The sequence below is a fragment of the Megascapheus bottae genome, chromosome 7, assembly GCF_031878675.1.
Source record: "Megascapheus bottae isolate mThoBot1 chromosome 7, mThoBot2.hap1, whole genome shotgun sequence".
Classification (NCBI taxonomy): domain Eukaryota; kingdom Metazoa; phylum Chordata; class Mammalia; order Rodentia; family Geomyidae; genus Megascapheus; species Megascapheus bottae.
In genome coordinates, this window is record NC_143515.1 from 40,110,123 (window position 1) to 40,231,601 (window position 121,479).

General features: G+C 37.9%; 2 protein-coding genes and 1 pseudogene across 7 annotated transcripts; 2 read left to right on the forward strand and 1 right to left on the reverse strand.

Moving 5' to 3' along the window:
- The first annotated feature begins 851 nt into the window (after window positions 1–851).
- Window positions 852–74,572, forward strand: Vps54 (VPS54 subunit of GARP complex). Of its 4 annotated transcripts, none has more exons than XM_090336821.1 (23): window positions 852–917; window positions 12,744–12,896; window positions 13,758–13,996; window positions 15,781–15,859; window positions 18,513–18,547; window positions 19,221–19,352; window positions 24,976–25,361; window positions 29,705–29,831; window positions 30,708–30,815; window positions 34,009–34,064; window positions 36,771–36,867; window positions 41,912–42,249; window positions 43,470–43,599; window positions 44,781–44,962; window positions 47,121–47,233; window positions 50,646–50,709; window positions 55,634–55,739; window positions 56,578–56,665; window positions 57,020–57,141; window positions 57,252–57,332; window positions 66,336–66,443; window positions 68,136–68,230; window positions 73,938–74,572. In XM_090336821.1, the coding sequence occupies exons 2-23, from the start codon at window positions 12,764–12,766 to the stop codon at window positions 74,041–74,043; spliced, it is 2,925 nt and encodes a 974-aa protein (XP_090192947.1). In that variant the 5' UTR covers window positions 852–917; window positions 12,744–12,763; the 3' UTR covers window positions 74,044–74,572. The 4 variants fall into 4 exon arrangements, 3 of the variants coding, with proteins under 3 accessions (XP_090192947.1, XP_090192949.1, XP_090192948.1); XM_090336823.1 differs by having other exon boundaries at window positions 13,794–13,996; XM_090336822.1 differs by lacking the exon at window positions 852–917 and adding an exon at window positions 9,742–9,823.
- A 1,330-nt stretch (window positions 74,573–75,902) lies between these two features.
- Ugp2 (UDP-glucose pyrophosphorylase 2) lies at window positions 75,903–118,717 on the reverse strand. Of its 3 annotated transcripts, XM_090336827.1 has the most exons (11): window positions 118,435–118,452; window positions 117,375–117,556; window positions 102,144–102,271; window positions 100,601–100,708; window positions 83,746–83,931; window positions 82,585–82,718; window positions 81,128–81,425; window positions 79,649–79,846; window positions 78,988–79,230; window positions 77,200–77,304; window positions 75,903–76,346 (listed from the first exon to the last, which is right to left on the reverse strand). In XM_090336827.1, the coding sequence occupies exons 2-11, from the start codon at window positions 117,391–117,393 to the stop codon at window positions 76,239–76,241; spliced, it is 1,527 nt and encodes a 508-aa protein (XP_090192953.1). In that variant the 5' UTR covers window positions 117,394–117,556; window positions 118,435–118,452; the 3' UTR covers window positions 75,903–76,238. The 3 variants fall into 3 exon arrangements, with proteins under 3 accessions (XP_090192953.1, XP_090192951.1, XP_090192952.1); XM_090336825.1 differs by lacking the exon at window positions 117,375–117,556 and having other exon boundaries at window positions 118,435–118,717; XM_090336826.1 differs by lacking the exon at window positions 118,435–118,452 and having other exon boundaries at window positions 117,375–117,606.
- LOC150060677 (large ribosomal subunit protein uL23 pseudogene) lies at window positions 97,980–98,515 on the forward strand (annotated as a pseudogene).
- Window positions 118,718–121,479: the final 2,762 nt, after the last annotated feature.

Here is a 121,479-nt window from a genome sequence, read left to right on the forward strand (position 1 = left end):
GAGAGGTGGAAGTTTGTTTCAATCGTTGTGGAGGGTGATTTCGGGGTGGGGAGGGTCCGGGGGGACCCGGGGCCTCAGGGGCGGCGTCCAGCCCGAGACGGGCGGAAGGCGGCACCTAGGTGCTCCTGAGAACTGCTCCGGGTTGGGAGGGTTGTTGCGGGCCGGGCCGGGGTGGGCGCGGACTCCAGTCTCTGGCAGGAGGACTCTTCCCCGGGGCGCCGGGGAGCAGCGCGGGGCAAATCCCGCGCCGGGGGAGCGCGGGCTGCGCCGCAGCGGGCGCGTCAGCCCGCGCCCAGGCCCCTCTTCCGGCGTCGGCGGCGTCCGCGGCTCTCCCGGCCCGGGCCGCGGCCCTCCCGCCCCGGCGGAGCCGCGCGGTGGATTGTGGGCTGGGGGCTGCAGCGGCCTCGCGGCAGCCTCCGGCGTGGTCTCCCCGGACCCAGCCTGGCGGGGCCGGCGGGGGTGAGGAGAAGCCGGGGATCCTGGGAGCCGAAGCGCTAGAGGCAGCGAGCGGTCGCAGCGAAGCAGCGGCGGCGGCGGCTCCCCTGGAGGCCGGGGATGTGGGAGAGGCGGTGGCAGCAGCGGCGGAGGCGGCGCTGCGGACCCGGGGGAAACTGCTGGCTGACAGGACACCCGGGAGAGACGTGAGGGAGCCGCCGCTGCCGCCTCTCACTTCCGAGCGGAGCCGGGCTCGAGAGGGCGGTCTTCGGCTCCGGGGGCCAACCAGCCAGTCAGCCGGCGCGGGACGGAGGCGGGAAGCCGTGCTCGGGCCTGGCTGGGCTCCGGGCGGCGGCGGCCGCGGCGGCGGCAGTAGCAGCAGCAGCAGCCGCCTCGGCGCGGCCGGGAGGGCTGGAGGCGGCGGCGGCGGCGGCGGCGATGCACTAGGCCGCGCTCGGGGGGCGGCTGCCCGGGACCCGCAGGTAGGTGTTGGGCCGGCTCCCCGGTGGGTCGCGGCCCACCTTCGCCCTGACCTGCGGGGAGGGAACCCAGACCCCACTCCCGCTCCTCCCCGGCTCCGACTCTCCCGAGTTTACGTCACTCGGGGTCAGGCGTCGAAGCTGCCCTTCTCCTTGCCACCTCCCCGTCTTCCTGGTCGCCCGCTGTCCTGGTTCCGGGCCGGCGGCCGTGCTCCCCTAGCCGGGTCTGCGGGCGCAGACGCCGCGCCGGCCCCTCTCACCGCTCTGGATCTTGGCTCTGGAACTTACATCACCCCCTGTTTGACGCTGACCCCCACAAACTTTTCCTCTTTCTCCCCCTACCGGACCGTAAGTCCCGTTTGGAGCTTACCAGAGTCATCATTGTCACCATAATAAATTTTACCAGTACTGGAGAAGATGAAGTCAGAAGAATAACTCGATGTTTTGCACTTTGCATTTTCAGTGTCCCCGTTTGTTTAATAATGATTATTTCTTTAGTTGTGCTTTTTTCCCCCCTATCTCTGCATAAAGACAGGTCACCCCTGCCATTCCTTTTTTTTTTTTTTTTTTTGCTTGTTCGGGATGGTATTTTTAGAATTTTGGCCAACGAGAGTTGCAGAAAACATTTAAAAATTCCTTTTACCCTGCTTCTTTTTTGGGGGGGAGGAGAATAAGGGGAGGTACTGTTAGAAACTCCTCTTACTTTCGAAGAATTAAATTGGAGTGTTTTTGTTTCTGATTGGCTGTTTCTGATTTGCCAAACCCAAGGCAGTCTTTAACAGTAAGTGTTCGTTAATTGTAGTTTGCAGAGAAGTATGGTAACTTGAGATGAAGATTTTGATAGAAATGGCTTTTTAGAAATATGAGGTGCTTCTCTTTGGAAAGGTACTTTGAGAGCCTACCTGGTTTTAAGGTATAACAGACAGGAGGATGACATTTTCTTGAGTTTATTTTAGAATGAGTCTTATTTCCTAGAGATGAGTATTGATGATTAATAGTGATCATCATTGCTTATAATAGATGAAGTGAAAATGACCAACATATGGTTTCAAAGATGTAGTGTTTGCAGTTTTATTGTGATTTGGCTATATATTCTGGTAGCTTTAGATTTATTACAACAGTCTTTTTACAGTAAAACTAAAGACTACTTATGTTGTTGATGTTCATATATTTTGTTCTTGTAGAGATAATGCTACTGCAATGTTTTGCTTTCTGAAATGTTTGCCATTGGTTTCAAAATTAGGACAGGTAAAAGTTATCCAAAGTTTATTAGGAAAAGATCAATTTGCATATGTTTATGTGTTCTGAAAAACTTAAAATTTATTTCAGAATAAGATAAACTGTCAGAATCAATCAACTCTTATGTAACCCATGCAATGGCAAACTGCAGAATTAGTTCTTAATCTCTCATTTTCTTATCAATGAAAGTTGATTAAAATTCATTTTTATCCCTCTTTTTTAAAAAGAGCTTTATTGCTGGGCGTGGGTGGTTCATGCCTATAAACCTAGCTACTCAGGAGGTTGAGATCTAAGCATCACGGATCATAGCCAACCCTGGGCACTAAAATCCATGAAACTCTTTATCACCAGTTAACTACCAGAAAACGGGAAGTGGCACTGTGGCTCAAGTGGTAGAGTACTGGCCTTGAGCTGAAGAGCTTAAGGACAGCGCCCAGGCCCAGAGTTCAAGCCTCACAACCAAAAAAACAAAAATCATAAAAAGAGCTTTATTGAGTTATAATTCTTCAGTTTCATTTTTTTATTCTTATATTTTTTACCATGTTGCAAATGCAACCTAAGGCTTCAAGCATTCTGGGCTGGGGACACTGCTGCATCTTCAGACTGGCATTTATTTACTAAATTCTGCCAGAAAAACCTGATTTTAGCACATTTTTATACCTCCCTCTCCCAGAAAGCCCCATTGTGATCTTTTGTACTTACTCACATTTTCCCCACCCCACTCTTATCGTTAGTCAACCACTTTTCTATCTCAACTTCTACTTCATGTGGGCCTTTTATATTAACGACATGGACTCATCACTCTGAAGTTATTTTTATGCCAGTACTGTGGCATGAAATGAGGGCCTTGCACTTTTTCTCCCCCTTTAGGCTGGTCCTCTATGAGTTGAGCCACACCTCCACTTTCAGCTTTTTTTTTTTTTTTTTTTCTGGTTAATTGGAGATAAAAGTCTCTGACTTTTCTGCTTCACTTCATATTGAAATTCCCAGATCTCTGCCTCCTGAGCAGCTTAAAAGTTATTTTTTAATTTAATTAATTAATTTTTTTGCCAGTCCTGGGCTTTGGCCTGAACACTGTCCTTGGGCCTTCTCAAGGCTAGCACTCTTAGCACTTGAGCCACTACACCACTTCCAGCTTCTTTTGTATATGTGGTATTAAGGAACTGAACCTGGGTCTTTGTGCATGCTAGGCAAGCAGTCTACTACTAGGCCAAATTCCTGGCCCCTTAAAAGTTATTTTTTAAAACTGATTTGTGAGGTTGGGAATGTGGCTTAGTGGTAGAATGCTTGCCTAGCATGCATGAAGTCTGGGATTTGATTCCTCAGTATGACATTCATAAAAGCTGGAAATGGCACTGTGGCTCAAGTGATAGTCCCAGCACCTGACTTTAAGCTCCAGGACTGGCTGGAGGGGGGCGGGGGAAGAAGAAGAAAGATTTGTGCTTTTACAGGTTGGTCAGGCATTGAGCAACTGATCACCGGTATTACAAGGAACTTTTGTTATTGTTGCTGATTGTGGGGCTTGAACTCAGGGCCTGGGTGTTGTCCCTGAGCTCTTTAGTTCATGGCTAGTGCTCTACCACTTTTAGCTATAGCTCCACTTCCGATTTTTGAGTGGTTCATTGAGATCTTACAAGGCCTTTTCTGCCCAACTTTGACCCTCCGATCTCAACCAGTTGAGTAGCTAGGGTTACAGGTATGGGTCCCTAGTGCCTGGCAACACAGTTTTAAGAAGAAAAAAGTTGGCATGAATTACTTCAATGATCTCAAGAGTAAGTTTGATCAGCTAGGGGACAGGAAGAGTTGGAGAAGTATTTTTGCCTTTGCATACTAGAATATCAGGTTGGAAAAGGCCTTTAAAGGTCTAATTGCCTCACAAATAGCAAGAGGAAGATGAGGAAATCTGAATGAAGGATAGAAACTTGAATCTCCAGATTACTTAGCTCAAAAGCCATATTAGGAACTTATGTGGGTGGAGAATGGTGAGCCTTAGGGCCTCATAGTACCTGACAAGACACCTGCATACTTCTAAGCTATCTGTAGTTGTCTGCTTGAATTGATAATTTTGCGTGGCCTTTTATAAATATCCAACCGGTCCTTGACAGAAGCAAGGTTCCTGATAGATGTTAGAATTGCTTAGTCTCCTTTACGTATGTGGGTATTTGATGCTTTACTGTCAGAGTTGGGAAAGAATTGGGTAGTCATCCAGTTTGGGGGATATAAATGGCTGACCATGGTATTTTGCACAGATGAAATCATGTCAGAAAATCTTGTAAAAATGGGTTAAAGATGGTAAATTTGTTACTTAGATGTTTTCTTGTACAATTAGCATATTTTAAAAATATATATAATTATTTATAATTAAGGCCTGGCACTGAAGATCAAGATTTGAAGCCAGTCCAGGCAGGAAAGTCTGTGAGGCTCCTATCTCTAGTTAACCAGCAGAAACCCAGAAGTGGCAGTATGGATTAGTAGAGCACTAGCCTTGTGCAAAAGAGTTCAGGGACAGCGCCTGGGCCCTGAATTCAAGCCCCATGACTGACAAAAAATATTGATAGGACTATTTGGAGGCTTCCTTTAAAAAATAGTGCTTTAACATCTAAAACCTTAATTCTCCAGGGGTGATTTTTGCCTTCCAAGGGACTTTGACTGTGTCTGGAAACTTTTTTGATTGTTACCACTGAATGTTTATGAAGGAAGGTGGAAGGGCAGAGGGATGCTATTGAAACAAGCAAGTAAAAAAATTACCAAATATTGTACAATACACAGGGTATACTCTAACCACACAAGGAAGAAGTATCTGACTCAAATATCAGTATTACTGTCCTATGTAGGTTTAACTGATTCTGTTAAGGCCTGGGGCTTGAATTCTGGGTCCTCTCTCATTCTGCTTTCTAGCTTACAAGTGGTGGTATACCACTTGAACCATGCCACCAGCCTAGCTTTTTCTAGTTAATTAAAGATAGTCTAATGAACTTTTGTATCAGGGCTTTTTTTGAACTTCAGTCCCCTTTAGTCTTAGTCTTTTGAAAAGCTAAAATTGCAGATATGAGCCACGGGTGGGAAAATATTCTCCCGTGGGCATATTTAGAGCAGAGAAATGTTTTAAATCATCAGTGACTCTTCATAATTTTCTATAGTGAAAATAAAGTAGAATTTTGAAAATTATGTCAAGAAAGATCTTTTTTTTTCCCTGGTTGCCACAAGGATTTGAACTCTCTACTGGTGCTTTTTCACTTCAGCCATTCCTATAACCTTGCCTTGTTGCTGGTTAATTTGAGAATGGAGTTTTGTGGATTTTTCTGCCCTTCTCTGGCATTGAAATCTGATCGTTTGACTTCAGTTTTCTGAGTAGCTAAGATTACATAGGTGAGCTATCAGTAACTGGCTTATACTGGTCATTAACTTTGAGCCTTTGTGCAATTTTGTTAAATTGATGGGCAGATTGGGGTCAGATTGTGAAGTCTTTAGACTTATTGAGAGTTAATCAGATCCAGATCCAAGACTTACAAAAGAGATTCGAAGTTGCTGATAGTCTCACTAGTTCATGGTGGGGTGCTTTCACAATAACTGTACTCTTCAAAAAGTCTAGACCTATAGCATTGGCAGTTGGGAATGAAAAACAAGGAAAGGATTTGAATTGTGTTTGGAGGGAGGATCCATAGAACAGTCCTTCCTATAGAAATTGAATAATGTGGAGATGAGGAAGTCAGTTGGCTCTAGTGTAACTAGTTTGGTAACTACGTAGATGTTATTGCCATTAATTAAGCATAGAGAAGCTTAGAGAAGGAGTAAATTTTGGTTGAGTGGAAGAGGTAGATAAAGATGGCAGGAAGTGAGTTTTAAGTTTTAAGGATATTGAATTTTAGGCATCTATGAAATGTGTAGGTAAAGATGCTCTGTAGGCAGTTGTACATTTGAGGAAGATAATACAAGAAAGACTTGGAATCTATTATTATTATTACTATTATTTTGTGCTAGCCCTAGGTCAGGGCTCTTTTAACAGCTGAGCCACATTTCTACTTCTGGCTTTTTCTTGGTTAGTTGGAGATAAAAGTCTTTTTGGCTTCAGGCTCATCAGATCAGAGCCTAGTGAACTACTAGGATTATGGGGCATGAGCCCCTAGTGCCAACTCATTGTTCCAGTGAGGTTTTTTTTTTTTTTTAATCTTTATTTTTTGCCAGTCCTGGGGCTTGAACTCAAGGCCTGGGCACTGTCCTTGGACACTTTTTGCTCAAGGCTAACACTCTGCCACTTGAGCCACAGCACCACGTCTAGCTTTTTCTGTGTGGTACTGAGGAATCAAACCCAGGGCTTTGTGCATTCAAGGCAAGCACTCAAGCACTCAAGCACTAGGCTACGCTCTCACCCCATATTCCAGTGGGTTTTTAAAAAATTGTTTATTATTTTTTTGGTGCTTGTCTCCGGACTTGAACTCAGAGACTGGGCACTATCCCTGAGCTTTTTTATTCAGGGCTCTACTACTTGAGCCACATTTCTAATTTTGGCTCTTTGATTGTTAATTGGAGGTAAGAGTCTCACAGACTTTCCTGCCCAAGCTGGTTTTGAACCTTGATCCTCAGCCTCATGAGTAGCAAGGATTACAGGTGTGAACCACTAGTAGTTGATATTATCTGACTTTTTTTTTCTTTTTTTTTTGCCAGTCTGGGGCTTGAGTTCTGGGCCTAAGCACTGTCCTTGGACTTTCTCAAGGCTAGTGCTCTACCACTTGAGCCACAGTACCACTTCTGGCATTTTTCTATCTATGTGATACCAAGGAATCGAACCGGGTCTTCGCACATGCTAGGCAAGCACTCTTTATCACTAGGCCAAATTCCAGGCCTCATAAGTGACTTTTTTAGTGTTGTCTCTTACCTAGATTATTTCAGGTTTCTTACCTGATCTCTTCTAATCTTTAATATTTTTTCTGTGCTATAGTGTTCTTTCTAAAGGGTAAATTTGATTGTTTCATTTTTCTGTTTTCTGACTTTATTGCAGTCTTATGATAAAGTCTACATTGTTATTCCTTTAACCAATTTGTAAGTTCCTTGATTCTATTTTTCCCTGTCCTTTTTATCCTTTATGATTTTACACAACTTTCTTTCAAGTGTGAGTGTTTGTGTATGTGTATATTTGTGGTTTTTTTGTGTGTGTGGGGGGGTGTCAGTTGTGGGGCTTGAACTCAGGGCCTGGGTACTGTCAATGAGTTCTTTTGATCAAGGCTAATGCTCTACCACTTTGTGCCATAGTGCTACTTCTTGTATTTGTAGTTTCTAACAACAGGCTCTCTTCCTCAAAGCTTTTGCACATATTGATCCCCATTCTTAGAATTTCTCCTTATTCCCAGTCTCCTTTTTAGTCTGTCACTTTTCTTTTCCTCTTCCTTCTCCTCTTCCTCCTCCTCTTCCTCTTCTTCCTCCTCCTCTTCCTCTTCTTCCTCCTCCTTTTTTTGGTTGTGGTGCTTGAACTATGGGCCAGGGTACTGTTCCTGAGCTCTTCAGCTCAAGGTTACCACTCTACCATGCTGAGCCACAGCACCATTTCCACTTTGCTGGTGGTTAATTGGAGATAAGTCTCATGGACTTTCATCCCCAGGCTGGCTTTGAACCATGATCCTCAGATCTCAGCCTCCTGAGTAGTTAGGATTACAGGTGCCTGGCCTCACTATCTTTATATTGTTTCTTTCTCTTTAATCCTTTTTTCATTAATCATATATTTTCAGGGGCGAAGGGGGGGGCCTGGGTTGGTCATGGGACTTGAACTCAGGGCCTGGATGCTGTCCCTGAGCTCTTCAGCTTAAGGCTGTTGCTCACTTTGAGCCATAGCACCACTTCCAACAAGATATTTCATTGTACTATTGACTTAGGGGATTGAAGCAATCTGGTTTACCTGTTTCATCTGATCTTCTTCCTCATTGTTACAAAAAGGGCATTAAGCCCAGTCATATGATGTGAGGCAACTAATTCTTTAGATGTCTTTTCTCAGCTATTGCACAAGTTCTGTCTCTGTCTCAAGATGAAGCATAAACCTAAAGGGCCTTACACTCCCAGGGTTTCAAAAACTTTCTGTTTCCCCTTAGCTTCAGCATCATTTTCCAATACTATACCACTGGCATGAAAATGAGAACCGCAGTTCCATGACAGCTTTTCTAATAGAATCTGCCCATATGGCTTGTTAATTCCTCCTCCTCCTCCTCCTCCTCCTCCTCCTCCTCCTCCTCCTCCTCCTCCTCCTCCTCCTCTTCCTCCTCTTCCTCCTCTTCCTCCTCCTCCTTCTCCTCCCCCCCTCCCCTTGCCCCCTCCTCCTCCTCCTTTTCCTCCTCCTCCTTTTCCTTCTCCCTCTTCCCCCCCCCCCTCCTCCTACTCCTTTTTTTGCCAGTCCTAGAGAACTCAGGGCCTGAGCACTGTCCTTGGGCTTTCTCAAGGCCAGCACTCTACCATTTGAGCTATAGCACCACTTCTGGCTTTTTCTGTATATATGGTACGAAGGAATCAAACCTGGGTCTTTGTGTATGCTAGGCAAGCACTTTACCACTAGAACAGACTCCCAGCCCCCTAGTTTGCTATTTGTCTCAGCTTTCCCCCAATCTCTATTCTGGTACTATATAATCTAGCAAAGATAAGGGCACTAAAAGGAAAGCCAGAATCCTAAAGTTTTAATTGGATTGAAACATTTTTGTAGTGCAGGCTGAAAGTTAATGCTTACAGGTCCTTTTATTTTTTATTTTTATTTATTTATTTTTTTATTGTTGGGGTAATGTACAGAGGGGTTACAGTCACATTCGTCAGGTAGTGGGCGCATTACTTCTTGCACATTAATACTCCTTCTCATGTTTTTGTCTCTGTTTCCCTCTCCCCACCCCTCCCAATCATCTTATTTTTCCCACTTCCCTTCCCTATTTCTAATAAACAAATAAACATGTACAACATACCAGGTAAAAATCAAATACAGTAACCACATGCGATTAACCATAAGGGGAAAAAAGAGAAAAGAAATAACAGTACAATAAGAACAACAATCATAAAGATAAACCTCTTGTTTCCATATCCTAGAGTTCATTTTGTTAGTCACATCCTATATGACCATATGTACATAGCTTTTGCGCTATTGTGATCCTCTGCTAGGAGAGTCCTAGATGTGTACTAATTATTACAAATGAGGGAAACCATGGAGCCTATGTTCCTTTGGGTCTGGCTTAATACGATTTTTTCCAAGTCTTTCCTTTTTTTTTTTTTAACGAATGGGGCGATGTCATTCTTTCTGATGGCAGCATAGAATTCCATTGTGTATAAGTACCACATCCTCTTGATCCATTCAGCTACTGAAGGGCATCCTTTTGTTTTTTCTTGTTTACTGTGCCTGAGCTTTTTCAATCACAGGTAGCGTCCTACCACTTGAGCCTCAGTTCTACTTTTGGCTTTTTGCTGGTTAGTTGGAGATAAAAGTTTCATGGACTGGCTTAGAATCACGATCCTTATAACCACAGCCTCCTGAGTAGCTAGTATTGATACTTTAAAAAATAGGATAGTTATAATAATGGTAGTAGGTAAGAATTATTTATTGTCTACTAGGTCAGATACTGCCATGAACTTATATAACTTACCTTGCATCATGTCTGTGAAGTAAATACTATTATCATTCCATTTATGGAGGACATGGAGACATTAAGGTAAGAAAGTTGTCAGAGGTCATTCAACCAGTAAATGACAGAGATGTAACTCCCTCTATTGTCAGTATTCGGTAGCAGTATATTACGTTTAGAGATTGCTAGAGACCTAAAATTTTAGAAATTCAGGTAATGTTATACAAATAAAATAGTTTGGATTTAGACTTTTGAATTTTGAACGTATGTAAACCTATGGGGCACTTTTTAATGTTTTGTGTGTTCTTACCTCCCTTTACACTGTTCTTTTTTTTTTTTTTTGTACCAGTCCTGGGCTTGAGCTCAGGGCCTGAACACTGTCCTTGGACTTTCTCAAGGCTAGAGCTCTACCACTTGAGCCTCAGCACCACTTCCGGCTTTTTTCTATATATGTGGTGCCGAGGAATCGAACCCGGGTCTTCATGCATGCTAGGCAAGCACTTTAACCACTAGGCCAAACTCCCGGCTCCTACACTGTTCTTATATCAAAAGTTTATGCTATGTTTTGTTTATAATGGTATGGTTGAGTCTTTTGAAACACTAGCTAGCTGAATTTTTTTTTTTTTTTTGGACACATGGTCTTGCTGAAAGGCCCACACTAGATTCAAACTTGTGATCCTACAGTCTCAACCTTAAGACTGCTGGAATTAATGTTATGTATCACAACACTTGCTTTGAATATCCACCTTCGTCTCTGTAATCTGTCATCCACTACAAGTACTGTTTTCTGTATGATTGGTGAATTCTTAAAAAGTTTTCTTTTCTCATTACTGTATTTGTATATTCTGGGCTGATAATTCTCTCTTGCTTTTTCTCACCTTTTCTCAACAATTTTGTTTTAGATACTTAGGATTGAACTCAACTCTCCAATGCTAATAATGTTCTCTACCATGGAACTACACCAGTAATCTCACAAATATTTATTTTTCATTTTTTTCTTCAGAGTATTTTTTTGTTTGTTTCATTTTATTTTGTTTGTGATCTTCCTGGGGTTTATACTAGGTCTGGATTCTGTCCTTGACAACTTTCTTTTGCTTAAGGCTTGTGCTTTCCTACTTGAGCCACATCTGGCTTTCTGTTGTTGCTGTTGTTGTTAGTTTATTGGCAATAAGAGTTTCATGAACTTACTTGCTCACTTCAAATTGTGATCCTCTGATCTCAGACTCTTGAGTAGCTAGGATTACAGGTGTCAGCCACTGGTGCCCAGCTCTTCAGAGTGTTTTGAGTTCTGTACCTAGGTCTTTTCTCCTACTAATGGTTTCCCAGAATGAATTAGGCAGCATCACAATCTTGTGTATAAATTTTAAAGGTGTTTATAAATAAGGTACCACCTACTTTCAGAAATATTCCTTATTTAAAGAAATTAGCTTTGACTGACCTCCAGTCAGTTCTTATGTCCATGTCAGATGATTGTCTTTTAAGTGACAGGGGTTTGCCCAGCTCAGTAATTCATTTTCATATATGAACATTTGGAAATTTAAAAAGGCACAGGCAGGCAAAATGAAAATGTCTTACAATTTTATTTGAACATGGATGCCATTTTTAGATTAGTATAAAAAATTTCATTGTGATATCTCATGCATGAATGAATATAAAGTACTTTGAGCAAATGTATCCTTTTTGTCTTCTTCCCTGCTCCTTTTATAAACAGCTTTTATTTTTATTTTTTTGTTGGTAGTTAGGTTTGAAGCCAGGGTCTTGTTCTTGCTAGGCCCTGTTGAGCCATACTTCTAGCCCTAACAACTTAAAAAAAGGAGAATAAATGTGTGCATGTGTAAAAATAATGAAGAATATGACTTATAATTCCTATAAGACAGTTACATAGTAAAAATAACTTTTTTAAAATTTTTTTGGTCAGTAGTGGGGCTTGAACTTTTGCTCAAGGCTAGTGCTCTACCACTTTGAGCCACAGACAGCTCTACTTTTGGTTTTCTGGTGATTAATTGGAGGTGAGAGTATCACACACTTTCCTGCCTAGGCTAGCTTTGAACTGCAGTCCTCAGATCTTAGCCTCTGACTAGCTAGGATTACAGCTGTGAGCCACCAGCCACCTGACTAGCAAAAATAATTTTTATTACAGCTGTGAGCCACCAGCCACCTGACTAGCAAAAATAATTTTTATTACAGCTGTGAGCCACCAGCCACCTGACTAGCAAAAATAATTTTGGTAGTAAAAATAATTATAATGAGGGACTGGGAGTTTGGCCTAGTGGTAGAGTGCTTGCCTAGCATGCTTCAGGAAGACCCAGGTTCGATTCCTCAGTACCACATACACAGAAAAAAAGCCAGAAGTGGTGCTATGACTCAAGTGGTAGAGCACTAGCCTTGAGAAAAGCGCAAGGGTGGTGCTCAGGCCCTGAGTTCAAGCCCCAGATCTGGCAAAAAAAAATATAATGATACTAACATCTGTGATCATCTAACGTCTGCATTATTTTAGATGCTTTACATATATCCATCCTCTAAAGTCTTAGTAAGATGTTTATGAGGCTTGCATGATCTTTTACTCATCTCCATTTGACAGATAAGGAAAGACACACAAAGATTAAATTTCTCCCTGGTGAGTGAAAGCAGAACATAAATCCTGCTTGTGAACTACAAAAATTTGGGCATTTAAAACATTTTGCATCATTACTACATTCCTGTTTGATGTATGGAGTGTTTTCATCTTTAATATAGTGGGTACTGAACTGATATTTATTTGTATTTACATATCATACAAGACTTAAGAATGTTGCGCTTATGTTTCACTTGGAGATTTTTCCCAACAATTACAAATTTTGTAGCAAACTATATATTATGGACAGCAACAAATACTTAATTTATATCTGTACACTTGGAGGGATTTTGAAAAATGCATGTGGTTTTGAAAGAAAATTTGTGACATGCATAATATATAGAGAGATTTTGGCTTGTAGGAACTTTCTTAATTATTGTTTTTTATTTTTAGTTGAGTGGTGATTTTATGCAATGGCTTCAAGCCACAGTTCTTCACCAGTGCCTCAAGGAAGCAGTGATGTCTTCTTTAAAAAAGAGGTAGATTCAGCAAAACATATTCGACATGTGCAGTCACTGCCAGATGTGTGTCCCAAGGAGCCCACAGGTAATAATTTTTTATTTTGTATTGAATTGGTTTTTCTGAATTTTTATTTTGGATCAAACTTAGGGCCTGGGTACTCAAAGTTGGCACTATATTGCTTGAGTTACAGCTCCACTTTCATTTTTCTCTTTTGGTAGTTAATTGGACATAAAAGTCTCATGAACTTTTCTGCTAGGACTGGCTTCGAACAGTTATTTTCAGATTTCTGCTTGACCCCTAAATAGTCATTGATTATTTATAATAATAACTAATAATAGTTATTAATTATTATAGTGTTGTAAAATACAGAAAAGCTGTGATGGGCCTTTTGGAGAAAACACATGTGTAGAAAGTACTTGTGTATAATAAGAGCTTTTTTAGGCATGAGTTAGAGCTGTTAGCAACCGTTGTTAGCTGTTAGACTTCTGAGTCAGTGATACATGGTGAGATAGTGTCTTTAAAAAAATATATACATCAAATAAGTTTACGTATTTTTCTTACTGATTGATGAAAGAAAGTCTTGTAACTTCAGGCTTTACAAGAAACTTGAATTATCCTAGGAGCAGCAGTTCAGTATTTGTTAATTAGGTATTTACAATGAACAACTGGTGATAATTGTATATTCCTTCCTATATTATTAATGCCACAGCAACATTATTATGTCAGCCAAACAAAGGGATTTGAGTCAGGAATGCCCTCAATACATTTTAATCCCTTTGGTAACTGATATTAGAAGATAACTAATCAGTTGATTTCTATTAATATATCATGGAGGAGACAGTTTGGTTGGTTTGTATAAAATATAATTTAAGTTTTTTTATTTTTCTAGAATATATATGTATACATAGAAATATTTTACAGAGTTCTCTTGTTTACTTTTTGCAGGTGATTCAAATAGTTTATGTGTTGCCCCATCTCTAGTTACAGATCAACATAGATGGACCATATATCATTCCAAAGTAAATCTCCCAGCAGCATTAAATGATCCATTAGCAAAAAGAGAATCTGACTTCTTCACAAAAACATGGGGATTGGACTTTGTGGACACCGAAGTCATACCTTCATTCTACCTCCCACAAATCAGCAAGGAACATTTTATAGAATATCAACATGATATCGCTCAGGTAAAAACTAAGTTTGAAATTAATTATAGTAGGGTCAAAAATAATAGGAACATTGTAAATTTGATTTAGTATAAATTTTTGATCGGGGGTTTCTTCCCCTTTTTTTTCTTGTTAAAGCTTTAATATTTATTTTTCTGCTAAGAAGTGGGGAGTAAATATATAAAAGACAGAACAAATATATTTCTCCATTAAATGATTGATGAATAACTACACAAAACACCATAGGAGGTATTAATTTTCTATTTGTGGTGGTCACTGTCATGTAACACTTAGATTTCCCTCTAGATTCCCTTATCCTCCTGGGAATGCTGTGACTAAGATAGTCCTCAGTTGTCATTCTCTTTCAGGTATTACCTCAGAGAAAAAGTTTATTTCCTGTGTTAATCAGTAATTTTGATGAGCCTATTGCATTCTCTTTATTTTTACAAATGGTACTATCTTAGGTTATGATTTTCTTCAGATATATTTTAATACACTTCTGTTACTTGCTGAATTTCAGAATTACACATTACTTATTAGTGCTAAGATTTGATATGAACCAACCAAGGAAGAAATGGTTCTAGTTTGCTTATAAAGTCAGATTTATAAAATTTAAGAAATTAGCAGAACTCCTTCTTTGTCTCTAATTTTCACAGCTAGTGTAAGAGTATCCTAACTCTAGTGATAGCCTTAATAAATCTTGACATAATTATAATTCAGTATATTGTATTAAATTATGTCAAAGTAATTATAGAGAGTTTGAGATAACATATTACTCATTTTTAGATTGTTAGTGTCTGTTATCAATATAGTTCTAACTGCCATATCAATCTTAAAGAGATATTAAATACTTATCTTTCAGTAAAGAAGGGCTATATGTATGCATGTCTCTTTGTGCTGTCCAAGCTAGCCTCATGCTACTGGGCTCAAGTGGTCTTCCTGTCTCAGTGTCTTGATTGGATTTTTGCCACCATGCCTAGATTTGTTGGATGTGATTCTCCCAACCTTTGCCTCTGAGTAGCTGGTACATGTGTCAGCCTCTGGGCCTGGACTCTTTCCTATAAATTACTTTTCCTTTTCCTTCTATATATGGATATTTTATTATAATTGTATAAAATGAGGTAAGTATAGGTGTATATAAGTGTTCAAAGATTTCATATTGGTCATTTCTTGAAATTGACCGCAGTTCTTTGCATATAGTATACAAATGCTTTAACTCAGAGCCATCATACTTCAGCAGTTTATGGTGTACTTTGTTTTGTTTTCGCAACTGCCAAAGCAATGGTTTATTGTACATGCATCACATTTGGCCACACCTGTGAGCAGAACTAGTCCAATGTGTCACAGGCCCAGGGCACAGGATCGTCAGGGAAGGTTTGGGCACGAGCAAGATCGGAGTTTTTTGGAGATGATTTTGGCAATGGAAGTTCTAGATGCACTGGGAAGTCGTGCCTGCAGTCCAACAGCTTACATTAGTGTCCCTGGCCTGTGGCATTTTTCATTTCCGCTCCAGTAACCTCAGTGGGTGCACAAACTCTACTTCGACCTCTGCCTCATCTTTCTTCTTTTGCGCGTCAGCCTGCACATTCACTTCTTCCTCCACTTGGCTCTCATGGTGCAGTGGTTTCTAGGAAGATGACACTAAGGCTGAGAGGTACTTTTGGTTTATAAAGCACACTTGTCATTTGTATTTACATTCAGAATGCTAATGATTTTATATTAGAAATCATATAAACTAATTTGGCTTTTTGATACTCTGTGGTGAAACATTCTACATAGCCTTGTTCAAATTATCTTTCTGTTAGAGAGAGAAGATTCATGAAAGATGCAAGAATATTTGTCCTCCTAAAGATACCTTTGACAGGAGTCTTTTACATACTCACGGTACGTTTATGTGTTATTTGTAGATAATAAAGCATAGCATAAATATTTATAAGCACAGATTGTTCTTTGTAATCTTGTTTACTATCATAATTTTTATTGGGAATTGAAGGTAGGGCCTGTGTGTACTTGGCATGTACTTTACACTGTGCTACATCCTAATCCTTATAATTTTTATAGCCTAATACTATAATCTTTTTAAAGAGCTTTTTGAAGAAAAATCATGGATCTAACAGTAGTATAATCTTTTACTGTGACATGTACTTAATATCTTGGTGCTGGGTACTTTGTTGCTTAAAAGTACATGAATAAGATGGCTGTTTGTGCTTCACACATGCAATCCAGCTACTCCAGAGGCTAAGATTTGCTGATTGAGTTTCAAAGCTAGCCTGAGCAGGAAAGTTCAGGAGACTTTTATTTTGGTCCATCATGGGGCTTGAATTTGAGGTCCGAGTACTGTCCCTGAGGTTTTTTTGCTCAAGGCTAGCACTATACCAATTTGAACCACAGTGCCACTTATGGTTTTCTGGTGGTTATTTGGAGATAAGAGTCTCATGGACTTTTTTACCTGGCAGGAGATTCTCAGATCTCAACCTCCAAGGGTGGCTAGAATTAGAGGTGTGTGACACTGGCACCTGGCTTATGAAATTCTTACCTCCTATAAATGACCAAAAAAAACCCTGGAAGTGAAGCTGTGGCTTGAGTGGTAGAGCAACTTGAGCACAGGAAGCTCAGGGACTGTGGCTGTGGCTCAAAGTGTGTGTGTGTGGGGGGGGAGTGTGTGTGCACACGAGCATGCGTATGCACACACGCCTGGGCCTTAAACTCAGGGTCTGAGAGTCTTTTTCTCAATATTAGCACTCTACCACTTGAGCCATAGCACCACTTCTGTCTTTTTCTGAGTAGTTCATTAGAGATGAGAGTCTCAAGGACTTTTCTGCTAGAGTTGGCTTTCAATCTCAATCCTCAAATCTCAGCCTTCTGAGTAGCTATGATTACAGGCATGAGCTACCAGTGCCCAGCTAAGCTGTCACCTTTTTAAAGAGAATACAGAAGATGGGGTACTTGTGAATACTAAAAGTGTGATAAAAGCTGGGTGCTGGTGGCTAATGCCTTTAATCCTAGTTACTCAGGAGGCTAAGATTTGAGGATTGTAGTGGTAGACATGAGTGCTTCCTTACATTTTTGTACTTCTTGTTTTTTAATCCATTCCTGGCATTAGCTTTTTATTTATTTATTTATTTATTTTTTTTTTTGGCCAGTCATGGGGCTTGAACTCAAGGTCTAGGAACTGTCCTTGAGCTTTCTGAAGAACAGTGGAGCCACAGCACCACTTCTGGCTTTTTCTGTGTTGTGGTACTAGGGAATTGAACCCAGGGCTTTTTGCTAGGCAAGCACTCAACCACTAGGCCACACTCCTGACCCTGGCCTTAGCGTGTATCTTACATTTTTTGTTATTTTGTTTTGTAAATGACTAAACTGAGCATACTTATATGCAGATTTAAGATAAATAGAAAGAAAAGTTGGTTATATGAAGGGTATTGATATATTTTATGAAACAGGCTCACAGAAGAGGGAAGAAGATGAAGTATAAGTAGAAAAAAGTTGATTTTGAACCAGTTGCTGATGGCTCATGCCTGTAATCTTAGTTAGCCGGGAAGCTGAGAACTGAGGAGCACAGTTCAAAGCTAGCCTGGGCAGAAAAGTCCATGAGACTCTTACCTCCAATTAACCATCCCAGATTGGAGCTGTAGCTTAACTGGTAGAGTGCTAGCTTTGTGCACAAAAGCTCAGGAACAGTGCCCAAACCCCGAATTCAAGCCCTGTGATGGACAAAAAAACCAAAAGTTGATTTTGGAAGGAAAGGAGTTTTTCATATGAGATTAGTTTGGAAATGAAGGTAAGGAAAGTTTATTTTATACAAAGTTTATAGATTATACAAACTAAGATTTCAGAAAATTCATGATATATGTATAAAAAAATCTTTGATCATAAGAAATTCTAATGGACCTGGTTACCAGTGGCTCATGTCTGTGTTCCTAGCTACTCAGATAGCTGAGATATAAGGGTCATAGTATAAAGCCAGCCTGGGCAATTAGCCAGCAAAAAACTGAAAGTGGAGCTATAGATCAAGTAGTAGAATGCTAGTCTTGAGTGAAAAAGCTAAGGGACAGTACCCCGGTCTGAGTTCAAGCCCCAATGCCAACATACATGTACACAGGTGAAAGGGGAAAAAAGAGGAAAGGCAGGAAAGAAAGAAGGAAAAAAGGAAGGAAGAAAATCAGAAATGGTGGGCATTTTAAATGATAAAAAGCTTCTATTCTAGAATTTAATTCACTTTCTAATACTATATAGCATCCTAAATTTAATTTAAAAACTTAATAGAAGAGCATCAAAAGACTTGAAATATGATTAGATATTTCATTGTTACTAAGTATTAGATTAAAATTGTTTGATGCTTCTTCCTAATTCTCTTATTCTTTCCCTTTTCTTAGGCAGATCTTATCAAGTGTGGATACTTGATTAATAAAAAACCTAGAGTAGTTATTTCGTTATAATCTAGGATAATACTGCATTTGTTAAGATACATATGTCATTGGGAGTAAAATTAAACCAGTTTAAGAGATTATATTTTTCCCTTTCCTTTTTATCATAGATAAATCCAGGACAGATCTGGAGCAAGTACCTAAGGTAACAAAGTTTAAAAATAAGAATACTGGGCTGGGAATGTGGCTCTAGGTAGAGAGTTTGCCTAGCATTATATGAAGCCCTGGGTTCAGTTCTTCAGTATCATATAAACAGAACAAAAAAAGCTGGAAGTGGTACTGTGGCTCAAGTGGTAGAGTGCTAGTCTTGAGCTAAAGAAACTCAGGGATAGTTCCCAAGCCCTGAGGTCAAGCCCCTGAACTGGCAAAAAAAAAGAATACTGCTTTTTAATATTTGACTTTCATTTTGCCTTATAAAGCTTTCATTTGGCTATTTTTTGCACCTCTAATCTTTTCCTCATTACTAGAACCTGGAAAATATTTTTAAAAAGACCAAAGCACCGAACCAGCAAAATACCCTGTGAAAAAATTTAAAATTAAGGGTCTTCATGATTTGCTTCTATCAGAGTCATAACTTTTCTCACTTCTGTGTATTGATAGTCACATACTTTCTACTTTATCCAGACCACTTTTTTTCTAGCTCTGCGCTTTGGTAAATTTCTGGTCTAAGAGTTTTGTGTAAATATTATTATTTGGTTTTGCTATTCATACTTAAGATCCAACTTAATTTTTATTTAATGATTTTGTATTGTTGGAGGAGTAATGAATATAGGGAAAATGTTGTAATCTAACTGGGGAAATATGCATTCTTTTAATAGATTTTTATGAAACCAGATTTTGCCTTGGATGATTCCTTAACTTTTAATTCAGTTTTACCGTGGTCTCATTTTAATACTGCTGGTGGAAAAGGAAATCGTGATGCAGCTTCCTCAAAATTACTTCAAGAAAAGGTAAACGTTCCTTGACTTTTATCTTATAAAATACTGAAAATAACATTTTAGTTGAGTGATGTAATTTGTATGGGTTCAGATAAGCTCTACTCTTAAATTTTTCTTTGTCTTAAGGTTTTAGTCTAGAACCTCATGCATACTAGGCAATTTCTCTATCACTTGTCTGCATCTCCAGTTTCTTAAGTTCACAGTGTTGTTAGTGATAATTACATACATTCTAATCATTTTGGAGCTACTGGGATTTTAAATTAAGTAACGGCCTTGTTAATGCAAAGCAAGTGCTTTACTGCTTGAGCCACAATCCCCAGCCTTTTCCCTTTTTAGTTATGTTTCAGGTAGAGTCTTGCACTTTTTGCCCATAAATGTGATCCTCCTACCTATGCTTTCTGTATAGCTGAGATTATAGGCAAGCACTGCAACACTTCTCTTCATTGCAGAGATGGGAATCTCACTTTTTTTGCCTGAGTTGTTTGAACTGAGATCCTCCCAGTCTTCCCATAATATGTGGGATTACATACATGATCCATTGCACTTCCCCCAGCATTTTAATCTTTTTTCTTTCTTTATTGAGATTGAATAATTATATACATAATCATGATACATACATACGTAATGATGATAAGGATCATTATTCTGATTTACAAAACTTATGAATAATGGAAAATACAAAGACCTCAAGTTATCATAGAAAAAAAGTTTAACTCTTCGAATGATAAGGTTCTTTCTTTCTGATCAGGCAATATGTATATTTCTTTCCTGTTGCTTAATATCAGCTGTTTCTTCTTTCTCTCCAATTCCCTCTCTCCCCTCATTGCCAGCATTTTATTTTTTATTTTTTGCCAATCCTGGGAAATGAACTCAAGGCCTGAGCACTGTCCTTGGACTTTCCTCAAGGCCAGGGCTCTACCATTTGAGCCACAGCACCACTTCTGGCTTTTCTCTCTATGTGATCCGAGGAATTGAACCTGGGTTTTCTTGCATGTTAGGCAAGCACTCTACCACTAGGCCTACTCCCTGCCATTGCCTGTATTTTAATCTTAACTGGTAAACAAATAGTATTTGGTTCAATGGAATAAAAATTGCACATGTTAAAATGGGGGAAAAAAAACATTCTGACATTCTAAGCATTCTGAGTGCTGCTACTTTTTTTTTTTTTGCTATGCCAGTTCTGGGCTGGAACTCTGGGCTCTGTCTCTGAACTTCGTTCTACCACTTGAAGCACAGCTTTGCTTCTGGCTTCTTTGGTAGTTTAGTGGAGATAAGCATTTTATAGGCTTTCTTACTGGGCTTGCTTTGAACATTAATTCTCAGATTTCAGCCTCTTGAGTAGCTAGGATTATAGGCACATGCCACCAGCAGCCAACTGTGTGTGCTTCCTACAATTGATTGTAGGATGTAATAGATAACACAGTGAATGCTTTGTATTTATCCCAAATGGTTTAACTATATCACCTAGTTGGGGTTTTTTTTGGGGGGGGGTGGGTCATGGGGCTTAAACTCTGCCTGGGTGCTGTCTATGAACTCTTCAGCTCAAGGCTACCACCCTACCCTTGAGCCAAGCCCCAACTTCCCATTTTCTAGAGGTTAGTTGGAGATAAGAGTCTCTGGTCCTTTTGTACTGGGCTGGCTTTGAATCTTGATCTTCAGATCTCAGCCTCCTGAGTGGCTAGGATTACAGGTGTGAGCCACCACGCCTGGCTATCAGCTAGTTGCTCTTTTTTTTGGTCAGTCCTGGGATTTGAACTCAGGGCCTGAGCACTGTCTTTGGGCTTTCTCAAGGCTAGCACTCTATCACATGAGCCATAGCACCATTCTAGCTTTTCTGTGTGTATGTGGTACTGAGGAATCAAACCCAGGGTTTCGTGAATGTTAAGCAAGCACTCTAACATTAGGCCACACCAGGCCCAGCTAGTTTTTTTTTTTTTTTCATATATTTTTTATTGTAATTAATAGAAGAGTTACATGATATTTGCCAGATAGATAGTGCATTAATTCCCATACATTGATACCCTTTCGCATGTCTTGGTCCCCATTTCCCTCCCCCCACCCCTCATCTTGTTTTCCCCCCTTCCCTATCCAATTTCAAATAACCAAATACAAATATATCCAATATATCAGGTAACGAAGTGAGATACTGTAACAAACCCAGCTATTTTTTTAACCACAGAAAACAGCCTTTCCTGAGGTATTCTATTCCCTCATTTTTATAGTAAGAATGAATACTTGAAGCAAAAATATTTTAGTTAATTGCAGTATTCCTACTATTTTTTTTGCTTTATAGGCCTTCATATAATAGAGTACTTTAAAATTTCCAGTTTTCTGTATTTTAAAGTCATCATGTTGAAAACAATATAAAATTCAGGACTTTGAATATAACTTACTGAGAATTTTTTTTGCCAGTCCTGGGCTTGAGCGTAGGGCCTGAGTACTGTCCTTGGACTTTCTCAAGGCTAGAGCTCTACCACTTGAGTCTCAGCACCACTTCCGGCTTTTTTCTATGTATGTGGTACCAAGGAATCAAACCCGGGTCTTTGTGCATGCTAGGCAAGCACTTTAACCACTAGGCCAAACTCCTGGCCCCCTCTGAGAATTTTCTAAAACTGATAATAGAAACTTTTAGTCTTTGTTTTTTCCTCAGAACTTTGTGTAAAGCCTTTCTAAAACTGTGGCTTTTATTTTTATTTATTTATTTTTTGTGTGGGTCATGGGGCTTGAACTCAGCCTGGGCTCTGTCCCTGAGCTCTTCAGCTCAAGGCCTACTGTCCTACCCCTGAGCCAAGCCCCACTTCCCATTTTCTAGAGGTTAATTATAATTAAGAGTCTTAGATCCTTTTCTGCCTGGTCTGGCTTTGAACCTTGATCCTCAGATCTCAGCCTCCTGAGTGTGAGCCACCATGCCTGACTTTAAGACTGTGGCTTTTGAATGAGGGAAGAAAAAGCAAAAACTTTTTTTTTTTTTGTACTAGTGACACTAGTTGGCAGTCTGGAAGCTTGTCTTAGGAAGACTTAATGTATTAGGTCCAGTTCTCCCCAGTAGCTGAAAAGCAGACAAGCTTGGAGAGGCTAGGAGAAGAAATGTGGGGAAAGAATCATGAGTATTTTTCTCACAATTCAAAATGACAATTAGTTCATTTTTCCTTTTTTTTTTTTTTAACTTAAGTGAGGATAAATTCATCGCTGATGAAAATGAAATGTTCCCAGTTTGTACTTTTGTTTTTATACCTTGTAGGAAAACACCTCAAAAACAAAAAGCAACAAGAGCCAATAAAAATCTTACCAATCGGGGCCGGGAGTTTGGCCTAGTGGTAGAGTGCTTGCCTAGCATGCACGAAGACCTGGGTTTGATTCCTCGGTCCCACATACATAGAAAAAAGCTGGAAATGGTGCTGAGGCTCAAGTGGTAGAGCTCTAACCTTGAGAAAGTCCAAGGACAGTGCTCAGGCCCTGAGCTCAAGCCCAGGACTGGCCAAAAAAAAAAAACTTACCAATCCATGCAGATACTTTCAAGAATAACTTGACAATTATTTCTCTGATGTTATTTTAATAAGAGATATGAATATTGATGAATCCCAAAATCTTTGAAATTCCAATGGCTATTTTGTCCTCAGTGTTTAAAGTGACAGAGTAATGGATTTCCTTTTTATTTGTAGTCACAGATCAGGTTTTCTTTATTTGCATTTTGATTACTTTTGTATTTTTTGTTAGAATAGGGATGCAAGCGCTTTCAAGCTCCTATTATAATGGACAGCAGCTAGTTTATCTTGCTTGTTTTAAAGAGAAGTAGGGAAATTAACATCCTTTTTTGTACTACCCAGTGTGTTGGTCTGTGATGTGATAAAGTGTTTGCATTCTAATGTAAAATATTGAATGGGGTCGTTGTGGCCAGCCTGCAATATGCATCGGAAGACAAACTGCTTGACTGTGGATGTAACTCAGTGATAGAGCAAGCCTAGCATGCATGAGGTTCTGGGTTCTATACTTAGCTCTGTTGGGGCAGGACATAGGGAGGTACTTAGTGGTGTCATTGATTTACATTTTGACAAAGTTCCTTACTTTATCTTGGATCTGTTAAAATAGTCCAGAGATTGACAGCAGCATATAAATTCTGTTCTAGAATCTATTCTCCATTTACTGTTCTGAGTATTGACTGAACTTGAGTTTACAATCCACCCTACTGTGGTGGTCCATATTACTTTTTTAAGAAATTAATAAGGAAGTAAAAGGAATAGTATTTTGTTTGTAATCTATTAAATATTATAATTATTGAAAAATTACAACTGAAGATGTGAGCGATACCTGTGGCTTAAGGAACAGTTAAAAATCACACGAGGCTGGGAGTTTGGCCTAGTGGTAGAGTGCTTGCCTAGCATGCATGAAGGCCCGGGTTTGGTTTCTTGATACCACATACATAGAAAAAAGCTGGAAGTGGTGCTGTGGCTCAAGTGGTAGAGCTCTAGCCTTAAGAAAAGTTCAAGGACAGTGCTCACGCCCTGAGTTCAAGCCCCACAACTGGCAAAAAAAAAAAAAAAAATCACTGGAAACACTGAAAGATAATACAGTAAAAAAAAAAGTTATAGAGTTAGAAAAGAAGAAATGACAAATTAAGTTTCATAAGTCCATATTTGAAGCTTAGAATGCACACTTAATACATGTGCTGGCTCATGCCTATAATCCTAGCTACTCAAGAGGCTGAGATCTAAGGATCGAGGTTCAAAGCCAGCCCAGGCAGGATCTTCATTTAACTACCAGAAAACTGGAAATGTCACGGTGGCTTAAATGGTAAAGTGATAGCCTTGAGCTAAAGAGCTCAAGGACAGTGCCCAGGGTCAGCTCCATGACCACTAACAACAGCAAAAAAAGTTTCTTAGTTGTAATAAAATATACATGAATTATTGAAGATATTTGTTAATCATAGGGGAGCACACAGTACATTGAAAATAAAAATTTATGACTAGCCTTGAAAAAAACTATCTGAATGAATTCTAGTACTTTCTACAAGTTGTGACTAAAACATCCATCTGTCTTATATTTTGAAACAAGTAAAAAGAGTCCAGTTTTAGACTAACAGCTGTGGGTTCACATTTTTTTGTTTGTTTTTTTGCCACTTGCTGACAGTATAGCTTTATTCGTTAATGTGTCTGGGTTTTCTCATTTATCGAATGAAAATAATTATATTTATATGCTAATGCTGTTAAAATGAGAAAAAAATTACATGTATATAAAATATTACACAAGGAAAAGGTCAATAAGTGGAAACTACAATCTTCTACTTAAATGAATGATACATGTTTGATGTTAGTTCAGGCTGAAGAGATCATTCTTTCTCAGAATTTAGACCTTTAAAACTAGAATTATAATCTGGTAGTAGAAACTATTGTTTGTACAGTAATAATGATAGGAACTCAAGATGGAGGTGAATCATTTTTTATTAGCTTTGGGGTAACCACTTTCATCTCCTTTCTATTTGGTAGAACCTGATTTTGAAGATCCAAAAATGAAACAATCTACAAAATAAATTTAAAATACGTGTGAAAATCTTTCGTTATTTCTGGAAAGTATTTGTATAGTCAAGAAATGTATACTTACAATCTTCCATGATTTTTTTTTTTCCATTTCTTTTAAGCTGAGCCATTACCTGGATATTGTGGAAGTAAACATTGCTCATCAGATCTCTCTACGTTCAGAAGCATTTTTTCATGCAATGACCTCTCAACATGAATTGCAGGACTACCTCAAGAAAACTTCCCAGGCTGTAAAAATGCTTCGTGACAAAATTGCACAGATTGATAAAGTAATGTGTGAAGGATCACTACATATTTTAAGACTGGCACTTACCAGAAATAATTGTGTTAAAGTATATAATAAACTCAAGTTAATGGCCACTGTACACCAAACTCAGCCTACAGTACAGGTGTTACTATCTACTTCTGAATTTGTTGGCGCATTGGATTTAATAGCAACAACGCAAGAGGTTCTACAGCAGGAATTACAGGGCATTCATAGCTTCCGGTATGTTTGTTAAATAAGCCATGAGAAATGATTTTAGTAAACTTTAAAGGATAAATATTAATATGTAATGTTAAAAGTATTCAAAGCATTCCATTTTTTATTCTGACATTTTAGTATTAGCAAGATCAACATTATGAAGATTATTGAAGAGACTTACAGAGAAACAAAATTTCTAGGAGATTAATATATCCTAGCAAATCACAGTTTGGAAAGTTGAAATAACTTTGTGTGAATCTGGAGAAATAAATGCTAGTATATTTTAAATTAATTTAAAAAGCTTTAAAAATTTTACTTTTTGCTTTGGCAGTGTTGGGATTCAATTTTAGGGTCTTGTACTTGCCATGCTGGTGCTTTACCACTTGACCTGTGTCTTCAGTCCTGCTGTGTACTTAACTTTTGTGATAGTGTCTTTCTTCTTTCTTGTCCTGGTGTGTGCTTAACCTTTGATCTCCCTACTGTGAACTTGCTATTGTTATGATTATAGGAATGTGCCAATGTGTCTAACCTCTGTGGAGAAAATCTTGTGGACTTCTCTGCTGAGCTGGCCTGGATACCTTTATCCCTTTAGTCTCAGCATTCCATGTAACTTGGGGTGACAGGCATACTCCACAACACCCAGCTGTGAGTTTAAATAGGTCTTGCAAAATTTTCTGCCTTAAGCTATCATCTTTCCAGTTTCAGCCTCCCAAGTATTAGGATTGTAGCCATGAACCACTGGTACCCAGCTATAAAAAAGCTTTATAGTAGTTTTTTTGTTTTTTGTTTCTCCACCCCCCTCCCCCCATCCTGGGGCTTGAACTCTTTTTCTGTGTATGTGGTACTGAGGAATCAATGCTGGGGCTTCATGCATGCTAGGTGAGCACTCTACCACTAGGCCATGTTCCTGGTCCTATAGTAGGTTTTAGATAAATTCATTGGAAATACTTTTTATTTAGCAGATCAGTGAAGGGACTCCATTGATTTACGTTGTTAACTAAAGTTGTCCTTCTACCAATTAATTTGTTTTACTATTTGTGTGTGTGTGTTAGCACCAGGTCTTTTAATTTAGAGCCTTGTGCTCTTGCTAGGATTTTTCACTCAAGGTTGATATTCTACTACTTGAGCTAAACCTCCAGCCCAGCTGTTTTGGTGGTTAATAGGCGATGGGTTCTTATGGACTTTACTACTTGGGCTGTTTTTGAACTATGATTCACAAATCTCAGCCTCTTGAGTAGTTAGAATTACAGATGTAAATCAGTGATACTTGGCAATTATGTATTTTGTAAGATACTATTTTGCTTTTGTCTATTTTGTTCTTTATATTGCTTAATAAGGGGAATTTTTTTGAGTTAGTCCTGGGGCTTGAACTCAGGGCCTGGGCTGTGTCCCTGAACCACCTTGTGCTGAAAGCTAGTGCTCTATCACTTGAGCTGTAGCACCACTTTGGCTTTTTCTGCTTATGTGGTACTGAGAAATCAAACCCAGGGCAGGCATGCTAAGTAAGCACTCTACCACTAAGCCACCTCCCCAGCCCTGAGAGTAACTTTTATATTACAATAGTTACTACAAATACAAAACCCTGTTTATTTATTCCAGTACTAGAGCTTGAATTTAGGCCAATCTCTCCTTTTTTTTTCTTTTTTTAAATTGTGTCAGTCCTGGGCCTGTGTGTTGTCCCTGAGCTTTTTGTGTTCAAGGCTAGTATTCTACCACTCGAGCCACAGCTCCATTTCTGTTTTTTTTTTTTCTGTGATTTAATTTTGGGGATATGGGTCTCATGGACTTTCCTTTCTTCTGGCTTTGAACCAGGGTCCTTCAATCTCAGCCTCCTGACCAGCCAGCATTACAGCTACTGGTGCCTAACAACTTAAAACAACTCTTGCTTGGTTTTCTTCCTCAAGGATTGTGCTTTACCAGTTGAGCCACACCCCCAGCTTGGGTAGCTGTAAACTTTTCTGCCCAGATTGCTTGGAACCATAATCTTCCAGGTTTTAGCTTCCTGAGTAGCTGGGACTACAGGTGTGAGCCACCAGAACCTAACCTAATTCTTATTTCTAAAAAATTATTTGAAAAAGTCTTGAAGTTGTGTGTATGTGTGCTAATAATATATAGAAAATGTGCAATTTATGTGTTTTCTTTTTTTGTCATTCATTCTAACCTTTAAATTATTTGGTGTACAAACTTATTTCTGAACCCCTGAAGTACTCTTTATATTCTCTTATGAAATCTAATATCTTAATGTTATTTGTGGTTTTTAATCTATTGGGCTTTAAATGTCTTGGGCAAAATAGCTATGCCATACACATTTTTTTTTTCTTTCCAAGATCAATGGATTATGGCCTGAGATTGTAGCTTTCTGGTACATTTGAAGAGTTTGGTTTTGTAATTTTAAAATTATTTATTGCCTACCTAAAATTTTTACAAAAGTGGGCAGCTTTAATTATTAGGACATAAATATTTTTTAAAATATTTTTATTGTAATTAATAAAAGGGTTACATGATATTGCCATATAGAAGGTGCATTAATTCACATACATTGATACCCTTTCACATGTCTTGGTCCCCATTACCCTCCCCTTCACCCCCCAAGGACATAAATATTTTAAACTATTTCTCATGAAATGAAATTTTGCTATAAGCAATGAAATGACTGAAATAATGTATATTATTTATGCTCTATACTAGTTTTAACAAAAACAATTGCTAAAGTTAATGATTTCAAATGCTAGCATAGCTATAATACAGAAGTTCCCAAGTTCCAATATGGATGAACCTCATACTCTTCAATGTTGGCTATTTGCAAGGTTTTTTGTTTTTTGTTTTTTTTGCCCGTCCTGGGCTTGAGCTCAGAGCCTGAGCTCTGTCCTTGGATTTTTTCAAGGCTAGACCTCTACCACTTGAGCCTCAGCACCACTTCTGGCTTTTTTTCTATGTATGTGGTACTGAGGAATTGAACCCAGTCATCATGCATGCGAGGCAAGCACTCTTCCACTAGGCCAAACTCCTGGCCATACTTGCAAGTTTTGATACAGGAAAGTTTCAGGGTTATGTTATTTTTTGTGTTTCCTATTGTAAAGGTTTATGTAGAAATTCTTTTAAGTTTTAATTATTTTCGTTAATTTTTTACTACTATAAGATTACTATCAGCTGTCACGAAATATTTGAAGACATTTATCAAATACATTAGAATTCTGAACCAGAGACCATGCTCAGTATATTGAATATATTATTTACCCCTATGAAAACTATGAGGTAGATAATATCCCTATTTTCACAGATATATAAACTGAGGCTTAGAAAGTCTTAGATAACTCAATCCAGGTTATACACAAATTACAATATAACAGAGATCATTCTCCATCTTACCAGACCTGACAACCTGTATTTCTTAATGTAGTAAGCCATCATAGAGGATCTCAAATACATTACTCTGAATGTCAGTGTTAATTTTATGTTAAACTGTGAAAAGTTATGCTATCAATTTGCTGAACCAGGAGCTAACATAATTTTTGTTGTTGTTGTTGGTCATGAGGCTCTATCTAACTCTGGGCCTGGGTGTTGTCCCTGAGCTCTTCAGCTTAAGGCTACCCACTCTACCACTTTGAGCCAGCTCTATCACTTTGAGTCATAGCACTACTTCCAGTTTTCTGGTGGTAGGGGGCTTGGGGGGAGGGGGAGAAAGTAGGAGAAAAACATGGGAAGTGGTAACAATGTTCAAGAAGTAATGTACTCATTACCCAATGTAACTATAACCCCTCTATACATTACTCCAACAATAAAATAAAATTAAAAAAAAAAACCCTGAAAACCATAACAAACAAAAAGAGAGTCTCACAGGCATTCCTACCTGGGCTGGCTTTAAATTTCAGTCCTCAGATCTCAGCCTCCTGAGTAGCTAGGATGACATGTGAGTCACTGGTGCCTAGCCTAACATAATTTTTGACAGAAATTAATGGCTGGATGTTGGTGGCTCATACCTGTAATCCTAGCTTCTCAGGAGGCTAAGATCTGAAGCTAAGATCAAAGCCGGCGCAGGCAACAAAGTCCTTGAGACTCTTATCTCCAAGTAAGCACCAAAAAAAAAAAAAAAAAAAGAAAGCTGGAAGTGATGTTGTGACTCAGAGTGGTGAAGGACTAGCCTTGAGCACAAAAGCCCCTAGGACCAGCAGTACTTCCCCCTATCCCCCAAATAGTGAGGTGATGTAAGATTATTGTAGCTATCTTGGCTGATAATCTCCATTTCACTAAAATATCACATCACATTTGAACAGGTAGTCAGCTGGAAAAGTTTCACCTACTAGTTTCCTTGAAAGTAAAGTTGTGTCTTTAAAATGAATATAGGTAACTTATTTTTCCCTTTGTAGGCATTTGGGATCACAACTTTGTGAATTAGAAAAACTGATAGATAAAATGATGGTTGCAGAATTTTCTACTTATTCTCACAATGACTTAAATAGGCCACTGGAAGATGACTGTCAAGTTTTAGAAGAGGTATGTGCTTTAAACTGTGATATATGATGGCTTAGTGTTACTTCCTGACATCTTTAATTTAGAGCATACTCTTCTCAGGTTATGGTGAACAAAATTAGCTTAACTATCAAGGTCTTGTCAGACCTATGAAGCTGTTCAGTAGCCATGCGACCTTAATAAGCACCATATAAATGTTGGGTATCCTAGGAAATTAGAAAAATAAAATAATTGTATAACTTTAGATTTAGAATTGAAATGAGGCTTTTATAGCTTATAAAGCAAGTTCAAAGTAGAGCTATAGGAAGAATAAATTAATTTATATTTTATGTGTGCACATATGTATTAGACTGTTTTATAAAAAGTGAACATTATATGATAAATTTTTAGTCACTCAAATTCATTACCTATCATGAACATGTTTTCATACATATATACCAGAAACATGTTATATGCATCCATGTGTATTTATATAATATGTATGCTATACATACATACAGATCTAAAACATGTTCATGATAGGTATTCAGTTTATTTGGTAACTTCTCAGTGTTAATCGTCAGAAACTAGTAAAAACATCTGAAGTCCAGCAAGGCATACTGAGAATTCAGGTTGTCATCCCCCCCCCCTTTTTTTTTTTACTATGAATTAAAAACAAGCAGGACTATTTATTAATCATTAGTGGTAACTAGACCAAAAGTGCCAATATATTATTTTGTCCCCAAACCAGCCTTGTTGCAGTGTGATCTAAAATCTGATAAGATTGTTTTGAGGGGGATTTTTTTCAGCCTTCTGGGAATACCAGGTATAAGATAAGAGATTTGAAACTGATTATTTCTGTCTCTGAGATTATTACAGATTTTAAATGTGAAATTACATAGTTTTCTTTTATTTTAATAGGAAAGACTAGTATCTCTTGTATTTGGACTTTTAAAACAAAGAAAACTTAATTTTTTAGAAATCTATGGTGAAGAAATGATTATTGCAGCAAAGAATATCATTAAACAGGTAATTGTATCTTTTTATTTGGTGTATATTCTATAATCTTTTATGAAGCTTTATTTTTATGTCACCTAAAATATGTGTAATGTGCAAACAGGTAATTGTATCTTTTTATTTGGTGTATGTTCTAGAATCTTTTATGAAGCTTTATTTTTATGTCACCTAAAATATGTGTAATGTGCAGTATAGTAATAATACTTCATTGATTTATTAAAAAATTGAAAATATTGAAAAATAGAAAAACATAGATCTGCCTACCAACATTATCATTTTAAGAATAGTCCTATATGTAGATTGTTACTGATATTTTATTATTGCTGTCATAATATACATAAGATTTTGACCATAAATTTTAGTTAGAATCATTGTAAGCAATTTTTCTTTTTTTGTGTTTGATCCTGGGCTTGTTCTCATCCTGGATACTGTTCCTGAGTTTCTTTTGCTCAAAGTTAGCATATTACCACTTGAACTACAGAATCATTTCTGGCTTTTTCTAAGTAGTTTTTTGGAGATAAGAGTCTCATGAACTTTCCTGTCCTGTCTGGCTTTGAACCATGATCCTCAGATCTCAGCCTCTTTTAGTAGATAGGATTACAGGTGTGAGCCACCAGTGCCAAGCTCATTTTCTTATTTATTTAGTCAATTGTGGGGCTTGAACTCTGGGCCTGGGTGCTGTCCCTGAGCTCTTCAGCTCAAGGCTAGTACTCTACCACTTGACCCATAGCACCACTTCTGGTTTTCTGATGGTTAATTGGAGATTAAGAGTCTCAACAGACTTTTTGTGCCCAGGGCTGGCTTTGAGCCTCGATCTTCAGATCTCAGCCTCCTGAGTAGCTAGGATTACAGGCACAAGTCATCAGTGCCCAGCTCATTTTCTTATTATAGAGGCCTTCAAAAACAACTAGTTACATAAAATTTCATCAGAAATATGTTTGTTGCCTAAATCTTTTCATCCTTTCCACTGTGGTTAATGTTTAGGTTGTTTTCAATTGGATATTGTAAATAACACAGTGAAAGACATCTTTGGTATACTGGTCATATTAGCAGTATTTTCTTAGGCTAATTTCCAAAGTAGAGTTACTGGTGAGAGAGTGAAATAATTTTTTAAGATGTTTAATATGTAGAAGTGAATTGCTGTCTAAAAAGACTTTCTAAGTTTTATGCTTACTAACACTAATAAAATGTTCATTTCTTTTTTATACTTTTGATAAGAAATTAGGACTTTAAATGGAAATAAATGTGTTGTTTAGTTTTTAATGATCTTCATTTTCATTGAAGTTCATCAACATATTTTTTCTTTTCATTTTTTCTTTTAATGCCAAATCTGGGGTTTGAATTCAGAGCCTTTGTTCTTAGCATTTTCACTAAAGGTTGTGAGCCACATCTCTCCTTGTGGCTTTTTTTTTTTTTTCTAATAAAAGAATCTCTTGGATTTGTGTGCCTGGGTTAGCTTTGAAGTGACATTTTCAGATCTCAATTTTCTGAGTAGCTAGGATTGCAGGTGTGAGCCACAGACATCCAGCTTTATCTTCTTTATATTGAATATATATGTAAGTTTTTAATGTTTATATAAAAGTAAGCAGAGGGCTGGGAATTTGGCCTAGTGGTAGAGTGCTTGCCTAACATACACGAAGACTTGGGTTCAATTCCTTGGTACCACATACATAGAAAAGCCAAAGGTGGTGTTTTGGCTCAAGTGATAGAGCTCTAACCTTGAGGAAAGCCCAAGGACAGTGCTCAGGCCCTGAGTTCAGAATTATCATTGCATGTTTGAAAACACATTCAAACACTTTAAATTGGCATAAACATTTTGGAAAATTGTTGTCGACCGATGCTAAATATACTTACATGTTGCTGTTCTTCATTTCAATTCCTAAGTAGTCCCCCAACAGAAATACTTAAGTATGTTCACGAAAACAATAGAATGTTCCTGTCAGTGTTGTTATGAACTAGAAACATTCTAAATCCCATCATGAGTGGAAAGTGTAAGTAGATTTAAAGTATATTCATACAGTGCAATATTATACAGGATGAGAATGAAAGTGTTACTCAAAACTGCACGCATGAGTATTATATAAAGCTAAAAAAGCCAGGCATGCAAGTAAACACTACATGCCTCCACTTCTGTAAAATTGAGACACAGGCAAAATGAATCTGTAGTTTAGGAATCAAGATAATAAAATCTATTGTGATGAAATAGTAGCTGGGAAGGAAGAAAAGATGCATTTAGTTTTGTGAGCTGAATGTGAGTTGAACTGATGCATTCCATTAAAAAAAAGTACTGCATTATAATCATGTACTGGTGGCTCACGCCTGTAATCCTAGCTACTCAAGAGGCTGAGATCTGAGGATCGCGGTTCAAAGCCAACCCAACACTAGAAGGTCTGTGAGACTCATCTCCAATTAACTAACAGAAAACTGGAAGTGGCATTGTGGCTCAATGGGTTAAGTCGGTAGCCTTGAGCTGAAGAGCTCAGGGACAGTGCCCAGGACCAGAGTTCAAGCCCCATGACCAATAAAATAAATAAAGAAGAATTAAAAAATACTGCATTATAAACAACTAGTATGATTTTCAAAGTATTTTTAATAACAATTTAATTCTGATGTTTTCTTGAAATTTAAATGCTACTCTTTTTTAGCTTTAAAATTATCATGTATTGGGCCGGGAGTTTAGCCTAGTAGTAGAGTGCTTGCCTAACATGCAGGTTCGATTGGTACCACATACATAGGAAAAAAAAATCCAAAGTGGTGCTGAGGCTCAAGTGGTAGAGCTCTAGCCTTGAGAAAGTCCAAGGACAGTGCTCGGGCCCTGAGCTCAAGCCCAGGACTGGCCCCCCCCCAAAAAAATTATCATGTATTACCAAGAAAGATAAATCTCCAATATGTGTTTATTGCAAGGACATTTTAATATAGAGCTTGTACTTGTACTTGTTAAGTAACATAGTTCTACTTTTTCTAGTACATGATTTTGAACAGTTTTAAATAGTAGGGCGTTATGTTTAAATATACTATAAAATAGTTAACTAGTTAACAGGGTAGGATAATGGTATAGTATTTCAAATACCTTGAATTAACATATGCAAGTCTGGAAAAATAATTGTACTGACTAAGTGCCTTCTACCATATAAATGGAACATGGAATAATTAGGATTCTGAAGACCATTAATTGAATTCTTTTGTTTTTTCTTAAATTTTACAGTGTGTGATTAATAAAGTTTCACAAATAGAAGATATAGACACAGATGTTGTTGTAAAGTAAGTATAAAGATTTGATTTTTTTTAATCAGGAAAAAGATGACTCAGAAATTAGAATAATTTAAGGAGGATTTAGTTAAGGAATTGTTTACTGAGGTTGGGGCAGCATGTAAGAAAAATCATTCCTAATAATGAAATACTTTTAAGAGGTAAGGGAAAAGAGCAGATAATAGAATTCAAAAGAAAGACAGTAGGAATTAAAACAGCTATGTCCTTGAGTAGGGGAAAGTAGCCTGAGGTTAGGTATTACTGAAAGAGAACAGGAGGAATAAGTGCTATAGGGTAGCCTCTCCTATCTGCAGGAATCCCCCATCAAAGTCTGAGACTATGTATAATACTGAATCTCACATATGCAGTGTGTTTTGTTTTACTATATATCTTGTAGCATCACCTCATAGTGAGAATTAATCTGCTGTTAAATGTTTCTGGTGCTTCCTTTGAATCACAACTCTTAGACTTTGGGGTCATTATTAAATACAATGAAAATTACTTGGACAAAGAAATCAAGATACTGAGACAGTTGATCTGAAAACTGTGATAGGTACCAAGTGATTAATGGTCAGGTTACATATACAGCAGATCAAATGTATATCTTAGGTGGGGAAAAGCAGGCATCATACTATTCAGAATAGTAACCAGTTTGTAAAACTCAGAAATTGTTTATTTCTGGGCTTTTTAAATTTAATATCTTTGGACCATATTGAGTACAGGTTACCCGAACTGCTGAATATAAAACTGGATGTGGAAAGGTAATTGTTTTATCTTTTCTTCCTCTGGTCTTTACAAAGACTGCTTATTGGCAGTCCTGAAGGTTGGCCTCCCAAGACAGAGAAGAGGGGTGGGAGAGAGAGAGAAAGAAGATAGGAAGCAGGGGTTGTTGATGATTATTAATTATAGTGGGATAGCAAATATTCACTTAATTTATTTAACTATATTTAAAAATGAAATTAAATCTCATGTTTCACTCTTGGAATTTCTATAATCTTTTATTTTGAATAGTAATAACTATTTTCTCACAATTTCTCATCTAAATATCGAAACTATTGACTTGCCTAAGATATGAATAATGTAGAAACTGAACCTTCTCTGAGACAAACAGACTGGGAAATTGTAGAATTTTAATTTTCATATTATTGCCTAGTGTCAGGTGCTAGTACTCACACCTGTAATCCTCGCTACTCAGGAGGCTGAGATCAGAGGATCACTGTTCAAAGCCAGCTGGGGTAGGAAAGTTCATAAGATTCTTATCGCCATTTAACTACCACCAGAAAACTAGAAGTGACACTATGGCTTTGGAGCACTACCTTTGAGCTAAAATACTAAGGGATAGCTCCGAGGGCTTACGTTTAAACCCCACAACAAAAAAATATATATATACATGTTATATATATATTATACACATACCCATACTCATATATAATCATTGCTTAGTGAAAACTTGGTTTCAGAATTAGTTGAAGCAACTTTAGTAAAGCAATTGCTGTTGGGAGTTGGAAAATGTCATTGATGCTCTGTTAGGGCTAGTGGTCATGAGTATTAGTGAGTTTTTTTTTTTTTCCCCAGTCCTGGCTTGAACTCAGGGCTAGTGCTCTACCACAGCACAACTTTTGGCTTTTTCAATGTATGTGGTAGTGAGGAATTGGACTTGGGTCTTCATGCATGTGAGGCAAGCACTCTACCACTGGGCTAAACTCCTGGCCCTAGTGATTCTTTTTCTTGTCAGTTTAACTAGAGAATTTCCTGTTTAATAGAGTACTTCTTCTTTTAATACAATAAGTCCCTGAATGCCACAGCATTTATTAAAAATGCAAAATAACAAGCCATTTTAGTACTATAAAACATATGGGTTTTTTTTATCAGTCTATTTCATCTTTGATGTTATTTATCAATGTTGGTTATCAATAATACTGGCTTATACAAAACATTAAAAAATTACAGTGCATTGCTCTAAGTACTTTTTATTAACCTATTCAATATTTACAAAAACCATATGATATAGATCCTATTTTTTCCCCATGCTAAGATGAGAAAATTAAAGTATGGCTAATCACTTGACAAAGTTGCTCAGCTAGTAATCCTAATAAACATTTAGAATTTTCCTTTCACTTGTGGCAAAGTAATATTTTTTACTTTGTAGATAGAAAAGAAGGTTATTAAATTGGTTTAAGGAGATGGTATATCCTTACTTTTATTACAGAATATGTCCTTACTCTTAACCAAAACTGATTTGTGTTTTTTTGTGAACACAGCACATTCACTTGGGATCAAATATATGCTTGTATGTCATTAGACTTAAAGATAGTTAAATAAATAGGAGTTGTTTAGTAATTGATCATCTCAAAGTTTCTGTTATTCTGGAGTTGAATAAAATTTTATTATTTTAAAAGTTTTATATTTTAAAAATTACAGCCGGGTGCATGGCTCACACCTGTAATCCTATTTACTCCGGAGGCTGAGATATGAGAATCTGAGAATCGGGTTCAAAGCCAGCCCCCAGGCTGAGTTCAAGCCCCATGACCAAACAAACAAATAAATTACAATAAATGCATTTCAATTTTATGAGGATACCTATTTTGTTTACATTGTATACATTTTTGTTATATTAAAATATATAATTATTAAATTTAATCATTTAATAGTGTTTCCTCTAGCTTGAAGGTATTTTGTATTGATCCAGAATGATTCTTTTGTTTAATTTTTTTTTAGGCTTGCAGATCAGATGAGAATGTTGAATTTCCCCCAGTGGTTTGACTTGTTAAAGGATATTTTCTCTAAGTTTACAGTTTTTCTACAGCGAGTTAAGGTAAGCTTATCTAACAGTTTGTCCAGAATATCTGTAAAAGTAAGCCACTTTCCACATTTCTATGTGTATATGTATACATATACATATGTACAGATACATGTGCAAACTAGAATAAAAGTTTCTTCTATATCCTTATTCAAGTAATTCTGAACAAATGTCTTTAGTATAATAGTATAATTCTAATTAATTTGGACAGATGATGTGTTTGGTCAGTTTGATTTTTAAAAAGATTAAAATGTAGAATTGTTTAGTAAACAATCCATATATTCATTCATATGGGTTGTTTTATTCATTCTTTACTATCTTATTACAAATTCAAAGCACTTTTTTTTTTTTTTTTTTGCCAGACCTGGGCTTAAGCTGAGAGCCTGAGCACTGTCCTTGGATTTTTCTCAAGGCTAGAGCTCTACCACTTGAGCCTCAGCACCACTTCCGGCTTTTTCTAAGTATGTGGCACCAAGGAATCGAACCCGGGTCTTCGTGCATGCTATGCAAGCACTCTACTACCACTAAGCCAAACTCCCGGCCCTCAAAGCACTTTTAAAATACGTTTAGCAGAGTATAGCAATGTGCCTGTAAAGTAAAATGAATTAAGAAATTAAAGATTGGGCATGGAACTTATTTTCCTAGACTTAGATTTGTCTCTGTGTTAGTTCTGGTAGAGTATGAGATAATTCTGGCCTAAAATGGGTACTGTTTTATAAAATATAAATAGTCACAATTTTGTTGAAACTACTTTCTCTGTCAGTGCTCTTATGTTGGAGTCAAGTAATTTTCCAGTTGTAGCTATAAATTTTCATAATTAAGGACTGAAGAATGTTAATAAAATATTTTCCAAAGATTTTTCTTTCTGTGATAATTAATGTTCAATGAATTTATCCCTGACTTCCTAGTTCGTAAAACTAATGGGGTCTGTGCATACATCTCAATATTTATTTTGATGCTAATTATTTTATATTAGATGATTAGGACCTATCTGAACTCATTCATATAGTATCTGTTTCATAGTTGGAATTGAGCTTAACTATGAAAATTGTATACAAGGAAATTAGAGGTGTTGTAGTACTTGCCATCTGTTATGGCGTCAGAAAATGGTGAGAAAACAGCCAAATGTGAAACATTTGTTAGTATTTACTAGTGCAGTGTGCTCTTTTCTCTCTTGTCTGAAAATCCTAATTCTGATTAACTCACAGATTGCAATTTGGAGAACATTTGAACATTGCAAAGATCTAGGGCATTCTTTAGGGCTTGAGGATTCTGTGCCAGTTGCCAGAAGAACTGTTTGAAGGTCTCTGCAGTTAAACACCTAGCTGTTCCCTACTCATCAGATACAAAGAGAAGAGTTTTTATTTTGTTTGGACATTTGAGAATAAATTGTTAGAAACTCAATTCATGATCAGCATGTTTATAGACATCTATCTTTCTAAGAATATAACTTGGGTCATGTGGCAGTATTAGCACAGCATTCCTATCCAGAAATCTGTGGTGGTGCTGGACATGCTACAATATATCTTTAGGCTTAGAAGAGTGTAGACCATGCCCCAAGACTTAACCTAGATTAGTTCCAAAATGTTTTTGATCTGTGTCAATGATGAGCTGATCTTTTGTTTCTTCATATGTTTCTCTAGTACTCATGTTTTTTCTAAATACTGGTATGTTTCAAGACGTAAGTTAGTATGTATGTATGTTCTTCAGCTAGAGATTTTTTTTTATATTGGTTGAAAATATTCACAACTCTTATATGGCATAGATGATGGATTCTGGAGAGATTATACTGTTATCAACAGAATTTTCTGAAGGAAAATGCTTACTTTTTATCAAGTTTATATTCCTTTGAAGAAATTTCTGTACCCAATAGAGCCTTATTAATTTCTCTTTTCATCTTCTTGTATTCAATAGTGCAAAATTTAGTTTATTTTCAAGTAACAAGTATTTTGACATCTCTTCCACAAAAGATTTTTTTTCTTCACATTCAGCCTCTGCGTCAGAATTAATTGTCTTGATTTATTTTTCTTTGTGATTCTGAGTGATGGCTTATATTCCCAGAAATAGGGTTTTTTAAAATTTGTTTTGTGGTTTGTTTTTTTTTGTTTTTGGTCGTCATGGGGCTTGAACACTGGGCCTGTGCGCTGTCCCTAAGCTCTGGGCCTGGGTGTTGTCCTTGAGGTCTTCAGCTCCAGGCTACTGCCCTACTCCGGGAGTCACAGTCACTTCTGCTTTTCTTGTAGTTAATTGGAGATATGAGTCTCAGGGAATTTAGGACTTTAGTGCCTGGGCTGGCTTTGAACTAAGATCCTCAGACCTCAGCCTCCTGAATAGCTAGGATTACAGGCATGAGCCACTGCACTTGGGTTTATTTTTCTTTTTTAGTTTAATTTAATTTTTTTTTGTCAGTCATAGGGCTTGAACTCAGGGCCTAGGCACTGTCCCTGAGTTGCTTTTGCTTAAGGTTAACACTCTACTACTTAAGCCACAGTGCTGCTTCTGCCTTTTTGTTTATGTGCTATTGAGGAATCGAACCCAGGGCTTCATGCAGGCTAGGCCCTAGGCAAGCACTCTATGACTAAGCCACATTCCCAGCCCCAGAGATTTTTTTTTTTTGTCAGTTCTGGGGCTTGAACTCAGTGCCTGAGCACTGTCCTTGGGCTTTTTCCTCAAGGCTAGCACCCTGCCACTTGAGCTGCAGCACCATTTCTGGCTTTTTCTATGTATGTGGTACTGAGGAATCGAACCTGGGTCTTTGTGTATGCTAGGCAAGCACTCTGCCGCTAGGCCAAACTCCTGGCCCCAGAGATAATTTTTTTTTCAGTTTTTACATTTTTTTTATTAAAGAATTTATTAACATTGATTTTTACATTTTATTTCAAATGCCATATTTAACAAACAAGTATTCAAGAAGGGATTCTCTGTATACAATCACTGGCACTTAGATTTTAGAACATAATTAAAATTAGGCTGAGGGTTTGTATGTCATAGATACATATTGATCTATGTAATAAAACATGTCTATAGTCATAAATTTTTATGTCTATGTAGTTGTGTTTATATTTCAAATACCATGTCCATAGTATTGGGTATGCAAATATTGAGTCCTTGCTATTGAACTGTTTGGATCTAATAGCCACACATTAAGAATACCATGCGCCTTTTGTTCCTTTGGTCTTGATTTGTCTCACTCAACATGATTTGCTCTAGATTCATCTACTTCCCTGCAAATGCCATTATTTTATCTTGTCTGTTGGCTATATAGAATTCCATTGTACATATATATATATATATATATATATACATATATATATATATATGAGACATTTGTTTGTTTGCTTTTTACTAACAAAAACTAATATCCTACCCTGGAGTGTACATTGTGGGTTTTATTTATTGGTATAGAAGTGAATGAATATTTGGATTATTTTGTGATGGATGTTATTCCCTTTCTCTGCAACTGTTTTATTTATCATTTTATTTTGCTTGTAATTTTTAGAATTTCTTGATACAGGCTTGGCGTGTGTGTGTGTGTGTGTGTGTGTGTGTGTGTGTGTGTGTGTGTGTGTGTGCGCGTGTGTGTGAGTTCGTTCTTTTGCCCGTCCTGGAACACTGCCTAGGCACTGTTCTTGAGCTTTCCTCAAGGCTAGCACTCAACCACTTGAGCCATAGCATCAATTCTAGCCTTTTCTGTTTATGTGGTACCAAGGAATCAAACCCAGGGCTTCATGTATGCTAGACAAGCACTCTATTGCTAGGCCACACTTCTGGCTGTTGTTGTTCCTCTTGGTACAGACTGATTTCTCCCTGAATTTCTCTCTGTCTCTGTCTCTCTCCCTCTCTCCCTCTCCCTCCCCCTCCCTCTTCCCCCTTCCCTTTCCCTCTCCCCCTACCCTCACCCCTACCCCTGTCTCTCCCTCTAATCCTGTCTCTCTCTGTTGTCAGTCATGGGGTTTGAACTCTGGGCCTGTGCACTGTCCCTGAGCTCTTCAGCTCTGCCACTTTGACCCACAGAGCCACTTCTGGTTTTCTGGTGGTTAATTGGAGATAGCACTCCTCATATCTCAGTCTCCTGGGTAGCTAGGATTATAGGCGTGAGCCACCAGCACTAGGCTTGTGATCAGAATCTTTTAATGTATTTATTGGTCTTTTGTGTGTTTTCTTTGGAATTTTGTCTTCTTTTCATATTATTTAATTATTTTCTCATCGTCGAATTGCAAATGTTCTTTATTCTGGATTTTAACCCCTTATTAGATATATAACACTGTTTTCTTGTATTCTACATGTAGCCTTTTTTCCTCTGTTGACTGTGTCTTTTGTTGTGTAGATTTTTATTTTGATGAATTTATGTTTTCTTTTATTGCCTGTTTGTGATGCCTAATCAGGACACCAGTTTCTAGTCAAGGTTTTTGACACTTCTTCCCCATTTTTTGTGGAGATTTATAATTTTGGTTGTTTGTTTAGCTCTTTATTTTGAATTAAGTTTTCCATGTGGTTAGTTAGGTAAGTTCATAACAAAATACCTGTAAATGACATTTTGTGACTGGAAAGAGATTTGGTTTTGGAAATTAAAGAGGAAGGTGCTGAGGAAGATAAGAACAATCTTGGAGTGTTAGAAGTATAGGAAAAAGAACCAGAATGTCTAGAATAGTGATTAAATAGCTGAGAGGCAGTGTGAAATAAGAGCTGGAGAAAGCCTCAACATGTTAAGGAATGTAAATTATTATTCTTCGTGGCAGCCATAACAACTAATGTAATTCTTCAAGCAAGCTATGAAAGTATAGTATAGCCTATTGAAGAGGTGAGAGAAATTATATAATATAGTTTCGGGAGGTTTTCACTTAAAAATCAGTAAAAATGTAAGTGCTTACCCTAAGCTTGGGTGATTTTTTTTGTTTTACAAATCACTTTTACCAAGTAATGAAATATAAGTATAATTTACCCTTGATACAGTTATTATCATTGATCTTTACAATTATGTGCACAGAATTCACTTTAAGGAACTCCAAGTACAAACTGTTTTAAAAATGTTTCTCCTCCCCCCCCTTTTTTTTGATAGGCCACCTTGAATATAATTCACAGTGTTGTTCTCTCAGTTCTTGACAAAAACCAAAGGGCTAGAGAACTGGAGGAGATTTCACAGCAGAAGAATGCAGCAAAAGACAACTCATTGGACACAGAGGTGGCTTATTTAACCCATGAAGGCATGTTTATAAGTGATGCATTCAGTGAGGGTGAATTAGCGCCTTCAGTAGTTGACACTACCTCTCAAAGAAACGTGTCTCCAAATAGTGAGCCCTGTAGCAGCGATTCAGTATCTGAACCCGAATGTACTACTGATTCTTCATCCAGCAAAGAGCAGACATTGTCTTCTACTCCAGGAGGTGTGGATATTATGTGAGTATGGCAGCTATTACCAAAAAGAAAAGACATTGAATCATCTTATTAATGGTTCCAGTAAGGTGACTCCATCTAAATTTTTGTCTTGGATTTCTAACGAAAGTGTAATTAATTTTGTGATGTGTATCTCCTTTTGAAAATATATGAGGGCCAGGAGTTTGGCCTAGTAGTAGAGTGCTTGCTGACCATGCACGAAGCTCTGGGTTCAATTCCTGGGAACCACATACACAAAAAAAGCCAGAAGTGGTGCTGTGGCTCAAATGCAGAGTGCTAGCCTTGAGCAAAAAGTGTCCAAGGGCAGTGCCCAGGCCCTGAGTTCAAGCCCCATGACTGGCCAAAAAAAAAGAGAAGTATATAGGCAAGCACTGAAGAAGTAGAGAAATTATAGAATTTTAAGGATGGAAAAGAATATTAATTTACTAAATTATTGAATTAAATGCCTCATATCAGTAATCTAGTAACTGGTGCTCAGAGAGCTTAGATGATTTAAAGTTACTAGGGCAGAACTAATTTTGCTTTGGTTGTTTTTGTTTGGTTTTGTTTTTGGGTATTGGAGTGTGACCAAAGGCTCTGCACTTGCCAGGAGACCCACCCTATCTTCATGACTCCAGTCCTTGATGCTATAGTTATTTATTTTTTCTAAGGGTGATGTATAATGGGTATAGTTATATTTTGAGTGGGATCTCATCACATTTATGCTCAGGCTGGTCTGACTCTTATCTTTGCTCTTTATCTATGCTTCTCTTCATCTCATGCTGAGATGACACTTTTTTTTTTTGCGACAAAATTTAAAAAGAAAAAACTTATTCCATTTCCTACAGTTTCTTTTGGTAAACATTATTTTATATGATCAGATGCTCCTAGATATTGCACTTTTGTGTTTAAATTGAAAATGATATATTCTGTTTGGTTACAACTTCATTGAAGGAAGGAGCCTGTTGTGTTTGTATTTAGTACCAGCACATAATAACAGTAAGCTATTAATAAGTGACCACATATGATGTATTATGAAATTATTCATAGTTGTAAGTAAAAAGAGGACCTCCTTTAGTAAAGTATATAATACCTGAGATATGTTTAATTGATATTTCATCATTAAAAACTACATCACAGACTTTTCCCTCAAATCTGTATTTTATCTTTTTATTGATATCTCACCTGTGGAAAGTATTGTTTTTTCAGTTATCCCTTACTAAATCATATTTTATTATTTTTAGGATCAGTGAAGACATGAAATTAACTGACTTAGAGCTAGGAAAGCTGGCAAATAATATCCAGGAGTTACTGTACAGTGCCTCAGATACTTGCCATGATCGAGCTGTTAAATTTCTTATGTCAAGAGCAAAGGTATTTTCATAAAGCTTTAGATATTTTGCTGTTTTACATAGTGTAATTATTTTAGAGGTCTGGAGTCTTTGCATATATTTCTATGTTCCCCATAATGTATATTACACTTCTAACACAGTCAAATTAATGATATTACTGGTGTGTCTTTTAGGGAGCTTTTATAATAAATACAAGAAATAGGATACACTGGGCATAGTAGCACATGCTTTGTAATTCCAAGTACTTGGGAGGCAAAGAACAGGAATATCATGGTTTTTGAGGACAGCCTGGGCAAGAAGTTTGGCAAGACCTCTTTCTCAACCAATAGGTGGGAGATGTTTGCACCTATCATCTCACATATTCAGGAAGCATAAATAGGACAAGTGTGGGATAGGATGGCCCAGTCAAAAAGGAGAAGTTATCTCAAAAGTAAGGCAAAAGCAGGGCGCAGTGGCTCATGCCTGTAATCCTAGCTACTCTAGAGGTTGAGATCTGAGGATCAAGGTTCAAAGCCAGCCTGGCACAAAAGGATGAGACTCTTATCTCCAATAAACAGGAAGTGGGGTATGGCTCAAGGGTAGGGTGGTAGCCTTGAGCTGAAGAGCTCAGGGACAACGCCTAGGCCCAGGGTTAGGGCAGTAGCCTGGAGCTGAAGAGCTCAGAGATTGCACCCAGGCGGGAGAGTTCACGACCCAACTACAAAAAAAAAAGGCAGAAGGGGCTAGAGGTGTTACCTGTGGTAAAGATCCTGCTTAGCAAGTGTAAGCCTCTGAATTCAAACCATAATACCACCAAAAACAAAAAAAGAAGTAGACAAATCACATTATTTTCAGCTAAATAAGGGAATTATTTTAATATATGTACCTTAATAATTAATTGGAATTTAACATTTTATTTCATATATGTATATATAGTTATATAGATAATTAGCCAAATAATTTATTGTATGATAATTCATTTGAGTTACTTTGTTAGTTATGAAGGGAATAGAATCAAATTTAAGTAAATTCAGCTTTTTATATCCAACTTTTAGGGGTTCGGGGTATTTGAAAATTCAATCTAAAATAATAGTTATTCATACTAGATGTAATTAATATGAAGAGAATATAGTTAGTGTTAACATCTATTCAGCTCTTTTATATCTTATTCATATTTTATTTTGTACTCACTCTCATAATTTTTGTGTTATTTTTAAAACTTAGGATGGTTTTCTTGAGAAGCTAAATTCCATGGAATTCATAACACTGTCTAGATTAATGGAAACATTCATTGCAGACACTGAGCAGATCTGTGGAAGAAAAAGCACATCATTACTTGGCGCACTGCAGAGTCAAGCTAATAAATTTGTAAATAGGTTTCATGAAGAAAGAAAAACCAAACTCAGGTATCATCATACCCATTTATTCTTCAGGTTTTGCTTCCTTTATATAGCATAGTTTTATTTTTAAAAGAAAAGTTAACTGGTTAGCCAAATTCTTGGTTGTTGTCTTTTTTTAATTATTTATTGTCGGAATAATGTATAGATAATGTGTACAGTTACATTCGTCAGGTAATGGGTACATTATTTCTCAAACCTTGATACGCCTTCTCCTGTTTTTGTCCCCTTTTCCTTCCCCACCCTCCCAGTCATCTTGTTTTCCCTCTTCCCTTCCCTATTTCAAACAAGCAAATACACATATACACAATATACCAGGTAACAAAGTCAGATACAGTAACAATATAAGTAGAAAAAGAGAGAGAAAAGAAATAACTTCACATTAAGAACAATCACAAAGATAAACCTCTTGCTTCCATAACTTAGAGTTCATTTCGTTTAGTCTCATCCTGTATCACCATATATATATATAGCTTTTGAGCTATTGTTATCCTCTGCTAGGAGAATCTTAGATGTGCACTAATCATGACAAAGGAGAAATGCCATTGAGCCTATGCTCCTTTGGGTCTGGCTTACTTCACTTAATAATATGCTTTTTGCCAAGTCTTTCCATTTTCTTATCAATGGGGGTGGGTGGGTCATTCTTTCTGATAGCAGCATAGAATTCCATTGTGTATAAGTACCACATCTTCTTGATCCAGTCACCTGCTGAGGGGCATCTGGGTTGGTTCCATAACTTCGCTATGGTAAATAGTGCTGCAATGAACATCATTGTGCTAGTAGCTTTAGTATGGCCTTGTTTCTGGACATTTGGGTAAATGCCAAGGAGTGGGATTGCTGGGTCATAGAGGAGCTCTTTACTGAAATAGAGGAAGCAATCCAAAAATTCATTATGGAATAATAAAAGACTTCCATATACCAAAAACAATCCTTAGCAGAAAGAATAGCTCTGGAGGAATATCAATACCAAACTTTAGACTTTATTAGAGAACTATAGTAATCAAAACAGCTTGGTACTGGCCCAAGAATAGGTCTGAGGACCAATAGAATAGAACTGAAGACCCAGAAATCAACTCACAGACCTATGGCTAACCTAATCTTCGATAAGGGACCCCCCCCCAAAAAAAAAAAATCATGGGAGATAGCCTCTTCAGTGGGGTGCCGGCAGCATTGTTTAAGCACCTGTAGAAAACCAAAGCCAGATCCTTATATGTCACCCTGCACCAGAATTAATTACAAATGGATCAAAGACCTTGAAGAAAAAGCAGATACCCTCAAAATTTTACAGGAAGAAATAGAAGAAACACTAGGATTCTTTGGCACAGATTGAAACTTTCTTAATAAAGGCCCAGAAACACAGCAAATTAAAGTTTGAACAAATGGGACTGCAGTAAACTGCAGAGCTTCTGTATGGCAAAGGACATAGCTAACAAGTTAAGTAGAAAGCCCACAGAGTGGGAGAAGATCTTCACTAGCCATCTAACAGACAAGGGCCTTCATATGTAAAATATACCTACAGCTCAAAAAATTGAATCTCTCCTAAACAAAACCTGAAACAGTCATCCATTAAAAGGTGGGCTAAACACTTAAAAAGAGATTTCTCTGAAGAGGAAATAAAAATGGCCTATGGACATATGAAGAAATGCTCGACATCTCTGGCCATACAAGAAATGCAAATCAAAACAACTTTGAGATTGAACCTTACTCCAGTTAGAATGGCCATTATCATGAACTCTTTTTCCTTTTTTAAGTTAAAGCAGAATGTGAAACTAAAGTCATTATTTCTTAGCCTCCAAATGTAATTAGAATGTGTACTTCGATTACCATACTTATCAGGAAGAACTTTAATGCTTTTGTCACCTAAGTAATTTATTTTCTCACTCTTCTGGTTAGGCTAGGAGACATTAAAATACTTTCTAAAAGTATTGTTTCTACCCATGAAAGGTTCCAATTCCTTAAGGTGTAAGCCTTTAAAACATACTATTATTTACCAACGAAAATGTTATTAAGCTGAATTAATGCCTGTAACCCTAGCCTAAGCTTGAGACAGGAGAATCCCAAAATGGAGGTCAGTAAGGGAGACTGCGTCAAAACACCAAAAACAAAAACAGAAGAAAGTATTTTTGAAATACAATAAAAGTATACCTTCCTTTCATCTTTTAAATAGCCTTCTTTTAGACAATGAACGCTGGAAGCAAGCTGATGTTCCTGCAGAATTTCAAGATCTTGTTGATGCTATATCAGATGGAAAGATTTCTTTACCTGAAAAAAAAACAGGGGGTATGTTACATATTCTTTCAATATTCGTAATTTATGAATGCTAAATTTTAAAATTACATTTTATTATCCTTATATAGTTGTACAAAAGAGTTACCATTCAACAAATCATTGTGATTCATCTTGATGTCACTCCTTTCATCATTCTCCCTACATCCCTCCCAACCTAGTCCTTCCTCTATTTCCTAGTTTCGTTGAATATGCATTGATTATTACCGCATTCCCCCTTCTCTTCATTCATCTATCCTCCTCCTTTTGATACCCCCTCCCCTTTAAGTGCCAGATTTTTGTTATTCATTTTATTAGATCTTGAGTTAGTTTTTCTAAGGAATTGTGCTATTTTAATTCTCCACTGCAAGTATCATATTGGGTTTACATATACATATATATTACACACACACACACATATCTATATATATATATGGTCTTTTTGTTTTTGTTTTGTGTTTTTGTTTTGCTAGTCTTAGACTCAGGGCCTAAGCACTTTCCTTAGGCTTTCTTAAGGCTAGAGCTCTACCACTTGAGCCACAGTGCCATTTCTGGCTTTTGTCTATGTATGCAGTACTGAGGAATTGAACACGGGTCTTCGTGCATGCTAGACAAGCACTCTACCACAAGACCAGACTTCCAGCCTGGGTTAATATATTTATATATGCTTATATGCAACCTTGTATATGTTTACTTAAACATTTAAAAATTAGTTCTGGCTTCTACATATGAGAGAAAATATGTGTCTTTTGTCTCTCTGGACCTCCATCCTTGTCTTTTCAGATGGTATAATTTTCTTCCTAATGATGAATATAATTCCATTATGTATACATAACACATTTTCCTGATTGATTCATCCATTTAAGGAAATCTAGCCTGTTTCCATCCCTGGGCTATGTTGAATAGTGCAACAGTGAACATAGTTTGCAGCTGGCTTTAAGAAGTGGTATTGCAGGATAAATTCTTTTCTTTTTTCTTTTTTTTGCTTTTTTTGTCAGTCCTGGAGCTTGAACTCACGATCTGACTACTATCCTTGGGCTTTCTCAGGGCTAGCACTCTATTCATTGAGCCACAGCACCACTTCTAGCCTTTTCTGTTGTATATGGTACCAAGGATTCGAACCCAGGGCTTCCATTTACACTGCACAATCACTAGGCCTTGCTCCTGGCCCTCTTTGGGTAAATTCTGTGTTTAGTTTTGTTTTTTTTTTGTTTTTTCTGTTTTGGTCGGTTGTGTGGCTTGAACTCTGGGACTGGGCGCTATCCTGAGCACTTCAGTTCAAAGCAAGCACTGTAACATTAGCCACTGCACCATTTCCAGTTTTCTGTTATTGTTTGTAGTCTTGAAGACTATTCTAACTGTGGTGAGATGGAATCTCAGTGTTGTCTTTATTTGTATTTCCTTTTGTGGTCAGAAATGTTGAACATTTCTGGGGCCGGAGGTTTGGCCTAGTGGTAGAGTACTTGCCTAGCATGCATGAAGATCCAGGTTTGATGCCTCGGTACTACATACATAGAAAAAAAAAATGGTGCTGAGGCTCAAGTGGTAGAGTTCTAGCCTTGAGAAAGCCCAAGGATAGTGCTCAGGCCCTGAGTTCAAGCCCCAGGACTGGCCAAAAAAAAAAAAAAAAAAAGGTTGAACATTTTTTCATTTGTCTGCCACTTTTACTACTTTTTCTGGGAAGTTTATTTAGCTCATTTGCCCATTTGTTAATTGAATTTAGTTCCATGAGCTTTTTGTGGATTCTGGATATTAGGTTTGTTGTATAGTTGGCAAATATCTTCTCCCATTATTTAGGCTGTCTTTTTAGCTTGTTCTTTGCCATTCAGAAACTTCTTACTTTGATGTAATCCTATTTGTCAATTCTTTGATTTGCTGACCCTCAGAAAGATTCTGCATGTACTAAGAGGTCCTACAGTAGTTTCATAGTTCCAATTCTGAGGTCCTTGATCCATTTTTAATTGACAGATAGGGATCCAATTTCAATTTTCTACATATGCATATCCATTCTGCTCAGCACCATTTATGCTCTCTTTTTAGTCAGCTTATTTTTTGCTCCTTTACCAAATATTAGATGGCTATAGGTCTGTGGATTTATTTCTTCTGGATATTGCCCCACCTCCAGGATTGCTTTTGTGAGTTTAGGGCTTTGTGGTTCCATATGAATTTTTTAAATTGTTTTCTTTCAGTGAAGAATGACAATAACATTTTTATTTTGATGGATAGTAATTTGTAGATTGCCTTTACAGTATTGTCATTTTTACCATATTCTGGCACTTCAAGCGTTAGAAGGTCTCTTCACTTCCTAACGTCTTTTTGACTTGCTTTCTTGGATCCTCCTATGCCTTTCTTTTGCCTTATTGATTTAGCTAGGAATTTCAGTACTATAATGAAATGTAGTGGAAAAGTAGAAATCCTTGTCTTGTTCCTCATTTAAAAGGAAATAGTTTTAGTTTTTCATCATTTAGTATGATGTTGGCGTCAGCTTTGTCATAAAGAACCTGTATTATTTTGAAGAATATTCCAAATATTCCTAGTTTCTCAAGGGCAAGGTACTTGATTTATTCAGAGGTATTTTCTACATATATTGAAATGATCATGTGATTCTCCTCTTTGAGTCTGATGATGTGTTGTATTACATTTATTGATTTATGTGTATTAAAAAGCCTTGTTTCCTGGAATGAATCCTGCTTGATTACTGTCCATGATTTTTTAAAAATTAGTTCTTGAATTCAGTTATTAACGAGTTTTGCTTCTCTGTCCAAAGAGATTGGTCTATAAATTCTATTTTTGGTTAGGTCTGGTTTGGGGATAAGTGATTTTAAGTACACTTAAAAATTATGAAGTTCTGAAATATTTTTTAAGAGAAGGAAGTTACATTATTTCAAAGTTTTGTAGTTAATAAAAGTTTAACATTTTTTTTCCGTAGAAACAATTCTAAATTGTAAACATTTGCAAAAAATGCAGTTATTCTACAAGAGCTAATAAAATACAAATATTGACTATTTAACATGTAGGAATCATTCATAATCATAGTGTTTCATTGACATGACAGTGCAGTTCAGTGCTAAGGGATTGAACTACACTGTACTTTTTCAGTAAGATTGACTGGGGAGGAAGAGTGGATGATACTATGATAGCTGTGGAGTGAAGATAAATTAGAGATTGTTATTTTAATCTATCTGGGAGTTGTAGAAGATTCATTTTGTGTTTTTTTGGGGGGGGGCAGGGAGACTCCAATCTAAATCTAATTCAAAACCCAATATGCTTTATTTACTATGTTACATTACTTTTCACAAAGTAGATATTTAATTTCAGAAATTAGATTACTCCAGTCTCTAAAATTTGAACTCTTTTCATTTTTCTCTCCATTATTTTGTTTGACCATTAGCCTATTTCTCTGTAATTTATTTGTTTCATTGTTTAGCTATGGAAGAAAGGAAACCAGCTGAAGTTCTCATTGTAGAGGGACAACAGTATGCTGTTGTTGGGTGAGTCCCTTTTTTTTTTTAATTAGTTAAATCAATTATAAAGTGTTTTAGTTCCCTCTTGACATCTATTGGAAATTTTGATCAACCATCTTAAGTCTTACGAAGTTTTTAAAAGAAATTTAATAGATTCCCTTTTATTTCCTTATATATTAGTGGTGCTTTATTTATTAGGAACTACACCAATTTTACAAAGAGTTTGATATTTCTTATAAGAAATGTAGGTATGGGACCAGGAGTTTGGCCTAGTGGTTAAAGTGCTTGCCTAGCATGCATGAAGACCCGGGTTCGATTCCTCAGTACCACATACATAGAAAAAAGCCGGAAGTGGTGCTGAGGCTCACGTGGTAGAGCTCTAGCCTTGAGAAAGTCCAAGGACAGTGCTCAGGCCCTGAGCTCAAGCCCAGGACTGGCGGGAAAAAAAAAAAAAAAAAAAAGAAATGTAGGTATTCCATAGTGGCTACATGATGTTGTTATCATCCCAGGTTCTTACTGTGATTGTTGGTCTCCTCCCCTCCTCCCCTGGGCATTATTAAGGTTTGAACTTAAGACCTGTGCTTGCTAAACATGTGCTTTACCACCTGAGCTGTCATACCCAAAGTATGTTTGGATCATTTTGAAAATTAAACAAGTATTGCTATAAGGCATTTAACATAGTTTTAGCACCTACTGCTTGTATTTGTTTTTATTTTTATTTTTATTTTTTTGCCAGTCCTGGGGCTTGACATCAGGAACTGGGCACTGTCTTTTTCTTTGAGCTTTCTCAAGGCTAGCACTCTACCACTTGAGCCACAACGTCACTTCCTGCTTTTTCTGTGTATGTGGTACTGAGGAATGGAACCCAGGGCTTCATGCATACTAGGCAAGCACTCTAGCACTAGTACTAGTCCATGCTCTTAGCCTGTAGTAGGGATTTTGTTTTTGTTTTTGTTTTTGTTTTCCAGTTCTGGGGCTTGAACTCAGGGCCTGAGCACTATCTCTGAATTTCTTTTGCTCAAATCTGTATTACTTGAGCCACAGCACCACTTCCACGTTTTCTGTTTATATGGTACTGAGGAATTGAACCCAGGGCTTCATTCATACCAGACAAGCACTCTGTCACTAAGCCACCTTCTCAGCTCTATCATCCCTTTTTGTTATTGATCCTTTATTCTCTTAACAATAAACATATCTTACTAACTACATCAAATTAACTACAAACCAAACAGTTCTAGTATTATATGTCTGGTATTATATACTTTTGTTAAAATCGGTAATTAAAGTGGTATCTTTGCTGTGCAGTGGCTCACCCTGGTAATCCTAACTAGTGAGGAGACTGAAATATAAATCCTGTGGCTGGAAGCCAGTCCATGGGGCAGGAAAGTCTGTGAGAATCTTTTATAACTAACCATCAGAAAATGGGAAGTGGTAGAGCACTAATCTTGAGCCTTTGCAGGCCTAGAGTTCAAGCCCCACAACCAACAAAGAAAAAAAATGACTTCATATTCTTTTTCAAAAGATTTTTTTTTGAAGAAAAAATTCTGTGAAACAAGCTCTCATATAGTCCAGGCTGGCCTTGGAATTCATTATATTGCCTAGATATACTTCAATCTCACTATCTTCCTGTCTTGACATCCCAGCTGCTGAAATTGCAGATGTGTACACCCAGGTTAAATAGCACTTTACAGTTGAAATACTTCCATGTGTATGATCTCATTTGATCTTTACCACCAGTTTATGAAATAGACGTTCAGGGATTATTGTTTCCTTTTGTCAGTTAAGTGAATTGAGCTTAGAAGATTAAATGGTTAACATGAAGTGATCCAAATGAAATCAGGATTAGAGCTGTTGGTCTGATTCTCAATACATAGATCAACATTCATTTTCATTTTTATTCTTTGCTTATTATTGAAGAAGCCACCATTCCAGGAAGAAAGTAACTCCATGTGCCTCTATCCTGACACGTAGCAATATTATAGAATTATTTAAAAATTTTTTGAATTATTTTTATAAAGGTGATGTATAGAGGGATTACATTACATAAGTCAGGTAAAGAGTACATTTCTTTTTGGACATTCTACATCTTCCCTCACTTCTCTCATTTTTTCTCTCTTATCACCACCCATAAACTATATAGTTCATTTACACAGAGTGACCAGTGAATACAATATTGCTACCTCTGTTCACTCTGTCCCTCCATTGGGGTGCCTTCCCTTACACTCCCAAAGATATATAAACAAAGAGGACAAAAAGGAAAGAAAACAAAAATAGACAAACCCTCTCGTTTCCATTTCCTACAGTTTATTTTGGTAAGTATTATTTTATACAATCAGATACACCTAGGTATTGTACTTTTTAAAAAATATTTTTATTGTGTTAATAGAACGGTTACATTATATTCACCAGATAGAAAGTGCATAACAAACATTGTTACCCTTTCTCATGACAGAATATCCTCTGTTGGTCTCACTGTGTGTGACTGCCAAAAGTCCCATATAATTTATCATGTCCCAGTGTATTTTGAGTCTGACTTCCACATATGAGAGAAAAAAATGCACTGTTTGTCTCTCTGAGCTTGGCTTACCTTATTTACCTCATTTAACATGAGTTGTTCTAGGGCCATCCATTTCTCTCCAAATGACATAATATTCTTTCTAATGGCTATGTAAAATTCCATTGCATACAGGTACCACATTTTTTTGATCCATTCATCTGTTATAGGACATTAGGGCTGTGTCCATAACTTGGCTATTGTGAATTGTGAAGCAATGAATGTGGATGTGCATGTGCAAGGGTCTTTATGGTATCCTGCTTATGATGTTCTGGGTAGACACCTGGAGTGGTATGGCTGAGTCTTAGGGAAGATTGTATGATTAATTCTTTGAGGACCTCCAGACAGCTATTTAGAGTGATTGTACCTGTTTACATTTCCACCAACAGTATACCTGCCTGCTGACATTTGTTGTTGAATTGACAATGTTGTCCTGTCTAACTGGGGTGAGGTGGGATGTCAGAGTTGTTTTGATTTGCATTTCCTTGATGGGCAGGGATGATGAGCATTTCATCATGTATTTCTTCTTTGTCTAAGACGTTTCTCCTTAGCTCCTTTTGCCCATTTAATGATTTGTTAACTTTGGAGGAGAGGTTAGTTTCTTGAGCTGGAAGTCCTTGTATATTTCAGATATTAGGCCTTTGTCTGATGTATTGCTGATAAAGATCTCTCAGTCTTAAAATTACTTCTTTATGAATGTTTTTCTTTGGTTAAATTCTGAGTTTTCCATAGATAGGGAATCAACCATTTTTATTTTTTAACCACATATAAACACCTAAAAAGTATGTGTAAAATTGAATTATTTTCCTTTCAATCTATATTCAGCTGTGAGAAGTAGAACCAGAACTGCCTATCTTTTCTCCTCTATAGTTGTTCCTTTGTTTCTGTGAGGGCAAACCTCTTTTCAGCCTCCTTATAATCTCACCCCTGCAATCTATCCATTAATAGGTTGTACTTCATGTACTTGAATGGAAGTTGTTCTTATTGACTGTTCTGGTTTTCTGACTTGAAGCAAAAAAGGCTATTGAAAATAATCAGAACTCCTTGAATTAAGGGGAACTATTATATCATCCAAGGGAAGAATATAAAATATATACAAGTATACTTAAGCCAAGTAGAGCAGGCTCTAGAAGTATGCATGGGTAGTAATACATAGAGTGTAATATATGACCTGACAAATAACCTGTCACAAAGGTTAGATATTATCTGCAGGATATCTCTGCTTCCTGATATCTTGCAGACATTTTTATTTTCTCATTTTATTTTTTATTATTGAGGTAATGTATAGAGGGGTTACAGTTACATTCACCAGATAGTAGGTGCATTACTTCTCACACATCGATACCCCTTCTCATATTTTTGTCCGAATTTCCTTCCCCCAAACCCCTCCCAATCATCTTGTTTTCCCCCCTTCCCTTTCCTATTTCAAATAAACAAATAAGTGGTGCTGTGGCTCAAGGAGTAGAGCGCTAGCCTTGAGCTGAAGAGCTCAAGGACAGTGCCCAGGCCCAGAGTTCAAGTCCCACCACCACCACCAAAAAAAAAAAAACTCAAACAAATAAGTGTGTATACAATATACCAGGTAACAGAGTCATATACAGTAACAACAGGATATTAACCAAAGGGCAACAAAGGAGAAGAGAAATAACATAGTACATTAATAACAACAATCACTCAAGATAAAGCTCTTGTTTCATATCCTAGAGATCCTTTCATTTAGTCTCATCATATATGACCTTATGTATCTAGGTTGTGCAGACATTTGTAAAGTTTGTATGGCTTTCTCAGTTCTGAGTTCTGTAGTAAGCTTATATATCCTGTAATAGTTTCTTACCCTTTAATTTCAATTTTACTTAATCTTCCAGGAGTGTGTGATTTTATTGAGCTAATAACTAATCATGTTTGGTTCTTAGAAGCTACTATAGCTTCTTTTCTATCTCAGTAAGAAAATCTGGACTAGATTTTCTTCATTAATTTTAGAGTTACACTTGAGGGCCAACTACATAATTATGCAGAAATATTGGCTAGACTTTTTATCAGTTTTTCTGAATTGGCCTAAGAATGGAATATTTACTTAATGAAGAGGCTTTCTAAAGACTGCCATGCTCATAGAATAAAATTTGATAAGCCTCTCATTAATGTCATATAAGTACTGATTCTACAGTTGTACAATGCCAAGGGTAAGTACCCTCTTAAAAGTTCTAGGCACTGCTCTTGCCTCAATTAGAGTGAGACCTATTGCACTTATAAGGTAAATTATATAGGTATAGTTTAACATTTACCAAGACCAGCATAAACTCAGAAATACATTGAAATGGTAACTATTGATATTTATGTGCCCCTATCAGTTAAAGTTTTGGTTTGGTTGCCTTATTAATCATCTTTCCTTTTTTATAGAACTGTATTGCTGTTAATAAGAATTATCCTTGAATATTGCCAATGTGTGGATAACATCCCATCTGTTACTACTGACATGCTTACCCGTCTATCAGATTTGTTAAAGGTGTGTATGACTTTACTCCTTTATGGAAAAAAATAATTGGAGGATTAAACTCTAACACACTTTAAAGTTATCTTTAAGACACTGAGTATGTGGTATTGTTCGTGGTTGCATCACATCATGCTACTGGAAAAAGAGCTTCTTGCTTCCTTTCCCCTCCATGTTTATAGAAATTCCTCATCCATAGTCTTGTTAATGACATTGGAGACAGGAGATGATTTGTTCGTTAGGTGCTGAACATGACTGAGGCCACTTAGGTCAAAAAACCTGGACTGTTTTCAAATGTGCATGGAAGGAATTCACTGAACTTTACAAAATTCATCTCACTAAGGTTAGAGATTTTTCTTACATCATTCTTTCAGAACCACTGATAAGAGAATGACAATATGGTGATAATTTTATCAGTCAACTCATATTCATGGATACTTTTAATAACTAGTTTACAAGAAAGGCCTTATTCTTTTTAGATCTCTACTCTGTTAATTGATATTGTTCTGAGTTTGACTTAGTCAAGAAAGATTTTTAATCTTTTGAAAATAGGATTTTTATAGTAAGGATGATAGAAAGTGGAGTTTTGTGAATACAAATTAAGGGTTACTTTCTAAGAATTGATTTTTAGAATTTCTCACTTTTTTTTCCTTACAGACATAAATATTATCATTGAGAATACTGGTCTCTTTTTTATTACTGCATAAACAGATCCTAATTGCTTCCACTAGAAAACTATGGTCCCTGAGTAAGCAGAAAGAGGAATTTATTTTTAAGATAGTTAAGACATTGTCATCATAGAAAAGATGATCTTTAATGAATTATTGAGTTTTTTTTTTTCTTCTTTTGTTAGTACTTCAACTCAAGAAGTTGCCAGTTAGTTCTTGGAGCTGGTGCACTGCAAGTTGTTGGACTAAAAACCATAACTACAAAAAATTTGGGTATGGATTCTTGCATTTGATCCACATGCTAAGGTGTTAAGATGATGTTTTTGGAGTAAACAGTATTGGATGATATAAGATGATTTTGGAGTGAACAGTATTGGAATGAACATCCTTATACTGATAATACTTATAACTCAAGTTCATTGGGAAAGCAACATGCTCATTATATTGTTTAGTATCAAAGTATTTTCTTGCAGAAAATGCAATATGTTGCTTTGTACCATGGTGTTCTTCATTTATGAACTTGGGCCTGTATAAAATTGACATTTTTTACGTAATTTGATAATTAATTAAAATCAAAGAACAACTTTTTTTGTTTTTCCATTATGTATCAACCTCCTGAATCTTCAGCTCTTTCTTCGAGGTGTTTGCAGTTAATTGTGCACTACATTCCTGTGATCCGGGCTCATTTTGAAGCTCGCCTACCACCTAAGCAATATAACATGCTTAGGCATTTTGATCACATCACTAAGGTACTTTGTCATGTATTTTCTATGGGCATTCATATATTTAATTTCTAAATGTTGAAGTTTTTTGGGATGTGTCTCAAAAACTTTAAAATTCTGTTTTTTTCTCATTACAGGATTACCATGACCACATAGCTGAAATATCAGCCAAGCTTGTAGCGATAATGGATAGCTTATTTGACAAGCTGTTATCAAAGGTAATGATTTATGGAAATCATTAAGCTTTGCTTAAACACATTATGACTTCATATGTTACAGATTCCTATATATATGTGTGATAAGAGGACCTTAATTTTCTATAAATCTTTACCCGTTGATAGAATTTTTAACTTTTTTTTCATGGAATTTTGACCATTTGCCATGGCAAAGATCACCCACAGTGGTCTAACCCATAATTGCCTAAGAAATATAATTCCTAGAGTTTAGCAGACAGCTCAGTAAAATGTTCGGATGCCCCAGATACTTGATAAACATTCTAGAAGGCTTGACGCCTAAGAAGAGATGATTCCAGAGAAGGTACAAACTATTCACAGGAATATTTTATGTTGGCTACATTCACAGAAGGGTTCCTCTTTAGAAACAAACAAGCTTTAGTTTGAAAGCCCTCTGGAGAAAGAATTATAAGGACAAAGATAAAAATAGGTGGGGAAGAGACCTACTGGTAAGAGTGCTTACTTAGCAAGCATGAAGATCTGGGTTTGATTCCTTAGTACCACATACATTAAAAAAAAAAAAAAAAGAACAACTGGAAGTGGTTGCAGGTATTGCTGTGGCTCAAGTGATAGGGCTCTAGTCTTGAGAAAGTCCAAGGACAGTGCTCAGGTCCTGAGTTCAGTCCCTATGACTGGCAAAAAAAAAGGGGGGGGGGAAACGTAATATTTAAGGTTAAAGTATGCTACTTGACTTTTCTGGAATGATAATACCACCTGAGATATTCTTATTTCCTTCATAGATCTATTTTTAGTACTGGGGTTAGAACTCAGGACCTGTGTGCTGTCCCTAAAGCTTCTTTTGCTAAAGAATCGTTCTGCAGAACTTGAATCACAACTCCATTAACAGCTCCCCCTTCCCCCGCCATGGGTCATGGGGCTTGAACTCAGCCTGGGTGCTATCCCAGAGCTCTTCAGCTCAAGGCTACGACCCTACCCTTGAACCAAGCCCACTTCTTTTTTCTAGAGGTTAATTGCCAGGCTCTACTTCCAGATCTTTGTTAAGTAAACAATTATTCTCTCCAAAATTTTAAGTATACCAGGAGTATATCTTCAGAAAAATGGCACTTAATCAGTCACGAATCTTTTTGTTTTATTCCTTACTTTTTCCTTTCCCTGAGTTCCAGTCCTTGTCTTAAAGAGAATCTTGAATATTTGAGGGTTAAATGTATACTTTTTGCCCAAGATCATATTTAGAACAACCTTATTAAGCACAATCTGCTTTTGTTTTTTCTCTCTCTGTACTTGTATCCTTCAGACTCTGAAAAAGCAGAAGAGCAGACACTTAGGAATTACATAGAAGCAAGATAAAGTAGTGGCCCTTCATATACAGACATGACCCAATCCTGTAAAATGGCATAGTACTGCATTTGTTTAATAGTTCTTAAACTTTAAGCTTTAGTCACAAGAGCCCTTTACATTTTTTTTTTTTGACAGTTTTGGGATTGAACTCAGGGCCTGGGCATTGTTCTTGAGCACTTTTGCTCAAGGCTAGTGTTTTGTCACTTGAGCCACAGCACCACTTTTGGCTTTTTCTACAGAAAGTATACCAAGGGATCAAACCCAGGGCTTCACATTTGCTAGCAAACACTGTCCAACCCTTTACATTCTTAAAAATGATTGAAGACCAAAGAGCTTTTAATGAAATTTGTACCTACCAATAAACATGCTAAAAATTAAAACTAAGCAATCTAAAAACACAAAAATGGACAAACACACTGGGCGTGGTGTCTCACACCTGTAATCCTAGCTACTCAAGAAGCTGAGATCTGAAGATCAAGGTCCAAAGCCAGCCCAGGCACAAAAGGACCTGAGACTCTTATCTCCAATTAACCTCTAGAAAGGGGACATGGGGCTTGGCTCAAGGGTAGGGTGGTAGCCTTGAGCTGAAGAGCTCAAGGACAGCACCCAGGCAGAGTTCAAGCCCCATGACCCACCAAAAAAAAAAAAAAAAAAAAAAGGACAAACACGTATTAGCATTCAACATTTCATCCTAAAAAATCATTCATGAGAAAATCAGAGTAAAAACTAATAAATGTCCAGGCACTAATGGCTCACACCTATAATCCTGGCTAGTTAGCAGGGTGAGATTGAGGATCTTGTTTTTAAGCCAGTCTGGGTTGCCAAGTCTGTGAAATTCTTACCTCCAATTAACTGCCAAAAAGGCAGGAAGTAGAAGTGTGGCTCATGTAATGAGCAAAAAATGCCAAGGACAGCATCCAGGCCCAGCACCAAAAATAAATAAACAAATAATAAGAATAGGCTGGGAGTTTGGCCTAGTGGTAGAGTGCCTGCCTAGTATGCACAAAGACCCGGGTTCGATTCCTTGGTACCAAATACATAGAAAAAAGCTGGAAGTAATGCTGTGGCTCAAGTAGACCAAGGGCAGTACTCAGGCCCTGAGTACAAGCCCCGTGACTGGCAAAAAAATAAAAATAGAATAAAATAATAGTAATAATAATAACATCTTATGTAAATTGGTTTTGCTTTCTGGCGCCTTTGAAAGCAAATCACCAGATCACAATTTGAGAACCAATGTTATTGTTGGAAATAGTTTGTTTTTTTATTTTTATTTTTTGCTGAGTCTTCATGCGTGCCAGGCAAGCATTCTACCACTAAGCCAAATTCCAGGCCCCGGAAATAGTTTATGTTTAATGCATATCTGCCTTCAAGAAGTTAACTATCTAACAAGGCAGAGGGCTATAGACTGCTAACAATATAAAATAAAGTAAATGTTAAGCAATGGAACTAGTAATGTTTTCAGATCAGTTACCAGTGTTATTCTAAGGTGGAGGTCTCTGCCTGGGCTCTGTCTTGAGTTTATGATGTCACAAAAATTAATTTGAGGACAGATAATGATAGAGTATAGCAAAGCAAAGTTAAGGTGGAAAGATAATATGCAACCCAGACACAGGTACAGGCACATCTGATACAGGTTCAATGAGTGCTGTAACATCTCAGGCATCTATGATGAAAAAGGTTTTTACCTTAGAATAAGTGTTCCCCTTTGTTTCAACATCTGGTACATTTAGTTACCGTTTTATTAGTTGGGGTCAGGGACTTCGAGGTTCATCTGCTTATTAAGGGTCATTGATGTCCCATCCCTTCCCTTCCTTTCCCCGCTCTCCCTCCTTCCTACCTTTCCTCCTCTCTCCCGCCTTCCCTCCCTCCCCCTCTCTCTCCTTCTCTCCTCCTCTCTTTCTCTCTTTCTCTCTCTGTCTGTTTCTCTCTCCTTCCCTCTCTCCCTCCCTCTCTCTCTCCATTCCTCCCTTCCTTCCTTTCTTTCTTTTCCTGGCCCTAGGCACTGTCCTCTTTTTGCACAAGGCTAGTGATCTACTATTTGAAACACAGCACACTGTGCAACTTTATCTGAGTGTTTTATTGGAGATAAGTCTCATACACTTTTCAGTCTGGGATGGCTTTGAACTGTGATCCTCAAATCTCAGCTTCCTGATTAGCTAGGATTACAGGCTTGAGCCATCAGTGCCCAACAAGATAAGTTTTTCTTTAAAACATGCTGAGAGGGTCAGGCGAAGTGGCTCACACCTGTAATCCTAGCTACTCAGGAGGCTGAGATCTGAGGATCAAGGTTCAAAGCCAGCCTGGGCACAAAAGGACCTAAAACTCTTAATTAGCCTCTAGAAAGCATGGGAAGTGGGGCTTGGATCCAGGGTAGGGTGGTATCCTTGAGCTGAAGAGCTCAGGGACAGCACTCAGGCTGAGTTTAAGCCCCGACAAAAAAAAAAAAAAAAAAAAAAAAGAATGCTGACAGGAGTCATTTTTCCTAATGTTTTCTGTCTTATCCCTAGGTTTGTCTTAAGATATCCTTGCTCACTTCCCAAATCAAACTAATTATTTTGGATAAGCACTCAAAGTTAGAGGGAGAGAACTTTTTTTCTTATTACTAAACATTGCAGCTTATGAAGGAGAGTGTAAGGCTTACAATGAAGAAAGTAGTTCATGTATGCTTTTGATAAAGCTAGTCATTAATATAAGGTTTGCTTTGAATGCCTGGCTTCTGTTTTTTTTTTCCTGTTTTTTTTTTTTTTGCCAGTCCTGGAGCTTGAACTCAGGTCCTGGGCACGCTCCTCGAGTTTTCTCACACTTGAGCCACGGTACCACTTCTGGCTTTTTCTATATATGTCATATTGAGGAATCAAACCCAGGGCTTTGTGTATGGTAGGCAAGCACTCTTCCACTAGGCCACATTTCAGGCATTCCTTCATTTTCTGACTTTAATCTGTCATTGTGTTTTCTGTATGTTCATATTTGTCACCTAAGTTAATACTTTGCTAATTTTGCATAAATATTTTACAATAAATTTAAGACATTATGGCATTCCATAAACTAAGAACACATTTCTCCATCGCCAGTTATCATCCCATTATCACATCTGCTATCTCTTCTTTTTGAAAACCAGTTATCACAAACTGTCTTCTATAACATAAAAGTTCTCTCTCCTTTCTTCCTCACTGATGGCTTCTATTTCCTAGCCATTTGGATTTATGATCTACTCATAAGTTACGTTGTCATTCTCTGTCCTGGTTTTTTTGCTTCATGCACTTCCCAGGGTTTAAGTACATTTTTAATTCCTACCAAAATAGCAGAAGCATTTCATTTGAGTTTTAGCTTTTTCTTTGCTTACCTTAAATTCAGTCTTGATAGGAATAACACAGTAATGTAATCTAGGTTAATAAATCAAAGGTTGTTGGGGTAAAATGAAAGTCATGTCATGCTCTAACAGCTAATGTTTTCCTAGCTATTGTGCATGTATTTACTCACTCAAATTATGTGCAATCTGTGTGTTAGGTAGTAGAGGGATACACAAAGGTGAATCTACCATCCATCTTGTTCTCAAAAAAAAAAAATAGAGCATTCAGATTGTTAGAAGTAAGAAATTGATTCAGTGCACTAGAGCTTTTAAAGCTTTAGGAAATGTGGTTGCCAGGTAGTTAATGAAATCTGGGAAAGATTTATAGCTGTAGTACACATATAGAGTTGGGTTTTAACTGGAAGAGAGGAGGAAAGGAGTGATATTGTCCAAAAAAATGAAAAAAAGTTGTACTCTTTACCTGTAACCCCTCTGTACATCACCTTTATAATAACAAAAAAATCAACAATTTTCTTTTAAAAATAGCTGAGATTAGGGGAAATGAAGTTGAGGAGATCTCCCATATAATAGCATGTAAATGTGTTAGAAGCCAATTCTGTTTCAGGGTTTTATAGCCAAATAGACATAAAGTCAAATATAGGCTTGTAACATATTTGTTATTGGATGACCTTGAGCAAATCTTGTCATTTTGATGTTATTAATGGTAATGAAAGTAATGTTCTGTTTAGCTATTGCATTAGGTTGTGTGATCCAAGAGTGGGAGGATATATTGGAAAGACTGGAAAGCCATGACTCTCAGTTTATTGAACTATAATTTATACTCAGTATATGGTTTGATATATACAGCCACAGAACTACCACACTTATGATTACTCATACATTCTTGTGGGTACTTGTACTTTCGTATTTTCCAGAATGTCCTTTAGTGGAATCATTCAAAATGAATGAACCTTGTGCCAGGTTTCTTTTATTCAGCATAATGCTTTTGGAATTGGTTGATGTAATAACATGTCAGTGGTTTGTTTCATTTTTATTGTAGAGTACTATTACTGTTTCTTTGTTCAGTCACCGTTTAGTAGGGCATTTGAGTTTTCTCCACATTCTTGCCATTATGATTAAAGATGCTATAAGCATCTATGTTCAGTGTTTGGGTTTGCTCTTCATTCCTTTAGCATAATTACTTTGCAGTAACACTGATTAACTATGGATTATGAAATGTTAAAATGAGTATTAAAAAAAAGAAAAAGAAAAAGATGCTCTGCCAGGAGTTTGGCCTAGTGGTAAAGAGTGCTTGCCTAGCATGCATGAAGGCCTGAGTTTGATTCCTTAGTACCACATGCATAGAAAAAAGCTGAAAGTGGTGCTGTAGCTTAAGCAGTAGAGCTCTAGCCTTGAGAAAGCCCTGCCAGGAGTAAGAAGAGTTCTAGGTGTTCTTATTTTTACGGAACTTTCTAAGGTCTGCCTGTTTTGATTTTGAGACAGAGTCTCTCTGTGCAGCTTAGACTGATCTTAGCCTATCAAGTGCTGGGATTACAGCAGTCTGCCACACATAAAGCTCCTGTTTTTAATGTTAGTCTTTTGCTGTTATATAAAGAATGGTATCTCATTGTGGGTATTTTTTTCCCCAGTATTGGGGATCAAACCCATGGCATCATATGGTAGGCAAACACTACACCCTAAGCTATTGCTCTGCCTGCTTGGGATTTTAATGTACCTATCTCATAAGTTGAGTATATTTTCATGTGCTTGTTTGCCATCTGTATATTTTTGTTAGTAGAGTGTTCATTTGTTTTTTAGTTTTTAAAATCATTTTCTTAGTGGGTTTTTAAAATTCTTTATATTACTTTAGAGGCCCTTTATCCATTACATGTCTTTTAACTATTTGTATAAGTGTTTAACCATTTGTATAAGGTAATCTACTGATTATCTTTTTTTTTTTTTTTTTTTTTGGGTGGGTCATGGAGCTTAAACTTGGCCTGGACGCTGTCCCTGAGCTCTTTAGCTCAAGGCTACTACCCTACCCTTGAGCCAAGCCTCACTTCCCATTTTCTAGAAGTTAACTGGAAATAAGAGTCTCAGGTCCCTTTGTGCCCTGGCTGGCTTTGAACCTTGATCTTCAGATCTCAGCCTCCTGAGTAGATAGGATTACAGGTATGAGCCACAGTGCCCAGCTCCTTTCATTTTGTTATTGGTTTCTTCTAAAGAGAAGTTTTAATTTTCAAAAACATTATTTCTTTTACTGTTCATGAGTTTTAAATCCTAGTCTAAGAAATTTTTGTGTAACTCAAACCACAAAGATACTGTCTAATGTTTAGAAATGTTACTTTTTTTTTTTTTTGCCAGTCTGGGCCAGAGCTCAGAGCCTAAGCATTGTCCTTAGACTTTCTCAAGGCTACTACTCTACCACTTGAGCCTCAGCATCACTTCGGCTTTTTTCCACGTATGTGGTACCAAGGAATCGAACCCGGGCCTTCGTGCATGCTAGGCAAGCACTCTACCACTAGGCCAAACTCCCGGCCCATTACTTTTACAGAGAAATTTCAAAGGAATGATACTAGTTTGGGTGGTGGCAGGAACCAAATTTTTAGGGTTGAAAGTATTGTGTCAAGTTTAGATGACTGAGGAAATATGGGAGTGAAGGTATAATGAAAAATGGTATTTTTCACAGAAAAAGCCAGAAGTAGCACTGTGGCTCAAGTGGCAGAGAGCTAGCCTTGAGCAAAAAGTGTCCAAGGGCAGTGCCCAGGCCCTGAGCTCACATTCAGGAGTGGCAAAAAAAAAATAAAATAAAATATATATATATGTATATATGAGAAGCAGGGATAAAAGGTTTTTTTTTTTTTCTTTTCTTTTTTTCTTTGCAGGGGTGGGGAGTATGTAGTTTTTTTAGTGCTGTCCAAATAAATGACTGGGTGACGTAAAACAATTAATTGTTTCAGTTTCAGTTACTAATAATTCCTAAATCAAGGTGCCAGTCAGGATATTCTGTCTTTGAAGACTAGGGAAGTACCTATAGCTCTTCTGTTCTGGCTCTTTATAACTTCTACCTGCTGTCACTCCTTGGCTTGTAGCTACATCTTTACCAGTATTCACCTGTCTTCATCTGGTGGCCTTCCCTGTGTCTCTGTCTGAATTTTTCTCTTATTTTCATGAATTTAGGGTATGACCGCATGAAGTACCAGATAGACATGACTTTTTTTTTGTTTTTTGTTATTGTTGGTGGTGGTCAGGGACTTGAACTCTGGGCCTGGGTGCTGTCCCTGAACTCTTCAGCTCAAGGCTACTGCCCTACCCCTTGAGTCACAATACCACTTCTGGTTTTCTAGTGGTTAATTGGAGATAAGAGTCTCATGGACTTTAGAGCCCATGGTGGCTATGAACCTGGATCCTTAGATCTCAACCTCCTGAGTAGCAAGGATTATAGGCATGAGCCACTGTGTACAGCAGACATGAGTTTTTGAAGGGACATTATTTAACCCCATATAGAGTAGTATTTAAGAATAGTTACCATTGAAATGATGCTTCATACCTAGTAGGATGACTTAGAAAAAAAAGTCAATAATTTTTTATGAGAAGATGGAGAAATTGGAGTCTTCACTCTTTGCTAGTGATACTGTAAAATTAGAAAATAATTTCATTGTTTTCCAAAACAGTTAAATGTTAAGACTGATGTATGGCACAATTCCCCACTAGATACAGTCCTAAGAAAGGTTTAAAAAAATACACAAACACACATACATTGTAGGTGATGAGGCTTGAACTCTGGACCTGGGCGTTGTCCCTGAGCTCTTCAGCTCAAGGCTACCCCTAACCCTTGAGCCAAGCCCTATATTCCATTTTTAAGAGGTTAATTGGAGATAAGAATCTCCAGATCCTCAGATCTTAGCCTCCCGAGTAGCCAGGATTACACGTGTGAGTCACCTCGCCCGGCTGAAAATATTTTTCATACAAGAATCTTCACACAGATGTTCACAGCATTATTCGTAATAGCAATCTCCAAAAAAGAAGTAACCCAGATACATATTAGTTGATCAATGGATGAACAAGCTATCCATCAGTAGTCACAAAAAGAAATATTACAACAATGAATAAATTGTGAGCTAACAATTCCACTCTAAAAATTTAAGAAGGTGGGATTAAAGGCCTGGTACTCAGTTTTAATATTGGAAGCAGCCTATGTTCTCAGCCACAGTTTGGTTCTACAGATTAAGTTATTGTTCTTAGGATTTGTAAAATTAGCACAGATCATGATTATTATAAACTTGAGCCTTTTGCCAGAGTTAAAAATGTTTAGGGGCCAAAAGTATGCTTTAGGAAATACTGGAGACAATGTACGATGCAGAGAACTAAGCATAATTTTCATTATTTTTCCCTGCCAGTATGAGGTGAAAGCTCCTGTTCCTTCTGCCTGTTTCAGGAATATTTGTAAGCAAATGGCAAAAATGCATGAAGCTATATTTGATCTTCTGCCAGAAGAACAGACACAGGTATTCCCAAAATGACTTCTGTATATATGACATGTAATATTCATGAAAATTGAGATGTTTTTGCATGTATTCCCCATAATTAAGTTTAATTCAAATTCCAATATGATTGTTACCATTTCAAAGTATCCTTTGTTGTGCAGTCAGTAATTATAAAAATAAAAGATAAGTTACTGTGATTATAATCCAAAGTGAATATGGAAGAAATTAGTGATGGAATTAATAAGATTAACACATAATTAAACTGTTTTTTTATCATATTTGCTAGTTCAATTTACTAAATTAACAAGAGTTTAACTTTGACTAGTATTTTTGCCATTCAGATAGGTTTTCACTAGTTTGTCTCTAAAATTGGTTGAGTGAATAGAAATGGTATTTTGTGGTGGGGGGGCGGTAATAACTGTCTTAGTATCTCTTATGTACCCTTTTTCCTACTGGTCTCCTTTCTTATGCAACTTCACGCTTACATTCAGTAGTAGATACTACCTTTTTTAAAATTTAATCATAATAACTCCATGATTAAATGCCATCTAGCTCCCTGAGGCTAGGATCATGGTAAAATAGGGAGGATTTTCTAAGGTATCTATAGCTTATTTCTCTCTAGCCAACCCATCCTTTTCACCCTATATGTAAGATTCCCTTACCTTTGACTTTCTGACCTAGATTTGCCATCTGAGTTCTAACTTGAAAGAAATACAGCTAGTTCATAAAGCTGGACATATAGGTACTCTTTTTAGTGTTTTTATCTGTATCATATAAAGGGTATTCTCATCAGAGCTGTGCAAGTTGTAGGTGTTTTTAGTGTTTTTATCTGTGTCATATAAAGAATACTCTCATCAGAGCTGTGCGAGTTATAGGACTTCTGTCATTATTGCTACCTGAATACCAGTAATTACTCAAACATCATATATAATTATGCACACACACCTTTTTCCCATAGAAAATATATGTGCTAAATCATTTCCCTTGTTTAATCGTATATAATTTTAGGTTAGCTGTTTCTCAAAGAATTATTAGACCATTGTATTAAAATATGCACGAAGGAACAGTTAGATACTTTGAAATGATTTGATTAATTCAAAGTATAATGACAAGTTTTCCTTTTTCATTGTCTTTATTTTCCTCCATCAAGTTTCTAGTTACTGTAATCGTTGCACTATGTATTGTTTTTGTCATCATGGTTGATCCCACTTAAATGTCCACAGAAATTCTTCCAGTGTGTAAACAGACAATCTTACTGCCCAAAGAAGTACTGATGAGAGGGAGAAAAGCTTTTGTCAACTAAGGAAAAAAAACAGATAATATTTTGGAATATATGTCAGAAGAAAGGAGTTAAAATATTAAGATAATACTGTAAAGCTGGGTGTGGTGGCTCATGCCTGTAATCCTAGCTACTTAGGAGGCTGAGATTTGAGGATCAAGGTTCAAGGCCATAAAAGTCCCTCAGACTCATCTCTAGTTAGCCACCAGAAAACTGAAAGTAGTGCTGTGGTTCAATTAACCACCAGAAAACTGGAAGTGGCGCTGTGGTTCAAGTGGCAGAGTGCTAGTATTGAGCTGAAGAACTCAAGGACAGTGCTCAGGCCCAGAGTTCCAAGTCCCATGACCAACAAAAAAAAAAACAAAAAGAAAAAATACTATAACTCATGGTCTTTAAGGACAGCTTTAAGAAACTTAGTTTTCTTTCTTTTGCAGATGTTATTTTTAAGAATTAATGCAAGTTATAAACTCCACTTGAAAAAGCAATTATCTCATTTAAATGTGATAAATGATGGAGGACCTCAAAATGGGTATGTTTTTTAATACATACTTTACCTCATACTCTCATATTGAACTGTTCCAACAATTAGCTTTTATTCTTTATTTTTTACTGTAGTCATACTGGGGACAGAAATTCTGAAGTCGGTACCTTTTTCCTTCCTTTTCTCTTGTGGCAATTTCAGTCTGTTCCTATGAATCTCTGTTTACATTAAAGTGGTTTATGAATGGCCAGTCCTTGTCTGACAGTATCTACTTATTTTTGAGGCAGTGTGAGTCCTAATATCTCCTTAGTTACCCAGTCGGCTTCTCATATCTAAACAGAACTCGGGGTTATACCTAATAGCTCTACAGATATATGAAAGTTACTTAACATCTGTGCCTTATTTATAAAATGACAACAAGAAAAATCTGTCAGTTATTTCATATAATTATGAAAAATTGTGTGTGTAATAAGGTATTATTGAAAATGTGTGCCATAAAAAATAGAATCAGGGGCCGGGAGTTTGGCCTAGTAGTAAGAGTGCTTGCCTAGTATGCACGAAGACCTGGGTTCAATTTCTCGGTACCACATACATAGAAAAAAGCCAGAAATGGTGCTGAGGCTCAAGTGGTAGAGCTCTAGCCTTGAGAAAGTCCAAGGATAGTGCTCAGGCCTTGAACTCAAGTCCAGGACTGGCAAAAAAAAAAAAAAAAAAAAAGAATCATGCTCTAGTAAAAGATTTTAAGTGTTGTTAGACATTTTTCGTACCTACAAAATATGGAAAAGCAGGTTTTGTTTTTGATAAGTCAATAGTGTATTGGGGGAAATGACATCTTGGTGTCATTGTTTTTCCTAAAGTTATATCCCATTATGTACCTACTTTATTGTCCTTTAACATTCTGAAATAAAGCCTATAACATTTTCCCATTACCAATAAAAACTGAAGATAAGTTAAAAAATAGAATTATAAAGCATGGGCCAAACTGGTTCTGTCATTGTGTGTATATATTATGTTTAAATTATGTGTATAGTTGAACAAATCACTTATGTTCTCTGAAACAATATTTATAGATTTAAAAAACAAGGCCAGGTAGAGTGGCACATGTTTGTAGCCTCAGTACTTGGAAATTCTGCACAGGATAGTGATAGTGATAGCACATATCTCAAAGAAGTGTGCTGAAAAACTTCCCTTATAGTATTTTTTTGTTTTGGGCAGGGGAGTAGCAGGCATGGGGCTTGAATTCTAGGCCTGGGTGTTGTCCCTGAGATCTTCAGCTCAACGCTAGTGCTCTAACACTTGAGCCACAGTGCCTCTTCTGGTTTCTGGTGGTTCTTTGGAGATAAGAGTCTCATGCTGGCTTTGAACCCCCATCCTCATATCTTAGACTCCTGAGTAGCTAAGATTGTGGGTGTTAGCCACTGGCACCCAGCCCTCACAGTGTTCCTATTATGAAGAGCAGTATAGATAAAAAAATGTGGAGCTGTGAATGCAGCTATGTAGAATGCATTCTTAACATGCATAAGACCTTTGATTCAGTCCCTTAGCAATAGGAAAAAATAGGGAAAGATACAGAACATCCATCATTTATTCTTTAGTATGACTTCCTTGGTATGTTACCGGTCTTGTAGATTTTTTAAATTTATTTTTTACAATTTTATTGTTGGGATAATGTATAGAGAGGTTACAGTTATATTTGTCAGGTAGTAGGTATATTACTTCTCTCACATTGATACCCATTCTGTTTTTGTCCCTGTTTCCCTCCCCCCAACCCCTCCCAAGGTCTTGTAGATTTTTTTATATATTTCTTATTGTAATTAATAAGGGTTACATTATATTTGCCAGATAGAAGGTGCATTAATTCACATACATTGATACCCTTTCTCATGTCTTGGTCCCCATTTCCCTCCGGTTTTGTAGATTTTTAACAATAAAATTTTACCACCTTAAATGTTAAAGGAATTTTAAGCTTACATTTCAAAATTATAGGAATAAAAGATGTATTTCAAGGTGAGAAATTATACTGAATCATTCTCCAAGTGTTCGGAACCTTCTGTCTGCTCAGTCTGCCTGCAGAACTGAATGTAGGAGTTTAAGCAAGAGTATGATACTCTCCCTTGTCAATTGTCTGATTCTTCATTTTGCTTTTAAAGTATTGTTTTCAAAATTTTCATGAGCCACAGAAAAGAGTAGAACAAATGCTTGAATACCTCTCACCTAGATTTGGAAACTGTTAAAATGATACTACATTTTCTTCATTCTTTCTCCACAAGCACAGTCCTTTTGTCAAAAAAAAAATGGAAAAAAAAAGTAAAACAAAAACAAAAAAAATGGATGCCCATGGCTCATGCCTATAAATCATCCCAATTCAGGAGGCTGAGTGATGAGAATCAAAGTTTGAAGCCAGCCTGGGCACACATGTGAAACTCTTCAATTTTAAAAGATGGAAAAAAAACCCTTATCTCCAACAAAAGGTTGGAAGTGGAGATGTGGCAGAGCGCCAGCCAGAAATGAAAAAGCCAAGGAAGAACAGGACCAGAGAAACTTAGTACCAGTATATGAACACACACACACACACACACACACACACACACGCGCGCGCGCGCGCGCGCGCGCGCGCGCTATAGTAATGAGATTTAATCCCTATTTTGCACACATCTCTAAGTAGTAAGTACATATTTAAATAGCTGTAAGCTTTTCTTAGATAATGTTAATTTATTAACATGAGACCAACACACAACCAGAGATTTTCTTTTTCTTCTCCTGGGAAGAGAACCCAGAGCGTTACTAGTATGGAGTAGGTAAGTGTTCTACAACTAAACTACACCAGACTGTATTTCCCATTTGATGTTGAGATATGAGATATAAATGGTATATATGTTACCTGCTATCGAATCTTCTTTTGTTTTTTGCTTTTTGCCAGTCATGGGGCTTGAGCTCAGGCCCTGAGTTTAAGTTCCAGGATTGGGAGGAAAAAAAAAAATTAGAGCCTCTTGATGCTATGACCTAAACAGGCTCTGCTAAAAAAGCTAATATGTTTTTATGACCCTTCCTTCCCACCCCAAATTATTTTTTGGATAGGTTGGTTCATTGTTCTCAGGCCAATAGTTCTAAGGCATCCACATTCTAACAGCTAAATGCCTGTTATTTTTCTTGTGGGGAATTCTCATAACCACAGAAAGTAATTTCTATGTAGGTATCCATGTCTTTGATCTCTTGAAAGAGAGTATTCCAAGAACTTTAACCTCTATATTGTAGCCATGGATGTAACTACTTGTTTATAAAGGAAAGTTTTGTTTCTAAAATCACTATTAAAATGCACCTTTCTTTTTGTGCCAGCTCTAGGGCTTGAACCTGGGGCCTGGGCAGTACTGGGCGTTTTTTTGTTGTTGTTGTTTGTTTGTTGCCAGTTTTGGGGCTTGAACTCCGGCCCTGAGCACTGTCCTTGGGCTTTCTCAAAGTTAGAGCTCTACCTTGAGCCACAGCACCACTTTTGGCTTTTTCTATGTACGTGGTACCAAGGAATTGATCCCAGGTCTTCATGCATGCTAGGTGAGCATTCTACCACTAGGCTAAACTGGACCCATCTACTGAGCTTTTTTGCTCAAGACTGGCTCTCTACCATTTGAGCCATAGCTCCACTTCTAGCTTTTTCTTGGTTAATTGGCGGTAAGAGTCTCAAGGACTTTTCCATGCAGGCTGGCTTCATGATCCTCAGATATGAATCTCCTGAGTAGTCAGGTTTATAGGCATGGACACGATCTACCAGCAAATGATCAATTTTAGCATGAATAATCAATGGTATAGTCTAATGCATTTATAATGCTACACCTCTAATCCCCTACCCATTAGGCTCTTGCTTCCTGTTCTTCCTCATCCCCTGCTGTATACTTTTTGATGTTATTTTCTTTTTCCCTAAGATATTTTTCAAATACACTTAAATTTGTGTTCCTGTTACCCAAATTTGGTCATTATTACCAGTTGCTATTTTGCTTAAAAATATTTGTCATAAGATGGTATTAAAATTAGTATTATACATGAAACTGGAGTCCACATTGATACTCCATTTCCAGTCTTTATTCCCAGTGCTTTTGGTAACATTTCTCATTTTTTTTCTCTCTTATGAAAACTATGTGGATCTGCTTAGTAAATTTAACTGTACAGCAAGCATACTGAACAGATAAAGCCCCCCCACCCTTTCTTTAATTCAGTACTGCTGCTGATTTCTGTTGGTATGGAAATATTATCAGTCAATTGATTCCATTTCCACAGATTTAATCCATCAGAGATGGAAATTAGTAAAATGTATGGTGTTGGTAGATTCTGTAGTCATCACTCCTCATTACTATATTACAAACCAGTTATGTAAGTAGCATTTATAATGTATAAGGTATTATAAGTCATCTAGAAGATTTTAAATATATGATAATATAGGCATAGGTTACAGATATACCATTTTATAGGGAACTTTAGCAACCATGAATTTTGGTATCTAAGGAAGGTTCTTGAACAAGGACACAATTCTTTATTGCTATAGGATCAACTATATTTAAGAATTTATTTCCCTAAGTGATAGATTTCTGGATCATTACTTCATTTGCATTGCAACCATACCACAACTTGTTATACATATCTGAGTCCATTTCTTTAGTAGATATCTACAAATCAATCAGTGCACAAACACAATTTCACTGTAGTGTCAGTGACATTCAGTGTTAGTAAGTTTGTTTCTCCCACCTTACCAATGTTTGCTGTTAGATTTTCTTACCATTTCATTTTTCTGATGTTTATTATTGCTTCAGTGTTTGGTCATTCAGCTATGCTTAACTTTCTAGATCTTTCCCACTCCATTCCCTTCCCCCCTTTTTATCATCTTGGTTTTGGGTTATTCCATATGCTCTTACTAATGCTTTGTTAGTTTTATCAACTATTAACCTGTTTCTACCTGCTTGATATCAAAAAAATTCATCTTTGGTATAAGATTCATATAATGGTTTATTTAAACACAGTTTCAAGGATTTTTTTTTTTGCCCTCAATCTCACAATCTTGCTTCCTTTATCATACGTGTTGAGACTGTAGGTGTGTGCCACCATAACATACTTAATTTTTTAAGTCTATAACAAGCCTTTTTGAAATGTTTTTTTGAACCATAGAATATACCTTCATTGGAAAAATCTGAGATATTGTTGTTGGTACCAGAATCAAGTTTGTTGTTTTGGTAGTGCTAGCATTTGAATCCAGGACCTGTCTCAAGAGGCAAGTGTTCTTCCTATAAGCTACAGCCTCATCCTTACTTCTCTATGTTAAGCAGTACTTTAAACTACTTGACTCCTTAGCCTTTACCTAACTCCATAGGTGGCACTCATGAAACTGAAACCTGGCCTGCCTTTCCCTTGAGTTTACTATTTTATTCACACACCTATACTCTAGGACAACCAAACATTTCAGATTTTCTTTGTATTTTAGTTCATTCTATTTTAAGAAAAATCATTTTATTGGGTGGGATTTGTCATGCAACTGCCTGTAACATCTATTCGTATTCTATTTCCAAACATTGATTGCTGAAATAGAACATTAGTGGTTAAATACGTGATAGCAGAAATCCCATAGAGAGAAATGATAGCATTTGTCTCTAGGAATGCTGAAATTGAAAAATTATTCTAGGAGCTAGGATAGGAATTTTGACTGTATTACTGTTTTTTACTATCCAAATAGAAAGTATTGAGATTTAAAAATACCATCTTCTCCAATGTTTAGGTTGGTCACAGCAGATGTAGCTTTTTACACTGGAAATCTTCAAGCCTTAAAAGGCCTTAAAGATTTGGACCTAAATATGGCTGAGATCTGGGAACAGAAGAGATGATGACATACTGCAAAACTGGGTAGTTCATCTGACCATGGGATGTGTGTTTCTGAAGAAAATCTGGATTCCTGTGTTTCAAGAATGGAACCTTGAACCCAAGTGAACTGAGGTGTGGGAAAGGGAAAAGGAAAGTATCAGTGTTGGGAAACTGAATTCCCTGGGATCTACAAAGAATGCCATTTTGTACATCCTTCAGTGAGGAGTAACTGATCAGGTGTCTATAACATTTTTCATTCTCTCTGGAAACAGACTCAGGTTTCTTTGGACCAAATCCAAAAGAACACATAGCTGTAACACAGCTGTAGTTGACTAGAATGCTCTGTATACTTTATATTAAAAAATGCTTTGCATTTCTTCCAGTGCAATGAAATTCATATGGTGTCCCACCTTATTTAATGATGGTACAATTTAAAATATTAAAATCTTAGTCAACTTCTGTAGAAAGTTTTCTCTATAAAAAGTAAAGCTGTTTGAAAATTATTTTTTTACAGATCTTTCTATAAAAATAAACATCTTTTGATTGCTTGGATTTAGGATTTCAATTTTTGTTTTAGTGACCAGTGTCAAATTCCAGGCTTTGTGTGTTGTATATTTAATCTTTCTACTAGCACTGTGTGTCAATCTGGGTAGAACCTCGAACAGTTTAAATACATTAAGGCTGATTTTAAAAATATGATATTTGCATTTATTTATGCAACTACTAATTTAAATACTTTTCAGAGGTGGTATACAAAGGATTACAATTTAATAGCTGTATTTTTATAAAAATACATATGAAGGGTTTGGGATTTTTGGGTTTTGGTTTGCTTTTTCTTGCAGAGGTAAAAATGTTTTCATTAATATACTTAAAGAGTTCTCATTCATACATTTAGCTAACACATGAAACATGGCCCTCTAGATTCTTGTTTTTAAGTTATTTTCAATGTGTATATGAAAAAAGACCAGGGAGAAATAAAACTTTTGAAATGTAGGCTACTGTGTTGGGGCCAGAAATCTAAAGTGATAAGCAAGTTCTTAAAAGACCTTTATAATACATAACCTTCAGAATTAGAATCAACAATACAAATAAAGTGCCTGTGCCTCACCTTCCACCAAGAATCTTGCCTAACCCTGTCAGAGTGCCTAATCTTGTGATTATATACAATGAAATAGTCTTACTTTGTGCTCTTTGGTTTCTCCAAAGGAAAGCTTGTTTTTTTTTCCTTTATCATTACCAAGGTATGTCATTGGTTCTTAAACTGTCTGTCTAATAAAGCTGTAAAAAATACCAAACTTTAAAAGACAACTTTTTTTTTTAATGGTTTAGTATACAGTGAATTTTAAACAAGCAACCTACTCTGAGCAAGTGTGGAAGAACTACAAAGTCCAGCTTCATTCTTAGAGAAAAGGCATGATTCAGAATGTTACTATTGAACACATTTCAGTGATAACAATGTTCCAAAAGTAGACATTTTAAAGAGACCTTCCAAGGAAGTTATACTCTTACCACAGCATACTAGAGGACAAGGCTGGGAAAGAAATACCCTACCTTTCTCTGCCTGCCCCAACCCTTCAGCCAGAAAAGAAACACCACTTTGTTTCAATAAATGGAGTCTGTGGAAAGCATGGCAGGCATCCCAGCCTTAGAACTCAATGAAAGGTACTAATAAGTACCTTCAAATGCAACTGCTGTGGAAATAATGTTGATTTTCAAATTTTCTTAGAAATAAAAAGGACTTACTAAATACTAGTCCGCTACTGAGTACCTAAGTATTGCAATAGCACATCTTTACATCTATACAGTAACTGCTTAGCAAGAGTAAGTCATTTTATTTTGCCATTTCATAAACTTAGCATTAAAAAGTACACGGATACACATGTATTGCTGCTTCACTGCTTTATTTTTTAAATCACTGGCAATTCAAAGTGAGATTTCTACTAAAAGTTATTTCAGTAGAGCCGATCAGTTTCAGGATTAAATAATATTGCACTTTAAGATGAATTCACTTTCAGGAAGTTTCTCAGCAAAAAAAGTATTGCTCCATCTGTGTTTTCTTTAGACTAGATGCATATTGCAGAAAACTACTTTAAAAATCAACCCTGCAGGATGCAGTAAGGTAGTAAAGTACCTGCCTATTTCCCTAAAGGACATACATGTCATTATAAGAAACTAGCCCATAATAAAGTATAAAGTGTATACACAGAATTTATTCATTTTAGTGGTCCAAAATGCGAAGGTTTCCAGATACAATCTTGTTCTCTAATACTGCTCCAGGTGGGATGTCAATTCTGTCACCATGATTTGCAATGATGATAACTGTTCCCTAAGTAACAGGGAAAAGAAAAATCAAAAATGTGCTTGCAACTGCAACTAAAATGCAATTAAGATAATCTTATTATGTGTAATTTCTAGGATGGATTGTTAACTGTAAATAAAATTAAAACATGAAAAGCAAATAACATGCTAAGGAAAATATTACATGTCCTGCAAATCCTGGCAGTCCCTTGTCTCCTCAGAGGTAATAACAAGAATGAGAAGTAGACCTAGTGCCATTGCAGGTCTGGCCTTTCTCTGCAAGACCATTATGATCTCCCAATCTTCACATTTAAAAAAAAAAAAAAAAAAAAAAAAAAAGGAGTGCTTAGTTTAGGTTTAAATAGACAGGTATAGGTGCGTGCGTGCGTGTGTGTGTGTGTGTGTTTTAAGAGTTTAGTGGTAGCTTTTCATGTTTTGATTAGGCAGATAAACATTAAAACTGAATAAAATTTCCCAAGATATTTAAGCAAATAACTTTAAAAAGAACAAAAAGTGTAGTTTTTTAAAATTTATTATAAAAAAATCAGTATGAAGTTTATTTTCAAAGTTATTAGTGAATTAATGTTAATAATGATTCTATTTTAAAGACTCACATTTCAATAACAGTATCATTACTAATTAGTTTGCTTTCTATTATGAATGCTACTTTCCACAAAACTGCATAAACAATGCTGATTAATGAGGATATGTATCTGGATATTACTATCACACATTGTGGTAACATTTCATGTATGTATGCACTCACTCATTTAAAAATATATCTCTCATAAATACCTGGCTCAGACTAAGAACTGTTCTTCACAGTTTAAGACAAAGTGTTTTATAAACCTATTAGAAATGTGATTTTCATCATAACATACCTTTAATGAAACATTTTTGCCAAATGTCACATCTCCTGAAACTGTGAGATGATCCAATTCAAGCATATCTGGTATGCTTTCAAATCTTCTTAGATAATCTTGAACCTTTAAGTGGAAACATAATTTTTTAAAAAGTGCATTCGTAGAAAAAAATGTGGATGCGTAAAACATATCTGTCTTTTTCTTAGATTTATGAGCAAAAAACAATTGCTTCGACTTTTACTGGAGCTAGACTGTTTTCTACTCTAATTTACAGCCAACTCTGAACTCCACTGTTCATTAGATTTTTTTTTCCTAAGGTCTCTTCAAGGAAATTGTTTCAGGGGATCTCTCTGTTTCCTCATGACTGTATCAATTCCTATCAACATATACAGAGCTTCTCCCATATTTAAAAATCAGAATCTTCAAGTTTTAGATTCCTTTTTACTTATGACCTAATTACCCTTCAGAGCAGATCTCTTGACTGGGTTGTCTGCATTCCAATCTCTAACTCATCTTTTCCTATTCTCAAATTTATTCTAGTCAAATTTCCACGTGGATAAATCCAGTTTGTGAATTCGCATCTTTCTTGAGTGAGCAGCAGCATATGATGCATCGCCTTTTACTTCTTCTCTTTCACTTCCTTCCCTCCCTCCCTCCCTTCCTTCCTTTCTTTTTTTTCCTGCCAGCACTGGGCTTAAACTCAGGCTTCATGCTGTGCTCAGCTTTTTTTTTTTTTTTTAAACACAGATGCTCTCTACCACTGAGTTTAGCTTTTCGCTGGCTAATTGAAGTTTTGCACATTTTTCTGCTCGATCTGGTGTCAGACCACAATCTTCAGACTTCCAGTGTCTTGAGTGACTAAATTTATAGGAATGAGCCACCAGTAATTGAATTTTTCATTCTTTCTTGAAATAAGTGTTATTGAGTTACTCGCATTCATACTCTGCTCCTCAGTTTTTCATCGGCAGCCCACACTAGCCCATATTCACTGCTAGCATAGCTTTGGATGGCATAGCAGGACCACAAAGACTCACCAGGTCATAGCACTCTTGAAACATTTTTTTTTTTTTTTTGCCAGTCCTGAGCTTGAGCTCAGGGCCTGAGCATTGTCCTTGGACTTTCTCAAGGCTAGAGCTCTACCACTTGAGCCTCAGCACCATTTCCGGCTTTTTTCTACGTATGTGGTACCAAGGAATTGAACCCCGGTCTTTGTGCATGCTAGGCAAGCACTCTACCACTAGGCTAAACTCCCCACCTTGAAACATTTTATGTGATGAAATCTTTGTGATTTTACCAACTATACTCCTATTACTCCTGCCTGGAAGGTTTTGAACTCAACATCTGCAATGCACACTCCCTCCATTCACATGTATATTGTCTTTCTTTGCTTTTTTCCACAATTTCTCACTTAAGTTTGATGTATTTTGCTTAGTATCTTCTCTCACTAGTGTCAATTCCATAAAGACAAGATTTTGCCAGGTGCTGGTGGCTCACATCTATAATCCTAACTGCAGATCATGGTTCAAAGCCAGCTAGGGCAGAAAGGTCCATAAGATTCTTATCTCCAATTAGCCAGCAAAAAGCCAGAAGTAGAGGTGTGTCTCAAGTGGTAGAGTTCCTGCTGATTAAGCAGTCTGAGTAAATATCAGGCCTTAAGTTCAAACTCTAGTACTGGCAAAGAAAAGAAAAAAAGATCTATTAATTTTCTATAGTTAATTCCTTTAAATGATACCAAAGACAGAGAAATTGTCAGGTCAGTAGTGGAAATTAAATCCCTAATCCAAATTTACCTTTATATTTACATACCTTTGTAAAAGAACTGCCTAATTTAACCAAGGGCACTGTAGGAAATTCCCGCTTTTCACTCATTGTCAAAGATCCTGCATTAAGGCTATAGAGGTTTGACATCACAAGCAAAAGATCTGAAGTGGTCTTGACAGGCAGAAAACGGCTCCTGGGAACATTAATACCTAAAGAATTCTCAAAACTTTTAATTGCAGCTCCAACTGCAGTTTCTAATTGAATGACATTTAGGCCTCCATCCAAAGTCTGTAAAAAAAAAGGAATGGGAAAAACAGACAACAGATTTTAGATACCTACAACTTAATTCAATGTGTGTGTTCATTAATATTTGGTGAGTTGTTTCAGGGAACCATCAAAGGAAATACACTAATATTAACAATTAAGAGCTAAGCTCTTCATATGTATTTTTTTTTCTTGGCCTCTTGATTTTATAATAAAGAACTTAAGGTCAGACAGAACAGTAACTGAATAAGGTTGGAGGTTCTCTACTTTTAGCGCAGGTTGTCACCATTACCACAGCCTAGAGACAGATAAGGTGCCCATCACAGGGATGAGAAGGGCAGGGACTAGCGAGTTACTGATGGGACAGACAGGCCAGAGAAAGTGGGCAGTATTATGAGTTTAGGAACCAGGGAAACCAAAATTAGATGCATCCTTATCTTACCTTCGGATTCACAATGATTTCCATGTCAATGGCATTCTGTTCTTGCAGTCTTTTAACTGCTGCAAGAGAAATCCATAGGTTGTTTGTGTTAAATATTTTAAATTTTGATACAGACTTGAACTCATCAACATGTGCTTTTGGTACTTGAGCAATTTCCACCAGTCTCAATTTGCCTTCATACTGAGTAAGTGTCCCACCCTAAAAAGGAAGGAAATAGTAAATGTTTCTACAATTTTGCAAATCACATCCATAGCACATTGCTTATAAATTTCATAGAATTTTACAATAGTCGTATACAAAGTGACACATTTGAAAGTACAAGCAAAGAAAATTATACCAGTTTTCATTTTATAATACCCACTGTCTTAGTCCACATTTAAAGCTCTAAAAGTACATCAGAGCCTTCAATTTCCTAAGGTATGCTATAGGGGGCCAGGAGTTTGGCCTAGTGGTAGAGTGCTTGCCTAAGGTATGCTATAGGAACAGCCAATCCTCTTATTCCTAAATCACTGCTCATCACTAAACAGCTCATTCTATCACCCTGCCTTAACTGGTTCTAAGGGGAAGGGAGGGAAGGAAGGAAGAAACAGAGAGAGAGAGAAACAGAAATGCAAAAGTAGCCTCAGACTGGAGATTTTTTTTTTTTTTTTTTTGCCAGTCCTGGGCTTAGGCTCAGGGCCTGAGCACTGTCCTTGGACTTTCTCAAGGCCAGAGCTCTACCACTTGAGCCTCAGCACCAGTTCCGGCTTTTTTCTATGTATGTGGTACCAAGGAATCGAACCCAGGTCTTCGTGCATGCTAGGCAGGCACTCTACCACTAGGCCAAACTCCCGGCCCCATGGAGATATTCTTATAGTCACTAGAACATCCCAGTGTGAATAGAGAGGAACATTAATAAATACGCTATTCAATTCTATTGGGTAAGTAGTAAAAGTTTGCATGCTATTTCATCAAAGGTCAGGTGTCACCAATAAAGTCAAGTTACACAATTTTTTCCTTTATATCAACTACTTTTGCAAGCACTACAAAAGAGAGTGACAAAACAAAAAATATACATTCTGTACAAAAAAAATGAAAATTATGTTTTCATTAAAGGAACAATTAAAGAAACAAAGACCATCAGCACGAAACTTTGAAGAATATTAAAGATCTGAATAATGAAAATATTTTTTCACATTTCAGCTTTATGCCATATATGTGAAAATGTTTTCAATTAAGATTATTGAATTAGATTATCCAGAAACTAAAGATGATTTTAATTCTATTCATCTTAGATTTATGATTCACACTGTTAAAAGTGAAGGACTTCTGCAAAATACCATCCCACAGTTTTACAATGATAATAACTATATTTAAAAAAATACCATCATGCTTAAAATGATAACTACTGAATTAGATGAAAAAACTTTTAACTATATAACCTATAATATTTAACCTATAAAAACATGAATCTCCATATTACATTCTCTCAGTATTTACCTTTACATCTGCACGTGTCTTATTTGTGACTTCCATGACAAATTCACAGCGTTTCCCATTAGGTGGGTTCATAAGGTGATTAAGAATATAAAGATCCACTGTGGCACCCAGATTATCTATGTTAGACACAAAAATATACTCTTTGCCTTCTCCTATGAAGGTATCAAGCAAACCAGAGTTGTAGAAACTGGCATAAATATCACCATGGCCTGGAGGGTACCAAGCTTCTGTATTTTCCCCTGAGTAAGACACATCCTTTGCTACAGGAAGTAATGATTCCTTATTAATTCTTGGGTACCTTAAAAAAAGGAAAAAAAATTTGTAATATCAACTAGAGCACTACAGACCTTCATGTAAAATAACACATTAAATCTCTTTTCAGTGTCAAGTGCTATGAGCAGTAATTTAGTTATAAGTTAATTCATTTAAGAAAATCTCTTATCTGTGTTCCAATTCTGTGTTCTAGGTAACAATATGTGCTGCAAAAAAGTTTTCCATGATCATATACTTAAGGAAGATACATCATATTTTTTAAGATTTTTTTTATGACTCTCTAAAAGAAGGGATGTTTTAACTAATTTTTCTTGAACTTATTCAGTTGTGGATACTTCTTGGAAATCTATCTGGGGAAAGATGACTTTTCTTTTTTCTGCAGAAAAAGCAGTAGCAGGTGAGCACCGAGATGACTACTTCCCAGCACCAGAGAGCACATAGCTAGTGGGGAGAGGAAAACAGGACAGAGCACAGGAATAGACTGAAGATCTACTAGAAATTGGAGACAAACTATCTATGATGTAGAAAAGGTGTTCATGGGAACAGTCTAAAAAATACAACTCCACAAACTAATAAGACAGCTTCAGACAATGGTACAACTTTATGTAAGTGCTATTTTCTCCAGCATTTGTTGAATTATTCTGATTGAAGAAATTCATTGCAAAAGGAAAGAAGGTTATCAACACTTTAAAATGTAGAAAGTGAGGCTGGGAGTTTGGCCTAGTGGTAGAGTGCCTGCCTAGCAAGCACGAAGATCCGAGTTCAATTCCTCGGTACCACATACATAGAAAAGGCCAGAAATGGTGCTGTGGCTCAAGTGGTAGAGCTCTAGTTTTGAGAAAAATTCCAAGGACAGTGCTCAGGCTCTGAGCTCAAGCCCTGGGACTGGCAAAAAAAAAAAATAAAATAAAATGTAGAAAGTCTTTCCCAGAGCTACCTGGAGACTATGCCCTTGGAATGCAAAGGTCTAATAAGCTCTCCTGAAATACTCTGGACAATGGACAGAATCTCAAAAAAAGATTTTACAAAGAAGAAATTAGACAACGATTGTAAATGTTCATCTTTTAAAGGCATTAAGCACTTGTAAGCATTAATCTTTGGCACATGTATATCTGGAAGCTACTCTGCTAAACATTCCTAGAAGTGACATCTATTACAGTGAATTTTGTTTTTACTCCTTGTACCTGCTTTGATTGAAAGTATAGATTTTCACACGACAATGATTGTATTTCTGTAGAATTTTTTTGGTATCTTCATCCGTGTTAAAAGAATTCATTAAAACAAGAGGAACATCTGTATTGTAGGTTTTATTCAAATGCTAGGAAGGAAAAATAACAATCAGATCATCCAGATTTACATTTCCTTTGCTTAAAAAATGTAAAATTATCCTTTCCTTGTTAATTCTAAAATGTCTAGGGCCTGGGAGTTTGGCCAAAAAAATAAGTCTAAACTGAGACCCAGATTGGTGTCCCTGAGCAGCGCAGCTCTGGAGTTATCTGCATTAGTGCTTGGGGTTCTCCAGCTGGACCAGTGGTGACTGAGCATTTATTCTTGTGTTTCAGACAGAATGAAAATGCAAATGTTACAAAGCAATGGTTCCCTTTGCTCAGGATAATGTTTAAAAACCCTCGGTCACAGTTCAACTGAATGAAATCTTTTCAATTTCTTAGAACTAATAGGCAACGCAAAACACTATTAGAAGTCAAACTGTCTAGATTTATTAAATAGAAAACGTGGGCCCAAGAGTCAGCTTATGTCTTGGTTTCCTCAACAGTAAAATGGGGATAACGGTACTTAATGAGTTGTTAAGAGGAATAAATGAAACAATTCTTGAAAGAGCTTAGAGTGGTTGGTGAATAGTAAGTACTTGATAAACATTTGCTGCTATCACTGCTATTAATAGACATAAGGACACAGAAATGGAAAAAACAGGATCACTGCCCTGAAGAGCTTAGGGTCTATGATTAATTTCTGTGTTGTAAGAAAAAAATAGGGAACATTCTTAGCATCCAACTAGATAGAGGACATCCTCCCTGGCTTCCCAAAAGAGTTGGGGAAACCAGGACATCCCTTGTCATGAAGCCTACTGCTAGAAAAAAGTGACCAGAGGGAGGAGGATTTAAACCCACCCAGAAATCTTAGCAATCACAAAAGCTATTTAAGAGAGGCTCTAGGTCATCCTTTGAACATGCCCTGAAGCTTTTTTTTTTTTTCCCACACTAATCTAGGCACTAAATAGAGCCAGCTCTTTGGCTCAATTCACATCTGCTACGTTTAATACTATAACAGTTATATAACCTAAAAGCTATGTTACTTCACTAGTAAAGCATTGTAGTGTTACTCACTTCAATTTGCTGAACAGTCAGATCCAAAAAGGTGTTCTCATTCCTCACACCAATCAGACTTTTAGGGCCTTTGCAGCCCATGCTGGTTCCCAAACCACCATTGAGTTTTACTACCACTAGCTTATTCAAAACAGACGAGATATTATCAGGCAAACCTCTTGCCTTTATCTTTTCATAGGGTTGAATCTAAAAGAAAAAAATAAAATTATATGAGTAATCCAAATACCTTGATGATTGAAAGCAAACCAAACCCAGGATTATATTCACACTTCCTTAAAAGAGTTTTGGTTTTTTGGTGTAATATATAAACCACCTTTCCTTCATTGTCACAGGCCCGTCTTGTTCAAAACCAAATGCTTATAGGCAATTTCCCTTGTACACAGATTTGATTTGGTAGTCTATTTACATTACAAAGGAGTATAAGAAAAGGAAAACATTGTAGTCTTCAAACTTTTGTGTGGTTGGTGGGAACATCCAGATTTTCTTGGCTTATCTTCAAACGCTCAGTTTGTAGTCTGAGCCGATATAGTGAATGGATATAGAAAATCTGTCAAGTCTGAATGTAGAAAATTCATCAAGTGTGAAAAGTGGTGCAGTATGAACTGCTTTTAATTCTGAAGAATCGTTTATCCTATAGTATTCCTATAACAGAGGTAAAATCCAAATAACACTAGTTCTATGCTATTCTCCTCCACTTGGTGACTGCCCTTTAGAAGAAAATGGCAGAGGCTCTATGTCAGACTCCTATGTGTGCACAAGGACAATTCCTTCCTAAAGAATTTAACACTCTGGTTGGGAACTCACTGGTGGGTGCATGCCTATAATTCTAGCTCCTCCAGAGGCTGAAATCTGAGCATCAAGGCTCAAAGTCATCCCAGGGAAGGTCCATCAGACTCTCATCTCCAACTTAACCCCCAATTTAGTTGTAGAAAGCCTTCAGCTATAGCTGAGCAGACCATAAGGCAACCCATAGGTGATGTGGGACAAACCTCAAAAGACTCCTGGCAAAATGTCCAGGTCACTCATGCTTTCTTCTTACTGGCAGAACAGAATTGGTCAAAACCTAAGTTCCTCCAGGGAATAAATGAAAGAAAGCAATTGGCAATCTATTAAAGAACAGGATTTAAACACCATCCTGCCCTCTAGGATGTCAATCTAGTTTTACTGCAGAAATGGGAAGGTCTTTTAAGAGATTTAAAAAAAATCACACAGAACTGTCTGCCATGAACTGTGTCTTGCCAACTCTGTTCACAACTTAGTTTCAATTTAGAAGAAAAGCCAAATTCATCACACAGCCATGGACACACTGTTCCCATTAGCAATAGTTTAACCCAGTTCTGGGTAGCATATTTGTGCTATTCCTGGAGACAGTGCCAAATACCCAAAGCAAGCTAACAGTACCTGCCCTGTTATGGTTCACAAAGGTGTGATTATTGCAATCTGAGAGAATTTTTTTCAGTAACAGTAAGAAAATGACCTGTGTAAACAGTCAAACAAATTAAGAATGATGCCCCATATGTACTGCAAGTGTTCCAAGAACACTGACTTATTCAATCATTGTGCACAGTGTGTGTGTGCCAAGTTCTGTGCTAGACATGTTCACATACTGTCTCTTTATATTTCAATGTAATGACCAGAATCTGGATCATCTGTAAATTCCTGTATATCAATTTAATTACAGAAAACTACCCAGACCATAAATCATTTTGTCATTAAAGAAAAGCTGGAAAACTATAATATATGCAATATCATCACATGATTTAGATTTAACAAGTTTGTTAACACTCTGTTTGCCCACCAAATAAGATCAGCTTCTATTAAACAGTAAATATAAGCCACTGACGTTCTTCTAACATATCTTCAGACCTTCCCTGAATTTCCATCCTTATTTCCACCTTTTCCTTCTGATCATAGGAAGAGCTATCCTAAGGCAATCCCTCTGGCAATGCCCATCTCAAGGATTCTAGTACATCAATTATTCAGTCTCCTCTTACCTCCGCTCATTTATTTTTTTTGGAGGGGCTGTTCTGGTATATGAACTCAGTGCTCTGTGCTTGCTATACACTTGAGCCACGCCTCTAGCTCATTGCCTTATTTTGTTATACATAAGGTCTTCTGGTTTTTGCCTAAACCAGACTGGATGGTATTCTTTCTGTTCACAGCTGAAATGATAGGCACATACCAGCACATGTAATTTATTGGTTGAGATGAGGTCTTGCTAACTTTTTGGCTGGTCTGCTACCAATCAGATTTTAATGTTAGCCATGGTGCCTAGCCTTCGCTAAATTCTTTTCCACAAGCACCTGGAACTTTCCTCACCTCTAATTCCACTACCTACTATAGTTTGCTTTTCTCCTCTATCACTGGATGGACTGTTCTTTATATAACCTCCTAATTGCAATACCCTGTCAATAACACCAATACTTTTACTTGTATTCTCAGGTAAATTTGATACAACTAGCCACTCTTCAAATTCTGGAATGCTTTATTCCTCTTATCTTCTGAAATACCACTCTCTGTTTTCCTCTCAGTGCTTGCAAATAGACTTCTTCCTATAGTCAGCTCCAATCCCTTGGTTTCTGTCTCTGGCTGCTAAGCTAAGAGCATGCTCACATCTAATTAGTTACAAGTCCTTTCAATCTTATAAAATTGTATTTGGTGCCATGATCAATGTCTTCTCATCTTCAACCTATCTTCTACGTGGTCATCCCTCCCTACACCTCACCTTCTACCTCCCTCTCTTTTAAGAGAGAATTTGAGCATTTGTTTAAACATTCATAAAATGATGCAGCCAGGCTCTGGTAGTTCAAGCCTGTAATGCTAGCTACTCAGGAAGCTGAGATCTGAGGATCACAATTTGAAGCTAGTCCACGCAGAAAGTTTAAGAGACTCTAACTTCCAATTAACCACTAAAAGATGGAAGCTGAGCTGTGGCTTAAGTGGTACAGTGCTAGCCTTCAGCAAAAATGCTCAGGGACAGTGCCCAAGCGTTGAGTTCAAGCCCCAAGACCAGCATGCACATATGTGTACCCATGCATGCGCGCGCGCGCACCCACACCCACACCCACGCACACACACACACTGGCAGAGATTATTAGCTGACTACCACAATACATTCCGGCTTTTTTGTATGTATGTGATGCCAAGGAATCAAACCTGGATCTTTGTGCAGGCTAGGCAACACACACACTGGCAGAGATTATTAGCTGACTACCACAATACATTCCGGCTTTTTTGTATGTATGTGATGCCAAGGAATCAAACCTGGATCTTTGTGCAGGCTAGGCAAGCATTCTACCACTAGGCCAAACTCCCGGTCCAAGAAAATAATCTTTGTAAAAGAAAATTAATGTGCAAATAAAGCAAAAATAAACTCTTCAAACTAAAATTTCAATGAGAAAATTTCAGTTAAGGCATGAGTAAGCTGACATTGTGATGTGCTCTGAGATGTTCACATTGCCATTGCTTTTTTAATTTTTGTACTGGATATTAAATCCAGGGCTTTTCCCATTGTAGGCAAGAGCTCTACCACTTAAGCCACACCTTTGTCCTTTTGTTTGGGTATATTGTTCCTGAGATACAATACTCACCAGCTCCTCTTGCCTCTGAGCCCTAGGATTCTAGACATGTTCCACCATGCTCCATTTGCAATTCTTTTTTTTTTCTTTTGAATGGTCCTAACTCTTAAAAACCTATCAAAAACTGGGTGCTGGTGGCCTATGCCTATAATCCTAGCTACTCAAGAGACTGATTTTCTGAGGCTGATGGTAATCTCAGGAAGATGAGATCTGATGATCATGCTTTGAAGTCAGCTCAAGCAGGGAAGTCTATGAGACTCTTATTTCCAATAAACTACTTAAAATAAATCAAGTGAGGTTGTAGCTCAAGGGGTGGAACACTCAGGCCTTAAGCACAAGTCCCAGGACAGGCACACACACACACACAAAAAGCTTTGATACTTGTTTCTCTACCACTCAGGCAGGGCTGTACCACCCTTGAAACAGATGCAAAAGGAGACAAATTATAGTCATATGGAACTTGCTCTTCCTGTCCACGGGAGGAATGGACCAACACTGCAATGATACACAGAGCACCATTTATCATTTTAAAAACATTTTCAGGCCAAATTCATAAGTAATAACTCTTCTCTGAGGGAACCAGCATGAAATAATAGCTGAAAAGGAGTAGCTGGCTGCACAGAGAAATAGCTGAAATTGTAAGGACATGCTAAATGGTAATTACATGGCTGTTATTTATTCCATGACCCAATTCAACAAATCACATCAATTCTAACATGAATGGTATAATTTAACAAAAAGAATGCTCTCAAATGGTTAGTACCGTTGCTGAGAGAGAACACTGGCTTTAATGCCAGGCTGCCTCCACCACCTAGGATACCAAATTATTTAATTGCCCTAAGCCTTTTTCATTTACTTTATTTCCTTGTGATGAAACTAAATGAGATAATGCCTATAAAATGTCTAGCCCACAGTATGCACTTGGATGTTGGATAGTATTATTAAAATATTGATTCAGACATAATCTTCTGCTACCACTTCATATTTTAACATTTTTTAAAAAACTTTATTGTCTGGATGATGTAGAGAAGGGTTACAGTTACATTTGTCAGGTAGTGGGTACATTACTTCTTGAATATTGATACCCCTTCTCATGCTTTTCAAATTTGCACTTTTTTTTTTGCCAGTCCTGGGCCTAAGCTCAGGGTCTGAGCACTGTCCTTGGACTTTCTCAAGGCTAGAGCTCTACCACTTGAGCCTCAGCACCACTTCCAGCTTTTTTCTATGTATGTGGTACCGAGGAATCGAACCCAGGTCTTCGTGCTTGCTAGGCAAGCACTCTATCACTAGGCCAAACTCCCGGCCATATTTTAACATTTTTAAACCAGGGTACAATACAAATACCATCAATGGGTTTTTGTCTGTCATTTGTGGGGCTTGAACTCTGGGCCTGGGAGCTGTCCCTGAGTTCTTCAGCTCAAGGCGACCACCCTACCCCTTGAGCCACAGCCCCACTTTTTGTTTTCTAGTGGTTAATTGGAGATAAGAGTCTCATGAACTTTGGTGCCCAGGGTGGCTTTGAACCATGATCCTCAGATCTCAGATCTCTGCCTCCTGAATAGCTTAGGTGTGAGCCACTGCACCCAGCCAATCAATGGTTCTTATAATTAACTGGCTACATTTTTTCCTTATTAGCATTATATAAAATGGGCAGTTTATCATCAATGGCCTAGATTTGATGAAACATGACACTGGATTTCTTTTTCTCCCAACTCACAAAGCAGCTAATTGATCTCCAAAACATGGATTTCACCTAAGTCTCCTGTCAAGTAGAGCTTGATAATATGAATATACAGGTTAACAAATTATGGCTTGTGGGACAATAAACACTTGTTTTCACAAAGTTTAACTGGAGCACAGCTAAACTGACTATGTATATATATATATATATATATATATATACACACATATATATATATAGAGAGAGAGAGTCATATGTATGACTATATATATATTTATTTATATGACTATAGCTGTTTCATGCTTACTGGCTGCATTTGGTAATTGAGGCAGAGATAGTATAAGTATATTAGGCTTTCTAGGCCATAACATCTGGCCTTTTTTATAGAAATAGTTTTCCAACCTTTGGCTTATGACAGTCTTCTCAGAAAAATAAAAGTTCTAATTATATTTCTGCCCTTTCAAATCATTCTTCCTTCTGAAATGGCTTCATACAGCTGGGATTACTCAGAACAGCCAGAGAAGACAGAATCTTTTTTGGACTATGTGTTGGCTTCGTGTTTCTACTGGAATGAATACTTCCGTATAAAAATCCCCTAGGCACATGTATCTTCCTTCCATTTGTCTAAGAAAGCGAAATTAAGGATATGTCAAGTTATTTTGAAAGCAGAAGTATCTGATATGAAAAAAATCCACTTATGAGTTAACTAGTGAAGCCAAATTCAGACAGAAAGAAGAATATGATTGATGTCTAAGGAATTTGGGGAAGCATTAGAAGAAATTTTGGTTCACCAAGATAAAACTGTTCTTGGATTATATTGGATATAATATAAGCATAACAGCTGGGAGTTTGACCTAGTAGTAGAGTGCTTGCCTAGCATGCACAAAGACTCAGGTTTGATTCCTCGGTACTACTACATAGAAAAAAGCCAGAAGTGGTGCAGAGGCTCAAGTGGTAGAGTGCTAGCCTTGAGAGTCCAAGGACAGTGCTCAGGCCCAGAGCCCAAGCCCAGGACTGGCAAAAAAATAAAAAATATATATAAGCATAACGACATTGCTGAAGGGTACACTTAGTTTTGGTTAAGATGTTATATTTTGTGTACCACAATTAGTGTTTTGGTAATTTTAAAAGTGTTAAGGGTGGCCGGTGTGGTGGCCCACACCTGTGATCCTAGCTACTCAGGAGGCTGAGATCTGAGGATCAAGGTACAAAGCCAGCCCAGGCACAAAAGGACCTGAGACTCTTATCTCCAATTAACCTCCAGAAAAGGGCAGTGGGGCTTGGCTCAAGGGTAGGGTGGTAGCCTTGAGCTGAAGAGCTCAGGGACAATACCCAGGCCCAAGGGTAAGGCGGCAGCCTTGAGCTGAAGCGCTCAAGGACAGTGCATAGGCCAAGTTCAAGCCCCATGACCCACACACACAAAAAAAGTGTTATGTGTGTTTGTGTAGGGCATATATACCCATCAAGGATCCCAAGGAACAAATGGCAAAGATCACTCTTTTAGAAGCCATTTGCAACCCCTCAGTCCTAGGAGTGAATCTGGTATAGTTCATGGTTTCTTATCACAACCATTAATGCACTATTTCTAAATTGACAGTGCTACATACCTGTAACATAACTGGAAACTCTATGGAACAGTAACTATCACCTGACACTCCCTACTACATTCACCACCTTTTAACTAAGGACTTGAAAGTGGGCTTATAGTCCCCAACTGTTATGTTAATGGATTCTACGCCCTAAAAATTATTTTTTTTCTTTTCCTAAGATTTGGTACCTGTGCCTGTAATTGCAGCAAAGTGTAGATTCAGATCTGGAGAATCATGGTTCAAAACCAGCTAGAGTAAAAAGTTTGCAAGACTCCATCTCAATCTACAGCAGTGTTCAGTGGCAAGTGCCTGTTATCCCAGCTACAGTGGAAGTCACAAAACTGAAGGATTGCAGTCCAGGTAAGAAGTGCAACTCTATAAATAGCCCGAGCAAAAAGAACTGAAGGTATGGCTAAAAGAGTACAACACTTGCTTAGCAAGCAGGAAGTCATTAGTTCAAGTCCCAGTACAATAACAACAAAAGACTTACTGCAGCAATACAAGATACATCCCATCTGGCCAGCTATAAGGATTAAGGCATCATTTCTTATGTTTTGTAATATTTTCTTTGTTCAGCTAAAATGATCTCTCCTGAAAGATACCTATTTGCAAACATGCCCATACTTGTCTTGTCTATTCTCATTTCCCACCCATTTCATTGTTATACTCCAGTAGTACAATAAAAAACAAAACAATAACAAAAACTGTAGTTCTAGCTACTTGGGAGGTTAAGATGAGGGGGATGGGTGTTTGTGGGGGGCATAATTCAAGGCTAGCCAGAAAAAATTAAGTTACTGAGGTTCCATCTTTATCAATGGTAAATGAATTAGGATACCTATTATCCCTGATAAAGGAGAGCACAATGGCTAAGCACAACGGCATACAAGTGTCACCCCTAATACCGGGAAATATACAGTATGAGGACTGTAGCTCATGCTAGATGGGCATAAATCAAGACACTTTCTTGAAAATAATCAATGCAAAAGGGGCTAGATATGTCTCTCAAATAGAAGTGTACCTGCGTAGAAAGTTTGAGGCCCCGAATTCAATCCCTAGTACTGCCCTACCACCACCACCCAAAATTTTAAAAAAGAACACAAAAAACTGTAGTTCTTTGAGTATTTTCTTTTTTTTTGCCAGTCCTGGGCTTGAGCTCAGGGCCTGAGCACTGTCCTTGGACTTTCTCAAGGCTAGAGCTCTACCACTTGAGCCTCAGCACCACTTCCGGCTTTTTTCTATGTATGTGGTACCGAGGAATCGAACCCGGGTGCTAGGCAAGCACTTTAACCACTAGGCCAAACTCCCGGCCCTCTTTGAGTATTTTCTACCTCTCCCCTCTCATCACTGGCTGTGTTCTCCTAAAACTTTAGACTGTCCACTTCTGATTTGAGGGAGGGGGTAAAATTCTTATACTATATCAAGACTCAGGGGGGCCAGGAGTTTGACTTAGTGGTAGCCTTGAGAAAAGCCTAAGGACAGTGCTCAGGCCCTGAGTTCAAGCCCCAGGACTGGCAAAAAAAGACTCAGTTCTACAGTGACTTCTTTATCGTCAACTTGCTTAGAACTTTCCCAATTCACCAGCTACTGTCTCTCTCTTAATATGTTTAAAACATTCTATACAGGTAGATAATTACAAAAGAACAAGTCCAAGTAAAAGTTTTAGAAATATTAATAATAACTACTTGTAAGTTTTTTAAATAAACACTCACTTGTTTAGAGATCTTTTCCATAATACTAAGAACAGAACTCAATGTTCATGAATGCTAAGCATACACTCTACCACTGAGCTGCACACAGAGCCTCTTCAACTTTTTTTTTTGCTATTCACCTTTATCTAGTTTCCCCCAAAGTATTCAAGTTAAGTTTAAAAGCCAGGTGACAGTGGCTCATGTTTATATTCCTAGCAACTCCAGAAGCTAAAATCTGAAGATTTTGATGCAAAGCCATTTTAAACAGACAAATCTGTAAGATTCCAAATAACAAACAAAATGCCAGAAGTAGAGGCACAGCTCAGGTGCTACCAATGAGTGAAAAAGCAGAGTAAGTGAAAAAGAGTAGGAGATCCCATGTTCAAGTACAAAAGAAAAACCCTAAAATAGCAAGTGTGTGTGTGTGTGTGTGTGTGTGTGTGTGTGTGTGTGGTGTAGTTCTTAGTGGTGGTGGTTGTGGGATTTGAACTCTAGGCCTGGGCATTGTCCCTGAGCTCTTCAGCTCAAGACTACCACCCTACCCCTTGAGCCACAGTGCCACTTTTGGTTTTCTGGTGGCTAACTGGAAACAATGAGTCTCACAGACTAGTGCTGGGACTGGCTTTGAATCTTGATCCTCAGACCTCAGCCTCTGGAGTAGCTTGGATTACAGGCGTGAGCCACCACACCAGACTCCCCCCCCCCCTCCCCCCCGCTGCCGACCAGTCCTGGGCTTCAGCTCAGGGCCTGAGCACTGTCCTGGGCTTTCTTAAGGCTAGCACTTTACCACCTGAGCCACAGCACCACTTCTGGCTTTTTTTCTATGTATGTGGTATTGAGGAATCAAACCTGGGTCTTCATGCAAGCTAGACAAGCACTCTACCACTAGTCCAAACTCCTGGCCCTAAAATAGTAACTTTTAAATTTGTATCTCAGTTCCTAGGATAAATGTCTAACACAAATAGCTATTTGTTAACTGTGTTTTTGGAATAACTTCAAAGAAATATGTTTTAGGCTCCAAAGGAAATAGTGCCTGTTCAATGGATCTACTCTAGGATAGAGAAATGATGGAAAGGCCATTATTAAAGACTCTTTAAAATATAAATGGAAACTGATGCTAGTTCCACAACTTCAATCTTATCTCAGAGGTTGAGAGTCTGAGAGCTAAGGCAGATCTGGGCCTAAATTCTATTTTAAAGGCTAAGGAAATTTCTTTACTTCTCTTACTATGAAACAGGGATAAATAGAGAGTTCTTAGAATGGTTTGAGGATCACTAAGAAAATACATACAAAAACATAAAAACAATGTGGGTGGCATCAATACTGAATGAATGTTTAGTGCTATTGTAATTATTACTAGTGTTGTAAGCATATAATACACATATAACATTGTGTACAAGAGTGATAAAGAGCTCCTTTTTATTATTACTAAGAAATACCTAAAAACTAGCCTGACAAGGCCAAGAGTGTGGCCTAGTGGTAGAGTGCTTGCCTAGCACAAAGCCCTGGGTTCAATTCCTTGGTACCACATACATAGAAAAGGCCAGACGTGGTGCTGTGGCTCATGTGTAGAGCGCTAGCCTTGAGAAAGCCCAAGGATAGTGCCCAGGCCCTGAGTTCAAGCCCCAAGGCTTGAAAAAAATAACAATAAAAAAATGTAACCTGATAACCTTCTCTTTTTGTAAAATGAGCATAATTATAAGATTTATTTTCTAGGTCTATTGTAAATATTAAATGAGATCAAGAAAACAAAGGTTTCAGTACAAATATGTGATATATAAGCACCAAAATTTTGGGTACATTTACCTATAGAAGACAAAGCTTTGTATACACGGGTCTTTGTAATTTACTTTTTCATTTCCATCAGTACTTTTAGTACTGATCTGTTCTTTTGACTAAGCAAGAGATTTAAAAATTAGATATAGATGACAGAAGTGGGTTCAGATAGCTTGACAAAATGTCTAGTTTGGAGCATTTTGTAAATGAAACTAGTTTAAAATTAAGTTTATTTTAAAATATGTACTGTAAATTACTTCTTATTCAGTTCTTATTGTTAACATACTTATAGGGATTTTTTTCTTACAATCCTTAGTTTTGCTTCTCAAACATACTATACCTACTCCCATTAAAAAGTGTAGCACCCTCACGCCTGTAATTCTAGCTACTCAGGAGGCTGAGATCTGAGGATCAAGGTTCAAAGCCAGCTTGGGCACAAAAGGACCTGAAACTCTTATCTCCAATTAACACTTCCCCTCCCCCCCAAAAAAACCCCCAGAAGTGGGGCTTGGCTCAAGGGTGGGGCAGTAGCCTTGAGCACAAGAGCCCAGGGACAATGCCCAGGCCCAGGGGTAGAGTGGTAGCCTTGAGCTGAAGAGCTCAGAGACAGTGCCTAGACCAAGTTCAAGTGTCAGGACCCACAAAACAAAACAAAAAAAGTATTGCACTATGCTAGGAGTTTGGCCTAGTGGTCGAGTGCTGGTCTAGCATGCACAAAGACCCAGGTTCAATTCCTCAGCACCAAATACATAGAAAAAGCCAGAAATGGTATTGTGGCTTAAGTGGTACAGTTCTTGCCTTGAGAAAGCCCAAGAACAGTGCTCAGGCCCTAAGTTCAAGCCCCAGAACTGGCAAAAAAAAAAAAGTGCAGCATTTTCCAAAATGCTGAAAGAATATAAAATTGTATGTAATGTTTCCAACTGTTTAGTTTAAACCTTGTAAAAGACAAAAGGGGAAACAATAAAAGAACTGGCAAAAGGCTGGGAATGTGGCCTAGTGATAGAGTGCTTACCTAGCATTAATGTAGCCCTGGGTTCAATTCCTCATTACCACATAAACAGAAAAGGCTGGAAGTGGTACTGTGGCTCAAGTGGTAGAGTGCTAGCCTTGAGCAAAAAAAAAATAAGTTCACAGACAGTACCAAAGACCTGAGTTCTAGCCCCAGGACTAGCAAAAAAAAAAAAAAAAAGGCAGAAAACCCAAATGACAAAAATAACAAATAGAGATGGCAATGATACCACAAATTGACAGTAAATCTGAAGAGAACTGGCCAACATTTATATTTTTTTTGGTCACAGGTGGGGCTTGTACTCTGGGCCTGGACACTGTCCCTGAGCTCTTCAGCTCAAGGGTACCACCCTACCCCTGGGCCTGGGCATTGTCCCTGGGCTCTTGTGCTCAAGGCTACTGTCCTATCCCTTGAGCCACAGTGCCACTTCCAGAGTTTTCTAGTTAAGAAAAATTGGAGGTAAGAGTCGCAAGGTTGGCTTTGAACTGTAATCCTCAGATCTCAGCCTCCTGAGAAGCTAGGATTATAGGCATGAGCCACTGTGCCCAGCCCTATTAAACTATTGTCTCCAATTAATCACCAAACACCTGGAAATGGAACTCTGGTTCAAGTGGTAGAGTAGTAACCTCAAGGATAGCACCCAGGCCCTGAGTTCAAGCCCCAGGACCAGCACACCCACACCCACACACCATTAATATGCTTAACAAAACAACAATACCACAAACAGATACATTCATTGCTACCCTTGTATTTATTTTGTTTATCTTTTATTCATATGTTTTGCCAGTCCTGAGGCCTGAACTCAGGGCATGGGCTCTGTCCCTGAGCCTTTCTGTACATAACAGTGCTCTACCACTTGAGCCACAGTGGCAATTCCTCCTTTTTCTTAGTAGTTTATTGTAGATAAGAGTCTCTCCGACTTTCCTGCCTGGACTGGCTTTGATCTGTGATCCTCAGATCTCAGCCACCTGAGTAGCTAAGATTACAGTTGTGAGCCACTGGTGCCCAGCCATCTTTACCTTTTTATAAATGTAACAACTGAAGTCATAAAGTCAGTTTTGTGATTCATATGGCCTATATTTTTATCAAGTAGGATGGTAGATTTTAAAGAACATTTTACTGACAATGAATTATAAAGGACGAAGCTAGATTAAATAGAGGTCCAAACGATAACTTATTTGTGTCATGATCCACTGGTTCTTTAGTAAAATGACCTTGTATCAACCCTTCCTGCAGAACAAAGATAATAAACCACTTCTATTTTCTCCTACAGAAAATAGAAACCTCTGACACTATCGTGTTTATGTTGTATACTAGCTTTAAACTGTGAGATATCAAACAACAACTGATTAAATCAGTGTAAAGTACATTGTTAGCTTAATTATATGACTCATTTTGTGGAAGCAGCTCTGGAGAAATGAAAGTGAGGAAGAAGTAAAAAGCAAACTCTGGGAAAATAGAGTTCTGTGGAAGACTATGAGGCATATGTTTGACAAAAGGCCAAATGACATGAAACTGTCAAAGCTAGGCTGACCTCTTCCTTCAGAGAAATCTAAGAATGTCATGTTATGACAGTGTTTATGCACAGATCTTTAATGAAAGCTAGCATAGGCATAAAGCACAGGCTCATTCATATTTGTAAAATGACTAAAAAGCAAGATGGACTGGAGGCAATGCTAAAGTGGCATTAACACTTGCAAGCACCAAGGTCCTGAGTTCCAACCCCAGTACCACAAAAAATCTTTTAATATTTGTACTTTTATAGACACAAAAGCTTGATAATATATTTCCTGTTTCTGGTCCTTTGCTGTATCAATTCTACATTCTCATCAGTAATTACAGCCTATAACATGAGAATTACCTCCTGAAAATGATTTGTTTGACCTTGATGGGAAGTGGAGGGAGCACTAGTAAACTAGTAAAATCCCAAGGTGTCTAATTTCTGCAGTCCTCTTTTCTCCACCCTCCAATCCCTGCTTGGAGAGCTCCCATTTTATATCATGACTTTCAAAATGCACAAAGACAGACGAATACACTTGCAAAGCAGACAGTGAACCTTAAAATATACTCAAAGTAACAAACTGTGTTCTCCGCTAGCACAACTTCTATCTTCAAAAGGTTAAGTGTGTCTAGAAAAAAAAGTATGCCAGGCTTGTAAGTAAGGAGAGAGCCACACCTTTAGATCCAGGTCCCTCATTAATGAGATAAGTGAGATTACTTCAATTTGGAATAATTCCTGAGCAAAAGTTATAAGTATTTAGCCAGGCGCATGGCTCATGCCTGTAATCCTAGTCACTCAGGAGGCTGAGATCTGAGGATCAAGGTTTGAAGCCAGCTATGGCACTAAAGAATGTGAGACTTTTATCTCCAATTAATCACTACAAAACAGGAAGTGGATTTATGGTTTAGTGTTAGGGCGGAAGCCTTGAGCTACAAAGCTCAGGGACTGCTCCATATGACCCACAAAAAAAAAAAACAAAAAAAAACAAAAAAAAACAAACAAAAAGTTAGAAGTATTTTAACGTGCCTAAATTTATTAAAACTTCAGGCCTATTCCCAAACATTTTTAAAAACTGGATTGAATCCAGCTCCTTTTTGAAATAATATATACCTATCCAGAAGAATTACCTCATTTTGACAAAAATATTATCAAATTCTACTATTAAAAAGGAGAAAAATCACTTTGGGGGGGGCAATCCTAGGGCCTGGACACTGTCCCTGAGCTTCTTTTGCTCAAGGCTAGGACTCTACCACTTGAGCCACAATGCCACTTCCAGCCTTTTCTGTGTATGTGGTACTGAGGAATCGAACACAGGGCTTCACGCATGCTAGGCAAGCACTCTACCACTAAGACACATTCCTAGCCCCAAATTACCATTAATTAAGGCTAAAGAAATCAAAGTTCAGCCTTTTCACCAAGATGGCGCCGAAAGCTAAGAAGGGAGCTTCTGCCCCTCCTAAAGCCAAAGCCAAGAAAAAGGCTTTGAAAGCCAAGAAAGCAGTGCTGAAAAAGGCATCCACAGCCACAAAAATAAGATACGCACTTCACCCACCTTCCGGCGGCCCAAGACCCTGCAGCTCCGGAGACAGCCCAAATATCCATGCAAGAGTGCTCTGAGAAGAAACAAGCTTGACCACTATTCGATTATCAAGTTCCCCCTGACCACTGAGTCAGCCATGAAGAAGATAGAAAACAACACGCTTGTGTTCATTGTGGATGTCAAGGCCAACAAGCATCAAATCAAACAGGCTGTGAAGAAGCTCTGTAACATTGATGTGGCTAAGGTCAATATCCTGATCAGGCCTGATGGACAGAAGAAGGCATATGCTCGACTGGCTCCTGACTAGGATGCTCTAGATGTTGCCAACAAAATTGGAATCATCTAAACTGCATCCAGCTGGCTAATTATAAATATACATGTTTTTCCCACTAAAAAAAAAAAATCAAAGTTCAAAAAAGATCCTAAAAAAACACACTAACTGCTGGACACATTGGCTGATGCCTCTCATCCTAGTTTCTTGGGAGGCTGAAATCAGAAGGACTGTCACAGTTCAAGGCCAATATGAAAAAAAAAATTACAATACCCAACTCAACTAATAAAAGGCTAGGTACAGTAACATGTACCCATTATCCTCATCAGGAAGAAGCATAAATGGGAGGATAATGATCCAGGATGGCCTGTGCATAAATGTGAAATCTTACAGGGAAAAAAATGGACAAAAAAGCTAGAGACATGGAGAAGAGTCAGAGAGCCTGTCTGGCAAGCACAAGGCCCTGAGTTCACCTCAAAAACACACTGACTAGGCCGGGAGTTTGGCCTGCTGGTAGAGTACTTGCCTAGCATGCATGACGCTCTGGGTTCGATTCCTCAGTACCACATACACTGAAAAAAGCCGGAAATGATGTGAAAGGGTATCAATGTAAGTGAATTAATGCACCTTCTATCTGGCAAATATCATGTAACCCTTTTATTAATTACAATAAAAATATATTTAAAAAAAAAAAGCCAGAAATGGTGCTATGGCTCAAGTGGTAGAGCACTGGCCTTGAGGAAAGTCCAAGGACAGTGCTCAGGACCTGAGTTCAAGCCCAGGACTGGCAAAAAAAAAAAAAACACACTGACTATAATGATCACACTTTGTAGGAGAGATAACATTTAACTTCAGTACTAAAAATGAAACTCTTCCAGATTAATAATGAGAAGGAATAGCAATGAGTATGTAAGTTATCAATCTCAAAAGCTTTAGAGCTAAAACATATTTTCAACATATGGGAATTTCTCATTAGGGAAAAAAATGAGGGACTGTTAATTTAAGCCAACTTACATGGCTGTATATATGAGTTGAGTTAGCCTATATGCCAGAAGAATCAGTAGAAGAGATTTTTTTGTAATACAGTTAGTTCATGTCAGATTACAGACACATAAAAAATAAACTATAAATGATTATCCCACCTTATCAAGTCTTTTTCTACCTGGGAAAAGAAAAATGGTCAGTATGTTAATGAACCCTATTTTTTAGGCAGACACTTCATTTAGACAACTACTGAAGAAACTTCTCCACTCTCAACCTACTGCAGAAGACAAAATATAAACGCTACTAATTAGACTGCCTAAGTGCCACATAATAGTAAAAAATGACTATTGACTATGAAACACTTCATGGCTTATTATATTTCCACAAACAGTCACTCAATAAATTCTCATAACAACCTTGTAAAGTACTTACAGATAAAGCATTTGGTATTATTCTCATTTTACACAAAACTGAAGAAGTGGCAGAGCTGGACTGAAACCTCCAGTACTACTGTTCTACATCTCCTCTGTGACTTTCTGCTGGGAGCCAAATCAGAGATGCATGTATCTGGATTGCATCTCCAAGAATAAGCAGAGTTTTGATAGGTAAAGGTACCTACATCATTGTATCCCAAGAAAAACAACATACCCAAAAAGTGCAGACACAGTGGAATACAAATGTACATGAAGGAAATACTCAGTTGGTTCATTGAAGCACACAGTGCTACAAAGGTGTGTTTAAAACATGGGGAGAGCTTTAAAATCTGACTTGGTTTGGGAGATAGAAGCTTTGTATGTTTGGAGTAAACACATATGAGAAAAGAGTGACCTCATTTGCAGGGATCTTAAATAATAAGGCAAAGCTAGGGGGAGATTAGACTCTCCAAAGTCTCTATCAGGATTCTAAAATGTCTCAGAGGGGAAGTATTTGAAAGCTATCCCCATAGTTTTAGCACGGGGATTCAGTGATTTGCAGAGCTCTTGTCTTGTCTGATGTGATTAATGGTTCTTAGCCCTATAATATTTTTAAAAAAATTAAAAACAGAAAGAAAGAAAGCAAAGATTAAGAAAGAAGGAAGGTGACAAAAAGGAGAAGAAAGAAGAAAGAAAAAGAAGGAAGAAGTAGTTCCCTGTGCTATTCCACCTACAAGGTTAAATAATCTTAAATTTTGTTACATTTTCTCTACAACTTACAAATTAAATAATATTAAATTTTGTTATATTTTCTCTAAAACTTACCGAATCTTCAGGAGGTCTCTGGATTTTCCCCCAATCCACAGAAGGTCCCTTTTCTTGCAAAAATCTATGAAATAACTTCCGAAATCCATCAAGATCTTTCTTAGTGTGCTATGAAAACAGATGTTACAACTATTAGGATGTTTAATATTCAGTGTACAAGACACAAAATTACATTTTAAATGCTTAAAAGAAATTTTTAGACTATTAGTATTATAGAGTAGAGCAGATTTTTCCATACCTTAACTTAAAATTAACCAGGTAGAAAAGTTAATAGTAACCACATTAAAAAGAATACAAGGGGCCGGGAGTTTGGCCTAGTGGTAGAGTGCTTGCCTAGCATACACGAAGATCCACGTTCCATTCCTTGGTACCACATATACATAAAAAAAGCCAGAAATGGTGCTGTGGCTCAAATAAAGCTCTACCCTTGACAGTGCTCAGGCCCTGAGTTCAAAGCCCAGGACTGGCAAAAAAAAAAAAAAAGAATACAAGCCAAAAATCTTCCCTACTTTCTACCAATATCAGATAATCAGAAAACCAGCTGGTTCCTGGGTATTTCAACTAGTTCTCTGCATCACTCACTGTAAGTTCTCCTACTTCTAAGTACAAATTTATCTTTGCTAAAAAGGACAAAAAGGAAGAAAATGTAAAAACCATGGCTACTCTCAAAACACTCAGAGAAATAGGAGAAAAATTAGAATTAGCTTTTGTAAATAGCCAATGCTATTAGATTCATGTTTTAATGAGCTTTATTTATTTATTTACTTATTTATTTTGTCAGTTGTGGACTTGAACCCTGGGCCTGGGTGTTGTCCCTGAGCTCTTCAGTTCAAGTCTACCCCTTAAGCATCAGTGCCACTTCCAGTTTTCTGGTGGTTAATTGAAGATAAGAGTCTCAAGGATTTTTAGTGCCCAGGCTGACTTTGAACTGGGATCCTCAGATCTCAGCCTCCTGAGTGGCTAGGATTACACCTGTGAGCCGCCATTCACGATCAACTTCTTTTTTTTTTTTTTTTTGCCAATCCTGGGCTTGGGCTCAGGGTCTGAGCACTCTCCTTGGACTTTCTCAAGGCTAGCACTCTACCACTTGAGCCTCAGCACCACTTCTGGCTTTTTTCCACGTATGTGGTACTGAGGAATCGAACCCGGGTCTTTGTGCATGCTAGGCAAGCACTCTATCACTAGGCCAAACTCCCAGCCCCAGTTTCATTTTTTTTTAAAGGCAATGAAAATATATGATTAATAGACTAATTTCTCCATTTCTCACTAGACAATGATAACCATTTCTCAACTGAATGATATCAAAACACAGAATAAAGTGTAATTTGTTCAGATTCTTTTTTTGACTTTTAAAATTTCTTAGACTTCAGAGAAAAAGACCTAATGATTTTACTATGGGAAAATGTTGAAAAGCTTTAATTGTTCAACAGTGCTACTTTTTAAAAATAGATGCTATATATTCTACACTTGAGTTTAGACAATCATTACTAATAGCAACTGAGTATGTTGACAGATGAAGCAAAAAACACTGTAGAATCCTTACCTCAAACTCATGTGAAGGGGCTGTTGTAAGTATTTTTTCTAATTCCTTCTTCACAGATAATTCCAGCTCTTGTCGAATGACCTCTTGGAACTGAGAAGCACCATCTTGAGACATTGCTTTGCTAAGATCTTAAAACAAAAACATAAACACATGAATTGAAATTTCAGCCATTTAAAAAATCTTGTCGGGAGAGGAGGCTCACACCTGTAATCCTAGCTACTTAGGAGGCTGAGATCTGAGGATTGTGGTTCAAAGCCAGCCCAGGCACTAAAAAGTCCTAGAGACTCTAATCTCCAGTTAATCACCAGAAAACCGGAAGTGGCACTGTGGTTCAAGGGATGAGGCAGTAGTCTTGAGCTGAAGAACTCAAGGACAACGCCCAGGCCCAGAGTTCAAGTCCCACGACTAACAACAAAAAAAGACAAGAAAAGAAAAGAAAAAAGTTTGTAAGTTAAAAGGTATCTTTGGTTAAAGGGATCTATGGTGCTTTGTCAAAGGGTTCTATGATTGTCTAGTGGTATCAACCAATTAGTACTTTACAATAATATAGACTCAAGTTTAATTGTTTTCTGTGCAATTATTCTTTAAGAGTATATATGGTACACTAATTAAACACTTTGGGGTAAGTGAAGCAGGTGAAAATAAAAGAATTAATCTACATTTGGGCATATGGGCATATGTCATTTCTACCATTTCTTCATAGTCATCAATACTAGGGAAAATTAATTTAAAAACAGCTGAGTGCTAGTGGCTTACATCTGTAATCTTAATTACTCAGGAAGCTGAGATCTGGGAATCATGGTTGGCAGCCAGTCTGGGCAAGAAAGTCCATGAGGCTTTCGTCTCTAATTAACTACCAAAAAGATGGAAATTCATGTGGTACAGTGCTAGCTTTAAGCAAAAAAAAATGGTTAGGCCCCGAGTTTGAGCTCAAGGCCCACCTGGTCCTCCCGGCAAAAACTCCAAAGCTAAAACACATTAATATGGGCATATTTTTTTTCCAGTTCTTGGGCTTGAACTCAGATCCTGGGCACTGTCCTTGAGCTTTCTCAAGACTAGCGTTCTACCATTTAAGTTACAGCACCATTTCTGGGCTTTTTCTATGTGGTACCAAGGAATCAACCCTAGGGCTTTATGCATGCTATGCAAGTACTCTACCAGTAGGCCATGCTTCCAGCCCTAATATGGGGATATTTTATAGAACTGAACTGTTACCTAATAAATCACCTGAATGAGTCTGCAATTTCTCCTCTCTAGGCCATCTTAGCAGAAGAATCTATTTTCAAATCCTCCCAGTGTCTTCCTCGAAGACACTGGAATTCAAGTGCCTCTACTTTCATAAATCAACACTGTATTTTAAAAGAAGGATGCAATAGAGCAAAACCTTGATACATAAGGCCATATAATATGAAGCTAATTGAAAGGACCTCCAGGATACTGAAACAAAAGCCATATAATGAATGATTGTTGTCCTTAATCTACTATGTTATGTTATCTTTCATCTCCTTTGTTGTCTCTTGGGTATCTCATATTGTTACAGTATCTCACTTTGTTATCTGATATATTGAATTTATTTGTATTTGGTTATTTGAAATTTGATAGGGAAGAGGGGAAAACCAAGATGGGGGGGGTTGGTGCGGGGGGGGGGGAGGGTGATGGGTACCAAAACATGTGAAAGGGTATCAATGTATGTGAATTAATGCACCTTCTATATGGCAAATATCATGTAACCCTTTTATTAATAACAATAAAAAATTATAAAAAAAAGAAGGATGCAAGGCTAACTGTTCTCTGTGGCCCCCAATTTCTGCCTACTTTTCATTGCTTTTTTGTATCAGATTAGATTATCAGGGCTTTTGATACAGCTGGACATGTCTGTGGGTCTCACTAAAGGTGACAGTGATGTCTATTAAATGAATACAAACAAAAATTTTAAATACAGAAAATAAAAATATCCCCTGCTCCCCAGGCTGAAATACTTTTAGGACAAAAAGATATCAGCACAAGTTGTTATGCATACTTTACCATCTGAAGAATCATCTTTTCTTATAAAATGAAAGCAATCAGATTATTTGTCCTTCCCTTTTATCCTCAGTTAATTTAATCTCATTTATAAAAGTATTTAAACTTATAATCAACATCTCACTTGCTATCTAGTTATTTCTTCACTCAAGAGAATCACATTTTTGTAAGACTAAAATTTTTTTGGTTTGGAATTTGTTTTTGTCAGTCATGAGGTTTGGAGTCTGGATCTGGGCTCTACCTCTGAGCTCTTCAGCTCAAGGCTATCCTACCCCTTGAGCCACAGTGCCACTTCTAGTTTTCTAGTGGTTAAATAGAGATAAGAGTCTCATGGTCTTTGGAGTCTTTAGTGCTCAGGATGGTTTTGTACCGTGATCCTCAGATCTCAGTTTCCTGAGTAGCTAGGATCATAGGTGTGAGCCATCACACCGGGCTTGTAAGACTAAAAATTTTGTCTCCTTATGTACTCCTATATACTATAAATTCATTGTAATTCTGTCTGTAACAGAATTAAAGTTAACAAAATACTTTAAGGAAACTTTGGAGAATAGACATGAGTAAGCTATATTATAACTTCCATGGCAATTTATTCGATTTAGATAACCTCTCTTACCCCAAATACAAAAAGGTTTTAAAACTATTACAAAAATGAGATATGTAACATGACTCTTCACAATCTCTTTACATATATTCTTCCATTATACTAAATGTAAGGGGGTGGGGAGACAAGGAAAATTGGTGACAGTGTATTCATTCAACCCTGAAATATAACCAGTTCCTAACTTCTTAAAAAAAAAAAAAAAACAGGCATGAACCACAACACAACTTTGTTTATATACTCCAGGAAAATTACTAGTGACCCAAGACTGTGGCTTATAAATAACTTCTCTGTGAGCAAACAAGCACCATACATCATGCTCCATGAATAACTTATGTTCTGAATAGTAAGTAGCTTTGATTATAATCTGTAAAAAAAATACGACAATAGATGAGCATATTTGCATAAGTTATGACAAGGAATTAAAAGCCCCTGCAACACAGTTTAAACTAGAATTAACATTACATCATCCATGCCTGTTTATCTCTTGGCAAACTTATTTGTAATTTAAAATTTGTCACAAGTTAAATCTCCCTTTCTGATGCCTCATGTATTCGTGGGATTACTCTTCCTCAATCGTGCTTTGTGTTTGTTTGTGACAGTGTTTCTTTTTGCAGACAAGAACTCCTTATATAGCCTAGGTTGGTCTTAAACTGGTGATCCTCTTGCTCTAATCTCCCTTTATGCTTGGATTATAGACATATACCACCACCTCTGGCTTCATCAACCTTATATTCCATTCTAATGTTAATGTTTGGAACATAATTTGGAAGAAAAATCTATTAAATACACAGAAAGAATAATCTCTATACAGAATTGGTTCTGGATCATATCATTTTAAAACAGATTCAGAAACAGTTTTAATCTTTTTTGGAGACAAGATCCTACTATTATTGTAGCCTAGGGTTATCTTGAAATTCCTATTTGGGCTCTGCTTTCTAAGTGCTAAGATTATAGGTATGTCCTACTACTCAAGTCTTTTTAAAGCACATGAGTTTTGTTTTGTTTTGTTTTTGTGGTTCCTGGGTGTTGTCCCTGAGCTCTTCAGTTCAAGGCTACCGCCCTACCCTAGGACCTGGGCGCTGTTCCTGAGCTCTTCAGCTCAAGACTACCACCTTACCCCATAAGCCTTAGTGCCACTTTCGGTCTTCCAATGGTTAACTGGAGATCGAAGAGTCTCAGGGACTTTGGACTTTAGTTCCCAGGCTGGCTTTGAACCAAGATCCTCACATCTCAGCCTCCGGAGTAGCTAGGATTACAGGTATGAGCCATTACAGGTATGGCACCAGGCAGGGTCAGTTGTTTTGTTGTTAAATTCAAAGACAACTGGGCATGGTTGCTCATACCTGTACTCCTAGCTACTCAGGAGGCTGAAATTTGAGGATAAAGGTTCAATGCTAGCCCTGACACTAAAGTCCATGAGACTCTTATCTCCAATTAACCACTAGGAAACTGGAAGTGGTGGTGTAGCTCAAGGGTTAAGGCCTTAAGCTGAAGAACTCAGGGACAACGCCCAGGCCCAGAGTTCAAGTCCCACGACCGACCCCAAAAAAGCAAAGACAGCTACACACTTACTAAAGTTAGATGTGAAGGCCAGCATTCATTAAAAAAAGTGATGGAAACATTTAGTTAGACTCTGGGAAAAAGCCAACAGGAGGTAGTTTTACCAAAAGAATGGCTGGGATCATAGCCTAGTGGTAGAGTGCTTGCCTATCTTGCATGAAGCCCTGGGTTTGATTCCTTGGTACCACATACTCAGAAAAAGCCAGAAGTGGTGCTGTGGCTCAAGTGACAGGGTGCTAGCCTTGAGCAAAAAGGGTTCAAAGACACTGCCCAGGCCCTGAGTTCAAGCCCCAGGACTAGCAAAAAAAAAAAAAAGTACAAATAAAAATAACTAAAGAAGCTATGTGAGATTTGTCTAGATGTGGACAATTACAATAAAGAACTATAGAGGCCCTTTGTGCTAAACAACAGCCTATCTACAAGGTTTAGATAAAAATCACACAGAACCTTCCATGTCACCATTCTCCCTCTCAAGCCAAGATAAGACAGGCAGGCTGAAAAATCATGTTATCTGTGATCTTTGCCTACTGTAGCAGGTCCAAACTTCAGACAGATTCCAAAAATCCCAAATACAAGCTCAAACTTGAGTTGTGAGATACATTCCTCTAATTTTCATTTGTTTGATAAGCACAAAGTACACAGAAAGAACAATTTGTATTCTTTCTACCCTGTTTACAAATATAATCAGCTTTTACCACAAAAGAGCATTGTAGCAAGCTTTTTAACTCTTCTATCAAGTTCTGCTGCTGTTTCCCTTCTCCTCCTCCAGGCAAAATTCTGCTTGTGACTAGGAAGGATGAGCTTTAAAGAAATAAAGAATAAAGGAAAGTGCCTAGGTAAGAATATCATCCCTCTGTGAATATAAAATACCTTGTACCTGCTTTATGATACGTAATAGTGACTGTGCTTTATCAGAGCTGTTTTTAGTGATGTTACTCAAGAATGTTTTCTTTCCAGATGATGACTGAGAAGCTAATAAAAAAAATGGTGCCAGGTACCACAACAGTAAGAGAACTTCGCATTTTTCTGGGGTTTTGTTTTTTACCTTTTTTTTTTATTAATGGAGTGTGCTGGATGTCTAATTTTGTTCAGATGACTGCAGAACCTGGAAAAGCTGTTGCTGCTATCGATGCATAATATACTGCTATTATTGATCTTTTTATATAAATATAAATATATATATACATATATGTATAATTTGAATTTTTGGAAACTTTAGATGTGCTGTCAGCTTTGGAAACAAGTATCCCAGTTTACTGTGTTGAGTTGGCATTGTACAGAAATTAATAGCCATATTGGTCTAGAAAAGTTAAACTTATTTTTTTTCATTTGTACAGAGATAAACACCCTGTATTAAATATGTAAGGTCTTATCTATGTGGGTCTGATTACAGAAACTAATAAAGTATCCTGTAAATAAAAAAAAAGAATAGCTATTTTAAACACTTGGGTCCAGTCTAGAAGGTTCAGGGCTAGAACTCTTTATTGTTCTTATTGTTGCAGTGACCTCCTATCCAGCCTGGATTTTAAAACAAAACGCCTAGAATTTTTGGTAGGAAAAAAATTGTAGATCTTAGAAGCTTTTATGAATTTTAACAGTCTCAGATTACACTTCTGGCAATGACAGTTGTTTTTAAAGAGAAGGTCAATTAAAGAATTTCCTGAAAAATGCAAGATTTCTAACCTACTTCCTATAGTTTATAACTGACCCTCCACTACTTTAGACAGAAAGTGGACTAAGAGTTAATTGCTCCCATATGTATAAATCAATACATGTTTAGAAATGAAGGCACAATCTACCCTCTTCATTTTGCAGATGACAAAACTCAGAAAACAGACAACTTATCCAAGGTCACAGAATAGACAAGTGCTGAGGTCCAAAAGGGAGGATTCCCCACCCCCACCCCAGGTCCCCATCCAACCATAGCAAAAAGAAGTACCTTGGTTCCCTCCCCCACCCCCAACCTCTGCAGATCTGGCCCTCTATAACTATGGTTCTTTAACCTTTAAAAAATAAAATAAAATCCCTAAACACAACTTCTTCCAAAAACATTCATAAAGTCTTGCTATATCCAATCAAAAGATAGAATACACGGACACACACATACACCCCTCTGAGTTTACTAGAAATTACTTTAGCTGAGTTCATTACACTTAAGTCAATTTTATATATAACAGGCCTTAATTGTTTTTACCATCTCCTCACCTTCACCACTACAACACACAATTTCCTAATCCTTCCTTGTTTACAAGAACTAAAGTTTCAACATCATAGACTTTACACTGGGAGAGGAAAAGAGGGCAAGAAAGAAGGTACACATGGAAAGAAAAAACTAGCAGACAAGAGACACTCAATCTGGTGTTTTGTTTGGTTTCTCTACTTCAGGTGTTTCATTCCATGCATTTCAGCAATTATGAAGTATACATAATACCATTCCCTAACACCTTAAACCATGGGATAAACCAATGAACTTCACATTCTGAAATACAAAGCAAATTTCACAATGTACAGGCTATGGAAAGGTCAGGGAAAACACGAAAAGCAATAAAAGGTAGAAAAATCTATTTCCAGACCATGCTCACTACTCATTCCTTATGATCAGTCTCACCCTTCCTAAAAAGTTCATATTAAAGGGCACTTAAAAATGAGGAGTACTAGCCTTAAGCTGAAGAGCCCAGGCCTAGAGTTCAAGTTCCACTGCCAAACAAACAAACAAACATCAGAAGATTAAAGCGCATACTTCATCTTAAACTAGGAAATTATTGATATCTCAAACATAAAATTCCCAGAATATACTTGCAGCTGAAGACAACAATAAACAAAAGTTGAATAATACACTGAATAGATTTATGACCAATTCAAAGCTTCTGTGTTCTCACTGCAGTCCTTCAACTCAATTATTTGTAAATATGCTTCCTGGAGAAGCTCTTCTTTGGGTTCCATTACTTAATCTCTCTGACTATACCTGAGCACTGTCCTTGGGCTTTCCCAAAACTAATGCTCTACCACTTGAGCCACAGTGCCACTTCCGGCATTTTTCTATGTATGCAGTACTGAGGAATCGAACCTGGGTCTTCATACATGCTAGGCAAGCATTCTACCACTAGGCCAAACTCCCGGCCCCTGTTGGTGGGAATTTTTTTTACAGGAGAATGGTATTTAGAGATTCATGCCAAAGACTAAAAAGAGCCAAGCTAGAGGTTAACTTGTAAATATGTACCTCTTTTCATCCTGACCTTTTTTTCCAGAGCTCCAGGATCACACTATCACCTTTTGCAGCTAGATACTCAAGCTAGTAACCTCAACTATTATTTTTATCCAAAACAAAACTCAACATCCAATTAAATTACTCTTCTTGCTCTCCATGGCACTAACATTTTCATAATCACCCAGGAAGAAAGCTCAGTGAGGCAGTAGGGCTCTACCTTTCATTCTCCTCACAGGACATCCAACTCAGCACCAACACTTAATTGAATCACTACAATTCATTGCTTTCTATTTCTATCATTACCATCTTTAAGTCCCGAGCATTTACACTCCAGTGGTAATGAAAATAATAGCTTTCTATCTAGTGTGCCTATGACTTTAATCTAAGGGTGCCATTTAGATGGATTGATCCTCCTCATTATACAACACTTTTATTCATTTGATAGAATTTTCATGGTTTGCTGAAACAAATACAAATTCTTCATCCAGATATTTAAAAGTAAGGTTTAAATATCTTCTTGAGTATCCAAAGCTATTGAATGCCTGAGGGCTACAATTTCCAGTTCTAGTGTGTCTTGAAGAAGTTACTATAAAACTTTAATTTGCATACAGATCACCTAGAGGACTTTCTAAAACTCGATTCCCTATAATTTTCAAGATATGCTGACATAAAGGTATGGCTTGGGGAGAATTAAGTATTTTTTGATGGGTGAAGAACATGGCCAATACTGCTCTGACAAAGATTGTGCTCTTTTTGCTTCAATGTTTGCAGTCAAGTTTCTTCTTCTTCTTGCACCAATACTCTCTGGTCACCAATTCCATATTCCAAAACCATGTTCTGAACCAACATCAGGCCCAGACTGGTCTTAAAGTCTTCCTAGACATTGGTTTAAGTATGAAACATACATGATTCTAGGGTATAGTTTACCAAAGGAGTTTAAAGAAATGCGTTCCCCTTTGAAAAAAAAGACGTGAGGAAAAAAGCACATACAATGCTTAAATGTTTTTTGATAACAAAAATAAAATTGGTGAAGTTATGAACACACAAAGCTGTTCACCAATTAACATTTTTTGCTGGACTGGTGGCAGAGTACTTGTCTAGTATGCATGTGGCCTTGGGTTTAATTTCTGAGAGGCAAACACACAGAAACTATTTTTTTTTTCCTTTGCAAATCCTGCATTGCTTACTTCATTAAAAAAAAAAGCAACAACAACAACAACAACAAAAAAAAACCTAGAATTTTTAGCCAAGCTAGACTAATCATTAAGATTTACCTTATTCTCGGGAGTTTGGCCTAGTGGTAGAGTGCTTGCCTAGCATGAGCGAAGGCCCGGGTTCGATTTCTTGGCACCACATACATAGAAAAAAAGCCAGAAGTGGTGTTAAGCTCTAGCCTTGAGAAAATCCAAGGACAGTGCTCAGGCCCAGAGCTCAAGGACTGACAAAAAACAAACAACAACAACAACAACAACAAAAAAAGATTTACCTTATTCTCATACAATAGAATAGTTATCGCTACCTGGCACAGTGGCTCACACCTGTAATCCTAGCTACACAGGAGGCTAAGATCTGAGGATCAAGGTTCAAATCCAACGTGGGCATAAAAGGACCTGACACTCTTTTTTTCCCCCATATATTTTATTGTAATTAATAGAAGGGTTACATTATATTCACCAGATAGAAGGTACATTACTTCACAAACATTGATACCCTTTCTCATGTCATGGTCCTCTATTACAGAGCTATAGTGATCAAAAGAGCTTGGTACTGGCACAAGAACAGGCCTGAAGACCAATAGAATAGAACTGAGGACCCAGATATTAACCCACAGACCTATGGCCACCTAATCTTTGATAAGGGAGAAAAAAAATAGAATAGAAGAAAGACAGCCTCTTCAACAAGTGGTGCAGGCAGAACTGGATAACCACCTGCAGAAAACTAAAGTTGGATCCTTTTTTGTCACCCTGTACCAGGATTAACTCCAAATGGATCAAAGACCTCGAGGTAAAAACAGATACACTGAAAACTTTACAAGAAGGAATAGGAGATACACTGGTTTCCTTGGCACAGGCTGAAACTTTCTTAATAAGGACCCAGAAACACAACAAATCAGACAAAGTCTGGATGAGTGGGACTGCATTAAACTGCAGAGCTTCTGTGTGGCAAAGGACATAGCTAGCAAATTAACTAAATAGCCTACAGAGTGGGAGAAGATCTTCACTAACCATACAACAGACAAAGGCCTCTAAAATATATCAACAGCTAAAAAAAATGAGTCACTCCAGGACCTGAGACTCTTATCTCCAATTAGCCTCCAGAAAGGGAAGTGGGGCTTGGCTCAAGGGTAAGGCAGTAGCCTTGAGCTGAAGAGCTCAGGGACAAAGCCCAGGCCCAGGGGTAGGATGGTAGTAGCCTTGAGCTGAAGAGTTTAGGGACAGCGCTGCCCCCTGACAGTTCAAGTCTGATGATCCACAAAAAAAACCCAAAACAACCTTTGAAGTAGAGTGGCTTACAATCCTTAGTACTGAGAAGGCTGAGATCTAAGGATCTCAGTTTCAAGCTAGCCCAGGCAGGAAAGTCCATGAGACTCTGTCTCCAACTAATTACAGAAAGAGCCAACAGCCAGTGCTAGCTTTGAGCAAAAGGAGCTCAGGGACAGCACCCAGGCCCAGAGTTCAAGAAACAGGACTGACAAAACAAAACAACAAAAACTATGAATTAGAGTAGCATACTATGCTTTTAACTTTCCCTAAAATATTTGCTTTCTGAGCAATTAAAACTCAACTTTCATCACCAATGTTACTCATTTTACTATTTGCATAAATGATCTCAAAATAAAACATACATCTATGTTACTCCATTTTTATACATTCTTCCTAAGTTTCACAATTCTAAGTGGGAGTATAATACAATGAATTATTACATCTGTCTTTGCTAGTAGAGCAACTCCATTCACTTTGAAGGTTGGTCAGCATGGTGTTTTGACAGAGCAAGTAGGCATTCTCAAACAGTGTGTTCCTTAAAACAGTATTTTTATCATTTAGTAACTACCAAGTAAAAATTAAGCTAAGGATAAGATAAGGTTTTTGGTTCTTGTTGTTGTTGATTTTTTAATTAAAAAGGGAAATCACACCTAGAAAAAAATCAACAACAGTGAACTCTTGATTTATATAAGAATAACAAAATACCTGGAAATGTTTGAGAGAAACTTGTTTATGAACGCTAGCTCAGACAGCATAGCTAATTTCTCTGTGGTTCTCAAAAACAGTCCTTAGCTTTCAAAAATGGCTAAGGGGTAAAATAAATTTCCTTTGGCAGTGACTGAGGTAAAGAAACAATGGAACTATTGGCAGAGGCAGAATTTGAGTCCTAGACAGTCAGTTTATAACAAACTACACAAGATGCCTGCATAACCTATCAAGAGAACCAGGGAGACAGTTTTGAAATTTCTTACACAAAAGCTGCTTAATCAAATAGTACAAAATTAAATTTCTTTGGAGAGCTTAACAAACCAACTTCTAGAGAGCAGGTTATTAATAGAAACATACATGTCTGGAAGAATTTTAGAGATATAGCTTTGTTAATAGTCACTACATCTAAGACCATCCACCAAAATCACTAAGTCCACGATGTCTACAATTCAAACACTATTACTAAGGATAGCATTACAAAATATGAAATATTAGAATTACAGGTTGTGTCAAAAGAGCAAATACCTTTAGAAAAAGTCCAGTCTCTAAAGAAATCCAGCCCCCCAAAAAAGTAGGTCAATTAGATTTCACCCATTTGAAATCTCAGACTCACACAGTACCTCCTCTACACAGTTGTTTATCATACTGTTGAAATTTACTCCTACAGTATAAATCAGTGATATAAATACTATTTCTTCCAATAGTTCATGTACTATTAGGATGAATACTATATAGGACATTAGTATATCCATGTTCATAGATATTAGGAATAGGTTTAACTTCAAATCTTTGTTCATACTCACTTTTCAGAGATGAATATATCTGGCTTTCTGAGAACTCATAATACCTAACTTATGAAAAAAGTACCAAATACAAGTTAACAGAAATTGGAAAACTATAATATATTCTTTTATCTAGAAAATTTTTATTATTAAGGCTAATATGCTTACCACAAATTGTCCCCTTATCTTAGTTAAACATGCTAGAATTCTTTGGAGAAAAAACAAAAACTGCTCCCTATGCACATACAGAATGCTTTCTGTGAAGTATTGCTTGGTCTCTGTAAAGTGCTACAGTAAGAAAACACATACTGTCCAAATTTTTCAGTGCATCCTCAAAATATTAAAATGGCAAATCCCAAGAAGTACAGTATTTTTTGGCCAGTCCTGGGGCTTGAACTCAGGGCCTGGGCATATCCTCGGGCTCTTTCAAGGCTAGAACTTACTACTTGAGCCACAGCACCACATCACTTCCAGTTCTTTCTGTGTATGTAGTACCAAGGAATCGGACCCAAGTCTTCCTGCATGCTAGGCAACTACTCCCTAGGCCAGGCTTTCAGCTAAGAAGAATACCAGTTAATAGTTACTTATCTAATGTTCACTGTCATTTTTTTCTTTCACAAATAAAAGAATGGCTGAGTTATTATGAACGAGTGGAACAACCACAGAAATGACTATCTACCCATTTGAAAAACAGTCACTAAACATTTCATCAGCTCAACCTATTAATGTGAATTTCTTTTAACATTTATAACTATGACTGAATTTAAATCCCTCTCAAGCAACATAGTAATTCCTAAATGCAAATTTTAAAAGTGAGGGATATGCATTGGTCATTACTTTGGTGTTGCTAGTCCTGACTCAAATCCATGCCACAATCCCCGCTGGTTAAAAGTATCCTAGCCATCTAAACAGTCAACAGCAGGTTTGAGAATTTGAGAACAACCAGGCTAAGACAATCAGACCCCCAAATGCTTCTCAACTCTGTGTTCATCTGAGATCCTTCCAGTTATAATTAGCTCAGTAATCTTCCCTAGCTAGCTGCCTTCTATCAGACAGGAATCACCAAGTAACAAAAAGAATTCCAGCAAATGGGAAACTAGACAGGCTATGACTTTTTTTAAAGTGAAACAGAAGTACTTATAATGGGAGTCTCTGAAATATAAGAAAATACCTCAATTTCAGAATTACAGACATTCTTACACAACTTAGATTGACAAGTGGCATATTGAAAGTTAAGAAAGTACAACAATACTTCTAAAATTATAGTTTAAGGTCACAATATGGCCTTAGTATGCCAGACAATGTTAGGGGCTAGCTTGGAACCGTGATCCTCAGATGTCAGCCTCCTGAGTAGCTAGGATTACAGATGTGAGCCACCATGCCTGGATAGGCAGTTTGTAGTCTTAATTTGACTATTCTCAGGTATTAAAATATTCCTATGGATTAAAGACTAACTGTCAGGCAACCTCTTAAATGGAATTACACTATGGAAAAGAGGATTCCCCAGAAAGGACCTAAGCAGAACTGAGAATTATTTTGAAAATCATTCCCAATAGAAACTAAATGAAAAATAAATATAAAACAAAGCTAAAAGTTTCAAATTATATCCATGACAAATCTAGCAAAAAACAAACACCCCCCCCCAACTGCTGATGACCTCTATATCTTCCACAAAAAAGTGCTCACTTCTGTTTAGACATTGGGCCAGGGCACTGTCCTTGGGTTTTCTCAAGGCTAGAGCTCTACCACTTGAGCAACAGCACCACTTCTGGCTTTTTCTATGTATGTGGTACCAAGGAATAGAACCTGGGTCTCTGTGCATGCTAGGCAAGCACTCTACCACTAGGCTAAACTCCCAACTCCCTAGTACCAATATTTATATAGGTAGAAAACAAAGTTCAGAAAAGTTGTGAGTCCATTTTTATTTGGTTATTCTTGAGATGCATTCCTCTTGCTTTTAGCTCTGGCTGAACTGGATGGTGATACTCCTATTTAACCTTCTGTGTAGCTGGAATGATATCACCACACGAACTTCTATTGGTTGAAATGAGGGGGGGGGGTCTCACAAACTGCCCAAACTGCTATTTTTCTGGATCCCATCCCAGGAGTGCTTAGGATTACATATGTGGGCTACTGCATGCTGCATAGGATTACAGATGTGGGCTACTGCATGCTGCTTAGGATTACAGATGTAGGCTACTGCATGCTGCTTTGGTTTCTTCTTTTTTTAAAATGGATGACAAAGTAAATGACAGATATACAGGCAGTTTTGTTTTTTTTTTTTTTTTCTTTTGGCAAGTCCTGGGCTTGAGTTCAGGGCCTGAGAGCTGTCCTTGGGCTTTCACAAGGTTAGTGCTCTACCACTTGAGCCACAGCACCACTTCCAGCTTTTTCTATTTATGTGGTACCAAGGAATCGAACTCAGGTCTTCATGCATGCTAGGCCAAATTCCTGGCCCTACAGCCACTTTTAAGTATTGCTACTTTATTTAGAAGCATGCTGAAGTTAAGTAGCCTCACAGCAAAAATTTTTAATATGCAAGTTATTCTAAAACATACACTACCTGGAGTTTACTAAATATTCTCAATTTGAGAAGTGACTCATCTCCTTTCCCTAGCACATGCTTGCAAAATACTGGTTTTATTGAATACTGTTGTTACTAAATCCAGCAAATATGTGAATAAGAGATTATTGTGTCTTTCTGTCTCCAATGATCAGAACTTAAGCATCTCTAACCACATATAAGACATATATGAACTTGAAAGAATAATAACATTACTGAGCTTAGTGCTAAAGTTTCACCTACAATAATGTAGGCAGTCTCTCTTAATGTACTCTCCAAAAGTTAAACAAGAATCAGTGAAGAGATGTACAACTCATTAGGCCATTTTTATTCCCAGAGTCATCGACGGGCATCACTAACAACTTTTTTCAAAGAAAAGTTCATGTACATATTGAGAACATGAAGTGGTTGTGAACTTTCCTAGCTGTGTGCTCAGCAAGATGGCTGAAGCTTTCTCAAACTGGGGTCTGCAAGTGAAGGGTGGTTTTACTTGCATACCAGAAGGCAAATCCTATGCTATAAATTGGTGACAGAGGCTGAAGGCAGCACACCAGTTTCACTGTGTAATACCACAGACACACATTTGCACATAGAGGAAATGTTACCGCTATGCTTAGTTCCTAGGCATCCTCTCTTCTTTAATAACGTGTGGAATTTAGAGGGCAATTTTCACATTTCAAAGAAACTTTTAACTTTTCCTGTGTGTCAAAGAAGGAAAAAATAAACACAGCAATGCAGCAAAGTCATTTCTCTGGCTGAAATGACCTCCAGCTTCAGCGAGCTGTTCCCGGTTTCGCAATACATGAATCTGAGACTCAAACCACGTACACACAGAGAAGCTGAGAACAGTAAAGCTTCCTCAATAGTCCTGGCAAACATAACTGCTCCCCCCTCCCTCCCTTCCCACACACATACACACACTCCCCTCCAGCGCAGCCTGCAGGATCCCGTTTCTGTCTAAGCCCCACATGGGTACCTGAACGGCGGCGACGAGAGAACAGGATTAATCAGCAGCCCCAAATCCTGTTCCAATCAGCCACTATCGAGAATCCAGAGTACTACTAACCTGATTTCAAGGAGGCAGAACTGAACTCAGCAGGGCACAGGGGTATATATTACACGAATCTCAAATGCCAACCCAGCAAGAAGCTCAAGGCAGAGCGGACGTCAACGTAACGAAAAAGCTTTCGCAAATGGTATCTCACAAGAACATTTCCATTTCCAACTAGCCCACCCATCCACCTCTCCAATGCCAGTTCCCCAATTCTGCTGAAGCAACCCGAGAGATAAGCAGCATGTCTTACCTTGTACAAATCTCGACATTTTAGGGTTTTATTAAAACACTCTGGTTTACAACTGATTAATTTCCAGAGGAGTCAAGCTATCAGGGTAGGTCTGTCTTCTTTCCCCTTTAAAAACGACGTGTTCTTTTCTCTTGTCTTGCTTACTTAAGGTAGTATTCATGCAAAGTGACTAAAACTGGCCTCTAAAAAAGGAAGAGGGGGGGGGAGAGAGAAGGGGAGAGAGAGAAGGAGAGAGAGAGAGAGAGAGAGAGAGAGAGAGAGAGAGAGAGAGAGAGAGAGAGAGAGAGAGAGAGAGAGAGAGAGAGAAACTACTACTCAAGAAAATCTCCCTCAGTTCCAAAAGACGGAAACTTGGTGCGATCGAGTCAGCTTGGGAACCCCTGGCTACTCTGCGCTCCTGACACGAAGCAGGGCCAGCTGTGGAGACTCCCGGAAAAGGTAAAATCGCCCGAACTTAAATTTCATCAATGAGAGAGGCGGACCTACAGCGGTTATTTCACCGCCCCTCGGTCTCCACGCCCTCTGGGGCTGGATTGCAGCCGGCGCCCCCGGCGGCCCCCTCTCCAGAGCGGCCGCCCAGCCTCAAGCAAGTTCCTGGGAAACCCCGCCAACCACCGATCCCGTCCCGGCCAGGGTCAGGCAGGCGGGGAGGCCGGCGCAGGGGCGGCCCGGGGCGGGGGGGTGGGGGAGCCATGGAATCTTTCCACCCAGTCCATAAATATCCCGGGACCTGGAGGCACTGAATTCCGCACTCCTGCCGACCAGACGCCCGGCCTCCCTCTGGAGAGGCCGCCCGAGGCCCTCCCCTACGCCGACACCCAGAGGCCACCAGAGGGGCGAGCCAGCGCCTCCGCCTCTGCCCCCCCCCGGGAGGCCCCGACCCCTTCCACGCATTCTCGCCCCGCTCGCCCGGCGGTGGTCCTCATCCCAAATGTGATCCCCGGGCCGCACAGTGGGTGGGGAAAGAGGCTGGGCACCTTTCCCGAGAGAACCCCCCACCCCCCGGGAGGGCTCCCAGAAACCCGACCCCGCCCCTCCGCCAACCGCCGGTGAAACCCACCTTCCTCTCTTCCCTTAGCAGCTGGGAAATTGGGGGCGTTTATGGCGCCCCAGGAAGAAGGCTCGGAAGCTAAGAGACTGTCACCTCTGAGGCACCTTTCTCTCTCCCCCTCTTCCCTCACACGTGCACACCTTGGGCCTCTCGCCAGCAGTCGCGGCCCAGCTGCTGAGCCCCTCGGCCCACTTTCGGCTGGCACCTGACACCCCAAATCCCCACTTTCTGCCAAACATCTCCCCTCCCCCTCCATTGCGAGCAGTTCCCCCCTCAATGCGGAAATGCCCCTACGGCGCAGACCGACAAGCGCAGCCGCCAGTCAGGAACCGCGATGAACGTAGGCCTTGGCCAATGGGGTGTGGGGAGGTGGCAGGGGGCGGGGCGTGCGCCGCACGAGGATGCCCGGGCGGAGGCGGGCGCCGAGGCGGACGCGGGAATCCCGTGCGTGGGCGCCACACCTGCGGCGCTGTCTGAGCCTTAGCGCTTCCAGCCCTCCAACAAATACCTCAGCAGCAGCCTTGACTTTCCCACAGTCGGAAAAACGTGTCCCTGCTTTCCAGAGACTGAAGAAACCTCTCGACCCGTGAAGCCACCGCTTCCCACAGTAGCTTCCCCAGAGAAGCAGGCCCATCCCAGTGGGCCAGATCCCCGCTCACCCGGCCGGGAAGAAGGGCGGGGATGCAGCCAGAAGTCAGCGGTGGGATGTGTGTGGCCTGCTAATAGAATGAATTCTGGGCGTCGAAGACAGAGAAACATCAAGGCTCCCTCACCAGAACCATCACCGTCTGCCTTGCTTTGAGTTTGAGTCTTGTAGACATTTATGCTGTGATAGATGTTAACTCTCGGATTCGATGTCGAAATGGCCAAATTATCCTCGGAGAGATGATTTCCTTTCTCCAGAGAAAAGGGGATGTTCAAAGATAAGACACCGACACTTGTCTGGGGATTGCAAAAGTACAAACACACCTGGTATTACCAGCCCCACCTACCTGTAACGATCGAGTGTGCCAGTAGTGAATGAGCTGAGTCTCATACTTCACATTTACACTTCACAACCTAAATAGCCACACTAAATCTTGAATTGTCAACTCCCACTCTTAAGTGCTTCCAAGTACTGCCAGAAGAGTTAAGTTTTGACAGCTTTATTCAGCCAAGGTAAAGTGGAAAATATTTAAATGATTTTTTCTTGTTCCATGTATTCCTGTGGAAATGTTAGTAGAACAACACTAAAAAGTGATCTGTTGTCAAGCCGGGTGCGGTGGCTCACACCTGTAATCCTAGCTACTGTGGAGGCTGAGATCTGAGGATCAAGATTCAAAGCCCAGGCACAAAAGGACTTGAGACTCTTATCTCCTGTTTTTGTTGTTGTTGTTGTTGTTTTTGGCCAGTCCTGGGCTTGAGCTCAGGGCGTGAGCACTGTCCTTGGATTTCTTCTCAAGGCTAGAACTCTACCACTTGAGCCTCAGCACCGCTTCCAGCTTTTTTTCTATGTATGTGGTACCGAGGAATCGAACCCGGGTCTTCATGCATGCTAGGCAAGCACTTTAACCACTAGGCCAAACTCCCGTCCCCTCTTATCTCCTGTTAACCTCTAGAAAACGGGAAGTGGGGCTTGGCTCAGGGGTAGGGTGGTAGTCTTGTGCTGAAGAGCTCAGGGACAGCACCCAGGCCAACTTCAAGCCCCATGACCCACCAAAATAATAATAATAATAATAATCAGTTGTCATAGTAGACAGTGTGAGTCATTGATACCTTACATGAAATAAGAAAAGAGTTTTGTTTCTAATCTCTCGGGTAGAAAACTAATATACAGCTGGGTGTTGGTGAGTCATACCTGAAATCCTAGATACTCTCGAGGCTTAGATCTGAAGGTAGTAGTTCAAAGCCAGCCCTGGTTAGTATAGTCTGTGAGACTCATCTCCAGTTGACCACCAAAAAGCTGAAGCTGAGGCACAAGAGCTCAGGGACAGTGCCCAGGCCCTAAGATCAAGCACACAAAACAACTAAAACAATTTCCCCCAAATAAGACCAAAAAAGAATATCTAAAATCCAGCTGTCTGAAGATTAGAGATCTTACTCAGAATCTCTTCATTCTTTGAACAGTAAAGCAATTGTTCCAGCACTGAATGGGCTGTATTTATCAGTCAGAATTAGCACCAAAATAACACCAAGATTTGATGTTACTCAGCTAGAAAATTTAAAAGTTAGAGGGCAAATAAGAATCATCCCAACCCTGTTACTCTCCAGCCTTCAAAGACATGGAGGGGGAAGGTGGGGGTAGTAACAACAGCAATTAGTGTTAACATGCTGACAAATAGGGAAAAGAACTAAAACCAAGACACACACACACACACACACACACACACACACACGAATCTTTAGTTACATTAGCTTTATTGAAGGAATGGTCATTTGTTTCCTAACTTCACAGAAATGATGTGGGTTTTCATTGCATGTCATAATTCCAAAGAATGACATCTTGATATATGAGTGATTAAATACTGGTATATAGTACCTACTCCTTCAATAAATATCCACATTGGTGACTACCAATTTTCAGTGGCTAAGTCTTTAAATTCTCAGGTTGGTTTTAGAGAAGTAATACTCTAGAAGTGGTACTCCCAAATATTTTCATATAATGTGCTGCAAATGTTTTAAATTGTGACTTAAATTCTGAATACTCAAACACTTTTCTTTTTTTCCTTTTTTTAACCAGTCCTGGAGCTTGAACTCTGTGCCTGGACACTATCCTTGTGAGTTTCTTTTGCTCAAGTCTTGCACTCTACCTCTTGAGCCATAACACCTACTTCTGACTTTTTATGTGGTACCAAGGAATAGAACTCAAGACTTCATGCACACTAGGCAAAGCATTCTACCACTAAGCCACCTTACCAGCCCTCCTCAAACCCTTCATAGAGAACTTTCTTATTACCTCAGAGCCACTAGGAAATCCCTCATTTGATAGCTCATGAAAGCAGACAGGAGGTAGAGAAGATGACTTTCTTCAGGACCATGGAACCACAGTCTACTAAAAAAACAATTGCCTGTTGT

Coding starts and splice junctions, on each gene's coding strand:
- Ugp2 (XM_090336825.1), bottom strand. CDS start 118,681: ATGGAGGGGGAGGGGAGATGTTTGGCAGAAAGTGGGGATTTGGGGTGT. Junction 102,272..118,434: donor TGCTAAGGGAAGAGAGGAAG/GTGGGTTTCACC, acceptor TTTTGTTTTAAG/ATCTTAGCAAAGCAATGTCT. Junction 81,426..82,584: donor TATACTTTCAATCAAAGCAG/GTACAAGGAGTA, acceptor CCTTTTTTTAAG/GTACCCAAGAATTAATAAGG.
- Vps54 (XM_090336821.1), top strand. CDS start 12,764: ATGGCTTCAAGCCACAGTTCTTCACCAGTGCCTCAAGGAAGCAGTGAT. Junction 12,897..13,757: donor GTGTCCCAAGGAGCCCACAG/GTAATAATTTTT, acceptor TACTTTTTGCAG/GTGATTCAAATAGTTTATGT. Junction 68,231..73,937: donor GATGGAGGACCTCAAAATGG/GTATGTTTTTTA, acceptor TCCAATGTTTAG/GTTGGTCACAGCAGATGTAG.